Source organism: Aricia agestis, chromosome Z, assembly GCF_905147365.1.
Source record: "Aricia agestis chromosome Z, ilAriAges1.1, whole genome shotgun sequence".
In the NCBI taxonomy this organism is placed as follows: Eukaryota; Metazoa; Arthropoda; class Insecta; order Lepidoptera; family Lycaenidae; genus Aricia; species Aricia agestis.
In genome coordinates, this window is record NC_056428.1 from 37,441,598 (window position 1) to 37,577,430 (window position 135,833).

The 135,833-nt window shown below is 35.7% G+C and overlaps 3 protein-coding genes and 2 long non-coding RNA genes across 10 annotated transcripts; 3 read left to right on the top strand and 2 right to left on the bottom strand.

Moving 5' to 3' along the window:
- Positions 1 to 739: 739 nt before the first annotated feature.
- On the top strand, positions 740 to 19,228 carry LOC121738783. Its single transcript, XR_006037333.1, has 3 exons — positions 740 to 800; positions 15,623 to 15,625; positions 19,215 to 19,228. It is a non-coding gene; the product is annotated as an uncharacterized LOC121738783 (long non-coding RNA).
- A 12,407-nt stretch (positions 19,229 to 31,635) lies between these two features.
- On the top strand, positions 31,636 to 48,048 carry LOC121738781 (LIM homeobox transcription factor 1-beta). Its single transcript, XM_042131022.1, has 4 exons — positions 31,636 to 31,714; positions 45,960 to 46,161; positions 46,352 to 46,968; positions 47,567 to 48,048. The coding sequence occupies exons 1-4, from the start codon at positions 31,636 to 31,638 to the stop codon at positions 47,812 to 47,814; spliced, it is 1,146 nt and encodes a 381-aa protein (XP_041986956.1). The 3' UTR covers positions 47,815 to 48,048.
- Positions 48,049 to 53,546: 5,498 nt separating this feature from the next.
- On the bottom strand, positions 53,547 to 62,225 carry LOC121739209. Its single transcript, XR_006037411.1, has 4 exons — positions 61,888 to 62,225; positions 60,380 to 60,386; positions 57,106 to 57,108; positions 53,547 to 53,556 (listed from the first exon to the last, which is right to left on the bottom strand). It is a non-coding gene; the product is annotated as an uncharacterized LOC121739209 (long non-coding RNA).
- A 701-nt stretch (positions 62,226 to 62,926) lies between these two features.
- On the bottom strand, positions 62,927 to 66,362 carry LOC121738778 (chromatin complexes subunit BAP18-like). 6 transcript variants are annotated; one of them, XM_042131017.1, is made up of 5 exons: positions 66,150 to 66,362; positions 65,848 to 65,939; positions 64,989 to 65,090; positions 64,407 to 64,473; positions 62,927 to 63,416 (listed from the first exon to the last, which is right to left on the bottom strand). In XM_042131017.1, the coding sequence occupies exons 1-5, from the start codon at positions 66,168 to 66,170 to the stop codon at positions 63,309 to 63,311; spliced, it is 390 nt and encodes a 129-aa protein (XP_041986951.1). In that variant the 5' UTR covers positions 66,171 to 66,362; the 3' UTR covers positions 62,927 to 63,308. The 6 variants fall into 6 exon arrangements, with proteins under 6 accessions (XP_041986951.1, XP_041986948.1, XP_041986946.1 ...); XM_042131014.1 differs by having other exon boundaries at positions 64,368 to 64,473; XM_042131012.1 differs by having other exon boundaries at positions 64,311 to 64,473.
- A 15,684-nt stretch (positions 66,363 to 82,046) lies between these two features.
- LOC121738794 lies at positions 82,047 to 83,061 on the top strand. Its single transcript, XM_042131040.1, has 2 exons — positions 82,047 to 82,214; positions 82,745 to 83,061. Exons 1-2 carry the CDS (start codon positions 82,069 to 82,071, stop codon positions 82,983 to 82,985), a joined length of 387 nt encoding a protein of 128 aa, XP_041986974.1. The 5' UTR covers positions 82,047 to 82,068; the 3' UTR covers positions 82,986 to 83,061.
- The last annotated feature ends 52,772 nt before the right edge of the window (positions 83,062 to 135,833 follow it).

The window sequence follows — 135,833 nt, forward strand, 5'->3', positions numbered from 1 at the left end:
ATATTATAAATGCGAAAGTGCGTCTGTCTGTCTTTACCACTTCATGCCCAAACCGCTGAACCGATTTTGCTACTTGGTATGTGAGTCCCAGGAAATTATATCAGATACTTTTTATATCATTTAAATCTGCGGTTCATGCGCGATAAAGGTATTTTGGCGCAACGGAGTTGAGGGCCATTATCCTATATGTATAACATCTCTATCTAGATTTCTACTTTTTAGTTTAAAACTTTCAGCTAAGTATATTAAAATATAAATCTAAATATGCACGATTCTTACATTCAGTAACTTTGTAGTTATTTTTTTGGACGCTTTAGCCCGTTTTTCTTCAATTTTTTATTTAGCTCTTAACCTTGTATCTAATTGAATTCTCGATATATATATCGAATAAATAAAATATTCGTGATCATTAAACTAACTTTAATAGAGAAAATTCAAAGAAAGTCAATTAATAAACCGACTAAAAACAGCTCAACGATCTGCCTATGAATCAATTTCTCTGATGGTACAAATGAAAACATAAAGCTTTACGATGAATTGATAAAGCTCTACGGAAGGCTCAAAGCTATTGTGAGACGTTTTGATTTTGTTTCAAAGTTCTCATTTCAAATACGGAAACTGAAACAAATGAATTGCGTTTGTACGGTTGATCAATTTTTTAGGTCCCAAAAAACAACTGGTCTACGGAAACGCTCTATGAACTATCAGGATGCGTTTCCATCGGAACCGCGCTGCAGTATTTTGAGAACTAATAAAATTGCTTCATTGACCTGACCTTTCTAAGCGCAGCGATTCTATTGGTTTAAAAGATCCTGAAAACGCTGCTCTGGTGGAAACGCAGTCGTAGGCTTCAAGCTCGAAATCAGCGGGCAGCGGGGCGGGAGCGGCGGCGGCGCGTTCGAATGTATAGATTTATATGGATAAGCCGTCTAGTACGCGCCGCGCGCTCGGTTTTCGAGGCCTGTCCATATAAATTTATACATTATCACGTGCCGCCGCCGCTCTCGCCCCGCTGCCCGCTAATTTCGAGACTAAAGCCTAATAGTGTCTTAAAACATTATTCCGAAGTTACACGACTCGAATTCGGCATGATTAAGCAATGAGTTTCTAAAATACTTAGTAACATAGAATATCATTGTGATTAAGCATTGAACCTACTCTGCTATTACTCCGGTGTTTTTTTTTTTTCATTTAATTACTCCGGTGTTTGTAGTATATTTTACGACTTAAATTTAGGTAGCCTGGCTTTGAAACCACTAGAGCGATTTAATTTGAGAGTAGAAGGCGGTGAAGGAAATAGGTTACTTTCATTTCATTCTATTTCTACGAGATACTAATAATTGTGAGTGGGTGTCCTCAAATTTCTTTGAACGTCCATTTTAGGAAATTCAATTTTGAGGAATTCGGACGACGACCAGGAATATATAATAGGTTCTACTATATTATATTTACAGTAGCTTAATGATATGTTATAATATTGAGAAGAGCAAAAACAAAATTTGTATCGAAGCTATCAAGGGACGAACAGACAGACGAACGAGTAGAGCTAAAAAATAAGGTTTCCATGTGGTTACTACGGAATTATAATTATTAAAACAAACGTAAATATATTATTGTTTTTGTATAAGTATTAAAGAATTTTCGAAATTAAAATATCATCAGCCCCCAAACACTATGATCTGTTTGTTATTTTATTTGAACACGGCTAATCGTATTTTGTTCGATCATTTTGGTATAATCCTCTTTGTAAACAATCTTATTACTACCATAAATTACACCGTATTAACAGGGGGTCGTGTTTGTCAGGGTTATTCCAAAGCTATAACAGGTGTGGTAATGATTTGTAAGTTTTAAACAATTTTTATTGGATTTAAAGGGTGATATTGCTTTAAGCAAGGGCGTCGCCAGCCGATGGCGTAGGGGGGGGGGGGGGGGGTATAAAAATTGTTTTATTTCTGAATAAATTTGAATCAAATGTTTTCAGAACGTTGAACTACATGTTGCCTACCACCGGTTCGGGAACTAACCCGGCGAGAAGAACCGGCGTAAGAAACCCGCACGGGGCCACTTTTTAGTAAAAAAGTGGAAAATTTGTCTTTTAAAAAAATAAAATTAACAATGTAAATAACTTAATCTATACAACATAAATACACTATTGTAAGTCATATATAATAAATGTAGAATCAGCCTTGCAAGCAGCCATTCTACTCCCAAGATGTGCTATCGTTTAGGAAATCGTTGACCGTGTAGTAGGCTCCGCTTTGGCACACAAACGTTCTTTAATTACTTTTTTAAATTTATTAATTGATAGATTTTGAACGTTTTCCGGGATTTTATTGTAAAGGCGTATTATACATTGACCTTTAAAAGATTTACTTATTTTGATAAGTCTGATCACTGGTATTTCCAGCTTGTGCTTAGTGTATCTATAATTTATATAAAACTCAAAGGTGATTGACTGACATGGTGATATTATATCTATCAACGTACAGCCCAAACCACTGGACGGATCGGGCTGAAATTTGGCATGCAGGTAGATGTTATGACGTAGGCATCCGCTAAGAAAGGATTTTGATAAATTCCAACCCAAATAGGGGATGAAAGTTTGTATATATTAATAAAACTTCTTAACGCGAGCGAAGCCGCGGGCAAAATCTCGTTTTAAAATAAAACAGTGAAAAAATACACATACTTAAACATAGTATATTCAGAGATATTGATTCATAGGCTGGTACTGGTAGAACTTAATTTGGTTGGGACATAAAAGTCCAACCTTCGTGATCAGCTGGACTTTTATATCCCTACCAAGTTCATGTCGTATGACATACATATAACATAGCTCGATTAAATAACATACTAGGTCCGCCAAACCTTTCCGAAAATTTCTCCGATGATACCTAACAAAAACAATAGATTTGACAATAACATTTTTCTTTTCTTTTCTTGTAAGTTATAGCACTTTTAGCTTACATTAAAATCTAGTCACGATCTATAATCCTTTGGCTGGGATCTGTCGGCTGCATCATTAATCACTCGCAAACAAGTGCGCGGAGCGTGCCTACAGCGTCACTGGTGGTATTGTCACCATTACCCTCGCCATGGACGTAACAGCGAGGGATGTTGCATTGCAGGTGGTGGCAGGGAAGATGCATTTAGATTGGCACAGTAGTGGATGGTAGCATCACTGGGCCTGTAGACAAGTGGCAAAGCGCTAACGCTAACGCTAACAAAATGTATGCGATTTGACATCAGTCATCGCTTCGCTAGCGTCGTTCGCTATGTCAAATCCATACATTTTGTAGCGCTAGCGTTAGCGTTTTGCCACTTGTCTACGGGGGCTGGTTTCAAGTGCTAGATATAATATGAAAAGTCTGGATAAACCAGCGCTGTATATATTGGTGCTAACGTTCGCAGATTTAAATCAATGTAGAAGCATTAACACTAGTAGATGCTTTTTTGATTGTTTTTTTTTCGTTTACAAATTGTTAATTTTAAAGAACTGAATAAAGCATAATAATAATGTCGAAATACACATATATAAATTTTACTCGCTCCTACCAAACATATCACACCACAGAGATCAAAAAATCTACTATAGATCTAAATTCTAAATTAAAATAATTAAATACCAAAAAGAAGTTTTAAGCTTCAAATGTCTACTAATTACTAGTACAATCGTTTTCTAATATTAATTTATAATTAATTAATATTATTACATAGATCATAATGATATTATATATCCCTTAACAATTTCACTGATTGTGTAGTGTGCAATGTCCTTGCGTTTTTTTTTCGAAAGGGTCTTAGTCTAAGGTCTGGTTATGACTATGGTAGTTTAATCGTGGCTATAACTAGTCTGTTGCTAGTTGGTTTCGACTTTGGAGATAAGCAATGAGGGGGCCTGGCCCCCTCCTCTAAAGTCACACGTGTGACAATCTAATCGGGCAATGTTGTCCTTGCGTATGTAACGTCAATGGTATTAATGACTGTAAAAAAACTACAGGGTTGTTCCTAATGCAGAGTAAGCGATGATCAACATTTTATTAGGGGACAGACGGATCACCACCGCCTATGGACACCTGCAACACAAGAGAAGAATGAAATGACGTCAATGAAGCGATTCTATTGGTTCTCAAAAACACATTCCTCGCAACTCGCAACACATCTCTGGTAGAAATGCAGCCTTAGTATGTGTCAGTTTTCGGCGCCAGCACTGATGACAGTCAATGACTCAATGTAAATCTGCCTTTAGATAAAGTATTATGTTGTAACTTGTAGCATACCAAATAGCGCACAGTCCTGAATCACGCTATTGAATTTTCTGAAATGATATCAGTGGGCTCATGCATATCCCTATAACGTATATGACGAAACAATGTTTGACGGATCACGGCTAGTACCATAGTGGCCGGTTTACATTATTCCAATCCATTAATCCAATCCAGCGCTGGATTGCTACTGGAATCATTGGAATGCACTGGAATGGAATTACTGAATAAAAAAAAATGTTTTATATCTAAACTAGCATTTGCCCGCGGCTTCGCTCGCGTTCAGAAGTATTATTATTAAATATTAATTCATGATCCTATTTTACCTCCTTGGTGGTAGACTTGATCAAAATCCTTTCTTAGCGGATTCCTACGTCATAACATCTACCCGCATGCCAAATTTCAGCCCTATCCGTCCAGTGGTTTGGGCTGTGCGTTGATAGATCACTATGTCAGTAAGTCAGTCAGTCAATCACCTTTGAGTTGTATATATTTAGAAAATTAATTTCAAACAAAAAAAAAAATATTTTTTGAAATAAAAATTGTTTTATTTCTGAATTAAATTGATGAACAGCTGTAGTTTTTTTTTAATACACATCCCCCCTAACGGTGTCAGGGCTTGTTGTTAACAATTAAGTTTTTGCAACATAACATTTATTACATTATTAAAAAAATATTCCAATTAAACTAACTAACGATTAATAATTAACAATTTAAATAAATAACATTCCGATTAAAAACAATTATCAATGTAAAAATTAAAACAATAAAAATACAGCACAACATTTAACTACCCTTATATCACAGCTTAAGAATCACAATAACATACTCGAATTTTTCTTATTAGTAGCACACACTATTCTCTTACAAAAAGAAACAAATCCCTCTTTTTCCCCCCCAGGATGGCAAGACTCTGGTTTCCAGTGGCAGTTTACATCATTCGCGCTGGACTGGATCACTGGATTTTAACAATGTGAACCCGCTTTTACAATTTCCTTGACTGTCAAAACTATCTGTTGTTAGCAGATGTGAGTAATCAGATTACGGACGGCGTGCCGAGTGGTCGCTACACCGGCTTTGCCACATGCTGTTACGTCGGCTTACGAGTTCAGACGCACAGACGCCAAATTAATATCTTTTTTTTTAATGAAATTAGGGGGCAAACGAGCAAACGGGTCATCTGATGGAAAGCAACTTCCGTCGCCCATGGACACTCGCAGCATCAGAACGCAGCAGCAGATAGCAGTTGCCTTTTAAGAGGGAATAGGGTAATAGGGGAGGGTAAGGAAGGGAAGGGAATAGGGGAGGGTAGGGAAGGGAAGGGAATAGGGGAGGGTAGGGAAAGGAATAGGGTAGGGGATTGGGCCTCCGGTAAACTCACTCACTTGGCGAAACATAGCGCAAGCACTGTTTCACGCCGGTTTTCTGTGAGAACGTGGTATTTCTCCGGTCGAGCCGGCCCATTCGTGCTGAAGCATGGCTCTCCCACGTATACATTTTATATATACATATATTATAATAGTCTCGTGTCTTACTTACTTTATTTAAAATTTTGACGTAAGCCCCGTACATTATCTGTCACTACTCACTCTTCATTAAATTGAAGGTTAATCATAATTAAATGTCTCCGAGTGCGACAGTTAGTGCTAGTTACTAAAGTCCTCAGAAATGGTCCGATCAATTTACATGAAAATATGCTGAGCGGATAGGTTTGACGTTTGAGATTCGGCCAATATCTACATATTTTTCATACGCGAAATAACGTAGGATACTTATACAATAATATGACAAAATAGCGTTTGCCGGTTTAGGTAATACCTTATTAAAATACAAAAAGGAAGCTGTCTTTTTAATTAAGCTAGATTTCATGCAGCTAATATTCTCATCTTCTCAAAGGTTGCGGCTACGAGCTACGACGACGCTTCGTAGCACCGCGCCGTAGCCAGCTACAGAGATTATGTAGCGTCAAAGAATATAATAAAATAATATCTATGGACGCTTCACACCACGTCAGTCTGGCCCCGTGATAAGTAACTGAAGGACTTGTGTTACGGGTACCAGACAACGGAAATATATTTAATACATATATTTAAGATTTTTATTATATGATACACATATTTAAAATACATCCATGACCCAGGAACTTTAAAAAACAAAAGTTCCGTCGGCGGGATTCGAACCCGCGACCCCCAGCTTGAGCTACCAACCAAGTGAGATAAAGATCTCTCTGATTTCAAATCTTAAATTTTAAAATATTAAAAATCTTATATTGGCCAATCAAATTAAATTTTTCTGTGACTAAAAATCACAGAGATCGCTAAAATATCTACCGCGATTGCTTTCATAATCATTTCGATTTTGATAATTAGATATTCCAAATGCAACGACCAATTTCATTACCATTTCATTATAAACGTTTTATTGTAATTAATAAGAAAGCGGTGATGAACTTTTTATATCTCATTCATAAGCATGAGTTAAGAGCGTGGCCACCCACGTTGCGTCGCCGCAGTAAACGACGACGACGGTGATAATTTCTTAGATGATATGCCACATTGCTGAGTTGCTTTGTCGGATTTTGTACGTGGTATTTTTATTAAAAGGATACAACAGCGGCTAGAGAAATGAAAAAAAAGTACGTGTAATATCTATAGCTGTCTCCCTTACCTCAAGCCTATACCGCAGAACGCGATAGAGACAACTGCAGAAAATCCAGAAAATCAACGATTCGTTGTCCCCTGATTCCTTCTCCAAAACTTAACCGATTTAAGTACTTTTTTCATTAAAGATTAAAAAAAGGCTTGAGCTGTGTTCCTATGTTTTGCTTTTTTTGTATAATCTAGCCAAATCTGTTTTCTGGACGTTTGAACACAGTGGAAAATCCGGCCATTTTTTTGGGTTTTTGAACGTTCATATCTTATTTAATAATTAAATTATGAAAAAAAAGAAAACATAGGGACATTGTATTAGTGGCCGAAGATATTCAGGAAAAAAAATTATAACTCTACTAGCATTATCCAGGGAGGAAACAGGGGACAACGTTTGTATGGAAAAAAGGGCGGTGTGGACTCCTCTTAAATGACTGACAAAAAACAGATCGATGTGTAATGTGGTGTTTGCGTTGTCGCAGCGATGACATCGATAACTTATATATTTTAATTATAGAGCGCGGCTCTTGACTCGGAGGTCGTGGGTTCGATTCCCGCGTTGGAAACATGTTATTTCCAAGTTTGGTTAGGACAATGCAGGCTGATCACCTGATTGTCTGACAAGTAAGGTGATCCATGCGTCGGATGGGCATGTAAAAAGTCGGTCCTGCGCCTGATCTTTCGCCAGTCGTGTCGGTCGTCCGTCCCACTGGGTTATGAGAGTAAAGGAATAGAGAGTGCTCTTGTGTACTGCGCACATACTTGGGCACTATAAAATTACTCCTGCGTAGCTGGCCTGGTTTCAATGAAACCGCCACCATCACCGAAACCGGTGTGGGAGCTATTATTATATATTTTAATAACTATGTCATATTGATAATTTGGGTCGTTCGATTTTTGATGCGGTGTGTATTGAGTATGGTGACCGATTTTCTCATTTCTTATCTCCGGAAAATGAACTATTTTGTACACTGTTATTACGCGAGTGGAGCCTCGCAACTCCCAGTTACGAAATAAAGTAATTCCAACGTCAAAAAATTGTAAAGTACAACTTGTAGGTCAAAGCACACACACGTTTTGACCTACAAGTTCGCAACAACCTTAGAAACAGTCAAAGATGTAATTATCATTATTCATTTATATCTTTTTTTTTCTTTTTGCCGTTCTTCTTTTCTTTGCCGTTCTTGTTAGCGAAGTAACTTTTTTGCAGCTGTTCCATGTTTTATCCTACATTTACGGATGCGCTATCACAAATTTTTATTCCATTTCGGCGACAAATCGCACCGCAACGCACTAAAGAATAGTGGCTTCGCTCTAAATAGAACCTAGAACGCTTTTAGAAGCTTTAAATGCTCTAGATTTGAAAGAGAATTTTTTAATTTCTAAAGAACCGACTTAAATGGTTTACAAAAGGCGCCGAGATGTTTCGTGTGCTGTAGAACTCTGAATTCTTTAGAACTTATTTTAATTTTAAGTGTTTATTAGAGCTTTAAATAAACAAAGATTTGAAGAAGAGTACAGTATTACACGAGCCTTCTAACTTTGTAAATATATTATACTTTATAAGAATATAATATACTCAATGACAGAATAATATTGCTCAAACGGTCACCCATCCGGCGCGTATACTAATGCGCTGCTTAACCCGCCAACGGCAAACAAAACCGTATACAACTACGTCACGTTTCAGTCTCACGATAACGAAATAAATAATTCATACGACTCGTGACTGGTAAGCCAAAGATGTCAAAGTTGATCCCGACCACCATAAAGTCATATTATAAATCCACGTAATAAAGAGAAAAGTCAGTGCAGGCGACCTACTAAGCTTTCTGACGCCCCGCTCTAAATTTCTCAATAATGCTTCGCCATTTTGAGCTCTGTTGTATCTCAATTTTAAACAATTTAGTAACACAGACTGTCCCGCCACAATGCACTTTAATAATTCAATGCAGTAAAGTCTTTTGTTGATCGTCTACAACCATCGTCTAATGCCCTGGTAAATGCTGCTATAATAGGGTGACCATATTCACATGAGATTTTTAATTGAAAACTGAACTGAAGTCGTGTTGCAATAAAATTCCCCCGATACATTTTTAGCAAAATTTTATAACAGAAAAAATATTTTCAGTGGTGCCTCTGGTATTAATTGAAGCTTCGTATTTAATGAAAATACTAAAAGCGCTTACTTTTGTCTCTTACGTTTCCAATTCAGAATCGAAATGTGTATTTTAATTAAAGTTTTCGAACGTACGCAATATGAACACTGAAAAATTATGCATTCAATATTGCCATCGACATGTATTCGGGAATTTTAATGGTAGGCTATTTAGTTTTATTCTTACAATATTTATCTTTAAAGCAATAACGTAGGTATAATATATCTGCCAATGAAACGTTTTCGTTATTAATTTCCTGTTACAGATAATTTTGTCTAGTTCAAGTTCAACCAAAATTTTATTGTCAAAGCAAAATCATTTTGTTTCTAACGTTTTTGTGAAAAAGCACTGCAAAGGCCTGCGGGGCTAAAATGGTCGCTTCGAAGAATCATGATATGAATCATAATATGATTCATTTTTTCTAAAATCGCAAAATGCAACTCTGCTTGCAATTCATTTCTGTATTTTTTGTACTGATTTGACATTTGTCAGTTTGACAGTTTTGACAATTCATTTGCTGAATTGATTGAGAGGAATTGCTAAATGTGACCATTTTAGCCCCGCTGATTGTAAAGCTGAAGTGTGCCAGCAATTCATGTAGCGATTTCTACGACTTTATGCGAAAAAAGAGATCAGTAAAAGTTTAACTGAAAGAGAGTAGTTAAATGATACTTCAACATTTCGAATGAAATACGAATCGCCTTGATATAAAACTTTTTTTTTATTTGGACCATTCCAGTTTCACGTCAGTTTGATATTTTACGTGAAAAATATTTTACTGTAAACGAAATATTTTCTGGATTTATCGAAACAGCATCAAAATCAATCAGTAGAACCGACCAAATGAATTCGTAGAAGCTGCATCATTGTGAAACATATATTCCACGAAAAACATTATGTGCACCCTACTGACGCGTGTCGCGCTGTCACGCGTCTTTTAAGCCCGCGCATACGCCGCGCGCCACTAAACGTCACCCAGGCGAATGATAAGCCCGATGTTTGCGCCCGGCCTTATTGCCCGTGGGATGTTCCCTGGGCCCGGCTTCACAATAAACATCATTGTGGAAAACAATATTTTTCCCCAATCCGCGATGTTTGCGCGCTGATTGGAAACTATTTACAAAGTGCCGATACAATGACCGATTTATTTGTTTTCGGGGTTCGCTGTACATTTTCTCACCTAGAGAAATAAAAGCTGTTTTGTTAGTCAATAACTTTGGTTGGCGAAGCGATCGGCGAATACCAATTATTTCAGATTTTCGTGGGAGTCTGGCTAGTCGTACAACAAAATATCTCCCTGGTAGGCCAAAACAGAATTAATTTTTTTATTCTTTTTCGAGCTCATTATTTTATTAAACCTACTTTTATAATCTTTCATGTACTTTATATATTAGTTAATTTCAACTGTTTTATGTCCCGACTAAAACATATTTCTATTTCATGTCAACTTATAAGTTGCTTAAGGTAGAGTTCGGTGGTTAAAGCAACATAATATAATATGTATTTCTGAATATAATCTGAACTAATCTATACGAAAATATATTAACTTTCCACTTTGATGTCTTCAAACATAAGTACATGAACTTTCCGGAAAGTTAAAGTTTGGAAACCAAATCCAATTTCCACCTGTATAAATATTCGTAATCATAGGATTATCGGCGTTATTATCGCAATTAATAATATCTATAATCCCGTAAACAATTTCAATCGGACTGTGTAATCGTTATCTGTCCCTAAGGTAAACAGGGAAGGTAATTTCGCTCGCATACAATGATAACAATAGTACTTGGACTGTATCGCCAAATGTTTTGTTCCCAGTGACGTCATGATCTTTTAGGGTTCCGTAGTTGATTACTGTAATATATGTTTATGATTGTAAATAAAATCTACTGCGACCTATTCGATGATTTTATAAAATATTGTAATGAAAAACATGATTATAGATTTTTGATTAATGAACCCCAAATTATATTTGCGTTGGATCCAAATTTATCGATTCGTAAAAAAGTAGATGCCCTATACAAAAAATAAACTTAAAATACGTTTCCATTAGTTTTTTACAAAAAGAACTAAGCACTTTTTTCATTGTAATTAATCAAACATCTCATCCAATTATCATCAAAAGGGTGAATGTCCAGCAAAGTGTGTCAAAAGCTTATGTCACAATATAGTCAACAGGGTGGCACAAAACAGTCAAAAGCTCAAAACAAGTGCCAATATAGATGTTATCTGCGCGGGCGCACGTTCCCACGCGTGCTCGCCCCAAGTACCTGCATAGAGTAGTGGGGTGGATAGAAACGACGTTGGTTTTATACGTATTTATACTTACTAGAGATCGCCCAATGGTCGAAATTCGACCTTAGTTTCAACGACATTAGGACTACTACCTATATTTTGTAAAAAATATTGACTTTATCATACATTTTTTCAACTCTTGTTTTTGGGACTCAGCTGATTTCAGATTGGCCGTGTAAGCATTGTCTAATAGTATCTTAGATTCAATAAAAAAAGCTATAATCCATTTTCAATTTGTCAACTTGTTGTCAACAGACTTCAACCATAAATAAAAGAGCATAATTCGTATGTATAGGCTTGTCACTCAAAAATCTGTCATTTCTCTTGTGTGTGTGTTGTAGTGTGTGTAATGTTTTATTTGTTAAAAAAAATTATGATAAAAGCACAATTTCAAAATAATATTAGTTCGATGCACTCCTTCACCATACAAACTATAACTGTGCAAAATTTCATGCACCTACGTTTCCCCATGTTTCGTAAAAAGGGTAACAAAGTTTTTCGTTCGCGTATAAATATTATGCTTATAAATTATAATATTACATTCTGTTTTAAATAACAAAGTTTTGACTGGATGTAATAAAACCTGGTACTTATCTGAGTTTTTTCGGAAGTTTGTTTATTGAATAGTGCGTTTGACAACCAATCGACCTCGAAGCTGTGCTCAAAGTAAAAATAAACTCATCTTAAAAAGAACTTTAAAATAATCACAATATTATCATGAATAAATTTAATTTACTGCTTTTCTGTTGCTATATAGCAAAAACAAAGAACTACATATTTTAAAGACGTTTACTAGAACTATTGTAATTAAAGTCCAACGCTTTTCGAAGCAGGTAATTGGGAATACAAATCGATGACGTACAAAGACAAATCGATGACGTACAAAGCGAAGTTCGCTCAAAGGCATCTTTGATATTGCTGACTGCTATTGCACCTTCTTTTTCCATTTTGTGTACTTTTCCTGCTATTTGAAATGGAACAGTGTTTTTGCATCCTAAATCGATGTCTGCAAAGACTAGAGTCAAACAATTTTCTGTAATACAAAATCTAATAATCTAATTGACTGGAAAATTTTAAACGTATACTTTGTATAGGATATGTTATTGTTTGTATCCCAAATACGTCTTGTATAAATTATACGCACATTTTTAAATAATATTGACCATACAAAATGATATAAGCGTTAGGCATAATAGTGTCAGCGTCTACTCTGAGTTAAACTTTGATATTCACACCCTATTTGTAAATTCGAAATCAGTCATGATAAATCTTTGCATGGGAAATATTTGTAACAGTCGGAGTTATTTGAGGACTTTTTGATTCTGATAATATAAAATATAGTGATATCGAGATGATATTATAGAAAGATATACTATTATGTTTGTTTTACAATTAACATTCATAATATGATGATATTAAACTTATTTAAATAAAATTTGGCTGAGCTTCAGAATTAGAGTACTTACATATTATTATGATTCAGGGCACAGGGTAGGTTATCTTTAATTTACTTATTTTTTTAAAAATGAATTTTTTGAAAACCTTCGTAAAATCATATTCAATAATTACATACTTCAGATTTTTTGAATTATAAAATCTTGGAACATTCAGAACTCCATATATAAATTATTTAACTCCTAAAACTTTACCTTATTTAATTTATATTCAAATCTGACTATTAATTCATAACTTTGCGCATTTGAATGCTAATAAATGTATATTTCAGACAAAGCGAGTAATGAAAGGTAAATGAAAGAGCGGTGTACAGGTTAGCCCAGGGTTTCCAAAAGTGTGCGTTGCGGCGCCCTGGTGCACCGTAGAAACACAAAAGACAGAACGAACCAGTAGGCCGACACTGACAAATTAGCGCACCGCGCGAGTAAGTACAGCTGCTGCAGCCTGTTGTCTGCTGTAAGCATGGTACGAACGGTTCATTGTCAAGGCGCGTGCCGGCCGATATGGCATTTTACGTCAAACGTATAAACTTCGAGAACATATTTTCTATGTCGATGTTGGTCTACGGTTCGTTCTGTCCGGGGGCCGTAGCCAGTGATTCGATCCTCCTTCATTATCAGAAACTACAAATCTCTCTCTCTTCCTGTTTAAGGGCGAGGCCCTTGGCGAAGCTGCCGCTACTTCTCCTTGTCCCCCACCAGCACTTTCAGTAGTATGACGTGACATTAGCATTGTCTAATAAAACTAACATACTTTTCTCTTGATCTTCCTCTATCCTTCTTTCACAGACAAACAGAAACAACAAATAACATTTTTTTATTTCATATATTGTCGAATACCTAGCTAGGGCTACTACAAAATACTGAAACTGTGTCGTGCGCTAAAAATATTGGGAGCCCCTGGGTTAGCCATTTTGATGCTGCGCTACTTTGAAAAGGCAATAACACAACCACTCGACTATGGCTTGCCTCTATGCAAATTGAAAACTGTTTGTCTGGTATTCCAACGCATCGTAGTATCATTAGTATCATCCTACAATGTCCATACTAATATTATTAGTGCGTTTCTATGTCTCTTTGTAACATATTCACGATGGAATTTTGATGAAATTCATATGGCGGCCCGGGAAAGTATCACAAAATAAAAAATACTGGTATTTTTATTTTGGTAAAAAGTACGGTTACCGAGTTATACAGGCGCAATATAGTTGCGGGCAATCACACAATATTCTTTTGTTATTTTAAATACTGCAATCTAAGTTTGAGGGTTTACGGCGCCAACTTTCTTTGGGAATCTTTGCAAAGTCAAAATAATTGAAGACGTGAGTGGAAGAATCGAACAAGTAACATATGGACAATAACTCATTTTTTCCCTAATTATTTTAATAAAACTTGTAACTTTTTTACTTCATAACCTAGCTAATATATCTGGCTACACATATAATCCATAGGTTTTCTATTTCAAATAATTTTTCCGGCCCTAAAGTCTCCATTTAAGCAAAAAAGCGGGAAGTTTTTTCATGTTACTTAATAATTTTCTCCCGACTCCTTAGTAAAATAAAAAAATTGTAGACTTAAAGTGTTTTTAGTTATACTTATATGCTAAATGTTTAAATACACTAGTGATTTCGCAACAATGAACAGCAAAATTATAGCAATAGACCATAAGTAGGTTTAAATTAACACAAAGCAAAAATGATCGGTATGACGAATCAAGCTTATTTGGTGAAATTAGTTAGTTCATTGGGCGCTGTGCAAAATTCCATACAATTCAATATATGTAGATATTAGGCATATTGTTGGTTGAGTAGAATAATAATAATTTGTAACGTATTATACCAAGTTATACAATAATTCCCTTTAAGTTCTCACCTCTAGCAGAGTAGACAGAATTTATACGAGTGTCACGCGATAGACGCTCTCGTCGTATTTCGTCTGAAAATATTTCCAATTAAAATATATATGAAGATTATTTGCCTACTATATCTTCTTATATATAAAACTAGATGTCCCGCGCGGCTTCGCCCGCGTAAATTAGGAATTTTACAGAAACCGTACATTTTCCCATAAAAAATATTTTCCCCGTTTTTCCCGCATTTTCCTGAGTTTCTTTGGTCGTATTAGTTAAGACTAATACGACCAAAGCGTGATAATATATTATATAATATAGCCTGTAGTCAAACTATTTTTAGAAATAAAATAAAGATTTTTTTTAAATTATCGCTTGACAAACTCGAGTCTCGATCTAAAAGACTATGAAATGGTATAATATGGTAGTGATGATGATGATGATGATGATGATGAATGTAATTTGCATAGTAGCATATGGTTCCTGTTCTTAAAACAACGCCGAAACTCCCAAACTTGTATCTATAAAGAATCAGGAGTTCTCTCAGCACCTTCCGAACCGCGGTATACCAGGTATATCTCGGTGCAAACTTTTACTTGTTGGTAGCATATGCTTAGAATACTTCTCACGAAACCGAAGTCACCACACGTTTCCCTATAAGTTTTGAGGAGTTCCCTCGATCCTTCATCAGATCACCACTTTTGTGGATATAAAAATCGGGTAACATACGGCGGAGTAATCGTTGAATATAAGAAAACGAACATAACACCTCCCCCATTTTGAAAGTCGGTTAAAATTGTAGCCTATGTGTTATTCTGATGTATAAGCTATATTATTGTAAAGTTTCATTAAAATCCGTTCAGTAGTTTTTGCGTGAAAGAGTAACAAACATCCATACATCCACACATCCATACATCCAAACAAACTTTCGCCTTTATAATATTAGTAGGATGTAGCCTATAATATATTATCACGCTAAGACCAATAGAAGCGGAGCACCAATGAAGAATGTTTCAAAATCGGGTGATTTTTCCTATTGTGCTGCGTAAACGATAAAAGTTTCGCAAAAATTGGCAGAATTTTCTTTATTTACCCATGAATTAGTTACTCTCTCGGGTCTGTGGCTGTTTGGTTGTTCGTTTTGTTCGGTGTTGCTATGTGTCTGTGCGGATGATTTTCTTGCTCTCTGTATTCGATGCCTATCCCTATCCTGGCTGAGGCGAGCCTCATGCTCTACAGATGATTCTCTTTCTCTCTGTATTCGATTTCTATCACTATTCTGGCTGAGGCGAGCCTCACGCTCTACAGACGATTCTCTTTCTCTCTGTATTCGATTTCTATCACTATTCTGGCTGAGGCGAGCCTCACGCTCTACAGACGATTCTCTTTCTCTCTGTATTCGAATTCTATCATTTTTCCGACTGAGGCGAGCCTCACGCTCTACAGACGATTCTCTTTCTCTCTGTATCCGATTTCTATCACTATTCTGGCTGAGGCGAGTCTCACGTTCCGTTGACGATTCTTCATCTCTTGCTGAACGTGCTCTTTTGGCATTCACTGTACTACGACCTATGTTCGAACGACGACGTCTTCCAGGCATGATCGTATAGTAATACCCACAAAGCAACAAATAACCCAATCGCAAAGCAAAAACAAAAGTCCGTTTTTCTAACCAAGTCAAATATATTTTTATCGACAATTCAGAAACCAAAGAACCAGAAACAATGAATATCTGAAAGAAAGCGCTGTGGTTGCTTCTCTGCGTTACCGTCTGCACAACCACACAATGACGAAATACACTATCTACTACAATAACATAAGCCCGAAGCTTATGAGAGCCCCCGGCCGGTTCCGCCGTAACCGCTATGTCCCTCGGCCGCCGCCGCGCGACATATTTTTTGATTCCGCGTAAGTTTATACGTTTGAAAACTTCTAAAGTATTGATCGAAATTGTATAGTGTAAAAGACAATTATAATCTACATTTAATGTCTTAGCTTCCAAACATGTTTATTTGGATAAGGGTTAATGTTGTAAATTGTTAAAATCGCTTCGTAAATAAGCCATTATTTTTCGTAAAAAGTAAAGAACAAAAATGGCTATTGTGAGTTATCCCTAAGAAATAGACATATACCATCGCGGACTTTTTTGTTTACCTTATTAAGGTGTACAATACTGTAGTACATTATTTTGATCTATCTCGTAGGGTTTAGCCAGCGTTTGCAATATAAACGCAAAAAAATGAATTTATTTACGACATAACATTAGAAACTTCTAAAATTATCAGTGTTTCTCTACCATATTATGCATATGTTATACATATAAACCTTCCTATTGAAACACTCAATCTATTAAAAAAAACTGCATCAAAATCCGTTGAGTAGTTTTAAAGATCTAAGCATACATACACACATACATACAGACAGCGGAAAGCGACTTTGTTTTATACTATTTAGAGATTCTCGTGTCACAATGTTAGGCTCCGTACTCCTCCGAAACGGCTTTACTGATTTTAACCTAATTTTGTATGCATATTCAGTGGGTCTGAGAATAGGCTACTTATTATATTGATAAGTGCATTTTGTTGAATAAATAATAGTAAATTATTACAACTCGAGACTGACGGCGACCATTGTTTGTGCGACGGGATAGCGATGGACGTTGCCATGGTGACATACTTATTTAGTCACTTCAATAAAATAATACGGGCGAAATACTTTTAAATATGGCAAATAAACGTTTGCCGGGACAGCTAGTACTATATAGTTCTTTATCTAATAAACCTATAGGAGCTAAGCTAAGCTTTTCCGGATTTTAAACTCTTTGAATAAAAGTACTTTTTGGCGTCGAAACCCAATAAATCTTCAGATGCGGTAATAAATATGAAGAGCTAAGTCTACAGAGATATTGTTTGCACTGCTGTCGTCTATCAAATTGACCACTTGGCGGCCATCACCACTTTCCCAGCCAGCCGGTCATTTCGACCCAGGCGGTCTTTCATATGAGACTCCTGTGGAGAGTGTTAGCTCGCTTATTGCGCAAAATTAAATCCTCTTTTATTAATTTCTAAGATCTCTTGCATTTTCAGACATCTTTTATATTCAAAACTGTGCCTAGAAACTAAAACGGGTTTAAAGAAAGGTCTAGTTTGGGCTGAGTATATCAATCATTTAGTGTCATTTTATATGTGCTACTAAATGACGTCCTCAACACCGCTGCGCCAAAATTTGTTTATCGTGCGGGAACCGTACACTTTTTCATTACAAAAAGTATCCATGTCCCTTCCCGGGAAAGTACCATTTAAATTCAGCCAAAATGGTTCAGCGGTTTGGGCATGAAAAGGTGATAGACAGACATATTATGTAATTTGCATTTATTGTTAGTGTGGATGTGTTATGATATGTCTAAAATAAACGTTTCGAACTTGAATTGGTGACCGCGACAGTTCAATAACATGTAAAAAGTATAAAAATGTAAGTATAAAAGTCAACTGAAATAGATATAATATTAGGATTTTTAAGAAATTATTATCAAAAATATTGTCTGCATCTCCCAGCGCACAAAATCTCTACGTTATCTTATGTTTTGCAGCTTTAATATGGTCGGGAATTTCGTAGTTTACGCGAAGTAAACAAGCAAAACATCTTTACGACTTATCTTACTTTAAAAAATCTTTCAAGTGTTGAGTATTTTTTAATTATTTATCATTCTCCTGTCGCGGTGTTTGTTACCAACGAATAGGCTGAACAGAATTGACGAAATTTTCTGTGTTAGCCTAGTCCTAGAGTCTAGACTCTATTGAACGTCTTTCAATCTTATTGCCAAATAAATTGTTTAATAGTTATTGTTCAAAGATATTGCGCGATCTTTCAATCTTATTGTCAAATAAATTATTCAATAGTTATTGTTCAATGATATTGCACAAACAAATTGATCGTCGAGGGCCCTAGTTATACAGGAGTCAGAATCAGTTAAAATTATTTATACCAAAATAACGTATACAGTAGCGAAACAACCTTCCAGGATCAGCTAGATATATAAACGCCCGATAGAATCTATACATAATATATGAGAAATACTTTGAAGACTCGTATTTGACCGTGTCTAAGGATGCTGGCGGGTATTTTATTAGGGTTTAGGGGATAACCCGGCTCGGGGACTCCCCTAAGCTAACACACAGCTATTGAAGTAAAAGTCGGCTGGTGAAATTCCGTTTTTTGCAACGTGTTTGTAAATAGAAGGATTTTTAATATTGGGAACGTCTAGCGTGGAGTTGGATTACGTTATTTGTAGATTTTTTTCGGCAAGCTCTTAGCAAGGGTTAGTACAGTATTTTATACGTGTACAGTGTTATAGTGTATAATATTCTCAAATACAAGTAGATGACGCCCTTGTAATAATTTTGTACGGTTGTTATGTATTCTTCAATATTCTTATTCTCCGCGTAATTTTATGAAAATTTTCTGTCCGTAAGAACCATCATCGTACTTCAAGGAACATTCTAAAACAGAATTACCGAAATCGCTTACTCTCGAGATTTGAGCTAAGCAACACATCCCATCACCCAAGCCAAGGGCGTCGCCAGCCGATGGCGCAGGGGGGGGCAAGTTGACTTTACCTACTACAGTCTACAATTCATACTTTACTCACTCTCTATAAATGAGAAAAGTAGGTATGAATTGTAGGTAAAGTCGACAGCACATGAAACTTTTCACTTGTACTACGAGCCTTACATCTATTACCAGATTTTAATATTATAGTGGTCGTTGCTTTTGCATTATATTTGGCAACGTTTTTTAGAGTCTCTAGGGGGGGGCAGCTGCCCCTCCCTGCCCCCCCCCTGGCGACGCCCTTGACCCAAGCGGCACCCGACTGTCACATAGCAATTGAAAATCTATTGTCTGCGATTCTCACGATCGAGGTATTAACGATTTTTTATAGAGAAATTTGGCCGGCAACGCAACTACAGCTTTCTATGAACTACGGCTCTTAGTTGCTTTCCATCAGGTGACCTGTTTGCTCGTTTGTCAAAAAGCTGTGTCGCACTCGGAGACTGCCGCGGTAGAGCTATTGCATAGCATTTTTATCAACTTATGCAATCATAATTCGCATACGTCGCACGCACACAAACACCGTGCCGAAGTCTGGCAAAGCCGCACTGAGGGTTTTTCGTTACGGAAATTTTCGAAGCCCGCGATAAAAGCTATACAATAGCTTAAAAATAGATATTGGGCAATAAATATTGCTGCTCTAATAAGTATGACCAGAATCAATCGTTTGCCGTTTATCCGTGGGCTCAGCAAACTGCCCTCGGGGGTGGCACGCGACGTCGCGTGGCGCGATTTAACTCAGATCTTCCCGCCTATTTCAATTCTCTAGGGGCGTTTTATTAGATGATATCGGAGTTACCTGTTACTAAACTGTTGTGGGAAAAACGTTTTAAATAGGGGAAAACAGTGTACAGACGAGAGCGTCTATCGCGTGCCTTATAGAAAAATTCAAATCCATACTAATATAAAATATTATGAATGTGAAAGTGTGTCTGACTGTCTATCCGTCTGTGTGTCTGTACGATTTTGCAACAGCAAAATCGTGTAAGATAGAAGTAATAAAAAATAAACAGCTATCTATGGAGACCACTTTTTAGGGAAAGGACATAGGATGCTTTTTATCCCGGAAAAATGTACACTTTAATACTATTTTTCATCCTTGAATCCTGATGCATAAGAGGGCTTTTAGCATCGTGATTTTGGGATTAAAAATTCATTTTAGAACATTAACGGTTGGTTTTCTATTCTCCTTTTAAGATTTTAGTAATTTTACTTCATAAAAGCTTAAGATTACCTAGACTAAAAAAATTATAATTAAAAGACCAGTAACTTTTTAATATAGCATGTAAGCAAAAGGGTAAACATCTCAAAAGCAAGCTGACGGCTAGCTTTATAATTTTCAGATACGCCACGCTGTGTGCTCCCCTTTTGGTCCATTCGTGCATTTTTTACCGCAGATTGAACCTTATGTAGTTGATATAAGGGTGGTATTGCTGGTAATCCATTCGTGGGTTTTCTATCTCTAAGATTGGACCTTATGGTGGTGATCTTAAGGGTCGTGATAGGGGTAAAATGACGCTGAATGGGTGTCAGATTAGGCCACCCCACAGTTTAGCATCACACGACGATTAAATGTTTCCATTTCGATTGACTTTTATTTATATTTAATGCTCACAATGCGTATTTAAAATTTGAAGGTGGATCCGGATTATTGTTTTTTTTTTATTAGCGATTGAAATTTGTAGGTTTCGTTTTGCTTGTATTCAGATGTTTCTTTTTGTAGCGAGTTCGCTGTGAAAGTAGAAGCGCTGAAAGGTAACTTTTTAAACTTTTGTATGGGAACATTCATAAACATTGGGCGCTAGCCTATACAAATAAAAAAAAATCAATTCACAATGAACTCTATTTAAGGGACACATGATACAAACCCCTAATATTATGTTTTAGTTTTGTTACACTTGGGTCACCTAGTTACACTTACAATTTTCCATGTAACAACTTTACACTGAAATGTAGTCAAGACGAGCTTCGGCGCGAATGGCTCGACAAGATCAATGCCATAGTATTAAAGAAAACCAGTGTGAACCGCTAAGTAAACGTTACTCGCAACATTTAACTTACAACTCCTCTAGTATTGCGACTTGCTTTTCTCGATCTCGACTATCTCTATCTACATTCTACTCTACTGTCTGGTGTCTCTTTCCGTCAGGTGATCAGTCTGCTCATTTCCATAACACAGCTTCAGGTTTCAGACGTATCGGTATATTTTTTACCAAGTGGGATCTCCTCCAATGCGTAATCTGTAACGAAAGTATTTGCCCTCTGTTTACAAAAGGGGAACACCCTTGCGTATGTTGCACAGATCAACCTAGTTTATGTTCTATGGCTTCGAGATAGGGTTTAGTTTGGTGTGTCGGTGGAAAATATATTTGGTCGGCGCACGTGCTCATGATCTTAATCGACATGAGCCATGTACCACCCAGAAAAGAAAATTAAATTCCACCTGTCTCATCCTCGTGGCGTTCCTGTGTTCCTTGAAACGGATACAGAAAGTTAAAGAAAAACTTTAATATATTTTAATAAAAAGGTAGATAATTACTATAAATTATTATTATGTATGTAGTAAAAGGCCGGCAACGCACCTGCAGCTCTTCTGATGTTGTCCATGGGCGGCGGTAGTTGCTTTCCATCAGGTGAGCCGTTTACTCGTTTGCCTCTTTATTTCATAAAAAAAGTTCTAATACTATCTTAAAAAGTTTAGACCGTGGCTTCCTACCGCATGAATTGAAACTTTTGGACTTTTTTACCCCCTAAGGGTCAATTCAGACAGTCTGTCCGTCCGAATGTCACAGCCACTTTCTCCGAATCTGTTAGAACTATATTATTAGAACTTGGTAACTAAGTAAATGTATTCATCATTTAAAACAAGGAAATTTTCTTTCATGAAATCCATACATATGGGTATTTTTAGATAGGTCTTAAAATGGTATTTACAGTACATAACCTATGTTAAGTATTGTAAATTATTTCAGTCAATTACCTTACATTTGGGCCTGTTTCACCACTTCCTGATAAGTTCCGAATAGTCTATCCACCACTTAACTTGATAGATGAAGTATAGAGAATCTTTTAAAAAAGCTCAGAATAGCCTATACGGCACTTTATCAGGAAGTGGTGAAACAGGCCCAAAGTAGTTAAGTTAAAGTAATTAACCTTTAAGATAGCAGGTACTTAGCAATACATAGTCATTAAGTCCTACGTCTACATCAGGCAAAGTTAGACGAGTCTAATGTCTAGATCTAAACTTAACCCTCAAAGTTTCGAGAGAACTCTTAAAAGCGTAGTATAAGGTACTTCTACCACAACTCACAAGTTACTATAATATAGAGTAGTTTATTTTCATACTTATCCGCTGAGTCAGGTTCACAAATTGGGTACTTTTTCTGATTATTTTAGAAAAACCACACTGTATCGCTTGGATTGTCTATAATAAGTGAGTTTTTAGAATACGTCGGAGTGTCTATTGCTTGATACTTATTACTCTTTGATAACTATAAATTGTACTAATCTATAGTCTATACCTAGGTAGGTATTCTCACAATAATAATTTATTCTAATATCAAATAATATCTATGGACGCTTCACACCAAGTCAGTCTGGCCCCGTGCTAAGTACCGAAAGGACTTGTGTTACAGGTACCAGACAACGGAAATATATTTAATACTTTTATACTATACATATATTTAAGATTTTTATTATATCATACACATGTTTAATATATATCCAGACCCGGGAACATTGAAAACTTTTTGTTCCGTCGGCGGGATTCGAACCCGTGACCCCCGGCTTGAGCTACCGACGCGCTCACCACTGAGCCACAGAGATCGTTATTATTCGTAGTGGTGATTTCATAATCCACAAACTATGATTATTATTATCAAGGAGAGTTTATATTAGAGTTTGTCTGATTGTACTATCACAAAAGTTGAGGCTAATGGCAAATGTCGAACCTACGAAATTTTGTAGTGTTTTGTCAAAATAACCGACAGATCACGACTAACATAATATTTTCATTGACGTAACCCGGCTAACTAAATAATCCACCATCTGCCTATGAATCAATTTCTTCCTGATACATATTGTAGACTATACAATATGTACAGCTCGACAAGGCTTTAAATGAACGTGGCGAAAAAAGGGACTAACGCTGCCATCATACAAAAACGTCATTTTTGACAGTTCTCCTTTACGAGCAGAGCTCCCACCCACGTTCATTTAAAGCCTTGTCGCACTTTACCATCTGAAAATTTGATGTATAGTCAGATGGCAGGTACCTTCGTTATTTTGTCGGGTTATATCAAGTCTGTGTTAGGACCTGTCACCATGTCCACGTCACGACGTCGTCAGCGTGGAACAGTGCGGTAACGTGGCAAGTTACGTTGGTGCGACTACGTAACGTGCCACGTTACGGCACCGTTCCACGTTGACGACGTCGTGACGTGGATAAGTGGACAGGCCGTTAGGGGTTTGCGTGATTTGAATGCTTGACATAAACATACCAAGTTACATAGAACCGTCATCTGCTAATTATGATTCAATTTCTCTGGTAGTACATTAAATAATATAATAATATATGTACTTTTGACGTGGGAGAGCCATGCTTCGGCACTGATGGGCCGGCTCGAAATACTCTCTCATAGAAAACCGGCGTGAAACAGCGCTTGCGCTGTGTTTCGCCGAGTGAGTGAGTTTACCGGAGGCCCAATTCCCTACCCTTTTCCCTTCCCTACCCCCCACTATTCCCCCCCCCCCCTTTCCATCAGGTGACCCGTTTGCTCGTTTGCCCCCTTATTTCATAAAAAAAAAACACTGTAGTATTCGTTATCACTCGTTTTGGGCCACCATGACCAAAAGTATAGAGGTGGAAACATGATTAATATAATTCGACTCCCATTCCGTTGTGCTGAAATTCTTTATAGCGACGGGTACCGTACATATTGGAACGTATGGAAGTATCCTTTGTCCTCTTCCGGGACTCCCAAGTCTCTGCATACCAAAATTTTGCAAAATCGGTTCAGCGATTTAAGTGTGTAAAGTGTGTAAGACAGAAAGGCAGGCAGACAGACTCACTTTCAGATTTATAAATAAGTAAGGATGTATGAAAGATCGAGAACATCCGGTATTCTTCTTTAAACAATATTTTTGCAAAACCACTTAAGTTATTTTCAAAATATTATTGAAACTCCAATAAAAACCTTTGTAGTCTATACAAGTTACCCACTTTAGAAAATAATTGTGCTGTTCAATAAGTAATTGCTTTTGTATTTGCGGTAGGTTCTTCAAACATGATGACATTTTTTACTAAAATAAATTTTTGCTCAAATGCTTTATCTATTGCTCTTATACAGCGTGCTCTACAAAGTTAAGAAAAAGTTTAGAAACGTCAAAGCGATTTACGCGAATTTCGACTTTTGTTAGAGTTCCTTGAATGTATTGCGACGAAAAAAAATCTAAGTAATTTAATACAGTTGAGCAGCTGAAAATCATCAATTTTTTTTTCGTGACTATTGCATATTTATGACTATTAACTTTAAACATTATTGTATGTGTGATTTTTATTTCCATTACTTGCAAATTTCTACTGGATTTTTGCGGCTGAATATCATTGAATTTGATATAGAAAGGTATACTTATACTGTATTAATTATACATTGTATACTGTCCAACGTTTACAACTAAAGCTTATCCTGTGAGCGTATAAAACGAAGTATATTTTACAAAGAATTCTATTTAAACTTAAATAGAAGTCTTTGATATTTTAGAGTAACTATCTTTACCAGATAATTATTATCACCGGATTTTTTACCAAAATAATCAAAACGTCCATTAATTAACATAACTTTTACCACACCAATTTAAGCGCTTCGTTTCGACCAGTTTATGAGCATTGAGCACCATGTATAAGTTTCCTCTATAGCCTGTTCATCCCAGCGAAGTTGAAGTATGGAGAGTAAAAGAACACAATGGGAGCGCAGCAGGGCTATTCATGCGCACCGATAAATGAAAACACAATCATTCTACGTTATACCATGGATGAACGAAGCGGATGCGGTAATAAAGTAGGTATTAATAATTTCGTTTTTTTTATATTTTTAATAATTTATTACTATGAGTTATGACATCAATTATTATTACTGCGCTTTATGATAAAATACAATAATTATGTGGTATGCTAAATTGAATAAATGTAAAAAAAAATATTAAAAAGTAGCTACACTTATATGCATCACATAGTCAGTAATATTTTGTTCTTTTTTCAATGCTAAAACAATATTTTTTATCTGAGGATTAAAGTACGAAGATAAGACTTACTTATCGAATTGTTAGCTCCAAATTCCGATAAAAGTAAAGTGATGATTAAAAAAAATCAGCCTTGAAACTCAAAACTATGTTAATTTTATTTCATAATTTATTCACTTATTTAATATACGAGTCACTAAGAATGACGCCAAACGAGCGTAATTTGTGAGTCGCAGAAGTTCGGCTGGCAGAAATTCTGCTGCATTCAGTTTCATACAAAAGTCCTGTTTGATTCACACGAAAGTAATGTTGTGAGTCATGATTTGTATGAAAAGATATTTACGCGACCGAAATTCTGCGACTCACAACTTATAAATTACGCTCGTTTGGCTTCACCCTTATCTTATATCTTTAACCGAGCAATTCTTGCATATATGTATATTATAATATTTTTATTATTTCCAATTATAATATAATTGGAAATTGGAATCTCGGAATCGCCTCCAAAGATTTTCATGAAATTTAGTATATAGGGAGTTTCGGGGGCGATCGATCTAGCTAGGAATCATTTTTAGGAAATGTCAAATAGCTAGTAGTGTATTATGAACTTAATTTCATATTTTATTGAAATGGAGTGATGTGATGAACATGTTTTATTTAAATATAATTTTACTATTATTAATATAGATTACAAAGTAACTCTTTCTGGAAATGTCTACCACCGGTTCGGGAGCTAACCGGACGAGAATAGCCGGCGAAACTTGCAAGTATTAATTTAACAAATCATTAAAATGTTTAACAAAATACCGCATCCGAACTCACATCGTGTATTTATAGACGGATGGTGCGTACTGGTTGAATGGCAGAATTGGCCCACTCCACTCACAATGGGTCTTTCACCCAGCAAGATACTACTTAACCCAACCTCACAACTGCGATGCTTAAAAAAAGGATTGAGTAACGGCCTCAAAAAACTAGTTATGACGATGTTTTATGTACCCTATATACTTGTGCGGTTTTAGATATTGTAATTCGAGTTTTGATCATTCTGATGATGATACATACCAAGATGGCTGCTAGAGAGGGTTACTTTGTAAGGGTCAACAGACAAACATAAATCTGTCGATTTCTTCCAGTTCAAGTTTAAGTTATTGTCTGAACAAAATTTTTTACTCTGTCGTCTGAACTAGGGCAATATTTAAGCAATTTTTATATATTTTATCTATTACCAGATACTGTTTAGTAAGGTTTCGAAAGTAAAATGTCAACTTTGTTACCTGGTACCTGACCAGGTGTCACACTTAGAGCTACACAAATTTGCAGGTATTCTAAGTACACGAGGCACTACTAATAACCTATGGTTTCATCCATCAGAGAGTAAGTTATGTCTTATCCTTTTGGGATCCAGGTCTATAAGCAGCTAGAGCGATTTTAATAAAATTTGGTATGGAGTTAGTTGATACCCTGGAGAATAGGTTTTAATCTTCTTTTTTTAATCTACTTTATTCATGTACTTACTAGAAATAATTTATTAGCAAAATAACGTTTCCCGGGTCAGCTAGTCTATTATAAAATTCTCGTGTCGCGATGTTAGTTGCCAAACTCCTCCGAACGGCTGGACCGATTGTAATAATTTTGTGTGCTTACCTATTCTGTTGATCTGAGAATCGGCCATGAATCATAATAATATTATATTATTTTTAATCTCGAACTATCGTTGTAATCAAACGGCTACAGTCCTGAATAATTCCACATAATTTTCAATTTCAAGTATACTATAACTATAGAAGATTTTCTAAGATCGCGTCGTCATGATCTTACAAACGTGTCCATGACGACGTTTGAAATAAATAAGGAATTGAAAAACAATCCCCGATTTAAAACTTGTAAGTAGCGCAAACCCAAAATTTTCAGCACTAAGGCTGATGATGATGAACTATAGCTAATACAACCTACCATCTAATGGATGCCTAACATTAAATTGACATGATCCGACCAAATAACGTTGGTCCGTCAACTGCCTCGGAATCAATTTCCTCGAAGGTACATACAAAATTTCATTAAAAGCGGTTGAGCCGTTTCGGAGGAGTTTGGCGACTATCGCGACACGAGAATATTATAATAGACTAGGGGCGTCCCGTGGCGGAGTTTTTTGCACACAAATGTACAGATGCGGGCTTAATACTTTTAGGCATTTTCTTCCAGCCAATCTTTGGGTGATGTTGAGACAAGATGAGGTAGATGCAAAGTACAATTTTATCAACAGTAATAAATGCATACTATAATAACATTACATATTATACGGATAAATAACTAATATATATTTATATACATCATAAATATCATAATAATATGTATACTAATAATAATTAATAATTAAAAGCAACTTCACAAGCAACAGCACTGTTCTAATCTGCCTGAGACTTAAGCAATAATTCATGAACTCTGCGGTAGAATACTTTTTTGATTTAGTCAATATCACTTCCCCTGGCAGTGCATTCCAGAGGAGGATAACTTGGATATGAAAGGAGGAATGGACGAGTGATGTTTTATGGGGTGGACAAAGAAGTAGCATGTTATTTGTGGACCGGAGATATTGATATTATGTTCTTCAATATTGTAGAACATACTTTTGTTCTATCATCAATACTCTTAGTTACCGCAGTGCATGCGACGAAAGACCTTATAGGACAATTTTTTAAACCTTGGATTAGGTACGTTAGTTAAGTTTTGATGTTATACATGCTATGTTGCTATGTTACTCCGGGTGAACGTAGCTTTGCAATAGTTATACAGGGTGTCACAAAACTAAGTGATAATACTTTAGGGTGTGTATGAGTCCCGTGTATGTAGTTCACTGTAAAAGTAGCAGTGCTGAAAGAGCAATTTTTTTTTCACTTTTGTATGAGGAAACTCGTGACAAATCCCAAAAAAATTTTTGCTCTTTCAGCGCTACTACTTTCACAGTGCACTCCTTATGAGGAACACACACACACCCTAAAATATTATTATTTATCACTATGTTTTGTGACACTCTGTATAATTTGCAATTCGTACGGTAGTTTTCGAGTTTATTCATTACAAACATACAGACAAAAATACAAATCTTATTTTTGTGAGTAAGTATGTTTGTTAGTGTAGACAGTGCGGCGTCTCTAATATTTTATTAGAGACGCGGCACAGAGTTTTCATTCAGCCTTCGGATGGCAATAACAATCGAAATTGTTCCTCGCGCCTCCTTTGAAGACATTATTGATGGTGGAAAGGATTTCACTATTCTATGTCTTATATTATAAATGCGAAAGTGAGTCTAACTGTTACCTACCTCTTCACGCCTGAACCACTGAACCAAGTTTTATGAAACTTAGAATAAAGATCAAAGTATCCTTACTCTAAGTTTCATAAAACTTGGTTCCGGGGCAGCAAAAAGGGTTTGTACTTTTATCCCGGAAAATGTACGGTTCCCGCGTGATAAACAGATTTAAATGGGAAAGTATGTCGAATGTCGATCGTAAAAAGTTGGAGATTATCATACCAAGTGACTTTACGATGAATCCATAATTATATCTAATAATCTGTGTCTTTATAAAAGGTTATTTTTTAGGGTTCCGTACCCAAAGGGTAAAAACGAGACCCTTATTACTAAGACTTAGTTGTCTGTCCGTCTCTGTCCGTCTGTCCGTCCGTCTGTCCGTCCGTCGGTCTGTCTGTCTCCAGGCTGTAACTCAAGAACCGCTATAGCTAGACTTCTGAAATTTTCACAGATTGTGTTACATATCTGTTGCCGCTATAACAACAAATACTGAAAATAAAATGAAGTTAATATTTAAGGCGGGCTCCCATACAAGAAACGAGATTTTTTTGGCCTTTTTTGCTCGTAATCAATAATGGTAACAGCTAGGTAACACTTGGAATTTTCACAAAATCCCTAATTTTTTTGTACTTTAGTAATTAATAATAAAATTAAAATAAAGTAAATATTTAAGGGGGGCTTTCATACAAAAAATACAATTTTTTGTCTACTTTCGCTCTATACCGGTGCGGAACCCTATATGCGCGAGTTCGACTCACACTTGGCCGATTATTTTTGTTTTTAAGTTAACACTTAACAAAATACAATGCGAGCATATTTTTTGTCATCGCTCCTAGACTAGAAAGTCAATTTGGACCGCTGGTGCCATCTTATTTCATTTTGACATTATCAAAATATGATCAAAATATAAAATTGTACGGTATTTTCATTTTTGGACGGATAGCTGGCGACCAAATCGGTCATGTAGATTAGCTGCATTAAAACTCCGTTAGTTACTTCCCTGAACAACCTTTTCTGAAAAAATCAGAAATTTGAATTTCAAAAAAAAAGGAGGGGAAAAATGGAAAAAATTTAGGTTCAGTGACTTTAATTTTTTTCCAAACAGTTGCTCTGTACTTCCTGTGCACTCAAAAAAAATTTTAAATCGATCGGGTGGGTTGCCAGCGTTAATCAAAAGTAGGAAAATTATTATTATTTTCATGTGGGTTCAGCTGTGTTGGCTTTTTTTCTGACGCGAGATAAGTTAATATGTAATCCAAAAAAAATATGTTGCGACACAAAAATATCGGTGGGAAGGTACCGAAAACAATCGTTGAAATCGGCGAATTTTCGTATATCAAGAATTGTTTGTCTTTGTTTGTGAATATTAACTTATAGGTATATTAACTTTATGGTTTGACGTGAGATTAGATTTTCAAAATAACTTTTGTCACTTCCTTATTGAATGTTAGAGAATAGTAAATAATAAATAGTTTTTATTATTCGTAGATAATAGACGAGAACTACTAACAACTTGGTTTAACTGTATTCTGTATCCATCCTCATAAAAGCAATCAAACAAATTCATGTTGATGATGTTCAATTTATTTACCTGAATATATTAAATGGCTAAATTGTTGACACTAAGTAAATAACGATAAATAGCTAATAGTCGAGTAAATTAATAGTGCTAAATGTCAATAAAGTGACAAAGTTAGCTATTTTGCTATAATATTTGGACATAAAATTAAATATTTAATAATGCGTTGGTCCATGGTGGACCGTTGGGAATTGGGACCACGACGAATGTGTAAAAGGGCTATTCGTTATAGCCCATGATCTGCGTAGTTGGCACAATATGCTATATAGAAATCTTCGCAAGCGTAGTGGCAAATGGCAATCATGGTTTTCCATCATTGCCTGACATCATTGCATCATTGCTAGGTATCGGCCGCAGTGTCATCTGTACTGTCTTTTCAGAACCTTCACATACGTTTCCTATGCCTTAAATCAATATAAAAAGTAGATAAAAACCTAATCTCAGGTACATACATAACAAATTTCATTAAATTCGGTTGAGCCGTTTTGGAGTAGTTCGCGCACAAACATTGTGACACGAGAATTTTATATATAAAATCAAGATTTGTTAACTAAAATCTGTTCGTTAGCTAACATCTAAAATCGTGATAATAGTTGTGTAACTTTTCCTTGTGTCAAATCAAAGGACAAGTTTCGAACTTATTCGCCGAATTTAGCTACAGCAACTTGGCTCCTTTCACTGTAAAATATCGAACACTCTCGGCTCTTTAAGCTACGCTCTCACTATCCATTTTATCTCGTTAAACAATTTTCTCAGAAAGCAAAGCTTCACGCACAAGCTTCATAAATACGACCCCTGTCAAAGAATAAAAAATGTTTACTGATCGCCCGTGTGTAACTTAAAAATACATTTATACATATTTACAACGATTAACTATTAAACATTTTATTTTTCAGTTACAATAACAATTACTTTAGTTTTTTGTGCGCTGACAATTTTTAACACATTTATTAATATCGACAATCGTCTCAGGCGGAGCGTAATCGAATTTTTCCAGAAAAAAGGACAATTTGTTGGTAGCGTTTCGGCGGGTGAAATATCATAGATGTATAATAGGTAGGTTGGCTCATGGGTGAGGGGAGGAGTCATGGGTGAGATCGGTCTGCGATTGGCCGGAGTCGCGGTGGGGGTACGCCGGCGAAGAATCGACTGCTCCCTTCTTCACTGTATTTTTGACGGGCGCGCGGTTCGCTAGTGAGTGCTCGTAGCCGAGTTGGACACAATGCTCGAGTTTTATACAAACATTAACCCAGGATTGATGCCGGAGATGCAGCCGCCGCTGTCCTGCGCCGGAAGAACAGGTTAGAATCGTGTAGATGGGCTAGCGAATTCTGTCCGATCATTTCAAGTTTTGTCCTCAATTGTGTACCATCGAAGAAATTGATTCATAGGCAGTTCATCGGTCTACGACATTTGGTCGGTATACGTCAGTTAAATGTTAGTTTTAATCTGTCGGCTGGGTTTGATATAACGCAACCAAAATAAGTAGGTCCGCCATCTGCCTATGAATAAACTTCTCTGATAGTGCATTCAGTCTGTTTGCTACTTTGCTCTTTTGTTCGTAGGTAACGATCCTTTTTATCAGTGATTCCTGTGTCTATTTTATTTTTTATTCCGTATATTCGGTATGTCCCAAAATCTGTATATTCGTCCATTTGTCATTTTCTTCAAACACAACAGTCATATTTTAGAAATTAATCCCATCCCAAATGTTACATAATATTATAAGTACCTAATATCCATTCAAAGAATTCTATTTAAACTGAGGTTAAATAGAAGTCTTTGTATCCACAGTATATTATAAGTTTATGGTATCCATATTGTTAACTTTGTTATTTACTCGTATGTAACGGTAATCGGATATTATGTCAAATGTCTTGAAATTTCAATTTGTTAGGTACTTTAAGTCAGGATAATATGAACAGTTTTATCTTTTTTGTGTAGTCAGCTATTATCTAATATATCTATATATATTACTTAATACGTGAGAGAAAAACTTTGTAACTTTTTATACGAAAAATGGGGAAACGTAGGTGCATGAAATTTTGCACAGTTATAGTTTATATTATGGTGAAGGAGTGCATCGAGCTAATATTATATTAAAACGATGCTTTTATCATATATATTTTTAACAAATAAAACGTTACACACACTACGACACTACTACTAGGAAAAATGACAGATTTTTGAGTGACAAGCCTATACATACGAATTATACTCTTTTATTTATGGTTGAAGTCTGTTGACAACAAGTTAACAAATTGAAAATTGATTATTGTTTTTTTTATTTAATTTTAGATACTATTACACAATGCTTAAACGGCCAGTCTGAGAGCAGCTGAGTCCCAGAGACAAGAATTGAAAAAACTATGATGAAGTCAATATTTTTTATAAAATATAGGTAGTAGTCCTAATAAGGTCGAATTTCGACCACTGGGCGATCTCTAGTATAATTTAAATGTAGTTACAATTTAATGTAATTTAAGTAAGGTATATCTATAATTAGGTATAGGCATTGTCATCAATGCTGGTAGATAAAATTCTCGTCGTTCAAGTACTCTACGTTTGCGTTACTAGCATTAAAGCTCTCTAGAAGTATTTATCATTCGCCCTTGTAAGTTGTATTACATTTTATATTTTGTGTTTGAGGCAATAACTGTGAAATATTTCTTTCAATTTATTTACATGATACTCTTTCAATCAATTTTCTTTGAAAACATGGAGTCCATTGAGTACATATCTTACTTAATAGAGTAGATATGATGATTTCTTCAATAATTTTGTGTGAGATTCGGTTCGAGCCCGCACATTATGTCGTAAACTAGAACTATCATATTGGCTATTCTTAGACTTAAATATAAATAATATCATCTTTAGACTAGTTATTAAATAAAACTCTGTTCAACTATTCAAAGACGACAAACGTGGATACACTTATTTCCCTGATATTAGTAAATAGTATATATACTTTATGGATACTGATTTTAATCAAATAAATACATAATATATTATTTCATATTCGCTTTAGTACCTGCTCTATACGTACCCATTAATGTTATTAAATTATTATTAATTTTTCAAGCGTCTTTTAATTAAATTTCTAGGTAGCAATTGATTAAAACTGGATATGATACTCGTACGAAATCATTACCTAAGTAAGTACTTACCAATTTTGCTACGATTAATAATATTTTACTCTTTCGAATAATTTTCCACTTTCAAATGTTTGTTAAATACAAAATGAACCTTGAAAAACCGGTGAGGAATTTAAAATAGTTTTATTTAATCATTAACTAAATATTTACTTAATGATTAAATGTTTTTTGTGCATTTATTTTTATCGGGTATTTAAAGTTTTCGAAATAGGGAAAAATCAGTACTTCAAAAAAATCAAAATCAAATTCAAAATCAAATCAAATCAATCAAGTTTGTTAAGATCTTAGTTTTGGTCGTGTAGAGTGACAATCCTACCTTATAACTTTCCCACGCCAGCTCGCCAATCATATTCTCTAGTTCTATTGGGCTTGAATTGGCTTAGAATTTCTCCGTCTATATTAATACCTTTGGATTTCCAGTCCATAGATCAAAAAACTGACTCTAGCACGACTGAGAAAATTTTTGGAGAGCGCGGGTCGCCATGTCTTACTCCTCTTTTTATCGGGAACTCTATCCCTTCTCGTTCTAGTCCAAGTTTGGCATATCACTTAGAATAGACGCTCTTGATTATATCTATATACGTTCCATATTGCTTCAAAATGTAGAGAATCGAAGGCCTTCGTTTAGTCGATAATTTTTCCATTATCTGTGTTATGACTTGTAAATAATATAAATAATAAACAGGAACCAATGAACCATACATTTTCTCGCAAAAAAACGTAGCTTACATCCTTTCTCGTGGTCTACTCTATATCTGCGCGAAATTACATAAAACTCGGTCCTGTATTTGGATAGGTTAGCACGTTAAAACAAACAAAAGTTCAGCTTTATAATATACCTATAGAAGCATAGGTGACAGATACACAGCCAACTATTTGAGCTAGGCAAACAGTTGACTGCGCGTAGGGCGTTTCCGACGAGTCTGCAGTTTTACAAAAAGTTCAATGACACTGACTTTTCTGCCTATATTGCCTATATTTTGTTTGTCGTTTCAGTTGAACTGTCCATCGTACAGAACTACGAATTAGTATGGACTGATATGTTCAATCGGGAAATTTGTTTTGTAGGCAGATTTCAATAGGTATTGAAGTAAAAATCGGCCAAGTGCGAGGTGGACTCGCGCACGAAGGGTTCCGTACCATTATAGAGCAAAATTTGTTAAAAATATGTTTTTTGTATGGGAGCCTCCTTAATTATTTGTTTTATTAAAATTTCATTATAAATTATTAAATTATAAATAAAACTGTGTATTTTGGGAACATTTCAAGTGCCTACCTATGGCCATTATTGATATCGAGCAAAAAACAGCAAAAAAATTACGTTTGTTGTATGGGTGCCTCCTTTAATATTTAATTTATTTTGTTTTTAGTATTTGTTTTAGTGCGGCAACTGATATAATACACAATCTGTGAAAATTTCAGAAACCTAGCTGTAGCGGTTCTTGAGATAGACAGACGGACAGACAGACATCAAAGTCTTAGTAATAGGGTCCCGTTTTAACCCTTTGGGTACGGAACCCTAAAAATGATTAATTTAAAAGACAGAACGTTCGATTTGCAAAAAATTACCTTACGATCTAGAATTAAAACTATTGAAATCAAAACAAATACTCAAATTAACTAACATCTAACAACTCACTGCTATACGCAGACTGGAACATTAATTCTAAATTTTGACATAAGCCTCATACATTATCCGTCAAACTCTTTGTTAAATTGAAGGTTAATCGTAATTAAATGTCTCGTACGGCGGTCAGACACTTTAAATTAATACATAATTTCATCCAAAGACTAACTTTATTCAATGACAGAAAATATAGCCCAATATAGATTCAAAATCTTCATTACATTAAAGTAATCAATATCATTAATCTCTTAGTGAAGTTGTGAAATAGAAAAACTCTTATGCAACGTTTCCGTAATAATTGTAAAAGCTACTGCTAGGTTCGATTTTCAAACGTGTGAATTCGCTTGGTAGGGAAATTTCTCCGTGAAGGTATGCATTGAATAGGCTTTTGTTCAAATGTAGACTATAGCAGGCTAACTCGTATTTAGCCTGCTATAGCCTACATGCCTGCTTATATTTATCCCTATATATCCTTCATATATCTCCTTCCGCCATAGACAGGCTACATTTCAGTGTAGGATTCGACTTTACAAAAGATATGCAGCTTCGTAAGTCTATTGTTTAAGTGCTGGGAGAACATACCTCAATGTGAGAGATCCTTCTCATCTCTATCAGGTTTGGCAAATATCATGTTTGAATATAAATTGAAATTAAGCATCTTAATATAATTTAATCATCCTAAACGGATTTTTTTTTGGCAGAAATAGCTTTATTTAAGTTCTGCATAGAAGCAATGTTTTTCTTTTCAATTGTCCTGGTGAGATAGTAGGTATTATTAAAGATAAATTAAACCTATTTGACGAAAAAAGTATACAGTCATTTTGGGTAATTTTGATTATGTATTTACCCAAAATGAGCGTAAATAAATTCTTTGAAATCGGAAAATTAATTGGATAATTTTTAAAACAAAAAAAGGAAATTATTCCTTTTTTTTGTTTTAAAAATTATCTATTTAATTTTCCGATTTCAAAGAATTTATTACATACTAGCTGTTGCCCGCGACTACGTCCGCGTGGACTTCAGTTTATAGCGCGCGATGTCAACAAAATTGGTGTCAAAAGCTTTTATAAAAAACCCTGGTACCACTTAAATCAATACAGCTGTGCAGTGTGCACACAATAAGTATTTCATTTTTTTATAAAGCGCTGAAAGACCAACATTTTTTTTCACTTTTGTATGGGTAAACTCGTGGAACTCGTACATACCCTAAAGTACTATCATTTATTTTTGTTACACACTGTATAGTATATTTTCTGTAATCTTAATCATTCTGATCTTATGAGGCATGCGTATTGATTTTGTTCTGCAAAAGGCTTTCGGGCGCCCTCGGCGAAGTTCCAATCAATACTTTAGGAGCGCGTAGAACAAGCCTCGGCGCAAGGGGCTATAGGCATCCGCGACTGTCGCCAGTCGCCGCGACTGAAATTATGACCACATTAATCGTTTTTTTTGTGGTCATAATTTCTTTAAGTTTTAGTGTAATGAACGCTTTAGATATAATAATAATCGCGGTACATCGTGACTTTTCTAAAATGTATGTATGAACTTGTCATAAAATCTCTTGGGCTATACCAATTGTATCTGGCTGTTTTTGGTATCGTTAAAAAGTTTTAATTTTACTTGAAAATTGAAACTTTTTTGGAAATGTCTTCTTACAATTAGAAATTCAAATTAGGTTTTGAGATTTTCATTTGTTTTTCTTATTGTTAAAATGAGTGATTCTAATGAAGAAATTCGATACATTTTAAAATTTTATTACAAAAAAGGTAAAAATGCAACACAAGTTGCGAAAAAAATGTGTGATGTTTATGGACCTAATGCAATATCTGTGAGAATAGCGCAAATTTGGTTTTAATGCCTAGTTTAAGAGGATACACCAGGGGCTAGAGAAATGAAAAAAAGCACGTGTAATATCTATAGCTGTCTCCCTTACCTCAAGCCTATACCGCAGAACGCGATAGAGACAACTGCAGAAAATCCAGAAAATCAACGATTCGTTGTCCCCTGATTCCTTCTCCAAAACTTAACCGATTTAAATACTTTTTTCATTAAAGATTAAAAAAAGGCTTGATCTGTGTTCCTATGTTTTGCTTTTTTTTGTATAATCTAGCCAAATCTGTTTTCTTGACGTTTGAACACGGCGGAAAATCTGGCCATTTTTTTGGGTTTTTGAACGTTCATATCTTATTTAATAATTAAATTATGAAAAAAAAGAAAACATAGGGACATCGTATTAGTGGCCGTAGATATTCAGGAAAAAAATATAACTCTACTAGCATTATCCAGGGAGGAAACAGGGGACAACGTTTGTATGGAAAAAAGGGCGGTGTGGACTCCTCTTAAGCGTTTTCAATCCGGAAATTTTGATGTTAAAAATGCACGTTGCTCTGGTCGCCCTGCTTCGAACAAAACTGATGCCAGTTTTGAAAAAGTGGAGCAAGATCGGCATATTAGTAGTTGCAATGTAGCTGAAGAACTGGGGATTGACCACAAAATGGTTTTGGTACATTTGAAAAAAGCTGGGTACACAAAAAAGCTCATGAGCTCACTGAAAGAAATTTAATGAACCGTGTACTCATTTGTGATTCTTTATTACGAAGTACTTAATGAAACCGAACCATTTTTGAAGAAGCTGATAACTGGTAATGGAAAGTGGATCATGTACGACAACTGACAAGAACGTGCGAAAAAGATCGTGGTCAAAGGCCGGTCAGGTTTCACAGACTGTGGCGAAACCCGGGTTAACTCGCAACAAGGTAATGATGTGTGTGTGATGGGATTGGAAGGGCATTATTCATTATGAGCTGTTACCGCTAGGCAGGACCATCGTTTCTGAACTGAACTGCGAACAACTGATAAGATTAAAGCAAGAAGTTGAGAGAAAGCGACCGGAATTAATCAACAGAAGGGGTGTGGTTTTTCACCATGATTACGGGAGTTTGGCTGGGAGCTGTTAATGCATCCGCCGTATAGTCCTGACCTTGCACCTTCACATTTCCACTTGTTTCGGTCGCTGAAGAATTACTTAGCCAGTTGTCGCAGTTTTTTCATCAGAAGCCCCAACATTTTTATAGCAATGGGATCATGTCCCTACCAACAAGATGGAAAAAAGTTATCGAATAAAATAATACCTATATACTTAATTTAGTCAATTGTAAATAGCCTTTATAAAAAAAAAAAAAACTTTTGAATTTTTATATTTAAAAATGCGAAGAAACTTTTGCCCCAGCCTAATACATAATTTATTCAAACCATTTTTCGCGCAGGTACCCGTCGTAAGCGTATAAAAATTAAGAATTTATTTTTCAAACAAATCGTACAGGAACAATAATTTTCATTTCTATAAATAAGCTTTCTTTTTATTTTTGCTATAAAGTATCTGTTTGTAGTTTATAGGAAATAAGTTAATAAACTCAACAAATACTGAATACAAGTGTATTAAAAATGTTATGTTTATTGTAAAAAATTATATCTTTAAATAAAAAAAAAATTGGCAAACACAAGCAGTCGCTACTATCTTTTTAGTAATATTCTTATTTTTACCAACAGCTGCAGTAGGTATCTGATAATACTTATTTTTTAATAGTATGCCGTTGCGTAACAATATTAGGTTTCATAATGCAGTATCCATTGGATAGAACGCTGTATCAGCACATGTACGTGTAAATAAGCACTAAGTGTCAAATAAAAACCTAATAACAATTTGAGCATTATTGTGGTGATTCGTAAAATTTTCATCTGGAAACGCACAAATGCATTGGGAAATTGCGGTAGAGTTGTGGCATCCAGTGAAAATCTATTGCGTTAAATTCTAGATTTTCCCACGCAATATTAATTTTACAGACACCCAAACACTAATCAAACTGCAAATATACGACTATAGACGAAAATAGTTTTTTTTTTTAATGAACGTGTAAACGGGTCACCTGATGGAAAACAACTTCTGTCGCCCATGGACACTACAACATCAGAAGAGCTGCTGAAAAAAATCTAATAAAAGTAAATTCTAGTGTTGCGGTGCTTGTTGCCAGACTCATCCGGAACGGTTACACCGATTTTCTTGAAATTTTGTGTACTTATCCAGTAGGTAAGAGAATCGGTCAACATGTATTTTAACCGACTTTAAAAAAGGAGGAGGTTTCTCATACCCCAATTACGTTGCATCGAACAAAATACAATCCTGAATCGCGCCTACCGAAGATTCTGAGATTAGAGTGTCATATTATAAAACGTAAATGACAACTCCTCTCATGGTCTAAATGACTTCTTTTGTGGCTCGCAGAATATTCTCAAACCTTATGCTCAAACCATATTTGGCCAAACAACGTTTGACGGATGAAAAATCTTCTCTTGAGGCACTCAGAATATTCTCACATACATTTATAACAAAACAATGTTTGCCTGGTCAAAGATCTTCTTTTGAGGCTCTGAAGCTTCAAACTATAATATTATATGTCCAAACAACGTTTGCCGCACCAAAAATTTCTGTAAAACTTTGTTACTATAAACTCGTTATTCAATATCAACACACGAACTTGCATGCTTTGGCGGTAGGTATTTAATAACTTTGTGAACGCAACTCTTCGCATGAAATATTTGCTAAAGAACAGAATTTAATTATTGCACAAAAAACCCTTTTAAATTAAACGTGGCGGAAAAAGTTATGCTTTGAAAAGATTTGAAGATTTTTTAAACGGGCATTGGCATAACATACTAACTACATCTCCTGGGTTGCCAGGGTTCTTTGACAGATATTATATTCGATGCTACGCCTGTGAATTGATGTTAATCAGAAAAACTATCACACCTATTGATTTGTGCTTTAACATTAATGTGTTATCATCAGTCAGTCAAGGTGTGACGACGCGAGCCTTCACAAAGATCAGCTTTTAGGTAGTAAATAAAATATCCTTTTTTTTAAATGTCTTCACTTAGATTGTATTATTTTATGGCTATTTGGTTTCAACCAGTAACTTCCGATGAAACTATAAAAATGGTGTTTCATGAAATTTCAACAAAGGTATAAAACGACCAAGGATTTAAGCATTAAAAAAGTCTAAAGATCGGGTTGAAATTCTATATAAAATGGTGCAAACATAAAATGAGGTTATTCGACTTGCGAGGCGTGGGTTGGCGTAGGTGTTGATACGCCTGCGTAGCTGCTACGTATGTGCTACGTTTATGCTACGTACAAGCTACGTATATGCTACATGTATGCTATGACATACTACGGCAATAAGAAGTATAGGAACTACACAATAACTATAATTATGGTTGCTAAGAATTTGTATTGTTGTTCTTAATAATTCTTGTTGTTCTATAATAAGTCTTGTTCTTAATCATCTAAGAAGTATGGAAACTCCATAATATGATCGCTTTTAACCTTTTGCGTATCACCCACAAACATTTTTTGAGTTATCAGGAACTCGGTCTTGTTTTAAAATCTAAATGATATTGTAAAGTACGTGACTGCATTCATGACTCGATAAGTAATTTTTTGTGGAATGATACACGAATGCTTAACAGCGTCCATATTGTTTTATGCTAAGGAATACCACAATAGACATAACGACCAGTAGTTCGACTGCAAAGAAACGGACAGGTTTCAATATCTGTCAAATTCGTCGGGTTTCACTAGGATTATGAACGGAATGTGCCTCGCGCTGGCTGATATAATTTATTTTTAAATATTTAAAATAAAGATTTCAAAATTGGATTCTGACAATTTTAATCGCATGTGCCAAAACACAAACAACAATACGACCAAAGAGGAAGACGTCCAGCGAACATGTCATAGTTTTAAATTCGTAGGTAACAAGTTAACAACCCTAGCGACGATTGTCGTCATAATACGTCAAATTTAAAAATTTCAACATCAGTTCTAAGTCGGCATACTCTATCATTCTGTCTACTCTGAGAATACTATGACTCTAAAGAGTACAGAAACCGATCCGGTATGAAACATAAATATTAGCTTATTCAGTAACACACGGACGACGAAGGTATTTATTTTTATGATTTGTATAACACAAACATCTATATATAAACTTACTTGTTTTATATAAACATATTAATATTAAACTAGTAAAAAAATTCGTGGTATAGAAATCAACGAATATAGTGATATACGATGAAAATAAATGAAAAATGCCTTTAAAATGGCCGAAACTATTGCATATATGGTTGTTTGCACTGTGCAGTCCGAAATCAGTAAGTCAAATACGCAGAAATATACCATAAAATCGGAAAAACCGGAAAATATTTCAATTAAAATGTACACAAACAGCGGACAGAACTATTTTATTTATTCTGGTAGGGCTTTTAACTAATTTATAATATGTTTTATGAATTTCTCAGACTGTTAGCATATTATGGTCTAGACATGTCTATTTCAAACGAAATACATTTAAACGCATACGATTAAAGTTTAACTTCGTACTGAACTACGTGTAATTAAAATCGCCTCTGTGTAAAACGCAACGGATGCAAAAACTTACGTCGTTTTTAATCAACTCAAAAATAAACAAAACGTTTGCTTATAAGTTTAAGGGCCTGTTTCACCACTTCCTGATAAGTGAGGGATAAGCTATCCACCACTTAATTTGACAGATAGAGTATGGAGAATCTCTCAAATAAGTTGTGGTCCATAGCCTATCCGGCACTTCATCAGTGCCTTCACTATCAGGAAGTGGTGAAATGGGCCCAAAAAATTATGGATTTAAATTATCTTCAAAATGATTTTAAGGTCTATTATACGGGGAGGCCGATAGCTTATTAGTTAAAAATACGATAGGTTGGATAGACTCATGCCGACTGGGACCCTATCCAAGACGTTTTCTTTATAGCTTCTTTCGCCGATCAAAATGTATGGAATAGGCACGAGTCAAATGTCGACTTCATTTTATCGAAAGACCTAAACCTAAAGTTGCTGGAAAAACCCTCATTTTGGCGGCAAGAGATGTAACATGTGCCAATCGATAGTACATCAAAATATCAATAGGAAATACTCTTTGGTAAAATGTCGTAACTGATAAGGTTTCGGAATAAATAAGAGTAAATTTTTTTTAAAAATTAGCTCGTTAAGAGGATACACCAGGGGCGAGAGAAATTGAAAATAGGTATTTGAAAATGTATTGCTGTCTCACCAATCTCAAGTCTCCCACCGCAGAGCGCGATAGAGACAACACGACAAAAGTTCTAATAAAAGAACAGAAAATCTTCGATTCGTTGCCCGCTGTTTCCTTCTCCAAAACTTAACCGATTTAATTACTTTTTCATTAATAATTAAAGCAAGGCTTGAGCTGTGTTCCTATGTTTTATTTTTTTTAACCCCCGACAAAAAAGAGGGGTGTTATAAGTTTGACGTGTCTGTCTGTCGGTCTGTCTGTCTGTCTGTCTGTGGCATCGTAGCATCCAAACGAGTGGACTGAATTTGATCTAGTTTTTTTTGTATATTTTAGCCAGTTTCGTTTTCTGGGTGTTTGAACACAGAGGAAAATCTGGCATTTTTTTTGGGTTTTTGGACGTTCTTATCTTTTTTAATAATAAAATTATGGAAAAAAACGAAAACATGCTAATAGTGGCCATTGATATTCAGGAAAAAAATCATAAGTCTACCGGGCCTACCGGCATTATCCAGGGAGGAAACACGGGACAACGTTTGTATGTAGAAACGGCGGTGTGGACTCCTCTCTTAGATTCTTATCATTATTGTGTCCTTTAGTTTAAACCTATCAAAATCATTAAAGTATGTTTAATATTGTTTAATGCATTTAAGCTCAACATCAATTATTGATGAGAAATTTTGACTAAAGAATGATTATGATAAAGAGAAAATTTATGATAATAACTAAGTCTTAAAAATATTGTATAAATTGTTATTCATAATTATTATAATTCCTGTAAACTTAAAATTTCTCTGCAAGTGTAAAAAAATACCTAATATATATACTTTATCGGTGAGTTTATCCCTTAAAACTTTAGTAGACATCGTAAACACTTTAAATTTATTCGTGTTATACATTGGCGTACGGATCAATTTCGATTTGGTTTGCGAAGGAGCGCAGAGGGGTTCTAAAATATGTTTCACGAATTACGCATGCTCTGTTGAATCGAAACGTGCGATGGTCTTTCATAGAGGATGTATATTGAATATCAAATGTAAAAGAAACCAAGAATTACTGTGCATTTTTCTTAATGCTCTATCAGCGAAATAGATATATTGGCTGACATACGTATGTCAGCCAATATATCTATTTCGCTATATATCTAAATCGGGTACTTAATTGAAAACTTGACAAAATAACGAAGGTCTGCCTTTAGCCTATAAATAAATTTCCTGATAGCACTCCATATAGAAAAGACTTAAAATTGTATGATAACATATTGTTTAAGACCCCAAAGTACTTGATAAATCTAAATGTCTTAACATTAATTATTATATTAAAGATATAGTACGCTTGTTGTGTTTGGAATCATGAGTAAGAAAAAACTATGTACTTTAGCAAAAGTAAAAAAAATCGAATAGGTACTCTTTTTATCAGGTACCTACATAGAAACATAATATATTTAATTTACCATAGACATTTACTTGCATATTATTATATATATAAGGTGTAATAAAACTAAGTGAAGTGAGTAGAAGTAGGGTGTGTATCCTTATACAGCTGTAACAAAAATAAGTGGTAATACTTTAGGGTGTGTACGTGTTCCTAATAGAGAGCTCACTGTAAAAGTAGCAGCGCTGAAAGACCAAATTTTTTTTTCACTTTTGTATGGGGAAACTCGTGACGCTCGGGTCCTTGCCCATACAAAAGTGAAAAAAAATTTTTCTTGTCTTTCAGAGCTGCTACTTTCACAGTGAGTTCTCTATAAGGAATACGTACACATCCTAAAGTATTATCACTCATTTTTGTTACACACTGTATAGAGTTCAATGTAAAAGTAGCAGCGCTGAATGAGCAAAATTTTTTTGTAATTTATATGGGCAACCGCGCATCATAAATTTTTTCATGCAATGATGAAAAAAAGTAACTCTATCATCGCTGATACTTTCACAGCGAACTCTATGTAACCGGTAAACACCGTAAAGTATTATCACTTAGTTTTGTTACACCCTGTATATGCTACGCCACAAAAACAGGGTGAAAGCGAGATCACACATCGATTGCACGTCTTGCCGACATTTTGTTCGTGACCCAAGCGACCTCCCTCCAGAGGGCGTTCCCTCTAAGGAGCCGGGCCCGCCATTGCGAGATATATTGCCTCTTTGATAGCGCCTCCTGGCCTTAATTAAAAAGACTTTATCAAAATTCACGGGGATTTTATTTGAACGTGATTATTTTTTTTTGTTGAAATTTAGGATATTTTTTGTGGATGATTTATTTTCGATAGGTTTTGTGAGTTTTAAATTCTAAAGATACACCAGTATTGTGTTATAAATGTTTAGATAAGTAAAATTTTACTAAAACTCTATATTTAAGTAGACAATATTTAGTATGTGAGTTGTGACTAAAATGTTAAACACTTGTTTTGTTAATACACTTCGTAGGTTATAACTTATAATATTCTTAAAAGAGGAAGAAAGTTTCACCCCTTTGTGAACATTTAAACACCTTGAACAGGAAAATAATACAAAAGAGACAAGTTTTAGCATAAACGGAAGAGTAACGTATTTGCTGACGCCTCTTTCTCTGAAACAAGCGTAAAACACTTAGAATTCGAGAGTTACAGAATTTTACGAGTAAAGTGTAGACAAAACGACAATGTAAAGTGTTGTTCTTTCTAAACTTTCTTGTTAATAGATATAAGCAAGATTCGCTTTATTAAATGACTTACATTTTAAATGTTGAGAAAACTTTACTCATACAACATAGCTTGGGTTTAGGTACTAATATACGGGAAGGGCGATTCAATACAGTCGGAATGATCGCAGGTGGACCTGGCCGAAATTGTGCAGACACATGGTAATCCACTAAATGGAGCCTTAATATAAAATAAGGCGTTTTGCCCGTTTCGAAGCTACAAATAACAATAATTAAAACAAGTACACATTACATAATATACCTACAGATTAGAGAAAATCAGAACAGAAGAAAAGAAAAATGAAAAATATTGTCTTGAATCTTTTTGTCGGGGGATTAAACCAAAAAAAGATGGGATTATTTTATGTTTAGCTAGAATTAAGAATGCCGATCTTATAACAATTATTTATCATTAAAAGTACTTATGCAGAGCATTATAGCATTATTGGCGCTACTATTGTTCGGTATAGTCTATAGTATGTTACATAGTATTTAATCAAAGCCAACAAGATGATGATGTAAATAGCTACGTGTGCCTTTGATAGTTTCATGACAATATTAAATGCTTTGAGCCTTGGACATAGGATATTGCACTAATTAATAATGTGTCTATATCATCATCAGGGATTACTTGTAAAATAAAACTTTAATAATAATATTTAATTATTTTGCAATAATAATAACACTTGGAAGGCGAAAGTTTTGTGTTATTTTGTTGCTTCGTCGGGCAAAAACGAATGAATGGATTTTCATAATTTAGGTGTGATAATTAAAATTTTTCTTTTCGCCAGATATTATGCTGCCGTAGTTAACTAGTAGGTTTTAAATAACTTGTCATGTTTGTTACTGTATATTTTGGTATTTATGATTCAATTGAAATGCAATTGCGACAGCGCTTAATGCGACGCCATTTTTGTATAAAACTTCCACATGCTACTAATTCTAGAATCTTCTTTCGCAGAGCTCAGCGCAAGCATCAAGAGGGAGAAGATAGTGGAGATATGCGAGGGCTGCGGACAGAAGATACAGGACCGGTACCTCATGAGGGTGGGGGAACTCTCCTGGCACGAGCACTGCCTCAGCTGCTGCGTCTGTGGCTGCCCCCTCGCTCACACCTGCTACACAAGAAACGCCAAATTATACTGCAAGCCTGATTATGATAGGTAATTATTTACACGTCAGCCTGTCATTTACATTATAATTTGGGAAGAGCTGAGTTGTCTTCACAAATTGTAATTAGTGTAATTGATTTTAGGATAAGTTCTGCCGAGCGAAGTGCTTGCGAAACGCTAGCGAACGTGCGACCAGCTGTGCATAATGTAATGTGTGCGTTATTGTTCCTCTTTGTCCCAGGTTATTTGGAGTCAAATGCACGAGATGCGGCGACCGGCTGCTGCCTCAAGAGATGGTCATGCGAGCCCAGCAGTACGTCTTTCACATCCAGTGCTTCGTCTGCGTCATGTGCTGCCAGCCGCTGCAGAAAGGCGAGCAGTACGTCATCAGAGCCGGGCAAATATTCTGCAGGCAAGATTTCGAGAAGGAGATGTATCTTATGCAGCACGCGGACGACGACATGATTATTGATGATTCTGAAAGACCCAGGGATGGGCGACGCGGACCGAAGCGTCCCCGGACCATCTTGACTTCGGCTCAAAGAAGACAATTCAAAGCTTCCTTCGAAGTCAGTCCGAAACCATGCCGTAAAGTCAGGGAAGCCCTCGCTAAGGATACGGGTTTAAGCGTCAGAGTAGTGCAAGTTTGGTTTCAAAACCAACGGGCTAAGATGAAAAAGATTCAGCGGAAGGCGAAGCAGGAGGGAGATAAAAATGGTGATAAGGATAAAGACAAGGACGAGAAGAGTATCAAGCAGGAGTCTCCGTCTAGTGAACATGGGAATTACCTGGGGCTGGATGCCTCGTATTCAGCTTCGAGTCAACCACTTAACCCGAATTTACCTTACTCTCCTGATGGTACGTAATATTTGATTAAAAAACTAAAACGTTTTTAGCATCGGCGAAACATGGCGGTAGCGGTCATTGACTCCCTGTCAAAAACTTGTCATTTTCTATACAAAGCCATGATTGACAACATCTGACACTCCATTGTCAATCGCGATTTATATAGAAAACTAACTGTCACGGCAAACCCTTTTTTGCCATAAAAATATTTTCCCTGTTTTCTGCTTTTGTCGTGAAGTTTTTTCTGATTTTTTTTCTATAAACCTCACGGAGCCCGAGACCTTTCCATCGAATGCAAAACCGTGGAAATCGGTTCGTGTGTTCTTGAGTTATAGCGTCAGGAAGGAAAACCCGACTTATTTTTATATATTAAGATGACAAGTTTTTGACACGGAGTCAATGATCGCTTTCGCCATGTTTCGCCGAGTACAGTTATAATAATTATTATAGTTATTTAACAAAGGCTCCAGTCTTTATCTTTAAAAAAATATTACGTCCTCTATTTCACAAAACGAGACACGTGAGTAAACATAATATTCAACCGAGGATTGTCTTTAGACTATAGCGCACTATCAGAACATAATCTTACAACTATATCTTTAATTTTCAGATTACCCAGCGCATTCCGGCGATAGCTTCTGCAGCTCAGACATTTCTCTCGACGGCAGCAACTTCGACCAGCTCGACGAAGGAACTTCCGACACCATGAGCCTTCAGAACCTGGAGGTGCCACATCATCCCCACCAGCATACACCCCACGGTTCCCACGAACCGCTAAACCTGGGAACCGGGGCTGTAGTCAACCCCATAGACAAACTCTACCTCATGCAGAATTCCTACTTCAGTACGGACCACTGATTCAACGTTAGTCGCACTGCCCACAAAGACAGCATGCGACAGTTTTACCCTAAGGACTTATCAGTGAAGCCCACTTCTACTAAGACCAGTCAATCTCATCTACAGTCGGTGTCAGAAGTTAATACGAGGATGTTGCTGTACGGAGAATATTCCACTCTGTAGATAAACGGGTGTTAGGGTGCGTTCAGAATGCCTCGCTCGGTTTCGGTGTTGGTGACCCTTAGATAATTATTTATTGTATCTTGCGACAGGTATGCAACCGGCGTTTGACAGCAAATACATAGCAAAGTATGTTGCTCTGTCGCAAGATGCGCGCTTTGCCAGTTTTCTCGAAACCAGGCTACGCGTGACTTTAAAGAGGCGTCACAAGGGCACTCTCTGTTCCTTTACTCAAATACCTCAATCACGTCACGCTTTGAACGCACCAAATAGTATTTATGGCAAATGTAATTACTTATATTAAAAGTTAGATTCTCTCCTTTCGATATTCAGTAAATATTATGCGAATAGTAACTGAAAACTTTTTTAAAATTTTACGGTATTTGCTCCAAGTTTGGAGTAAATTACAAAATTTTTGACATTTGCACTGATACTGTTTGCAATGAATGATCCAGCGACGGAGCGATCCAGCACACTTGACGTAATATAGATCAATTTTAGGAACTAAAAGTATTTAATTTCAACAATTTACCAAATAGTTTTGATGTACGCTTGTCTATATAAAAATGTAAGTAATGTACAAATTATAAACGATAATATTATAAGGCATTGCTGTATTTTCGCTTCCATATGTCTAATTAGTAGTTTAAGGCACCTCGTAACCTATGTACAATTAAACAAATAATAACAAAGACTTAATTGATAAAGTGAAATTCTGGTTTTAGCTAGTTGATAGTGGGTGGCGTATATTTAAACCTGTTGTGTTATTTGTTGAGTCTCATAATAAACCACTTAAATATGCCCGGTTTAAATTTTTTTGGCAGAAGTTTATCTATTCAACGGGGTTGCTGATTGGTTATTCTTAACTTAAGTTAATGAAAGACGCTTTTGAACTTTTGAATAGATAGAGTTCTGACACCACCTCAGGAATCGCGCATTACTTAAATGAAATCTAATTTTAAAACGACACGACATTTTCTGTACAAAACCGTTTTCACCGACTCAAAAAAAGAGGAGATTACTCTGTTTTTTACCGAATATTTTAAAACTATTTATATACTTTAGAGCTGTATTTCACGCTTTTATTTGTCTAGTTTGTAGTTAAATGCTTATTGTTGTCTAAATAAAGAATAATTGTACTGTATATTTAGTTATAAAGATGTAATAAGCTGTAATAACTATAGTGTAGTATCAAATAAGTAAGTATTTACTACTTAAAAGCTACTCTTTCGACCACGACCTATATAAATGCACATAGACCATAGAGCATAGGTTCTTTTAAAATATTTACGTATAAAATTACCTACTCATTTCGTTATGATAAAGGGGAGAGAAGAACAATAGTTACGGCCACTCAAGTAACTTTAGTTAAATGTTTTACAGAAATTGTATAGAATTTATGTCAAAATCTGCATGAAATTAAGGTTATAATCATTAAATCATTTGGCCATAAGTTTTGATTTCTGGGGTTCAAGAATCTTAATTCTATACAAACATTCTATCAAATGTTAATACATAATCTCTAAAGTCTAAACTATACCTGTAAAAAATATGCCCCATAAAAGTCAAGTCTGTTTTTGAAGAAATAAAAACCAATTTTGCTTTCCCATTCTTTGGCAATATAACTTTCAGGGTTTATTTAGTAGTATTCTATGTACAGGCTCTCAACTCAATTATTCCGTTGTTTTAATGCAGCATTAATACAACTTCGTTACAATATTTATATCTATCTTATATATAAAAATGGATTTCCAAATGTGTTAGTCGCGCTAAAACTCGAAAACGGCTGAACGGATTGGGCTGATTTTAGTCAAAATATTCGTAGAAGTCCAGGGAAGGTTTTAAAGTGACACGAAGTTCACCGGGACAGCTAGTCTATATATATAAAAATGGATTTTCAAATGTGTTAGTCGCGCTATAACTCGAAAACGGCTGGACGGATTGGGCTGATTTTAGTCTTAAAATATTCGTAGAAGTCCAGGGAAGGTTTTAAAGTGACACGAAGTTCACCGGGACAGCTAGTATATATATATATATAAAAATGGATTTCCAATTGTGTTTGTAACGCTATAACTCGATAACGGCTGAACCGATTTGGCTAATGTTGGTCTTAAAACAATCCTGGAAGTTCAGGGATGGTTTTTAAGTGACACGAAGTGCACCGGGACAGCTAGTTAATAATTATTATAAATGCGAAAGTGTGTCTTTATGTTATCTCTTCACACCCAAACGGCTGAACTGATTTTGCTGAAATTTGGTATAGGCATACTTTGAGTCCCAGGGAAGGATATAGGGTACTTTTTATCGTGGAAAAATGTACGGTTCCCGCGCGATGATCTAATTTTGGCGCAACGGAGTTGCGGGCGTCATCTAACTAGTTTAGTATTAAATTACCATCTTTAAGAGGATACACCAGGGGCTAGAGAAATGAATAAAAAGTACGTGTAATATCTAAAGCTGTCTCCCTTACCTCAAGCCTATACCGCAGAATGCGATAGAGACAACTGCAGAAAATCCAGAAAATCAACGATTCGTTGTCCCCTGATTCCTTCTCCAAAACTTAACCGATTTAAGTACATTTTTCACTAAAGATTAAGAAAGGCTTGAGCTGTGTTCCTATGTTTTGCATTTTTTTGTATAATCTAGCCAAATCTGTTTTCTGGACGTTTGAACACAGCGGAAAATCTGGAAAAAAAATTTGGGTTTTTGAAAGTTCATATCTTATTTAATAATTAAATTATGAAAAAAAGGAAAACATTGTAACATAGTGGCCGTAGATACTCAGGAAAAAAATTATAACTCTACTAGCATTATCCAGGTAGGAAACAGGGGACAACGTTTGTATGGAAAAAGGGCGGTGTGGACTCCTCTTAAATATGAACAGCCCGAGAAATGGATTTATACATATGCAGACTAGGTACTTCATACTTGTTTAAGTCCAAATTCGTTGACCGTACATTTTTCAGTAATAAAATCCCGGGAAAGGACATAAGATGTCCTTTCCCGGGACACAAAGTATCTTCATAACAAGCTAAACAGGTTCAACGGTTTCGGCGTAAAGAGGTAATAGACAGACATACACGGTTTCTCATTTATAATAATATATTTTGGATAGCTAATGAAATACCTAGCTTGACATAACCCGATCAAATAACGTAAGTCTGCCACGTGAATAATATTAATGTGGCCCCTGGGCATGGTATGCATGGTGGGCATGGGTAGGGCATGTATGTACCAACCTACCTACCCATGCACGATGAGAGTAATTATTATCCTCATCACTCATGGGTCGGTAGTAGGTAGGTACATGATGATAATAAGTTTTTTTTTTTCTTACGAAAGGGACTGAATCGACAAAGAATAAAATGTTATTGGTATTGCATTAAAACAGCAGAATAATTGTGATATTATGTACTTAGCATAATGTAGGACGTAGCTCAGGGCATTATTAAAAAAAATCCTATTAAAAATATGATGTAAATTTCTAGTCGGTTTAGGTTGGGTTGCACCAACTAACTTAACTGTAACTTTAACTACAGTGCAAAATGTCAGATCTTTGGTTAAAATTAAATATGGCGTCCACGGACGCCATATTTAACCATAACCGCTCATACGTACCTATATCTAATTTTTTGGTGAAAATTTACTATGTTTCACAGTGTTATATTTTTCCTGACAATTTTTACGGATACCTAATTAATTTTTTATACTGTCAATCCCGTTACCTCTGTAGCTTGAATAAGAAAATAAACGCAACAGACATCTGTGAATTTCTCCAGTTAAAGTTAAGGTTAAAGTTAAAGCTGAAGGACGCCATATTTAACTATAACTATAATTTTAACCTCAACTTTAACCACGCCTCTCAATGATATTCTATGTTACTAACGTAACGCCTCTGGTGCAACCCCATCTTCGTTTTTTGTTAATATTAGGTACATTGTTTTGGAATTACCTTTTGTTGTATTTTCGAAATATCTAGTCAAATGTGTGATTATTTTACCTGTGAAATTACCAAAAACTATCAACATTGTTTTATATATCGGTGTATAATAAAGAAATTTAGAAATAATAAGTGTTTATTTATTAATTAATTATGACATATTTCCCGCAACTTCGTTGCATGTCAGTTTTTTCTGGGCACTACATCACAATAGACATAACAACTACATTATTATAATAGGTACGGTACCAAGAAGTAGGTACGTTACACGGTTACACGGTCAGTTCAGTCCAGTGCCGTAAATAGCCTTTTTTGCGCCCTGTGCGAGCATAATATAACTGCACCTTTGTTTTTTAACCGACTTCCAACAACAAGGACCTCCTCCTTTTTGTTGGAAGTCGGTATATTATGTTCGGCTGTAGATATTTCTTTACTACATTGGGAAACATCTCTGGGGCCGGGGGCGCAGCGGGAACTTATCGGGAGCAATTCGAAAAATACGGATCTCTCTGGTCTGGCCATTCCTGCGCCCATAATTCCCATTCCCCAGAGTCTACGCCCTGAACCTGGGCACCGGTGCCACCGCCCTATTTACGGCACTGGTTCAGTCTATCAGTCTGATCCAGACTGACGGGAGAATGATCGTGTAACAGTTTGATAATATTCATTATGACGTACTCTCTGGTCATCGTTCTGGCGTCAATCTCTGACTGATGGACTGAACTGATGTCAGACTGACCGTGTAACCCATAGAGAAATAAATACATACACGTGTAACCTATGTCAAAACTCAAACATCATCATCAGAATTATTGGTTAAGCGGCTTGAACCTGTAGTGATAAAGTCAGACTGAATTAAGAAATTTAAAAAAAACCCCGCCAAACAACTTTAAAAAGTAATGAAATAATATATTTTACTGACTTTAAGTTAAAATAATTCCTAAGTGTAAAGTGATATTTTAGTCCATAATTGTTGTCACGGTATGTCGGGGGACCGCCAACAGTGTCTTTTGCATTTTGTATCGCCATGTCACTGATTGTCTCGATACTATAATGTTTTGTGAAATCAAACATCTACATTAGCGGTCCCCCGACACACCTTGACAACAATTATGGACTAAAATATCACTTTACACTTAGGAATTATTTAAACTTAAAGTCAGTAAAATATATTATTTCATTACTTTTTAAAGTTGTTTAGCGGGGGTTTTTTTAAATTTCTTAATTTAATTTTATTTCAAGCTTTTTAAACTGTTGGTTATAGTGCAGAATAATTCCTATCAACAGGATTATATTATATCCCGATGAATACCATCTAGGAGTGTCTTTTTTGATGAGGCCGTCAATATGAGTCCAAACATGAAACCTCCACTTTGGTTTCTTAATATGGAGCTCGGCTCCTATAGAATCCAGGTGATGCTGCAGCAGCAGCATGCAAAAATTTATTGGTTATCTATTACTATATATATTACTAGTTGTCGCAATTAAAATGAGCCCAAACACGAAACCATTGCTCTAAGTTGGTGACGAGTTGGGTATCCTATTGATTACCAGGTGATGCTGCAGCACCAGGTCAACTTTCCATCAATGTGTAAATATTCATGAATGTCAAGACCTAGAATGCAATAAAGCCCACCAAACGACTGCAAATTGCTAATCGGCCCTTTATTAACCAGATGAACAGCGATTTTTCAGCGCAAAGCAGGCTGATGATGATGAACTATAGCTAAGAACACTCTCAAATAAGTCAGCTTTCAAACAAAAAAAACTAGATCAAATTCGGTCCACCCGTTTGGATGCTACGATGCCACAGACAGACAGACAGACAGACAGACAGACAGACAGATAGACAGACAGACAGACAGACAGACAGACAGACAGACAGACAGACAGACCGACAGACAGACACGTCAAACTTATAACACCCCTCTTTTTTGTCGGGGGTTAAAAACAAGTCGTAAGTATTATGGTCGAATAATAAAAATCGGCTAAGTACTCGCGCACGTATTTATTGGCAAAAAAGGCGTTTTTTTTAATTGGAGCTCCCCATAAATATTTATTTTATTTTAATTTTCAAGACGTTTCAAGGGCAAAAATCACTTATGTTGGAGGTATCTACTATACTTACCAATACCTCCAACTAGAAACTACGTACTGTAGTACTTTAGGGACTACTGTAGTATTATAATGCATAGATTGATTTATATATTATACGAGCTTTTGCCTGCGGCTTCGCTCGCGTTAAGAAGTATTATGTATACAAACTATCATCCCCTATTTGAACCCCTTGGGGTTGGAATTTATCAAAATCCCTTCTTAGCGGATGCCTACGTTATAACATCTACCTGCATGCAAAATTTCAGCCCGATCCGTCCAGTGGTTTGGGCTGTGCGTTGATAGATCACTATGTCAATCAGTCAGTCACCTTTGAGTTTTATATATATAGATGTAGTTGGTATTGTGTCTACAGTACTAAGGTTCACTCGGCGTAACGCGTAACTGGGCGGTAGCGATCATTGACTCCCTGTCAAAAACTTGTCATTTTCTATATAAACTGCGATTGACAATAAGGTGTCAGATATTGTCAATCTTTGTATAGAAAATGACAAGTTTTTGACAGGGAGTCAATGACCGCTACCGCCCAGTTACGCCGAGTGAACCTTAGTACTTTTTTGTGTACTGGCCATAAAGTTAATATACAGGTATATTAACTTTATGGTACTGGCTCAAGTTACTTTATGTTGCGCCACCTATACTTAATATTTTACAACGATTAGCTTAACGTTATACATTTTAATTGCAACGGCTCCCGATAGATGGCTCAAAACAGAATTTGTTTTAAAAAATAATGATTAATATGGCAGTTTGCTTTGTAAATTGTATCTTACCACAGCAATGTAATTTTTTAGGACAATGACAATAATTATTATGCAATATCTGCTGTAAATATAAAAAAAAAACTTTCGTGCAGATGGCTTAGTTCGAGTACTTACTAAAAATCGCCGCGTACGTTGCTGACAAAATGCACTCACCTCAATAGACCGACTTAAAACATTTGACTTGGTGTAGAAAAAATACTAGCAAGTAGCAAGTTATAAAATAAATGTGAATTGCTGGTGTTAACTGTTAATGTTCGCAAATTGTAACTCATTAGTTATTAAAAGAATAACCAGTCGTAAAAACTTAAGCTTTGAATTGTTATACAGTGTTTTGTTCCTGTCACACAAGTGACATTTTTAATTGGATTGAAGAAGACAAAACACTGTATAACTATTCAAAGCTTATACAGCGTTTATTAGTAAGGGGGTTTATCTATAATTAAACTAAACGGGTACCTACGAGCTTCATACAAATTCGACAATATTTTGTGTTGTGAAAAAAAAAACAACAATGACTTTTATTAAACCTATTTATTGATAATAAATTAGAAAAATCCAAAAACCTTGAATATTTTTATGTACTATCAGAGAAGTTGATTTCTAGGCAGGTGGGGGACCTATGTAGTTTGATCGCGTTACGTCACTTACGTCAAACCCAGCCGACAGATCACAATAACAACATAGACTATTATAACATGATCTGTCAACTGCCTAGGAATCAATTTCTTCGATGGTACCCTAGATTCTGAAGGAATCCTACATTCTACAGCAGCTATACTCTGTGGGACTTTATCAGTGGCCCATGTGAAGAACCATTTTGAATTTCACGCTAACCGGCAAAATAGTGCAGTCTAGTCGTCGTGAAAGTCGTAAATATTTTCCACTTTTAAATCGCTAATTTTAAAGGACGTTATTACTTTTACCCTAAAAAATGTTGTTTGTGGTCTGTGACACCAACACCAAAACGTGTTTGCGGCCCGTATAAAAAAAGGTTGAGTATGACTGCTCTTACACACACAACAGCTTAAGCCCGGCCGCACATTATCCGAATTCTGATCAGAAACAGTTGAATTTCGCCGGACCGCCACCCCGCACACCATCCGAAATATCCTTCCGGCGAGTTCGAGCTCACTCGGCTCAGTACAAAATGTAAGAGACAGCGCGGCCGTTCAACTGTTTCTGATCAGAAATTTCGGATTATGTGCGGCCGGGCTAAATAACTTAGTAATAGTTAAAATAGTTGACAAGACCTTTACCATTGTACCATCGGTCAAATTGATTCATAAGCAGACTGACATACATTATTTGGTTGTTATGTCAATTCCAGCTTACTGCGGGGCTTAAGGTGGCTTTGGAGAATCACAATGTTATGAACGATATAATTTTTTAAAAATCGCAAAGCTTTGTCCACACTGCTCCTTTTTCAGTTCGTCAAGGGCATGCGTTATAGCGCAGTCAACAGCGAACGTGAGGCATGACCGCGACGCATGCCCTCTGACCGTATCCAAAACTTCAAAAATGACAATATTGGCGTTGCATTCCTTGACGCATTCAATTACTGAATGCGCCAATATGAAAGTTGATGACGAAAATTGAAAATGAAAGCGCACAGTGTGGACATAGCTATTATATGGTCACTCTGTGTAGTAATTCATACTAATTTGAGTTTTGACATTCGTCAGTTTGACAGTTTTGACAATTCATTTGATAAATTGATTGAGAGGAATTGGCCATTTTAGCCCCGCTGATTTATAAGTTATAACAAACTTTGACTTGATTTCCGATGGATAATCTTCTCGGATGGTACGTTGTAATGTGCAAGAGCATTAAAACTATGCCATTGCACATTAATTTGGTCGATTTTTAATTTTTCTTTCACATACCGTTCAAAATGAAACGGGGGGTTATACAGGTGTAACATGATAACAAGGAGTGATAACATGCCTTAGGGTGCGGTCCTTATTTTCACTGTGAAAGTAGCAGCGCTGACAGAATCACTACTTGTTTTTCTATGAGAAATGCCTCAACATCATGAATTTTTTCATACATGATGTTATACACTGTTACTTTTGAGTGAACTCTACGCAAGGGACATAACGTCGTCTAAAAGTGTTAAGCTGCTAACTCCATTTTTATCAGTTTTAAGTTTTTGGTATCGTTGGAAAGAGAAAAAAAAAGCCCTGCAATTGTAGAAAATGATAAATCCATAAGACTAATACAAAACAACAAAAAACACGCCCAATCATATCTGATAACTCCACTGTGTCAAATTTTCGCGCGTAAAAGTTGTCAACTCCGCCATTTTGATCGAACGCGCTTGCTAGGACAAGTTGTCCGCTCTATCTTATTGGAAAAGAAATACAAAACAAGGTATACGTCTGTTTTCGTACTATTTATGAAAGGTAAGTACCATATTAAGTGTTTTTTACACATCAATCAGTTATACAATACGGTTTATGAGAAGTAATAACTTTAATAACCTATTTGTAAATAATTGCTCCATTTGTTCACTGGAGTTAACAGATTTTCCTTTACGATAATGTTTGTAATTGCTTTAAATTATGGAGTTATCATTTCACTTCTGTTGAAAGAAAAGAGTTGTGCTGATTGCAAAATTACTATACAATTTAATTAATATCTAGCAATATCCCGCCAAAACTACCCACAACCTGCAAGCAAATGTGTGTGGTGGTGGTGTTTGCACGATCTTGTCTCTGAGTGTATGCTTAAGCAGTGTGGGAGGAGAGAGGTGCTTTACGCATGCTTATGCGTGCACTCACACATTTGCTTGTAGGTTGTGGGTACTTTTGGCGGGATGTTGCTAGATATTAATTAAATTGTATGCTATGGATTTCCAAAAAGTAACGTCTGATTTTATTAACTATGCAAAATTATTATATCAACTTAAATAAACTTTAGTAAAGGCTTCTCGTCTCATTGAATTTTTACTCTCATTTTCGCCAGATGCCTTAAGTCTACAGAAGACTTAAGCCTAGATAAAACTGCTAAGCTATTAATTTATCCTTTGCGCCAGGTTTGCATGCTAATATAGGTTTACTTTTATTGCAGATGGATAAAGGTAGAGGCAATGTTTTATTTAAGTACTCTAGAGGGAAACGCATAGCCCAAATGTGTATTAATGAAACTCCGCCTGATTTAAGTAACACTTCTTCAAGCATGGCTTATATTGTGAATTCTTATGCTTTTAAAGGTGCTGAAAATAGCTCTGACAGCTTGACCCTCTTAGATCTTGACACTGTCATTCCAAATGATAAAGTGGTTTTAACACCTACCAAATACAATGACGTTCAAGCAATAGGATATGGTCATACCCTAAGTAAAATTAACACTGACGATTGTATTGTCAGTGTCCCATTACATCCACCTCAAAGCTCGTCTAAACCATCTTCTTCAGTTGCAAATACCTATTGTTTCCCAAGTGACGCCGTATCTGCTACTTCTTCCGACTTCCTTTTAATGCCTATTAACCCCGGTGACGAAGTGTTTCAGTTCAATACGAACCGGCATGACGAGGATATTTTACAGATTTCTACAGTGGATAATATTCAAACTCTCCAGACGTCAAACCTGGAAGAGATGGGTCTCACTGAAGTTGAGAACGTCGATATTGAAATGATCGACACCGACTGTTTACAGGACATCACTAATAACGAGCCTTTGGTGCCATATTCAAGTACAGATTCTGATGGAGAGTTTCCTATAAAAAGTAAAAACAGAAACAAAAAAAGGTTGATCGCAAAACATGGTTTGCGGAAAAAAACAGGAGCCTAAGGGAAAATGGTCAAAAATATTATGGAAGAGTAAAAATTGATTCGAAATGGACTTATGAAAAAGAAAAAGAACCACGAAATATAAAAGAGCGATGCAAATGCAAAGAGTCAAAAAGTCTGAAGTGCAAAGAGATACAAGAAAAAACCAGAAGAGAAATTTTTACAAAGTTTTGGAAGACCTTGACGTGGGGAGAAAAGAAGGTATACGTTAACGAGCATGTGCAAAGTGTTCAAATAAAAAGACCAAGAGGCCGAAAGAATTCCGAAGAGTCAAGAAGAACTCAGTCTTTGGTATATTATTTAACAGGAGATGAAGATGTCAAGTTAAGAGTTTGCCAAACCATGTTTCTTAACACACTTAATATTGGAAGAATGACAGTGCATGGTTGGAAGAATAACATGAAAACTGACAGGAAACCCCAACAACAACGTGTCGCATTGCAGAACGTTAATCCTCATGAAGAGAAGCAAAAAAACCTAACGGCATTCTTTGATGCTCTTCCAGTTATGGAATCACACTATTGCCGTTCATCTACGTCGAGAGTTTATCTATTACCTGAGTGGCAGACCAAAAAGTCTCTTTATGATTTTTATGAATCAGACTGGTGTCGTACGCGTAACTCAGAACCATTATCAAGCACAGCGTTCTATAAAATTATGGAAGAAAGAAAAATTTCTTTATTTCGTCCAAAAAAGGACGAATGTGAAAAATGTGCTAAATACAAACAAGGAAATGTCGAAGAAACCGAGTACCGCTTACACATGGAGAGAAAAGATGATGCTAGAAAAGAAAAAGCTAATGACAAAGATTCGGACAATTGTGTTGTCTTTGCTGTCGATACACAGGCAGTTTTACTTTGTCCTGTGTCAAAAGTAAGCGTTTTGTACTATAAGACAAAGTTACAGGTCCACAATTTGTGCTTTAAAAATTTAAAAAACAAGGACGCCTACTCCTATTTGTGGAATGAGTGTGAGGGTGGCATGAATGCTGAAGAATTTGCTTCCATGTGGGTGGATTTTTTAGAAAATAAAGTTATACCAAATTTGCCAGCTGGATGTAATAGAATTATATTTTATTCTGATGGCTGTGGGTACCAAAACCGAAATGCAGTGATGTCAAACGCGTTGCTTAATACAGCCGCAAAACATAACCTGTGGATAGAACAAAAATATTTAGAAGTGGGTCACACCCAAATGGAAGTGGATTCTATGCATTCTGCTATCGAAAGACGTCTGAAAAACAAGGTGATTAACGTCCCTGCAGATTACATTGACGTCATCAAAAGTGCTCGAAAAGAGCCATACTATGTCCAATATTTGAGTCACAACTTTTTCAAAAAGTTTGATACTGTCCAATCCTACAAAACTATAAGACCAGGAAGGTCAGTTGGAGATGCAAAAGTAAATGATATTCGTGCACTCCAGTACAGCCCTACCGGTATTATTTCTTACAAATTGAGATTTGCTGAACTGTGGTCAGAGCTGCCACAAAGAAAAACCACTGTCAATCCTAAATACTACCATGAATTGGAAAATCTACACGAAAATCGATTACCCATAAAAGATCGCAAGTTCCAGGACTTACAACAGATCAAATTAGTTCTTCCAAAAGATTACCATGAATTTTATGATAGTCTGCCACATTAGGCTTTGGTTATAATATTATAAGTTAATCAGAAAAAAAAAGATTCTGAATATTATTTCGTTAAATATATTATAAAAATATTGTTTTTAAGTAAAATTTGTTATACTAAAGTAATTTAATTAGACTGTTGTAAAAAATAAAAGATGATAACTCCGTATCTGGGTTGCTCTCCATGGTATTATTGTAAAAATAAATTGTTATAACTCCTTTTTTTTCGATAACTTTATAAAAATACAAGTCAGCATGTTATTTGTAATAAAAATAATAAATACAAATTATTCCCCGCCAACGGTATTTACAGTTTTTCATTTTACTGCCTACTTTTAGAATAGGAATGTTTTATTTGTATCCTGAAAATTTGTACTTTTGGAGTTAGCAGGTTAACACTTTTAGACGACGATAATGTAATATGGGCCCTAAAGTATTATCTCTCATATTTTATGTTACACCCTGTATACTACACATAGCTTATTGCCACAATATCTCACTATGTGCTTATCATCACAATTTTAAGATTAATAAGGCTATATTTCAGAACTATTAGGCTTATGAGGTTATATTTCAATTATTGCTTTAGTGTTAACGTAGTAATATACTATGAGCTATTTAATATAAGCAGTCTAGCGCTTGAATAAAAGAACATACTAATCACATCTACATTCACTACATAACTATGACAAAATTAGTAACCTAATTATTTTGGAACAATAGGGTATACAATATATTATGTACAAAAAATTATACCTGCTGTAGCTTTTTAAACTAAACTCATTAACAAAATCCAAATACCAATAAATTAATATTGAATTTTGATTAAAATATTTGTCACCAGCTCACCACAATATCCAAAGCATGTTCAAACTTCAATGCTGTCATGAGGCAGTGGGGATTAGATGTTACATAATATATTTTGACTGCCGCACTCAGCGACCAATATTTATTACTTAACTGTAATAAAATGAATATAAGCAGGACCCGATCTAAGGAGCGGCGAGCCGGGCATTTGCCCAGAGCGGCAAATTTGAGGGGCGGCAAAATTAACTTATTCCTATCTTCCTACCTAGCCATTACCCATCCACCACCCAAGTTTGAAAATTATACCTTACAATCTACTTTAAACTGGATAGTGGGAATATATTAAGTATTTCAGAGTATATTTAAATGTTCCCCCATTATCCCCCAACAAAACTAGCTTATGACTTGTATGATTTTCTGTATGTCAAGGGCGGCAAAAATTATCTTTGCCCGGAGCGGATAATTAGCTAGATCAGGCCCTGAATATAAGCTTATCTTCATAATCAAATTCCTCATTAAGTTGAAATTTAATCATCATTAAGTCTCTTGAGTGCGGCCGTATGTGTCATCCCATTATTAATAAAAATATCTACAATGTTTATACATAATATTACATACTTAATACATAGTAAGACAATCTTATATCCCCTCAAGAGACTTTCCTAATGTGTCAAAACTAGGCCTTTACATCCGTTATGGATGATTTATACAATATTTTTCAGAGCGAAGTAACCACTCCTCAAATACTGTAGTGCCTGGGACACGATTTTTAAACGTCCATATGGTTGCCCAATCGCATACGGCATTCTCGCATCATAGTCGGCCTAGTCCGGAGGAAAGAACATCAATACGTCTGGGACCAACTATGTGCGAGTTTCGTACTTGAGATCGGAAAATGTCTTATAGATACACGCCTCCACCCGGCTTCGAACCTGCACCCTCTAAGAGTTCGAACCAAAGGTCTACCCATTAGGCCACGGACACCTCTAATATATCAGCAAATACGTAATCACTACATTAGAACAAAGTCACTTCACGCTGTCTGCCTCTTTTTTTGTTAGATCTTTAAAACAACGGATTTCGAAGTGGTCTCTTTAAAAACAGAGAGATACATGCATAATATAGTATATTGGCTAGTGTAACTATACAGTCTGTATACATACCCCGCGTTCCATTTGATGTTGAAAACGATCAAAACGCTCAAAATGATTCGATTCTCTATTTTGATCGTTTTTAACATCAAATGGAACGCGGGGATTGTGTAGATATTTTCATTAATAGGAGGGTTATTACGAGGATGTGTATATTCCTCAAAGAATTTCATACAATCATGAAATTGTCACAGCCACAGGTGTCACAAAACAAAATTTTTAATTAAAACATATTATTATAATTATGTTAAAAGTTAAATGGACATTTGTAACAAACTCAGTGGATTTGACGATGGTTTAAGTCATACATAAATTAATCAGCTACACACATTTATCATTATAATATATCTCATAATACACACACATGAAAAATACACTATAAAGGCGCTTTGGTTGTACTTGTTTTTATTCAAAAGCAAAGAGAGAGAAATATTACCAAAACAGCAATAAAAAGTACAAATTACATGAAATAAAATTAATGTTAAACTTCAAGTTATTGGCGAGTCAATGCACTATTTTTATATTTTAAAAATCAATTCAAATATAGTCTGTCAAGAAAGTGAAGAAATTAAAAAGTGGCAACATCATAGTGTCATCCCTTTCAAATCAATCTAAGAAAAAAGGGATGACACTACGATGTTGCCACTTTTTAATTTCTTCACTTTCTTGACGGACTGTAATTTAATAAAATAATTGATTGAATAAAGAAAATGTTATTTATGACATTTAAAATAGTTGTAATGTTATTAATTAATAAAATTTAAACATTTTATTATTAACCCATCAATCCCCAAGCGGTTTTTATCATCATTGTGTCTTCCCACAATCGAGGTATTAATATCTATTAATATCATTACAACAACAATTCGCTCAGCTGGTAATTTACTTTTTCATTTTTCATTTAATAAAATGTTTGATTACAAAAGGTTTATAAAGGATGTGAGGTAACAGAGTTTTGACCAATATGATTTGGACCTTCTGGTTTATATACTCATATTCTTAAGGTTCGTTCATTATAGGTATCAGATAATGGCAAAATTGAATTGAAAATACTTTTAATGACTAATACCATACCTTAAGCCTTATGCGACACTAAATAATAAGTAGTTAGAAATAAGAGAAACTGTACAAGTTTCATGCAGCCACATCGTCGTTGCTGGTTTCAAACTCCAACTTGACATCATTCGTGAGGCCTTCCACATCAACTTCATTCTCCGAAGCATTCAACATGTTTAATGTTACCTGAAATTCATAAATGGAATATTATTATAAAATATGTATAATTAACAATTCAACACTATTTTTAAATTAAAATTCTTTGGATTATAAATTTTTCTCTTTTCTAAACATTTGTTGTATATTATAAATAGAGGATTGAGAAAAGCCAAAAGCACACTTCTTAAAATGGTGAATTTATAGTGTGCAATAATTTAAATAATTTGCAATATTTTGTGTAAAATAGCAAACTACAGCAAAAAACAATGTGCATACTTCTCTAAAGAGCTATAAAATATAAAAAACCAAGAGTATTTTAAATATATGTCATGCTCAAAGATCTAAAACGCTCAGTGAGTGAAAAAATTGCTCACAATGAGTTATTGCATGTGGTGTGAGCGTAACACATACATAAATTTACATTTTACAGATTCTGATACACAAAATTTAAAACATTTTGTTTCCAGAAACCAAATTAAATATAAGTCCTTTTTCATAGTGGTCTAAGTTTACAGCAGTACAAAAATAAATCCTTAGTATATTTTAAAAACCAACAAAATTTTTCAATGCATTAAAAACAACTAATTTTATAATTTGATGCTAGAAAATCGAAAATCTATGATAGCCCCATAATTTCCTCTAGATTTATAAGGGGACATTTTCATTCAAACAGAAAATAAACAATCATTTCCAAATTTACCAAATAATGTCTCCAAAATTATTACCAAAGTCTAAAGATCAAAATTCTAGCTACCAAAAAAATAAAATACTTGAAATAATTTCGATTTACTTGCCAAAAGAGCATAAGCCTTTACATGCTGGTTTGCGTAATCAAAATAAATATTCAAACTTCACTAACAACAAAAAGACAGCACAAGAACTAAAAAATGAGGTGCTTTTAAGGTTAGTGAAGATTTGAACCTCGGCGTTCTTTCCTATAACGCTCTGTTGGTTGACGACGCAGGGTGGTGAGACTACCTTTGGTAGCTGCACTTGTGTTGCCAGCGTACTGCTTACCTGCTGCCTAACGGGTATACCTGCATCCTCGAACGCTTTCTTCTTTAATGTTGTGCGAATTTGTGATCTGAAAATTTGAACAATATCTTTTAATCTTTGAAGTAGCCTCTTACCAATTACATCTACATTGTATAAGCATATACTATAGCAGGTGTCACCATTATTTAGTTTCGCTCGGGGTCCATTTTAAGAAAAGAAATTTCCTTTGCGGTCCGCACATTTCATAATAAAAATATTGATTAAACAAAGGTAATTAGTAATTACGGAAATTACAAAGGTATTTATTTACCTACATATTAATGAGAAAATTGTCAATTTTATTGCTTGTTTGGAGTGAAATTGGTGCAAGCTATTGACATTAAATCCTTAGGATGTTCATCAGTAAGTGAAGACCGAAATTTATTTTTTAACGAAGTTCATCTTCAAAAATGCTCGGTCCGGATGCCAACCGCGATCCACCATTTGGTGATCCCTGTACTATAGTAATGCAATGATTTGTTCTAGTCTATCAAACCACTTTCCTATTCCTAAAATATAAAATAACTAAACTATCTGTACAGAAAATGTGTAAATATTACTTACACTGTTCTAGTTTTTATATGCTGACTTAGTTTATTCAAATCCACAGCAAACCGATGCACACACATGCGGAGCATTTCAATCTCTTCTTCAGTCCACTTGCCACTGTAAAAATATTGTTGTTATAAAGAGTTAAATGCCGATTTACATTCATACAGTAGATTGTGCCAGTTACTATATCAAGCTGGACTTGATCGAAACATTTTTACTCTATAGGCATAAAGAAGTAACTGAGCTATACCCATATGAAATTTAATAGCTAGTGGGCTAACAATACTTATAGGTCAGTAGTGAATAGGGTTGCCATCACCCAAATTCCCATCGCCAGTCAGACACGACAAAAGTCCCGGACATTTAGCCGAAATGTGGTTATTTCCCCGGACACCTCTTAAACAGTATTTACGATAACGTCTTGCCAATTTTTGCTTTTTCAACAAAAATTTGTAAAAATCTGACTAACTCAAGTACGTGCAAGAAACCGTGTGTATGTTCAGCGAGTTTTTATCTTCGGTTTATTGCTGCATTACTTAAAAGTTAAACTCTCATCAAACGTGTTTGGATTTCACCCGGACGCTTTTCAAAAACCCGGCCGGACATACCCCGGACAAACTAGGACAAATCCGGGGAAATCTGGACGGATGGCAACCCTAGTAGTGTAAATAATTAAATACTGGTTTAAGGTTGTCATAGATTATCAAATAAAATTGAAATAAAGAATTCTTGGGTGTGAATAATAAAATAAAAAGGATGGTTTATTAACCAACCCAATGAGCACACACAATTTCATCAGACATCTGTTTTAGAGTTTGGCAACAAACACAACACGTAAATTTGATGTATTAGATAAACATATCTTCCTTACCCAGGTTGTGAATCTCCTACAGGATGCAGAAGCATTGTCATTTCTGACAATTTATTGAAGGCGGTCCCAGCTTCTCGGAATATCTCACCCACCTGTGAAGTGGTCTAATTTGACAACCACAATTATTTTCATGAAGAAGGTGAGAAATATAGTTAATTAGTCCACAAACAAAGCAAAAAAAAATAATAATCTAGTAAGTAATGTTAAAATACAAATGTAAGTAAAGTGAGGTTATATTTTAATTAAGCAATCGATAGAAAAACAAAACGAAATAATAGGCACCAAGGATAGTAGTTACTTACTTTGGCAGCAGAATTATTCATTTTATACACCGTAAGCTACGTACTATAGAACTATAGCAATTTTGTCAAACGATTTAAGAGTATAATAATACAGATTACCGGAAGTGTTAAAAAATACAAAATTTGCAAAATAGTTACACATAAATAAATGAATATTTTGTATCGAAAGAAACAAAAACCTAATTTTGATGCAAACACAAAACGACTTTTGGGTTTTGGGCTTGCACAAAATATGACACTTGACAGTCAATCAGTGTTGCCAGTGCTGTATGTTCCAAAGTTACTTAATGTCATGCAAAAAGTAACATTTTGTGATGAAAAGTAACATTTCGTATTATTTAATATTTTAAATGCCGGGGGGGTAGGATCCAGAATGCACGAAAAATACTATACTTATAGAGATGAAGTTATTTATTTTTAGGGTTCCGTACCCAAAGGGTAAAACGGGATCCTATTACTAAGACTTTAATGTATGTCCGTCTATCCGTGTGTCTGTCTCCAGGCTGTATCGCAAGAACCGCTATAGCTAGACTTTTAAAATTCTCACAGATTATGTATTTCTGTTCCCGCTATAACAACAAATACTAAAAACAAAATATTATAGTTAAAAGGGGCTCCTATACAACAAACTTGATTTCTTGGCATTTTTTGCTGGATATCAATAATAGGTAGGCACTTGATATTTCCACAAAATCCCATGTGTACTTTATTTATACTTAAATAAAAAAATATTCAAATTAACATATTATAATAAAATAAGCTCTTATACAAAAAAAAACACAATTTTTGACCTATTTTTGCTCTATCACGGTATGGAACCCTTTATGAGCGAGTCAGACTCACACTTGGCCGATTATATTTTATTTTTACGAAGGCATTTTATTTTGTTTAGCTCCAAGTCTACCAATAGGACCGTCATTAAAACTTTAAACTAAGGTGCGACAAGGCTTTAATTTTATGAACGTGGGCGGGGGCGTTTTTGTATGATGGCAGCATTAGTTCCTTTTTTCGCCACGTTCATTTAAAGCTTTGTCAGCTGTAACGACAAAACTCAATAAAACTTAGTGCGTTTCGTTATGGTTTCGTTTTCGCATTTTTGGTTTCAAATATCTTTTTTTTTTTCAATTACCAAAAGTAACGTAAAAGTAACATCAGCTGTAGTCATGTCACATGAATGTAACATGCAAGGGTCAAAAGTAACGTAAAATGTTACAAAAGTAACATTCTGGCAACGCTGCAGTCAATGACAGTAAGTTACAATAGTGTTAGGCAACTCCTAAATGCTTACGCCAAAAGAAGAAGAAGAAGAAGAATCAACTCGAGTCATTAACTCGAGGGGCGTAGGTAACTAGGGATGGGTAAGGCATTAAAAACTGAGTCAGAGTAAAAACTCAAACTCAGTAAATACTGAGTATTTACTTTATTGTATGAGTATTTACTCACCGGACACAGTAAAAACGATTTATTCAATATTTTAGGTTCTAATTACGCTTAAACAAATCAAGAACTTTACAGAATAATAAAAAATACATATAATTTAACAGATTCATAATTTTAAGTAAAATTACTATGACAATGTATTTTCACGTTGAAGGTTGTCAATATGTCGACCCTTGGCTTCTCTTAAATAAATCGCTTGTTTTCCAAAGAACACTAGTCCATATATTATGTTTAATATAGTCTGTCAAGAAAATATGCTTTCCGTTGTTAAAACAACGTCGAAACTCCCAAACTTGTGTCTATAAAGAGTCAGGAGTTCTCTCAGCACCTTTCGAACATAGTATACCCGGTGCAAAATCTTACTTGTTGGTAGCATAATAAATTTTGAGGAGTTCCCTCAATTTCTTATGGATCCCTTTATCAGGTCATCAATTTTATGAATACGGTACCAAATTGGGATCATAACCTTTACACCAAAAGAAAAAATTTGAAAATCGGTTCACAAACGGCGGAGTAATCGTTGAACAGAAATAATCGGCCAAGTGCGAGTCGATCAATCAATTTATATGCATTAAAAGTGGTACATTTCATGTTCACATAAGTTCATTGGTCAGGTCTTACACTTTTAACTATTTAAAGATAGCATGCAAATGTTTCAAAAGTCATAGAATCTAGCCGGACTCGTGCACGAAGGGTTCCGTACCATTATAGGGCAAAATTAGGCCAAAATTTGTGTTTTGGTATTTTATTTTATATTAATATTAAGTATTATAAAATATTAATGTAGTCTGTCAAAAAAGTCATGAAATTAAAAAATGGCAACATCGTAGTGTCATCCCTTTTTTCTTAGATTAATTCGAAAGGGATGACACTACGATGTTGCCACTTTTTAATTTCATGACTTTTTTGACAGACTGTACACATAAAACTAAGGATTGTGTGAAAAATTCAAGTACTTACCTGTTGATATTATTGATATAGAGCATAAAAGGCCAAAAAAAATCACGTTTGTTGTATGGGAGCCCCCCTTAATTACTAATTTTATTTTGTTTTTAGTGTTTGTTGTTATAGCGGCAACAGATGTACACAATCTGTAAAAATTTCAACTCTATAACTATTACCGTTCTTGAGTTACAGCCTGCTGACAGACAGACGGACAGACAGACATCGAAGTCTCAGTAATAGGGTCCCGTTTTTACCCGTTTTGTCCCGGGTAAGGAACCCAAAAAATGAACATAACACCTCCTCCATTTTGAAAGTCGGTTAAAATATTAGCCTTTTTGTTATTCTGATTTATAAGCTAAATTATTGTAAAGTTTCATTAAAATCCGTTCAGTAGTTTTTGCGTGAAAGAGTAACAAACATCCATACATCCATACACACATCCAAAAATTCGCCTTTATAATATTAAGATATATTGTACACCTATGACATTTTTTATAACACCGACATTATAAAAATCGTCTGCCTTAATACCAAAATCAGGTAGACTATCATCAAAATTAGGTATTCCATAGCTTAGGTATAATTTTTCGTTACTGAGTCCAAAAAATACTAGAAGAAAATTTTACATTATACTGGTTATACTTAAAAATAACATAGCTTATACTTAAAAATATCATACAAATAAATAATAAATAAAGAAAAACCATAAATAATTAAATTCTGGTAAGTAAAACATAAATACTCAGTTAATAGTAAATAAAATACTGAGTGTCTAAATTCATTTTTACTGAGTATTTACTCTGGTCTGAGTAAATAGTCAGGCAAGAAAGATGTCACTATCAGTAACACTGCGTGGTAAAAAGAGACGTGTGATACATGACAGCAGCATTCTTTTTTTGACGTCCAGTCGGCACGTGCCGCTCGTTGACAATTTAATCTCATAGAAATCATGTTCAATAAAGCTTGTGTCAGTGTATACGTACACATATTTTACACATAGATGAAACTAATTTCGGTTACGTTTGACAGCTAAGGTTTTTGCTCTATTCCGCTAGGTATATTAACTTTATGTTTACGTGATATTTAACTCGGGTTAAATCGAGTTAAGTTTTTTCCGAGTTGGCACATCACTAAATTACAAAACGACATCTAACATCTAACCATAGACATTTTTTTTAATTCGTCCCGGTCGGGATAGGCATGGGATAGGCAAAGCTAACCATACCAAGTCAACAGATTTGAATGCCACTGACCCCCAATATATTAGCATTATAATATAGTCTGTCAAGAAAGTGAAGAAATAATGGAAGAAATTAAAAAGTGGCAACATCGTAGTGTCATCCCTTTTTTCTTGATTAGAAAGGGATAACACTACGATGTTGCCACTTTTTAATTTCTTCACTTTCTTGACAGGCTATACAAATATATACCTACTTACGCTGGACTTAATACGATATCCACCTGCTTTTTGTGCCTATTTGAAGCGGAATCAGCGCCCCCAATGCGGAGGAAGAGAACTAAATCTGACGTAACTTGCAAAAGGCCGCCTAATCGCTATTGTTTGTAGAAACTAGTATAGCCCGTCAAAAAAGTCACGACATTAATAGAGTCGCCACTTGTTTCCGGTGTGGCCTCTTATGGCCACACTGTATCCAGTCACTATAAAATATTTTAATACTTTATATTAAATACAGTTTAAAAAACACGTAAATATATGATATAAATCATACAATTTTCTTAACTACATAATATATATAAATATATTATGTAGTTAAGAAAATTTTAAATAATTATGATGTAGTTATAGTTTACGACATTACAAGAAACAATCTAATCTATGTAAAGTATTATAATCTTTCTATATGTCATAGTCTATCTCTGTCAAGAAAGGGAAGAAATTAAAAAATGGCAACATCGTAGTGTCATCCCTATCAAATCAATCTAAGAAAAAAGGGATGACAATACGATGTTTCCACTTTTTAATTTCTTCACTTTCTTGACGGACTATATAAAAATGCAATTATACTCATGCTTTGTCCTCGAGATTAGCATTAAGTATACATGTAGTAGGTAGACGGTGTCGCCAGATCTTTGCACTGTATTTGAGATAATATTATAATCTGTGGAAATCTACCCTGTTTTTTTTATGTGAGGGTAGATTAATAATCGTCATATTCAACCGATCTTCTGTTCTTCATTACGCATTCAGTGCTTTGCCAGACTGCACATTTCCGCGCGCCTTATTGTTCTTTTAACCAATATGAGCAAACGTACACGTGATAATTACGACGACTTTAAACTTATTGCAAAGAAAATAATATATATTATATATTATAAGAAGCAATACAAGCGTGTGAGACGCAAAGATCGTGATAGACGATCTTTGCGGACTACAACATCGACCTCATCGTCCTCGTCGAAGACTTCGTCGGATTCGTCGAGTTCAAAATCCCGGTCGCAGACACCCGTTACAATTCGGTCGCTGCCTGAGCCGCCATACATTGAAGGTTAGTAATAAATGTGGTAGAAACTCGATTAGCAAACCTACCCACAAAATAATATGTAATGCAGTCTCTGGGGCTAACACTTTACAAATAATGACAGTGCGGGCATTCTCTGGGAATGTCACCTTGTCGATAATGTAATGAAATACATACAAGCAATAAATTACTAATGCGGTCAGCCATTTCGGGTTGTCACTTTATTAATATGTGCTTAAAAATATTGGTAATGCGGGCTGCATTTGGGGCAGTCACTTAACCAATAAAATTAACAGTTCGTTTCTTTATTCAAAGTGTGCCTATTACACCGTAGGGTCCTGCTGGCGGACATGTCAGCCCTCGGCCCCCGGCCAGCGCAGTGGTGAACGAACCGCTACTTTGTTCAAGTTCGATGGCCGTTGCACAACAGCCTTCCACCAGCGCTGCGACATACGATCCAATACCTTCGACCAGCAGTGCTATCAGGCAGATTGAACAGGTACCTAATATGGCAACGGATTCTGATTCGGCCATACCACCTGCATTCGATCAGACCCGTGGCCTTGAAGAACAGCGTCCAGAACTCGATGACGAGTTACTAAAAATATTGGGAGAGGATCCCTCACAGCTAAAAACATATGGCAAAGACATCCAAATTGACCTCGCAGTCAGGCTACAACACGTGGCCACATCTGGTTTAACTAAAGAAGCTCACAAAGAACTTCTCGATAAGTACTTGCCGCCGGCCAATTGTGTATTGATAGATGCACCCGCCTTGAATCCGGAAGCAGTATTTGCTATAACAGATGCTGTCTTAAAAAGGGACAAAGGCATTGAGCTCAGACAGAAGCAACGCGCCTCTGCAGTGTCATGCGTAGCGGAAGCTCTTTCTCTCCTCATTGCATCGGAACTAAAAATACTACAATTATACAATTGTTAATGGATGCACCTAAGCTTATGTGTGATAGCCAAGCTACAGACTCCTTAATAGGTACGTAGAAGCTTCGTCCTTAATGGCCTCAAGAAAGATCTGATGATGATGATGATTCCACTTTTTTATCATGGATCCAAGGTTCTTAAATACCCTTCTCATTCCAAGTAACTCAATCTCATATTCCCAGAGAAAAACATAACCTATTCTGTGTCTGAAAGGATTGAATGTGAACATTCAATTAATGAACTACTTATTGACCATAGGTGCTATTTCGGAATGTAAGCCACTAAGCCATGTGAAGGTTAATTTATTCTATACGTGGGAGAGCCATGCTTCGGCACGAATGGGCCGGCTCGACCGGATAAATACCACGTTCTCACAGAAAACCATCGTGAAACAGCGCTTGCGCTGTGTTTCGCCGAGTGAGTGAGTTTACCGGAGGCCCAATCCTCTAACCCTTCCCTTCCCTCCCCTATTCCCTCTTAAAAGGCCGGCAACGCACTTACAGCTCTTCTGATGCTGCGAGTGTCCATGGGCGACGGAAGTTGCTCTCCATCAGGTGACCCGTTTGCTCGTTTGCCTCCCTTATTTCATAAAAAAAAAAGTTCAAGTAGAAGGTGTAAGTTTACTCTTTTCCCAATTAATAAGAGTAAACTTACACCTTCTACTACGTGCAAATTCCTGGGTTTCGTCATAGACTCCGAAAAATTACAAGTCACTTTACCCCAAGAAAAATGTTATAAAATAAAAACTGAAATTGATAAGTTTTTGAAAATAAAACAGTGTAAAGTCCGGGAATTCGCACGCCTAGTAGGGCTACTCATTTCCACCTGGGGGCCTATTATGAGCTCTTAAATCCATTCACTTTACGTCCTTATACAGTCAGATAAGGACGTAAAAAGAATGGATTTAAGAGCTCATGATAGAGGCCCTGTCCCGCCGTTAAGTACTGGTTATATACGAAGGAACTGGAACGGTGTAAATATTTAAATTTAAAAGAGGATGACAAAGTTACAATAAGCGCATGAACTTACCGTTATCACTATTATCACCTTCAATGGTGGTTTAACATATAATCGATAACCCCGCTAATGAAATCGTGCAAAACAAATTTTGCTAAGAGATTTACAGCGATGCCTCAACAACGGGATGGGGGGCCGCCTGTGGTGGTGAACGCGCTAGTGGTAGCATGTCAATTATCTTGTAAATTTAGTCGCTTTTTTCGGTCTCAAGGTGCTTGCAAAAAGTTATCGAGACTGCCACATTATTTTGATAATAGATAACATGTAACAGCAGTATCTTACATCAACCGCATGGGCGGTGTGCAGTTTCCACACCTGACTAACGTCACTCGACAACTGTGGCAATGGTGTGAAAACGTAATTTATAGTTTTTTCGTCATACATAGGCTCCATTGATAATTTCGTTGCGGACACAGAATCACGGCGTGTTCACCCCCATATTGAGCGGGAATTAGCTGATTACGCTTTTCAAAAAATTGTTGATCATTTTGTTTCTCCCGAAAATGACTTGTTCGCTATTAGGATAAATAAAAAGTGCAAAAATATATATCTTGGCACCGGGACCAGGATGCCGTAGCCATTGATGCATTTACGTTGTCATGGTCTAACTTTTATTTTTATAGCTTCCCCCCTTTTGCTATTATTTTGAAATCATTAAGAAAAATTATTGATGATAGAGCTCATGATATAATGGTTGTGCCCCTCTGGCCCACGCAGCCGTGGTACCCTTTAATTAAAAGCCTATTCTTAACGGAGCCCCTGATCTTTCGACCATCTAAAACTTAGATTAACTCTCATTCTAGGAATCGAGACGTTCACCGGAAGGTTACCCTGGTTACCGGGCTGTTATCGAGGCGTCATTCGTAAGAAGAGGCATACCTACTTGCTAGAAACGTTAAGCACCTGGGGTGCTCTAAAACCAATTTTAGTTCTTCCCGTCTTCCACAGACGTCCTAAAATTTGTCCAGTCGTTACATTACGCTGCTACCTTTGCAAAACACAATCATTACGCAGCAATAATAATCTATTTTATTGGTATAAAAAAGCCCCATAAACCTATCTCATCATAAACACTGAGGATGGATAAAACTAACATGTGGCAAGTTGTGGAATCAGTATTTACTGCCCACAACGCTAGACACGCTGCAACTTCTAGAGCTAAAAACCGCAGGTTGGAGTGGCAGCCTTTGGTAGATTTATAACAGAATTGTTATTCAGGATATTATGGTAAATAATGTTTTCTTTGCGGGAAGTAAGTATTATAAACAATTCTTGATTGTCATAACACTATGTAGCAGGGTGAATCTACTCAAAATGTTATTTTAGGCCAAAAATTGTGTTTTTTTAAAAACCCTTAAATATTGCTCTGAATGTTTCTGGTGTTAAAAGACTCCGAAATAGAATTCCCTTTCTGTAAGAGTCACGAAAAAAAATTAAATAATTTAAGAGATATTTAATATTAAGTAAAAACATATGTTCATGACAATGACAAAAATCGTGGAAAATGACGTGTTTACTTAGAATAATGACAACTTGTTGAGAATAATGATTATTTTAAAAATCTTATCCATATTCGTGCTGATTATTATTATTATTATTATAAACGCCTCCGTGGTCCAGTGGTCCAGAGCGTAATAGTGCAAGTTTTGTCAAAATTGGGAAATTGGATGTAAGTAAGTACCTATTTTATTTTCATTTGATGAGGCAGAAAGCAAACCGAGGGTTTGTAGTAGTAATGGAAATTAATCATTAATGCTATTTTTGACCGACTTCCAAAAAGGAGGAGCTTCTATGTTCGGTTGTGTTTTTTTTATTAATTTCAATAACATGCTAATTTTGATGTCACAGCATGCTACTTGTTATAATTGCTTTGCTATTTGCTAATAACTATATTTTAAAAAGATAAAACCGAAAATGCTCCAAACCAAAAAACCAAAAAAAAAACACCCTATCTCCAAAACTACTTATTAAGTAGTTTTGGAGATAGGGAGTTTTAATTCTCAATTATGTACAATTTTGAAGTCGGTTTTATCTTTAAGCATTATTAAAAAACTTAAATAGTAAGTATTAATGATTGATTCCCATTACTACTACATACCCACGGTTTACTTTCTAATATTATGCCTCATCAAAATCGGTTAAAATGAAAATAAAATAGGTAAGTACTTACTTACATACTTAATACATTTAATTTCACTCGTAGATATAAACTTTATCCGTTCCAATACAAAATCTAAAACCAGCATAGCTAGCACAAGCACATAGACAAACGAAAGAAACTAAATTTTGACAGTTTTACCGGAAAAACATTGGAGTAAAAGTTTCTTTCCTATCTCGATATCTTTCGCTTTTGAAAATCTATAAGTCAAGCATGACGATCCGCTTTTGACATTTAGTTTCTTGATTCTGTTTTTATTTTTATTATGGCACTTGGCTATAAAACCATGGCCAGTGTCGAGTAAATGGCGGCAAATTCAAAAAATCGATGTATAGCAACCCTGTCTATAGCCGGAATTATAGTTTTGATCTACAAACTACGAATAATAAAGTTCCTTAGTTTTTATTATTCGTATTTCGTAGATCAAAACTATAATTCTGGCTATAGACAAGGTTGCTACACGTCGATTTTTTGAATTTGCCGCCATTTACTCGACACTGGCCATGGTTTTATAGCCGAGGTGCCATAATTAAAAATGAAGAACCAAGAAACTAAATGTCAAAAAAAATAATTGCCGTTGCTTTAATGGTTGCTATGGAAAGAGTTTCTTGTCTTTGTCCACTGAAACTCAAGTCGATGGGTGGTGCCATGCTCGGGAATAAGATATGTAGACATGGGAAAGAAACTGCCATTACTTTCTTCCGAAGAATCGACTGGGAAACCCCGTGCTAGCTACGCAGGTCGTTTAAAGTTTAAACCTTACGTGTTAAATCTAGATTAACTGAACTATAATCCCGGTTATACCCGGGTGATTATTAATCTTGGGGAGGATCTATACTAATAGAATCCATACTAATATTATAAATGCGAAAGTATCTCTGTCTGTCTGTCTGTCTGTCTTGCTTTCACGCCAAAACTACTGAACCGATTCCAATGAAATTTTGTATACAGTTATTCTAGAGTCTGAGAAAGGACATAGGCTACATTTTGATGTGGGAAAATATCTTATTTCCATGAAAATATCGATGAAAATGAATTCGCATTGCGCGTGGCCAGCGCTCATCCAGGGGGTCCTGGATTCGAGTCCCGCAGGCGGAACAAAAAGTTTTCAATGTTCCTGGGTCTTGGATGTGTATTAAAATAAAATTTGTAATGCAGTGCAATCGTTTACTACCACAGAATCCACAAAGTGTAAATTAGAAATGGTTACAAAACATACAATATCGCCAAGAACCAAGTTCCGATCCCTCACAGTCCGTCGCCTAGCAACCGTCACCCGACTGTGTTGCCTACTCGCTACATCTACTCGCTACATCCTCCCCCTCTATCCCGAACCTGACGTCCCCGCGTTTGGGATAGGACCCTTTCGTGGCCGTCCACGTTTGCGCTTGTCCTTTAGAGGAGTTTGGATGGGACCAACAAATGGGGTAAGGCGTGTCGCGTGATATTCGCCTATGGAGGTGCCATTACTAAAACTACCCAACTCATAGGTATTTATTATTTTGTTTATTTTATAAGGGCTATTCCTCTTTGGCACAAAATAAGTTTGACCTTTATCCGTCCGTAGTCTACGACGGATTGGATCTTCGGATTTAATGTTTTCTAATATTTTCCTAATATGCGGATCTTTTACCTGATTCTCCCCCTGCATTAAAGCCGCTCCTAAACCGTATCCACTGCTGTCCGCGATCGGCTCGGGACTGATAAGGAAATAAGACTTAACAAAATCAAAAGTCTGATCCGGTTTATCCCTAAAATACCATACATCGTGCGGAATGTCGAGGATAATATTAGCCTCTTTAACAAATTTACGTCCTAACAACGTCCTAGTTGAGGCTCCTGGTAAGACAAGCAGGTCCTCAATAATTGCATCGCGATTTCCAATAGTGACTTTTACATCAGCGGTAAGTACTCTTCTTTTACTATGCGTTCCATCAGCCAATCCTATTGTGCGCTCTGTCTCCTTAAATCGAACACCCTGTTCAACTAACACGGAGTACAGCTTAGTACTAGCTATAGAATGAGTTGCGCCGGTATCAATAATAGCCACTCCTTCGCGATTTGCAACATTAATACATACGGTGGGAAGTGATGTCGCATCAATATCATAAGCCTCGGATTCCTTTACATTGGAATTATTTATTATAAAAGCGGCTTTGTCGTCGCCGTCACAATAAACATTACTTGAAAGTAAATTGCAAGGGCGATTATTATGATTCAAAAATATATCGTGCTCGACCTGGCGGAGGCACTGCCGTGCCCCCAGATTTTGTGAGTTTGAACTCACACTATTCTCGCTCGGGACCGTACTTAAAGAAGTATTTGACAAATCGATATCGCAAGAAAAAGTGTTGAAATCAGCTGGTTTCGAATCAGCTCTCTGTGTGTTCGAACAGACTTTACATTTCGACTTTACTACTCCTTGCTGGCCACATCCATAACACCTTAAAGTACTAGAAATATCATTAGACTCTGACTTACCGATGTTCTCGCTTTTACCTTGCAGGTTGTCAATAATATGGCCATACAATTTACAATACGCGCAACGTATCCGTTTACGTTTCGATAATTGATTCGAGTTTGGCGTGAGATCCGAATTCATAGTAGGGACCGAACGTGTATTAGGGCCTCTTTCTTGGGCGGGTTCTACGATTTTAGCCGGGGTCGTGGGCGCGGGCGAGAGGGAAGGGTTTACAATAGATAACCTATTGGTTTCCGCGATCGCGTCCTCTACGGCTCGCAATTTCTCTATGAAGTTGTCCATAGAAGTTACATCATCTCGCGACAGTCTTTTACGAATACGCCTATGCAATAACCCGTAAACCATATCGATCTGCATCGCATCCGGAACCTTATAGGGTAGCTTCATTACTAGGGCACGAAGTCTCGACACGAATACGTCGGCACGTTCAGTCTCACACTGTTCAGTTCGGAAAACCTCTCTGAAGATCTTGTACGGTGGCAGCTGGGTGCCGTACATGCCTCGCAGCCGCACGACGGCGTCCGCCCATGTTGAGACGTTGTCCTTGACGCCGCGCCAAAAGAGAGCCGCGTCGTCCTCCAGCAGCATGCTCAGGCCGCGTAGCGCGTGCTGTTCACTGACGTCTGCGCATTCCTTATATACCTCCACGGCGTCCAAGAAGGCCTCCAGTTTCTCGGCGTCGCGTGATTTCCCTTTGAACCGCGCGGTGCATTTAATGAAATTGCCCGGCGGGGCGGCGACTGCAGCAGGGGCAGTCGAGCTTCTCTGTGTCGAGGTCGCCGCGTTAGGGGTGAAAGCTCCGAAATTGCCGGATGGGTCATACCGTGGGAGTGCTCGGAGTGTTTCCAGGAGGGCTCTGTTGGTCTCCTCCTGCGTACGCTGCGATTGCATCATCATTTCTAACATCGCCGTCATCACTCGTTCTGTCGAGGTGGTGGTAGATGCTCCAGCAGCCGCGGTGGATGTAGACGGGGTGGGCCGCGGGTCGGCGAAAACCATCGTCTGGTTCCCGGGCTCTCCGTCGTCGCTTGCTTGCTGTGTCTCCTCTTCACTCTCGTAACGGGGATGTCGGCGTGTGTTTCGTGGCATTTTCGATACCAGTTCGGCTAGCGGCTAGCTAAACAGTTCACGGAGCACTGGGATTGGGTCTGTTATTTCTTTGAAAAAAAAATATAGCCACGGGTTGGGCGCCAGTGTAATGCAGTGCAATCGTTTATTACCACAGAATCCACAAAGTGTAAATTAGAAATGGTTACAAAACATACAATATCGCCAAGAACCAAGTTCCGATCCCTCACAGTCCGTCGCCTAGCAACCGTCACCCGACTGTGTTGCCTACTCGCTACATCTACTCGCTACAAATTTCAAAAATCTTAAACATATTTTATGTATAATATTATAAAAAATCCAAAAATATATCGATGCAATGAACATTTTAGTTCTAATACGATTCAACAGATGGCGTTTTATTTTTTACTTTATTGTAACATAGAACTAATCATACTTATTAGTTAGTATGTTTTTGTTTATAGTTTTTAATACGTTAGAATATTATGTTTAATAATATAATCACTTGGTATAATAATAATCAATCTATCTTATCTTATAGAACTCCTACTGCATTTCTAATATATGTGACAAGTTGACAACAGAAGGCGCTCTAAAATAAAGGAGTTCGAGTGTACCGTGTTGGCCTATATTCCATCCAGAAAATATATCAATGCAATCAACATTTTAATTCTACTATATGAAAACAGATGGCGTTTAATTTTTTACTTTATTATTGTAACAGAACTAATCATACCTACTTGCCTATAATATTGTTTTTATTCATAACTAGCTGTTGCCCGCGACATCGTCTGCGTGGATTTTAGTTTATAGCGCGCGGTGTCAACAAAATTTGTGTCAAATTTAAAAACTTTTTAAAACCCTGGTAAGTGGTACCCCTCTTAGGGCCGCGCTACACCGGAATGGCAGCGCTGAAAGTGCTCGCCTCGCATGGCAGCTCCATTCCGGTATAGCGCGGCCCTTAATTAATCAAAATACCCAAAAACAGCTATGCAGTGTGCACATAATCTATACTAATATTATAAATGCGAAAGTATCTCTGTCTGTCTGTCTGTCTGTCAGTTTCGCTTTCACGCCAAACGCCAAAAGTATCTCTGTCTGTCTGTCTGTCTGTCTGTCTGTCAGTCTCGCTTTCACGCCAAACGTCAAAACTTCCGAACCGATTGTAATGAAATTTTGTATACAGATAGTCTAAAGCCTGAGAAAGGACATAGGCTACTTTTTTACTGGAAAAAAGGGTTGTAAGGGGGTGAAAATGCGTAAATTTGTTCAAATTAAGTTAGTTCCAACAATTCATAATAGATGGCGCCGTGCGTCTTCTACATCGCGCTGACGCTTGCTCAAAAGTCTTTCTATAAGACGTGGTATCATCTTACATTTAAGTTACGATTTTTTTCGATTGTTATATCTATTCTACGGTATTAAATAACTCAGTACTTTATCTGTGCAGTGACGTAACCTTAAATCTATCAATGATAAATAGTTTATGGGTAAAGTTGTGTAATTGGAGGGCTAAATAAGCTTTAAAATTTGGCATAAAATATAAAGTTTAATATAAAAAAATGAAATACTTATTGTGTGCACACTGCACAGCTGTATTGATTTAAGGGGTACCAGGGTTTTTTTATAAAAGATTTTGTCACCAATTTTGTTGACATCGCGCGCTATAAACTGAAGTCCACGCGGACGAAGTCGCGGGCAACAGCTAGTACAAAATATACCTGCAGGAATTCTTGCATAGTCGAAGATTATTGTATTTTTGTACCGAACTAGAGATCGCCCAATGGTCGAAATTCGACCTTACTTGCAACGACACTACTACTACAGTATATTATAAGTTTATGCTACTACTACTACGACTACTACCTATATTTTGTAAAAAATATTGACTTCATCATAAGCACAGACGTAAAAAAAGTAATCATAAGTAGTTTTTTTTCAATTCTTGTCTCAGCTGATCTCAGACTGGCCGTTTTAGCGTTGTCTAATAGTATCTAAAATTAAATAAAAAAAAACAATAATCCATTTTCAATTTGTCAACTTATTGTCAACAGACTTCAACCATAAATAAAAGAGTATAATCATTGACTTTTATAAGTGGACGCGGCATAATGGTCTCTACTAAATCAAAATAGTGTGGCCGGTCCGCCATTCTCTGTTCCGGTTCTCCGAGGTACATAAACTGTCAAAGTGTCGTATTATAGGGATGTCGAAATTGAAAGAAAATATCGATATATCGATACATCGATATTTGAAAAAATATCAATATCGGTCTCGATATATCGCGAAAAAAATATCGATATATCGGTGAAATTTTGCGACCAATTTGCTTTTTTTTTTAATTGATTTATAGTCCGCCAAAAAAGTGAAGAAATTTAAAAAAGTTTGTCCTTGGATCGGTACGTTTACATTTTTACTAAAATTTTTGTTATTTTACCGATGGCTTGACTTCGTATGTGCTAATATAGTTAATAATTAGACAATAAATAAGATTTGTGGTAGAATAGAATAAAATTTTCGATATTAAATCAACATAGAAATTAGTAGATTTGACGTTTAGTGATTTACTTTTTTATCGAATTTAAAAAATATAAGGTGAAGAATCTGATCATTTATTTAAAAGATTTTAACCTTAATAGCTCACTTATAACATCTTACTTATCGATATCCTCGACAAATATCAACCGAATGTCCCATCACTATATACCGCCATGTTTAGTTCTTAGCAATATGGCGCCGGCCACACTTTTTTGTAGTTATGTCGCTTCCATCTGTTTCCTTATTCATTGAGTATAATTCGTATGTATAGGCTTGTCACTCAAAAATCTGTCATTTTTCCAAGTAGTAGTGTCGTAGTGTGTGTAACGTTTTATTTGTTAAAAATATATAATATGATAAAAGCATAATTTTAAAATAATATTAGCTCGATGCACTCCTTCACCATATAAACTATAACTGTGCGAAATTTCATGCACCTACGTTTCCCCATTTTGCGTAAAAAGGGTTACAAAGTTTTTCTCCCACGTATTAATATATAGATAGCTGCAATGATGTTTGATGTGTGTGTTCTTTTTTTTATAATAGAATATCATAGTATAGATGACAGCACGCAAAAAGTTTTTTGTAAGCATTAACCTGTTTGCCTATTAGTTATCTAGACTCAGAGTTAAATGTAAAGTGTACAATAACTCCATAGATATTAAAATCTTGTAACATGCAAGCACTTCAAAACTACTAAAGCCGGCCGCCTTTACAAACGATTCGACATGTAGGAAACAAAATTTGATGTAACAATAATGTATTTTATTTAAATATACAAACCACTTGAATATGGTATAAATAGTGAGGTTTCGGTAGATTATGGCATATTAAATCGAAGTATTCCACTGGATGTATCCAGGTATCCCTCTTGTCTTCAACCTGCAAACGAAAACTTTTGTCCTCAACATGGCTCGTTTCCTTGCATTGTCTATGGTGCTGGCGACAACCATCGCTATTGCCACCGTTGAAAGTCGCTCTACAGCTGTTGAAGTGTCGTAAGTTATACAGTTATCACATCGTTCGTTTCGTTTATTGGACCGACATGATTGACTATTAATTATATCTGTCTTTCTCATTCCTTTCACAATTAAAATAATATTACCTTGTAGAATAATTTATTTATCAAAAACGCACAATTTAAATTTATTTAGGTTAGTACTAAAAGTGCTTACTGCTTAGTCAATTTATTTTATAAACGAAATTAGTAATACTTTAGCTTGAATATCTTATATCTTTAAACGAGCATTTCTTGTATATAAGTATATAATATATATTTGGAATCTCGGAATCGGCTCCAACGATTTTCATGAAATTTAGTATATAGGGGGTTGCGAGGGCGATAAATCGATCTAGCTGGGAATAATTTCTAGAAAATGTCACTTTCATCGGATACCGAGCGAAGCTCGGTCAAACAGCTAGTAATATTATTATTAGCTATTGTTTTTAATTAAGTAAGAAATTAAAGGGCTAACTCCAATCCAATTTTTGTAGACACATTTTTAACTTTTTAAACATTTATTTTCAGGTCAGTGGACAAGCAGTTCATGCCTCGTTGTTGGAATAACTCACTGTCCGGCATATCGTGTGCTAACATGTTGACCAACTCTCCCGACAGACTGTACCCTCATCCTCACGACTGCCAAATTTTCTACGTCTGTCTCACACCGCAACTGCCACCAATATGCCTCGAATGCCCTCTGGATTTGTACTTTGACGCCAAAAAGAATATTTGCGACTACCCCGAAAATGTTAGCTGTACCGCCTAAAATCAAAAGTCGCCAGATTTAAATGTCACCAACATTATGATTAGTTTAATATGCAATAAATTCATCTAGCAAATTATAATATTTTTTAATCTTATTTGCCTCACCTTACTTTGGTATTAACTTTCTATAAGTAGTACTTGTAGATATATTTAAAATGTTAAAAATATTTCGTTGACCTAAACTACCGCTTGCAACAATAGGTATACCGTATATACCTAGATATTATAATAATATACTTACATGCAGAAATTAGAAAAGTTTCATCTCATTTAAAATTACTTTCGTTGTATGCTGGATTATTTATTTGGATTTATTTCCAAATAATAATTATATTTCTGCTTGAATTTCTTTACATAAGTATGCAATATATAAAATGATTTATGAAGGTAGGCGACTTTTTACTCCTTATATCTACCTAATATGCTTATATTAAATATGTTATCATCCCTGGATCCGCACCGACCGCACTTTGAAACATATTGCCAAAAAATTCGTCAAAATGCATTATAAATTTACTAACGAGTTAACGACAACGCCGCCAATTAGGCGATCATAAAGCGGTGATTGTACGATATTACGTAAATGATAGAAAAATAACTGCGCGCCCAAAAATAAAACGCGCTCGCGGCGTCTCAAGCGCAGATAGCAAAGCGCGATGAGACTCGAGGAAACTGACTGTTTCACACAAATTCGACATAAACAATGAGATGAAGTGCTAGTGAAATTGTGCAGTGCAGTGCGTCTTGTTGTGTGTCTGTCTGTAAAGATTGTTTTAATGTTTGCGGGCGGAGGCGCCGGCTTCCAGAAGCAGTCTAAGCCGCCCTGGGAGAACACGGAAATCACACCGAGTTGGTATGTATCTCTCTCGATACAAAACGTCAATAAAGAAGAAAGAGAAAGAAAATAATACAAAATTATTCCTAGCGTATTAAAAGGTATTAAATTAAGTATGGGTAAGGTAAAAATTTTCCACTAAATCCACTATTTTATATACACACAATATAAATTATATTGACTATAATAATAACCATTAATAAATAGCTACTATAATAATAATTAATAACCATGGAATAAGTACTCTACAATTTTATCATAAAATCAGTAAAACACCTTTGCATCCAAAATTTTATGAAACCAGTGGGCTGTGCCATCTAACAATTTCGTGTGAGCTAATGATCAAAATATTTATGGAATAAATTGTACGTAAACTATATTTAGGAAATGGGACAATTTTGTATAAACATGTAAACAAATAAGTAAACATTTAAATATATATTATCAACCTAGTAGCGCCAGCAACATAATATTATGCTATCTACCTCATATTCAATCTAGAAGAAAAGTTTTCATACTTTATTATAAAGGATGTATCAAAACAAAGTGATAGATATTTATATAATTATACTTTAAGGTATATATAAATATATAATATGTGCCTTATATAGAGTTCACTGTGAAAGTCGCAGTGCTGAAAGAGCAAATTTTATTGAGTGATTTGTATGGTCAATCGCCTCAGCGCGAGTGTCAGGAATTTTTCCATACAAAAGTTTAAAAAAAAAATTTTCAGCACCGCTTCTTTAAGAATCAACTCAATACAGGGGATTCATAGACCTATCCTATAGTTTTATCACTTAGTTTTGTTACACCTTGTTAATGCTAAAGCCTTAATGACCTTAATCGCTGAACCGATTAGGATGTACCACGTACTATCATATCAGGGTAATTAATACAAAGACAGTCTTGAATCATGTACTTGACGACCTCTGTGGCTCAGTGGAGAGCGCGTCGGCTCAGTGTGGCTCAATTGGTTGAGTGTGTGGCAGCTCAAGCCAGGGGTCGCGGGTTCGAATCCCGCCGACGGAACAAAAAATTTTCAATGTTCCCGGGTCTGGATGTGTATTAAATATGTGTATGATATAATAAAAATCTTAAATATATGTATAGTATAAAAGTATTAAATATATTTCCGTTGTCTGGTACCTGTAACACAAGTCCTTTAAGTACTTAGCACGGGGCTAGACTGACGTGGTGTGAAGCGTCCATAGATATTATTATAACTTGCCATACTCAAATGTAGTCAACTCAAGGTAATCAGCTACCTAATTGAACCTAAACCTACCTAAACTACCCTTTAGGAAGGAACCTCTGCAAGGGTAGTTTTTTTTTATTAGGTCAAAAAATATATTATACTTACTTACGTTTTCTGTGTTAACTAAACACGTAACGCGGTATTTGTTGCGAAAGTCTTCCGAAACGGCTTGACCGATTTGGATAGTGTGTCTATCAGGCAGGGCCGGACCGTGAGCTTACGAGGCCCTGGGCTGAAACTATTTAGGGCCACAACATTTTAACTGTCAGTTCGTAGTACCAAAATAATAAACCTTGATCGTAGGATTCTCAGGGATACCAAGTACCTACCAACATTATAAAATTATGAATTCTTTCGCATTATCGTCTATTTTTGACTTGACTTAGCTGGGGGGTGGAGGTCCTTGAACTCATGGGGCCCTGGGCTGAAGCCTAAATATCATTGCTATCATTTTTTTATGCAAACGAGCAAACGGGTCACCTGATAGAAAGCAACTTCCATCGCCCATGGACACTCGCAGCATCAAAAGAGCTGCAGGTGCGTTGCCGGCCTTTCAAGAGGGAATAGGGTAATAGGGGAGGGTAGGGATGGATAGGGAAGGGAATAGGGGAGGGTAGGTAAGGCAATAGGGGGGGGGAGGGAAGGGAATAGGGTAGGGGATTGGGACTCCGGTAAACTCATTCACTCGGCGAAACACAGCGCTAGCGCTGTTTCACGCCGGTTTTCTGTGAGAACGTGGTATTTCTCCGGTCGAGCCGGCCCATTCGTGCCGAAGCATGGCTCTCCCACGTATAAATTTATATATGTATAAATTAGGTCTAAGCATAAACCTATAATGCTACGACAGTATATCTTAAGTCTATGGGTCTAAGAATCATTAAACATCAGCTAATTGTCAATTTGTCATACGCGAAATAACGTATATAATGGTATTAAGAAGGCGACTAATCCAAAATTGTCGATTTTATAAATCATTTTTGTACTTGTCTACTTGATAATAAGCCCCGAATTGTTTAATTTTCTAAACACAGATACTACATTATATTTCCGAGAATTCGATCTGAGCGAAAACACGATATCGTAAAATTTTCTCGATAGAAAAAAATCACAAAAATGCATCTAACTTTGACGAGTTTTTTCATATATTGCCAAAACCATGCATTAAACTGAGTTAATATTTTTACACATCATATAAAATTCTATCACCGAGGGTTCGACCTAGCGGATTTTTAATATTCTTTATATTTTTTAAGATATTTAAGAAAAACCACATTGGAGCTTCACCGCTAGATTTGTCTCACCTCTCAGTAGTCAGTCGCCAACAGTCGCGTTCGCGCGCGCCTGAGGAGAGGATGTACTTCTTTTTCCTTTACTCCGGATTGTAAATATTTAGTCGAAACCATGGGAAACAAACAAAAATTTAATAGACACACTAAAAGCAACCTTTACAGTAGAAAACGGGAGCCGATGGACAATTGTATAAAGCTTTTTAATTTAATATAAAATATGTTTATTTGTTTACAAATATGATAATATTATCATGACAAATAATTTGTCAAACCAATATGTTGCGGCCGCACATGCGTAGTGCTTCGTGCTTGAGATGATACCATTGGACGATCTGCGTGTATCGTCCAATGGTATCGTCTCATAGCACGAAGCTTCGTGACAATTATTATCGTTGACAGATAAGTTAAAATAGTAATTAAATAGCAATGACTTAAAATTATTTAAAGTTTTCGCCTGCCTTATATGAGCGGGTAAAGAATTCCTGAGTAAAATGGACGTAACGGTAAAGGAGGAGTTAAAATATTTTGTATGATGGATAGGGACGTTAAGGAGAAGATTTGAACAGGAACGGAGCTATTTTTTATCATAATTGTGAAATACAAAACAGTTTTTTAAGTAACTTGGATAATGGGAGTCAAATAGAATCTTATAGAGTAGAGAGAGAATGCGAACATCGCGACGGTGACGGATTGGAAGCCACTCAAGCTTGAGACGGTATTCGGTAATATGGTCATATTTACGTAAACCAAAGATGAACCTCAACGATAGATTTTGTAGGCGTTCAAGCTTATTTAGTTGTTCTTCAGTAATATTAGTGAAGCATGCGTCAGCGTAATCTAGTAAAGAAAGGAAAAGAGATTGTGCTAATAATACTTTAGTTCGTGTGGGAAGAACATACCGGAGACGTTTTAAAGAATGCCAAGTTGAGAACACTTTCTTACTAATTTTCATCGATTGACATGAGAATTTTGTATATTTTAATCTGACAAATGTTAATATAGTTTACGCAAATACACACAAAAACTAACCAAATTCGGACGTGGACGAAGACGTGGCTAGTAGATTATATTAAATAAAGTTATAATATTTTTGTAACAACTACAGCAGAATCGATCCAGTAGTGTCAGAGCCTCTTCGATTTCGATAAATAAATATATCATAAAGTATTACTAGTGTTTATGGCAAAAAGTATTAATTTGATTCTCAAAGTACAGATAGAAAATGTGACTCGAACTTCTCAAAATTTTATCTGATATACTTAGTTATACTACGTTCGTACAAAAATTGGTTACGAGAATAATTACACAAAATAGCCGCGGTGACATTTTGAATGCGTTGGGCGAGTGCGAGGGTATGAAGTGCGCGGGTGAAAACTGATTTTTTTCTGTCATAGGCGCCCCCTTAAGCCATATAATATTATGTTAGCCATAAGTCACTATAATATTTGATCGGTGTTAAGCATTTGTGTTCTAACCTACAAACATGTTTTTTGTTGAATTTTGAATGCAGTTGTTCAAAATTTATCTAAAGAACATAAACTATCTATACTCTAACAACCATACTCGCATGCATAACTTTATTGTTCTTCTATAAAATTGTGCATAATATTGTTGATTCGTCGGAATTACTATCTGAAATTAGCTTAAATACCAAGTTTAGTGCACGTAGAGCACATCGTACAAATTTATTTGCTTTACAGGTCTACAAGAATAATATTTCTTACTTTAACCCTTTAACACGTATGGCTAGAAAATATAATGAATTAGCTAAAGACAGCTTAAAATAGGACATTTTTGAACACAACCGTAATAAATATATTAAAATCGTCAAAGACATCTTCCATAGCATATTTACCTCTGCAACTTATGAGTGAAATAAGTTACGTCCAAATGTACTGCGTTAAGTTAAAAACCAAAATTTGTGCTAGTTTTATGTTAATATTTTAATGTGTGCACATATTTGTTACGTTGCGATCTAGATCTTACATTTAAATGTATATTAAATTTGTTTAGTTGGGATTGTAATGTGTTTTGTGCATTTAAATAAATAAAAAAATAAAAAATAAATAACTCAATACGTAAATTTTTGTGGGTTAATACACGACTGCCTAACAGCGTCCATTTGTCGTTTTGTATACTACTTACATCAAGGGCAGTTCCAAACCTGATGTTCCAAATTGAGAAGTTAATTTATTGTCGGTAATGAAAATATACTGATGATGACTCCAATAAATGATGTTCTTCAGGAAATTCTGGTATCCTGCCAGACTGTGGGATTCCCGGTATCTGTGTCAACTTCAATTTAGTTATGACGATAGTTTCTTCATGGTTTCTTCACGCCGTTCTGATTAATGTGCTCTCATTTCGGGGTATTTACTATTTTAAGTGTCCCCACGAAGGTTAATTTTCTGCTGAGGCCAAGGTGAACTTGATTACTATACTGAAATATTTAGTAGAATATTATGATATATTATTATAACTAGAGATCGATTAGTTTCAACGACATTAGGACTACTACCTATATTTTGTAAAAAATATTTTTTTCAACTCTTGTCTCTGGGACTCAGCTGATCTCAGACTGGCCGTGTAAGCATTGTCTAATAGTATCTCAGATTCAATAAAAAAAAAACTATAATCCATTTTCAATTTGTCACCTTGTTGTCAACAGACTTCAACCATAAATAAAAGAATATAATTCGTATGTATAGACTTGTCACTCAAAAATCTGTCATTTTTCCTAGTGTGTGTGTTGTAGTGTGTGTAATGTTTTATTTGTTAAAAAATGTATGATAAAAGCACGATAAAAGCATAATTTCAAAATAATATTAGCTCGATGCACTCCTTCGCCATATAAACTATAACTGTGCAAAATTTCATTCAACTACGTTTCCCCGTTTTTCGTCAAAATGGTTACAAAGTTTTTGGCTCACGTATTAATATATAGATTTCAATTATTATGTTTTATTGGCCATTTAAAAAACCGAGTGTACTAAGAATAGTTTGCTGACAAGTTCGTTCAGATATAACGTTAAGAGGGCTACTGATCCAAAAAATCAAACATCGCCCTTCTCTCTTCACACACACGTCTTTCATATTATGCCAGGTGAAAAAGGACGACGTGGAAATGTCGCCAAGTTAGTATTACTTGAATAAAAGGCGATCTATAATGATTATGAAAAAAGTATTTTGAGCAAATTTAGGTTTTATCAATGCCTTTTTAGATATTAAAAAATATTAAAGAAAATACAGCAAACTTCGAAGATCCAAACAAAAATTTGTCTATAACAAGGTTTTTTGTAAAAAAGAAACTATCCAGCATTTTTTCAGTAATCGTGTTTTCGTCTTGAGCATTTAATCTTCATGAACTGAAGTTACTTGTGTAAAAAAAAAAGTTTTCTAGACCTTACAGATTTTCAGGTCTTAAACCTATTTAAGTAGGTCAAATTAGGGTCAGGTGCATTCTTAAGGGCCTGTTTCACCACTACCTGATAAGTGATAAGTGCCGGATAGTCTATCCACCACTTAACTTGATAGATGAAGTATGGAGAATCTGTCAAATAAGTTGTGGATAGCCTATCTGGCACTTTATCAGGAAGTGGTGAAACGGACCCTAAATCTGTTATTATAATATTAACCTTCAAATCTTCGTCTATGATTTCGCTAACCGAAGCATCCGTTGATTACTATAGCTATAACTTAATAGCTTATAACCGTGGTGCTTTAATTATAACTAGCTATTTGACAGAGCTTTGCTCGGTAGATCGATTTATCGCCCCCGAAACCCCGGGGGCTATATACTAAATTTCATGAAAATCGCTGGAGCCGATTCCGAGATTCCAATCCTACTTCCTATCCTACTAATATTATAAAGGCGAAAGTGGCGAAAGATGTATGCATGTGTGGATGTATGGATGTTTGTTACTCTTTCACGCAAAAACTACTGAACGGATTTTAATGAAACTTTACAATAATATAGCTTATACATCAGAATAACACATAGGCTACAATTTTAACCGACTTTCAAAATGGGGGAGGTGTTATGTTCGTTTTCTTATGTTCAACGATTACTCCGCCGTTTGTTAACCGATTTTCAAAATTTTTCTTTTGGTATATAGGGTATCATCCCAATTTGGTATTATATTCACAAAAGTGGTGATCTGATGAAGGATGCATAAGTAATCGAGGGATCTCCTAAAAATTTATATGGAAACATGTGGTGACTTTGGTTTCGTGAGAAGTATTCTAAGCATATGCTACCAACAAGTAAGATTTTGCACCGAGGTATACCTGGTATACCGTGGTTCGGAAGGTGCTGAGAGAACTCATGATTCTTTATAGATACAAGTTTGGGAGTTTCGGCGTCGTTTTAAGAACGGAAAGCATGTGCTACTATGCAAATTACATTCATCATCATCATCATCACGAGTTTGTCAAGCGATAATTGAAAAAAATCTATACTTAATAATTAATATTAAAAAACCTGAAGAGTATGTTTGCTTGAACGCGCTAATCTCAGGAACTACTGGTCCGATTTAAAAACTTATTTCAGTGTTAGATAGCTAATTTATCGAGTAAGACTATAGATTATATATTATCACGCTAAGACTAATACGACCGAAGAAACTCAGGACAATGAAAAACGGGGGAAACCACGTCTTCACAGAAGATCGACGGAAAACTTCAAGTTATAACCCGACACTTACCGAAAGAAACCATACATTTTTCCGGGACAAAAAGTATCCTATGTCCTTTCCCCGACTCAAAGTGTCTTCAATATCCATGCCAAATTTTAGCAAAATCAAATCAGTGGTTTGGGCTTAAAGAGTTAACAGATATACAGACAGACAGATAGACAGACAAACACACTTGCGCATTTACAATATTAACGTAATGAATTATGTTACCACTTACCATACACCACGACATCTAGTTTTTGACTTTTGTATCATTAAATACTACGGTAGGATAGTAATCGTCTCCTGGATACTGGTTAACAAAAACCTGACGACCATTCTATCAAGGTGGCGCTACGTCAGCCTTATCAAAAGCTTTTATTTTATTTATATGTAGTTGAAGTTTTGTCATCTATGAGCTAGATAACCTGTTAATTTAAAAGACCACTCGACTTCTTTTTCAAATTAATATTAAATAATAATTAACTATTATAAGAACTTACTAGAGTTACCTAATTGTACTTAAAACTGCTTGAAACCTCATGACTGAATCGAGGGCATTTTAGTTTTTGTATCATCAAGAAGATGTCACTGCTAGAAGCAAAATAAAACTAAAACCAGAATTTTGAAGGGATACAAATTTTTATACAAGTTTATGCTTGTGAAAAAGTCGCTTGACAGACAAAGACAAAACAGTATTAGCGTAGTGGCTAAAAGGTTTATTTTTATTAAATTAAAAGGTTTTTGATTTATTTTTATGTTTCAGTTGATTTAATGAAAGTTAAATTAAGGTTTACCATTTATGACGTATAAAAAAAAACTACTTGCTAGATCTCCTTCATTTTTTTAGGCTTATCATGCCCCTACTTTAGAAGTTAGAGGGGGGGGGGGGGGGGGGGGGGGAAAGGGGAGGACACACGTTTTACCACTTTGGAAGAATCCCTCTCGCAAACTTTTCATGTTAGAATAAAATGATAAGTGAGCTCTTAATATGAGCTCTTAACCTCAATATGATTTTTAAAGACCTATCCATATACCCCACACATAGGTTAGATATTTTTTTTTGTTTTCTATCAACATTTTGTATCAAAATCTTAATGCGGTTCACAGATTACATCTACTTACCTACTAAGTTTCAACACTATAGCTATTATAGTGTGACATACGGACGGACAGACAGACAGATATGACGAATCTATAAGGGTTCCGTTTTTTGCCATTTGGCTATAGGAACCCCAAAAGGGGGCTAATCTGTAGTGTGTACAGTTTAAATTTAACATGAAGATACTATAGTAGGGGAGGGGAGGTTGCTATTTGTGTAGTCACTCGAGACCTAGTAGGTTTTTTTACATTAGATACAGCTGCTAAAAAAATAATAAGAGCGTTTTTTTTATTTTAGCGGTGGGTTCAGAAACTGCAGCAGCCACTTTAAAGTTTTGAAAAAGAAAATATATTCAGGAAATTGCTTAATTAGGTAAATTATAAATATATTTTAGACAACAAGGACTAAATCATTTAGTTTAGTGGAAAATAAAATATCTACGATGCTTAGTTAGGAAAATGTGAAGCTGTATTTTTATATATTTTAAAATGTCCCTACAGGCTTACCTAAGCTTTGAATCATCAGTGCTTTATATGGAAGCTTCTTTGGGGTATACTAAATATCCTCTATCTTAATCTGACAGATCCGATGACATTTCAATATTTTTTTTTAACCCACCACATGAGAAATCTGATTTCTACGATAATAACTAGACACTTGTCGGAAGCCTGTACAAGCTTAATCTGACACGCTCGAGCTTGTCCCGAAATCCCCTCTTCCCCTCCCCAACTACTATGAGAGTGGGTCAAAAGTTTTTTAAATAATGAGGATCCGTCCTTCAGCATGAATAATAGAAAACTGAAGCGAATCAACGGTGAAGATGTTTCGCCGAGTAAGGCTGCGTCCCCATCAGACACGGCACGGCGCCGCCACCGGGTTACGGCACGACGCCGCCACCGTGATACGGTACGGCGCCGCACCGTGACACGGTGCCGTGTACGGTGCACCGCGCGCCCCTAGTCTGGTGAAACTTCCGAACAAAATTTGTGTCCAAACTTAAACGAGGCATAATATGAAAATACATATCAAAGTTGCGTAATGCAAATATTGTCATGTATACCGAGGAAATTTTATCTATAATAAATAATAGATAAAATTTCCTCGGTTTCTTTTTAACCGACTTCAAAAAATATTTAATGATTCTTTTTCAATCTTCGTCTTAGTAACAACAAGAGAATAATTTTTGCGCGATCCATATCCATTATCCAGACAAGCACTCTCGTTCGAGCGCAAATATCGACTGAATAGGGACGCACCGTACGCGGCACCGTGACACGGTGCGGCGCCGTACCGTATCACGGTGGCGGCGTCGTGCCGTAACACGGTGCCGGCGCCGCGCTGTGCCTGATGGGGACAGAGCCTAAGTGGCCGAACCAGGTGTCGAGACTTTAAATTTTCCACTTATTATGTTCCTAAAAAGTCACTTTACAGCACTGCTAAATAGTAAATCGTGCCACGCACACACATAATTATTCAGGTACACCGCACATCTACAGGATATAACAAAACTAAGTGATACTACTTTAGGGTATGTAAGTTTCCCTTGTATAGAGTCATTGTGAAAGTAGCAGCGCTGAAAGATCAAAAATTTTTTGTTGTGATTTGTATGGGCAAGCGCTCCAGCGACATGAATTTTCCCATACAAAAAAAAAGTTACTCTTCATTTCATTAGCATCTAAAACTGGTATAATATTTTAACTGATTTAATGCAATCCACACGGTGCGTTGCGTCAGCGTTGCGTCGACGTAGCGCTGCCGTTGCGTTGTTTTACATACAAATAACCAAGGTGTTCACACGGCGCGCTACGTCGTCGCAACGCACACATGACATGGGAGACAGAACTTGGGAGGGGGTGTTGACTGCTTCGCAATAACGCTGTTATGACGCAGCGCCCGTGTGGTCGTCTATGCGTCAGACGGCAGCGCTGCGTCGACGCAACGCTGACGCAACGCGCCGTGTGAACTGGCGCTAACCTCGCTATAGAATCTGGCGAATGCATTTTGACTAAGCACTCAGGAACCTTCTCAGGATTACCTGTTAAACACACTTACTATAGTCCTAATTTGAATTTTAATTACATAAAAATGCCACAGTTTAATGAAAAGGAATTTTTCGCCATTTTAGATTAACCATGGCAGACGACCGAGCCAGACAGGACTAATTAATAATTGAGCCACCCCAAATAGGGACGATCAAATTGCTATTCTCATTTGGGTTTTAATGGCAGTTTTTATTTTTAGATCCAAAGGATTTTATTTTTATTTAGAACACGAAATAATAATTATTAAAATGATAAAAAATCAGGTATATTTTAAATCTTATTTTTGTCCGTCCGTCCGTCCGCCTGCACTCGCGGGCGGGATCAATATAATCTTAATGTTTTGAACGGTGTGGTCCCAGTGCAGTTGCGGCCAGTAGATCCGACGATTTTCGATTTCCTTAGATATTATGCTGCTCCACCCCTTGCCTTTAGATGTCAAAAATCATATTGAGGTTTCTAATATCATTTTTTTCTAACTGAATAGTTTGCGAGAGAGACTCTTCCAAAGTGGTAAAATGTGTCCCCCCCCCTGTAACTTCTAAAGTAGCGGCATGATAATTTTAAAAAGTATTTTTTTTATACGTCATAAATGGTTAACCTTAATTTAACTTTCATTATCAACTGAGATATAAAAATAAATCAAAAACCTTGTAATTTCATAGAAATAAACCTTATGCTGCTGCGGAACCCTTCATGGGCGAGTCCAACTCGCACTTGACCGGTTTTTAATTTCTTCAACTTTATATAAACTGTATAGTCTGTCAAGAAGACAGACTATACAGTTTATATAAAGTTTAGAATTAATATAGAATATGTTACTGTGTGGAATATACTTTAAAAGATATAGCCATTTTTCCGCTTAATTCGTTAATGTTTTATAGCTATACCAGAGTATAGCAATATTAGTCTCTAATATGTCATATTGCTATACTGTGGTTATACTAAGATTAAATTAAATTCGTCAATAAGTTAATAAAGACAGCTGTTATGTAATAAGTTATTACATAACGCTGTCTTTATTATTGATGCCTTATTATATAGTGTAGATAAATATATAATATGCAAAACTCATCAAATCTTATAAGGGCTAATTCTAAGCTATTCTAACTTTAACGGATAATCGATTAATGCCCAGTTTCCGAGTTTCTTTAACCGGAGTTTATCTTTTTACTATAATTGCTTTTGATTGGCTAGCGTCAAAAAATTAACCAATCAACAACCGCGCCAGTGAAAAGCTAAAGACCCGTCAAAACACCTCAGAAACCGGGCATTAGCTGCTATGGAAATAATGTGAAGGCAAGCAACAAAACACAAAATATAATATTATTGTATCGTGTCTTGAGCTCTCGCCCTAACAGCTTGCTATTCTTCCTGATAAGCACGCTCTGTGCTGGCTTTAGCCTGTTTAAACTATAAAGATACTATAATAATTATGCCAAACATAATTTATCTATAGGAATTTCATGAGGACACATCAACCAAAATAATTGTTCTGTCCCAAGACTGTCGTGTCATGACCGCCCGCCCTAATAGCTTGCTGTTCCTGGTAAGTACGCATAACTGGCCTTAGCCTGGTTAAGCTATTGACGTCATTCGCTAACAAACGGTCGCGGTGAGTTCGACGAAATTGCCAGACCTCGCAACGATAATGGTCCGTTGTAAATCGTGCACGGCTGTTCAAAAACTGTATTTCCTACTGATATTGAGTTTTTACTAACGGCTAAACCACAAAACGAGTCTACTTTGATATTTAGTATGAAGTAAAACGTCTCGTAGTTCAACATACAAAAATTAATGATACAACTAGTGAGATGTTTTGCGGCTGTATACACGTACACACACAAACATAACATACTTTGTAGTCGGAATTATTGTTTATTTCACAGTTCCAATACAGTTAAGTGGTTATATTATTGTTAATCTGATTATCCACTTCAAACGAAGGGTTGTCACTTGGCCAGTCTTATCAAAACTTAATTACAAATGAATAAACATAACAAAGCAAATATTGCCATTCGACTAGACTTAACACCGAAATTAAATCGCACACATAGTACATAAAAATAAAATGTTCATTTATGTCTGCCGTCAAAACGTTAATTTTTTGTTAAAAATGATGCGTTCTAGTTTTTTTTTGAAACTGTTAAATTTAGTTAGGATTCGTAAGGATCTGCCATAACGCAGTATTTTTTGTGTCCGAGGTTTTTAGAGTCTTGAAGCGACCCAAATGGATCTATCCCAACTTTTTCTCATAAGGGTAGTAATTACCATCCCCAATATGCTCATAAATTAAACAAAATACAATAAGAGTTGGTGCTACTAATTTCTTCTTTGGTAGGGTATTCGTAACGCCCAAGTTGACTGTTTCTGCTCTGTTTTTGGTGCAGCACAGTTAAGCAAAAGGTGCAGGGTTGTTTCTTTTTGACCGACTTCCAAAAAGGAGGAGGTAATACGTTCGGCTGTACGTTTTTTTTATGTATGTTCAACGATTACTCAGCCGTTTGTGGTCCGATTTACAATTTTTTTTTGTGTTGTATAGGGTTTGACTCGAATTTGATACCATGTTCATAAAAGTGGTGACCTGATGATGGGATCCATGAGTAATCGAGTAATGGAAACATATAGTGATTTCAATTTTTTCTGAAGTGTTTCAGGCATATACTACCAAAAAGTAAGATTTTGCACCAGGATATACCCTGGTTCCGAAGGTACCCAACAGAACTTTTGAATCCTTATAGATACAAGTTCGAGGATTTTGGCTTTATTTATACTACTCCAAGCAAAAGCCAACGAATTCTACAATATTTCTGCTGAACATAGGCTAAATTTTATCTTGGAAAAAATTGTGTTTCGTAAGATATTTGGGTTTTTCGGACGCCAGGTGTAAAATCAACCAGAAAAGTTACTTATTTTGCGTACGCTGCCGAAACTATAAAAGATAGAACCATAAAATGTTCTAAGTGATTGTAGATCTTATAAATATCTACAAAAAAGTCCGCGACACACCATACTTATCTATGTCGAGTGAGGCACAATAACCATTTTTTTATTAAAAAATCTTGATTTTTTTGGACTACATTTAATCGCGTTTATTTTACTTATGCTATTAATCCTTATGAAAATAAATTATTTCATCACTAAGTACAGTTTATGTAGATAACATTTGGTCTTTGAATGATTAAAATTGGACGTTTAGTTTTGAAATTATGGCGAAATTAAAATATAACGATAGTGGGCGTCACCAAGCGGGGGTGCGCGTGCGGGAGGAAGACAATATTCTGTGCAGTGTGCACTATGCAATATGCATCCCTTCGGATAATGACTGCGTCCGCGTCGTCGATGTCAGTGTTGGAGTCTGTGAATTGACCTGGGAATCATTTTGCTGACCGAGTCTTTTCTGGGTAGGCTTTTTGCAGCCGTAACCGACATCCACGCGGACGGAGCCGCGGGCGACCGTTAGTAATAATATTATGTACAACTCTAAGACAACAAGCTATAAGTAATATAGCCTTGTGGTCTCATAGGTAACTAAAAAGGGTAAAATTATTATTTTTTAACAAAAAAATAAAACCGACTTCCAAGTTAAAAACAAAAGTAATATTCTTAAAAATAATCTAAAAAGAATCAAATAATTCTTATTCCTGATTATAGTGCCGTCTTCAGACTTCGCCTAAACCTCAACTATTTCTGTACTCAATCTTCATGCTTTTGAAGTCGGTACCAGCTTACCTTAGCGTTAGTTCTATGTCAAGGATCTCAGAACTTTTCCGGGCTGGTAGCGAGTACCGACTTCAAAAGTACAAAGATTGAGTACAGAAATAGTTGAGGTTTAGGCGAAGTCTGAAGACGGCACCATAATAAGGAATAAGAATTATTTGATTCTTTTTAGATTATTTTTAAGAATATTACTTTTGTTTTTACCTTGGAAGTCGGTTATAATTTTTTGTTAAAAATAATAATTTCCTCACGTAATCTGCAAATATGTCACTAAAGACACTTTTAGTTTCTAGCCAATTTAGAAATATTAAAAACTATTGTGTTCTATAATATTCAAACTAAACCGAAGTCATAAAATCTACACAAAAACTGGTGAAAATAAAAGCAAACAAAACATTTATTTAAAAAGATTTCTGAATAAACGTATGAAGCAGTCTGGTATATGAGTGATAGTTTATTTGTTTAAAAGTCTTTCAACTACTAAACCCTCGCCAATAAACATGTATAAATATTGATAGTTATTGCTTATCTTATATCTTTAAACGAGCATTTCTTGTATAGGCTCCAACGATTTTCATGAAATTTAGTATATAGGGGGTTTCGGGGGCGATAAATCGATCTAGCTAGGAATCATTTTCAGAGAAATGTCATTTTATTCGTGTTTTATCGAATACCGAGCAAAGCTCGGTCAAATAGTTATTATTTACAAACTAAATCCATCTAAAGCTGATGTTAAACATTATAATATTTTGCTATTTTGCTGTTTGATTGTAATATTCTTACCGTGTACATTCTTACTGAGAAAATAATAGTTATTATACAGAATGTAAGTATATTATCTTATAATTATTCAATAATTTTTAGTTGTGACAAAACATAATGTATATTTACGAAGTTATCATTCAAGTGAATCATCAAACAAGTTAATATTTTTTTCAGATTGAGAATTAACGTATGATTAGTGTTTAAGTAAATACACGTGACATTAATACTACAGACGGTGTATATTGGTGTTAAAATATGGAAACGCGGTAGTGTGTATTGGCGTTGATATTATTTGGAAACGCGGTAGTGATAACTGAATTGACGCGACAGGCCTTCGGGGCTTAATTACTCGATTTCCACTCACATGATAATCATATTATTTATCATTCGTGTGTAAACTTTGTTTTAGCTGGATCTGGTTAAAGTTTAATGTAAATTTAATATCAAAGGGACATTATGTCCCTTTGTTGGAAGTGATTTTTATTCCTTACAATTTTGTAAGGAATAAAAATCACTCTGGAATAACCTACCGGCAGCAATATGTAAAGAGGAATACGACCTGTAAATCTTTAAGAATTAGAGAGCGTAATCCTCCCTATAAAAGGCCGGTAATGTACCTGCAACTCTTCTGATGTTGCGAGTAGGCGAAGGTAGTTGATTTTCATCTGGTGACCGTTCATTTGCTCCCAATAAAAAAAATGCATTTTTTAATTTCGTGACACATTTTCTTGAATGGCGAAAAATTTTTTTATCTTCTTAAGGGGGCGACCTATGACAGAAAAAAAACGGTTTTCACCCGCGCACTTCATACCCCCCGTACTCGCCCAACGCATTCAAAATGTCACCGCGGCTATTTTGTGTAATTATTCTCGTAACCACTTTTTGTACGAACGTAGTATAACCAAGTATATCAGATAAAATTTTGAGAAGTTCGAATCACATTTTCCATCTGTTCTTTGAGAATCAAATTAATACTTTTTGCCGTATACACTAGTAATACTTTGTGATAATATTATGTTTATTTATCGAAATCGAATAGGCTCTGACACTACTGGATCGATTCTGCTGTAGTTGTTACAAAAATATTACATCTTTATTAAATATAATCTACTAGCCATGTCTTCGTCCACGTCGGAATTTGGTTAGTTTTTGTGTGTATTTTTTTTAATGAAATAAAAGAAGCAAACGAGCAAACGGGTCATCTGATGGAAAGCAACTTCCGTCGCCCATGGATACTCGCAGCATCAGAAGAGCTGCAGGTATGTTTAGAGGGAATAGGATAATAGGGGAGGGTAGGGATGGGAAGGGAAGGGAATAGGGGAGGGTAGGAAAGGGAATAGGGTAGGGAATTGGGCCTCCGGTAAACTCACTCACTCGGCGAAACACAGCGCAAGCGCTGTTTCACGCCGGTTTGCTGTGAGAACGTGGTATTTCTCCGGTCGAGCCGGCCCATTCGTGCCGAAGCATGGCTCTCCCACGTATATTTTGCGTAAAATGTATTAACATTTGTCAAATTAAAATATACAAAATTCCCATGTCACAATGTTTGTAAGCGAACTGCTCAACCGATTCAATGAAATTTTGCATACATACATTCGTTAGGCTTGAGGATAATTTTTTATCTGCTTTTTGATATAATATATTATTGATACTAGAAATAATTTATATGGCAAACTGAAGTTTGCTGGGTCTTCTAGTCAAATATGTACATAAAATTCTCGGGTCACAGTGTTTGTGCCCGAACTCATCCAAAACGGTTCAATCGATTATAATGCTATGTACATTCGTTAGGCCTGACAATAGGTTTTTATTTACTTTTTATATTGATACTATAAAAAAATATTGGCAAAACAATATTTTCCGGGTCAGCTAGTTTCCTCCTTTTAGCTCCCCTCGATTTCTCGTGAATTGCACCATCAGATCACTTTTGTTAACATGTTACAAAATTCGGATTACATCTTATACCTACAATAACAAAAGAATTTTGCAAATCCGTCAACTAACGGCGGAGTTATCCGCCATGGTATTACTAAAATCGTCTCTGATGCTGGTGCTGATAAAAAACCCAGCTCAAATTTCATCTCGATATACTAAAATCACGTGTTCGGGAACGTCAAAGATTTTGTGTAGTCTGCCGTCCAGCTGATATTTTCAAGAACCATACACTGCCACTGCATTGGAAAAGGTGCATTGATTGCACGGGTGATTACTATTTATTTTCCTCTATTTCTTCGCTCCTATTAGTCTTAGCGAGATAAAATATAGCCTATAGCCTTCCTCGATAAATGGGCTATCTAACACTGAAATAATTTTTCAAATCGGACCAGTAGTTCCTGAGATTAGCGCGTTCAAACAAACAAACAAACAAACTCTTCTGCTTTATAATTATAATTATAAAATATTAGTATAGATAAGAGAAAAGTCACTTTTGACCTTTTTAACGGTTTAGGAGTACCTAATGCTGATTTGTCGGAAGTGCCAGAACCGACATTGTTGCTTGTACAAAATCGATGATTGCTTGTCGGAAGTGGCATTTACGTCATTGTTAATTGATAGCCGTTTACGTATGAAAATACAAAACATTTCTTATGATTTAAATATTCGGAAAATCAAATTTTCATCCGAAATGAAAACTTACTTAAAACATTGAAATTAAAAATTATTACCATCACTATTTTATTGACTTTTTGATAGCATAACTTAAATTAACTAAACAAAATAAAAAAATAAAAATTATAAAGAGAAAAAGTTTGTTTTATTCGTATGTTTGTTTGTATTGAATGAGCTCAATAACTACTGAGCTAATTTTAAAAATTATTTTACTTTAAAAGTAGCTTTCCAAAATTTGGAAAGCTACATCATTTGCAAAGAATACATACTATGTATTATTCTGAAAAATATTAGGAATCCTACCGAAAATAGCAAAAATATAACCCAAAAAGTGGTAAAAATTTCAGCTACGAAAAATACTGATGATACATCATAATAATGTTATATCATTATCTACAAAAAAGCCAAGAGCAGCTTATGTCTATCTTTTATGGTTAGCGAATAATAAACATTACTTTCATTAAAAAAATTACTTCAAATTATCTCCTTCTAGCGTGACTTTTTTGCATATTCATTATTAATCCTTACCTACATAAATATCAAAATGTTAATTGGAATCATGTTAAAAATAGAATTGTCCTTTAAATTATTACCATGGGCCAAATATTTTAGAAGTAAGGACAGTTTGATTAAAGCTCAAAACAATTCGCCCGAGCCGACGCGGCAACGGCGGCGGCTACCACGAATGTGTCATGGAAAATATTATATTTGCAAGTCGAACGACTGGCTATCGATCTCATCTAGATCTTCCAAATATGCTGGAGAGATGATAGTGCCTAAATGTGTGGGGAATACAGAAAGTACTGACGAAGGACTGACTGTTTCGCAGGCTCATGAAACGAAGTTCGCGGAGTCAAGTAGTTAGGGTACTTACGTACCACCATAGCCTTTGTTTACATGAAAAATTGAGATATTATGTTTTATTAGATTCATTATTCAAAAGTAGTCTTTTTCATCCGAGATTTTCTCTGATCCATTGTGGTATTTTAAATAGCATTTTATATATTATTTTTGGGAACTATGTCAGTTTTACATAATTTGAGTAAATCTTTATGTTTGTTGCCTACCTGCAAATGCCAAGAAAGTCTGGCTTTATTGCGACTACTAGTCACCAAATCGCAAAACCATGAAAAATACGATTAATAAATAAAAAATTATATTAATTCATTGTGTATAAGTCAGTACTTTATATTATATACAGTGACGTAACCTTAAACCTATCAATGATAAATAGTTTATGGGTAAAGTTGTGTAATTGGGGGGCTAAATAAGCTTTAAATTGTGCAAAAAAGTTTTGGCATAATATATAAAGTTTAATTAAAAAAAAAGAAATATTATGTGCATACTGCACAGCTATTTTGATTTAAGGGGTACCAGGGTTTTTTTTATAAAAGCTTTTGACACCAATTTTGTTGACATCGCGCGCTATAAACTGAAGTCCACGCGGACGAAGTCGCGGGCAACAGCTAGTAGTTTATATAGTGGAGGAGTGCATCGAGCTAATATTATTTTGAAATTATGCTTTTATCATACACTTTTTAACAAATAAAACATTACACACACTACAACACACACACTAGGGAAAATGACAGATTTTTGAGTGACAAGCCTATTCATACGAATTATACTCTTTTATTTATGGTTGAAGTCTGTTGACAACAAGTTGACAAATTGTGGATTGTGGAATGGATTATAGTTTTTTTTTATCGAATCTGAGATACTATTAGACAATGCTTACACAGCCAGTTTGGGATCAAGTCAATATTTTTTTACAAAATATAGGTAGTAGTTAGAATGTCGTTGAAACTAAGGTCGAATTCCGACCATTGGGCGATCTCTAGTATACAAGAATTGCTCGTTTAAATATATAAGATACTAGCGGCCCGCCCCGGCTTCGCACGGGTGGTCATTGATTTTTAAATAATTTATTTTGATAAGAATTAATGCCATGAGTAAAATAAAGGCATTTAAATGTAGTCCAAAAACATTTCAAGATTTTTTAATAATAGGCAGCGTACGCGAAAAAAGTAACATTTCTGGTTGATTTTTTAAACCTTGCGTCCGAAAATCCCAAATATCTTACGGAACCCTATTTTTTTCCAAAATAAAATTTAGCCTATGTTCAGCAGAATTCCAATGGTAAAAGAATATTTCAAATCGGTCCAGTAGTTTCGGAGCCTATTCAAGACAAACAAACAATCAAATCTTTCCTCTTTATAATAGTAGTGTAGAAGATGAAAATTGACGTTTGCCTAATATCAGCTATTCAGTATTCTTAATAATTAGATGCTACTTACCGTCTCTTTGATGATCTATTTTTGTAGTCGACTAATAATATTTACTGTCTCCAGACTTTGCGTGTGCTATGAATTCTATGATAGGCATCTAATTATAAACAAATTACATCTGCAGACTATTTTTGGCAAGGTAAATACAAAATGCTATCATCCTTACTAATAAAATCATACTAGGTTATCTTGTCTTTGTCTAATATATTAGAAAAGTCATATGACAGACTATGACAGCGGACTTTGACTCTGCGTCTTTACTAGTTATAGGAGGTGTAAGTAAGATATTTTAATCATATAGTGTGAGTTGTGATCGACACCGGGAAAGTACTTGAACCGCCTGAAAAAGGAAATGCGTTTTATAAATTAAGTTTACCTGATGGTAAGTTACGCACCCATGAGAATAGGCAAGATCTGGGACCGATTCGCAAGCTTCGAATGTCGTTTCGATCGTACACGTCTCACTTGCACGTTATAGTGACAGCACGTGTGCTTGCGATCGAAACTTGGACAAAAAAAAGAAGGGTTGCACTCCGGGAGTGCCGGCAGAAGTGAAAACTAGATTATTAACGTTGTGCATTATTTTTTTAACCCATTTTTTATGAAAATGGATTTTTTTAATTAATCGAAACGCGAAAATCGATTAAAAAATATCGACAATCGAAAAAAAAAACAATCGATTGTTCGATTAATCGATTTCGATGTTACAACAACTCCAACCGTCTTACGGTTTTTCGATCAGCACGAGAATCTGACGCGAGTTTCACAGTTTTTACCCATCCCACAAAGAAGTTTTCACTTCAAAAATTTGACGCTTGATAATCAGGCCCCACTCCCCAAGCAAGTTTTTTCTAATCTTTATAATATCCTGTTACCTTGTTACTCATATTTTCCTTATACTCAGCCTAAGACGGAACGTACAGTATGAAATACATATTAATAAGCCGATCAATGTATGAAACGAAATAGAATCATAACGTTCGCAAGTTGAAAGTAGTGCGAAAATCCTCGACGTCAAAGCAACATCTGTGCTAATTGGGCCACGGTCGCGGCGTTGTGGCCACTAACACAGCGTGATACCCTTGGATAAAATTTGCTGTAACTTAATAATTAGTCTGATGATAAGCAAGTATATTATTTTAAAGGTATAGACATACATGGTACTATAGGGACTATCATAATTCATAAATAAGCAAGTATATCAGGCCTATATTATTAATGGGGCTTAAGAATATTAACGGGCTAAGCCAATAATATAGGGAATAATGTTAAAATATTAATAATTATTCTTAGATATGTACAGCTTGGCAAAAAAAGAGTGCGTTTTAAATGAGGGCGCTTTACTTTAATTATAGACAATTACTGTAATGTTGCCACAAAATTTGGCGGGCTGTGTAGGCTAGTATTAAGATTTTGTTTGTGTTACCATACTTACGCTATGTCAGATTTGACAACAGTATAATATTATTGCGCGTTGAAAGACCTAAAACTAATTAAATCCAATTTACCTTCACCCTGACCACCAGCGTAAAATGAGAAAACACTAGCGTTAAGGTGACGCCGCGTTAAAGTAAAAACCGTTTTGGATATGTTTTAGATTGCTTGTTTCCTATAAGAGGCCGGGCCGGCAAGCAATGGAACAGCAAAAAATGGAAAGGGCGTAAGCGACAAAATGGTTTTAGTCGCGTTATTTAAAAACCATACATACATTTCATATAAGCCATGGGCAAATTAAAGTGTATGCTTGAACCAATTTATGTACAAATTTTTGAAGCTCTCCTCTGTTGGAAAAATAGATATTCCTTTTTTTACAGAGGTCTTTTTGATTGATTATTCTGTGTTATACGAGTAAAAGTTGTCCAATCGTGTTATGCTATAGCCGGCGCCAGACATGGGCTTCAAAGTTTGAGCAAACTTTGCACAAATAGGAAAATGCCAACAATAACTTTGCACAAATAGGCAAATGTCAGTGCCACACTTGGCGAATTTGCGTATTTGATCACATGTCTGGCGCCCGCATTAGGGTAATTCAAAGACAAAGACATGATGAATACTGACAATGAACTTTAATTTCTTAACTTTAGGCATTGCTGAGAAAAATCGATATCGCTACAGCCAAATTATCAAGGCGTCGCGCGTCGCCTTAAAAAGTGCATTAATATTATACTAACATTATAAAGCTGAATAGTTTTCTTTGTTTGTTTTAACGCGCTAATGTCACGAACGGCTAGACCGATTTTTACATAATTGCACAAAGATGATATAAATTAAAGCACGGGGAATGACAAAAGCCACTATTTTCATGAAATCATACATCCATTTAGTCCACCCATACGTCCATTTAGTTAGTTATTTCCATACCCTTGAATCATTGAAATATAATTATAATATAATATTATTATGGTTAATAATGATAACATGTAAATCTGTTCAGTGTTCAGCATACAGTAGTATCACTTATTATTAAACGATTTAATGCAAACGTTATATCCGCTCTTTTAGTGGCCACCTGTTTTATAACAATTATCGCAGGCTACGTAGTGTACTGGGCGTTTCTAAACATGGCGGTAAAGGAGTAAATATAGCTTGATATAAACTACCTTCTTGGGTACATTAGGGGGGAAAGTTTTAGTTCATCATCATTCTCGAAATGAAATCATTTAAAATTGTATGACCAAAGAGATATGAGTGGATGAAGTAGGTAACTAGAATTTTGCAACACAAGAGCAATCACTCATATTTTTAACACGCTTTTTTGTGCTTGGGCTGTATGTATGTAACGGAATCTTTGAGCACGATTTCTACATATCTCCAGTAGTTTTATTAATTCAAAACCTACCTACCTACGTATTAAGAGCCGATGACAATGCAATTTTATTAGTTAGTTAAAATAAAAAAATCGGCCAAGTGCGAGTCGGACTCGTGCACAAAGGGTTCCGTACCGATACAGAGCAAAAATAGGCTAAAAATTGTGTTTTTTAAATGGAATCCCCCTCAAATTTTCATTCTATTTTAAAATTATTATTTAATATTAAAGTACACATATAACAAAATAATGTTTGAAAAATTCAAGTGCCTCTTGCCATTATTGATATAGAGCGAAAAACAAAAAAATCACGTTTGTTGTATGGGAGCCCCCTTAAATATTCATTTTATGTTGTTTTCAGTATTTGTTGTTGTAGCGGCAACAGATATATACACAATCTATGAAAATTTCAGAAGTCTAGCTATAGCGGTTCTTGAGATACACAAGACAGACAGACGGACAGAACGACGGACAGACAACGAAGTCTTAGTAATAGGGTTCCGTTTTTACCCTTTGGGTACGGAACCCTAAAAATAAAAATAAATCGGCCAAGTGCGAGTTGGACTCACACACGAAGGGTTCCGTGCCATTATAGAACAAAAATAGTAAAAGAAATGGGTTTTTTGTGGGAGCTTGATATCTAAAAGAGCAAGAAAATTGGCCAAGTGCGAGTCGAACTGGCACAATAAGGGTTCCGTATCTTTATAGAACAAAATAGGCCAAAATTTTTGTAATTATTTGTATGGGAGCCCCCCTTATATTTATTTTAATTTAATTGTTAATTATTAAAGTACATATTATATTAAAGGATTTTGTGAAAATTTTAAGTGCCTATCTGTTGCCATTATCGATATCCAACAAAAAAGGGCAAAAAAAACTCAGGGAATTTTTTTTATATTTCGCTCAGCTATACCTTCACGTGCGCGCAATTTTTAACCTTGTTACTAAAGAAATAAAGTCCTTGTCATGTCAAAGCTGTTAACGTTTGATGTTCACAGTAGCAGAGTAGACAGAATTATAGAGTACCTATGTCGACTTAGAACTGATGTTGAAATTTTTAAATTTGACGTATTATGACGAAAATCGTCGCTAGGGTTGTTAGCTTGTTACCTACGGATTTAAAAATATGACATATTCGATGGACGTGTTCCTCTTTGGTCGTATTGTTGTTTGTGTTTTGGCACATGCGATTAAAATTGTCAGAATCCAATTTTGAAATCTTTATTTTAAATATTTAAAAATAAATTATACCAGTCAGCGCGAGGCACATTCCGTTCATAATCCTAGTGAAACCCGACGAATTTGACAGATATTTAAACCTGTCCGTTTCTTTGCAGTCGAACTACTGGTAGTTATGTCTATTGTGACAGTAGGTTCATAGGGTGCTTAATCGAATTAGTTTATACAATATCCTTTCACAGGACAATCTCGGATACATAAAGTATCAGGTCACTAATATACGGTTAACCCATTAACCGCCAAAATGAAACCAATAGTATTTTTTTCTTAACTTGAATTTATGCGCAGTTTATATGTTAAGTAAACGAAAAATAAAAGAAAAATTAAATAAAAATTAAAATCCTCCCCTTTAGGGGGGTGTACCTAGTTGGGTACAACGGCGTGTTATGTGCAACTTAGGTGTGATAAGGTTTACAACTAACTTTTTTGATACATACTTTTTTATTACATTTTTTGCACTGAAAACGAACTCCTGCATGATGTTTCACATTCCGAAACTATTTAGAAATATTTTTGGGGTAGTGATCGATACTATCTTGAGGTAAACTAGAGACTGACGAGGAGGATCACATCGTTTTTTATTATATTTTCTGACATAAGTAAAATGCTACGATGTTTCGTCGAAACAGAATATAAACCATGCTATCATCAAGAGTCGTAAGTGGTAAATGCAAACGCTAATCACTAACCATAACAAAAGAAAAATATAATCCAAATATGTCAATAAAATCCATCATCATCTTTACACAAAGAGGTGATTTCCGGAGTAATATTTCTTACTTACGAAGGAGTCTATATTAGGTTATGTTACCATAACACTCGGAAACGACAAATTTTGTAGATATTGTAATATCTATTCTAGTTGATTCTAGCTTCATTGTTATTGACAATTTAGATTCCTCTTACTAGGTTTAGCTACTGTCAAATCTTTTAGCTGCGATTTTACCTGCGTTTTTCTGTCTGTAACGTCTGTAATTTCAGGGGGCCTACCATGAGCTCTTATAGCAGTATTACTTTGATATTACTTTTGAATTTCGTATAAACAAATATGATATCTATTTATAGAAACAAAACGATGTATTTTGTTTGTGCCAAATCTGAAAGTAATATTAAAGTAATAATACTGCTATAAGAGCTCATAGTAGGGGGCAGGATAAAGAAATGTATAAGAGAGCGAACATTTACGCTATGTTATGAGTTTTCTGAATGTATATGATAATTTTTATTTACAAAAGGAGCACAAAACAGCTTTCCCTTAGTATTCATAACTATATAATATGTTAAAATTAATCAAACTCAATATTTGAAAATTCTGAAAAAAGGAAAATTTTGCTAGTGGATTCGACCATTGTACCCAACTAGGTACAGTAGTGTTGGAATCACAATTTTTCCGTCTATTTCAATAATCTACCACTAATTTGTTGTAATAATACGCGAGTGAAAAACTTTGTAACCCTTTTGATGAAAAATGGGGAAACGTAGGTGAATGAATTTTTGCATATTATAGTTTATATGGTGAAGGAATGGATCGAGCTAATATTATTTTGAAATTATGCTTTTATCATAATATATATTTTTAACAAATAAAACATTACACACACTACAACACACACGCTAGGAAAGATGACAGATTTTTGAGTGACAAGCCTATACCTTATAACCATAAATAAAAGAGTATAGTTCGTATGAATTATACTCTTTTATTTATGGTTGAAGTCTGTTGACAACAAGTTGACAAATACAAAATGGATTATAGTTTTTTTTATTGAATCTAAGATACTATTAGACAATGCTTACACGGCCAGTCTGAGATCAGCTGAGTCAAAATAATATACGTAGTAGTCCTAATAGGTCGAATTTCGACCATTGGGCGATCTCTAGTTTATAATAAAGATAAAATAACAAAAGTATTGAATAAAAAACAAACACATAAAGTGGTTGAATGTTATGCGATTAAAATAAAGAGAGAATTTATGAGCTTACTCCTGCAGGTCGCAAAACTGTAAGTTTCAAACCTACCTTACGACAAAAAAATAAAAATATTGGTTGCCAGTATAAATTTGCTAAAAATGTTGAAGCTTTATCTTTAATTAAATACATAGGTATATAAAATAAAAAACTGAGATGTGATACCACAAAATTTTGAACTATCCTTAATTTTATATGTGTACCCAATTGGGTACAGCGGCGGTAAATGGGTTAATATAGGGTTCGTGTCGTGTCATGTCATGTTATGTCAAGTCAAATCCAGCCGGGTTTAAAAAAATGCCCGGTTGAATCCGGTCACTTTTGTTAAGTGAAATTTAACTTTTTAGTCACGCAGAAATAAACGGAACAATATAACAACTCGCTAAACATCTTTGTTAAATATAGGTAGACACGATTTTTTATCTGATCAAAATCAAGTACGATTTCTTAAAATACTTAAGTTAATTAGATTTTAAGAAATTCTTGAAAGAAAACAAACTACAATCAAACAGACAAAAAAAATCTGTCAAGAGATAACTAAAAATATATTATAATGTGATCAAAAAACTTTTATTTAGATACTCTAAAAAAGACGAAAATAAATTTCTCCTTAAATATTTTCACTATTAACTATTAAGTTATAATCTCAATATAATATTATTATACAATTTACATGATAATAGAAGCTTGCACCCCCCAATGTATTATCAGAATTCAGAGTAGACAGAACTAAGGCACTGGAGTACCTCGACTTCAAAAAAACCAACGCGGGCGCGAGTGTCACTTTCGACATGTTTCACAATGCCGTGGAATCAGTCCACACGGCGCGTTGCGCGACGCAGCGCTGCCGTTTGACGCATAGTCGGCCACATGGGCGCTGCGTCATCGCAGCTTTATTACTTTAACTAGCTACTTGACCGAGCTTTGCTAGGTATTCGATAAAACACGAATAAAATGACATTTTCTAAAAATGATTCCTAGATAGATCGATTTATCGCCCCCGAAACCCCCTATTATACTAAGTAAATTACATAAAAATCGTTGGAGATTACAATTATATACATACAAGAATTGCTCGTTTAAATAGATATTCGATAAACACGAATAAAATGACATTTTCTAAAAATGATTCCTAGCTAGATTGATTTATCGCCCCCGAAACCCCCTATTATATGTATTAAATTTCATAAAAATCGTTGGAGCCGATTCCGAGATTCCAATTATATATATTGTGCACTACACGGAATTTTACCGTCCGGCGTTCATAACTTTCACGTTTGCCATATAAATAAGGTAGGAAATCGAGATGCCGCGCCGCGCCGGATGGTAAAATTCCGTGTAGTGCACAAACGCCCTTAGTACGGCGCGCGCCGGCCGATATTACGAGTACATACTATACTAATATGTCAAACGTATTTTCGAGATCTCTTCTAAGTCAGCCTACTCGTTAGTTCCGTTTACTCTGATATTATTACCGTACTATGTATTGTTACATCTCGTACAGCCTATGCGTCGTAGCATTTGGTTACGTCGTAGAGGGTCTACGACGTAACCAAATGCTACGAGGTATATCTTTCTTAAACAAAACCACAATAGACATAAGGACCAGTAGTTCGACTGCAAAGAGACGGACAGGTTTCAATATCTGTCAAATTCGTCGGGTTTCACTAGGATTATAAGCGGAATGTGCCTCGCGCTGGCTGATGTAATTTATTTTTAAATATTTAAAATAAAGAATTCAAAATTGGATTTTGACAATTTTAATCGCATGTGCTAAAACACAAACAACAATACGACCAACACGACCAAAGAGGAACACGTCCAGCGAATATGTCATAGTTTTAAAATTCGTAGGTAACAAGTTAACAAACCTAGCGACGATTTTCGTCATAATACGTCAAATTTAAAAATTTCAACATCAGTTCTAAGTCGGTATACTCTATAATTCTGTCTACTCTGACAAAACTGTAGTTCTATTTGTTGGGCTTGAATTTACATGCGTCCACGTGACCGAGCGGGTTTGCCACAATACGAGATGTTAAGCAATTGTACGTAAATAGCCTATTATGCTAGTGTTATGTTAAGATTATTATTAATGATATTATTATATATTTAAACTAGCTGTTTCCCGCTACTCTGTCCGCGTGGACTTCAATTTGCAGCACGCGGTGGTTTCCGTTCACGTGGGAATGCCGATATAAAATGTGACCTTCATTACTCCAAAATTTCGTAAAAATCCATCAATCGTATAATAAACAAAATTGGTTACAAATTTGAAAGTTTCGAGAGACGGTATATTCTTTCGCATTTATAATATCGGTATGGAAGTATGGATTTCAAGGTATGTCAAATTAAAATATGTATTTTTGTGAAAATCGATATCGATATAGCTATATTTATCTGGTTTTCTTCTAATTTAACAGCATAAGGTATTTATTTCTTTTCAATACACCTAATATCAGCATATTCACTGCTTAGTCGTTTGAGTACAAACTGGTTTAAATACAATTTGCACAAAAGATTGGTAACGTGTTTAAAAATTTAATGCAAAATATGAGAAAATTTGAAAGTCCTTTGTTTGCGTGGGCACAGTCACGCAAATAACCACACGTTAAGCCCGGCCGCACATTGTCCGAAATTTCTGATCAGAAACAGTTGAACGTCCGCGCTGTCTCTTACATTTTGTACTGAGCCGAGTGAGCTCGAACTCGCCGGAAGGATATTTCGGATAGTGTGCGAGGTGGCGGTCCGGCGAAATTCAACTGTTTCTGATAAGAATTCGGACAATGTGCGGCCGGGCTTAAGCAGACGTGAGTCGTCGTAATTCCATCAACTTTTCCATAATTAGTACCGTACTGTTAATAAAAGATTTGAATTACATAAAATTGACCGTTGCTAGACCAATGTCGATAGAATCTGGCTCTACATTCTGTGGTAAGTAATAATTACATCCTACTTCAATTCTACAGTTTAATTGAATACTATTATTGCTTCACTCCATTTTTAACAAATATCAATGATTTGAGGCATGAGTATTTAGCATGACTATTTTGCGGTGCGGTACGTAGGATATAGACTGGATCAACAGGTGAGTTATATTAATATTTCACCAAAACAGCAGGACTGCGTAAAAGGATACGGTAGTGTAGTACCATCGAGGAAATTGATTCCTAGGCAGTTGACGGACCAACGTCATTTGGTCGGATCATGTCAATTCAATGTAAATTGTGATCTGTTGGCTGGGTTTGATGCTACTAATGAAAGTGAATACGGGCCATAAGGGTCAATTCAGACCGCAACGCGACGAGGCGAGACAAGGCGCGGCGCGGCATAAATTTGTGCGGATTTGATAGATTTCAATTGCGTGATACGTCTTGCGAATCTGTCAAATCCATATAAATTTAGAATTAATCATAAACTTATAATGCATAGACCAACAAAGAGTGCGAGAGAGAAGAAAATCCTTTATGGAATTATAACAAGATGAAAAGAGAGAGACAGTCTAATGAAAATTGTAACAACTTTTATTTGACAGGTCGTCAAAAGTCGTCAATCGTTTTTATGCCCTTTCGGTATTTGCAATTTATTATTTAAATCGTATGTTATTATCAACAAATACTATTATATAAAACAAAAATAACTTGTGCTGTGAGTGATTGCAGTGTAAATCATAGGAATAATCCTGAAAAATATACATTTCACCCGTAATTAATCTTCATGTCCTAATTGCTACGATGTGTTTATTTTTGCTCTATTCTGTCTTTAGTTCTCTATTTCAAATAAAATATTGTGAATCCTCCCTTTTACTTTCATATTTTGCGTAACTAAAGTTACTATTGTTCTTGTATTACACAAATTTTGAAGAAAAATTTTTCATTAAAAATTTTTACATATACGCTAGTGCTTGAATCAAATTTATCGATATGCTTATCGATATTTTACAATAACATAAAACTGAAATAAAAATCATTTACCTTTATATTTATCACCTTAAAAAGGACATATTATCTTATTTTAACGATTATTTTTAAGTAATAATTATCTTTTAACATACCTAGTATAAAATCAAGGTTTCACAGATCAGTGACTTGAATCTAATACTTACTCATTGAATGCAGCTTTCAATAATATAATAGACTGTTCTCTGACAGAATAGGTATAAGTGCAACTTATATTATACTTAATAGGACAGGTACCGACTTCAAAATTATGAAGATTGAGAACAGAAATACTGAATACAGAATAAGGATTATTTAATACTTTTTAGTTCATTTAAGTATAATACTAACTGTTTGACCGAGCTTTGCTCGGTATTCGACAAAACACGAATAAAATGACATTTTCTAAAAATGATTCCTAGCTAGATCGATTTATCGCCCCCGAAACCCCCTATATACTAAATTTCATGAAAATCGTTGGAGCCGATTCCGAGATTCCAATTATATATTTATATTCAAGAATTGCTCATTTAAAGATATAAGATTACTATTGTCTTTACCTACAAATCGGTTCACAAACGAGGGAGTAATCGTTGAACATACATAAAAAATATTATATCCACAGCCGAACGTCTAACCTCCTCCTTAAAGTCGGTTAAAAATGATTGTAATAAAAAGTATTAGGGAGTGCCTCCGCTGCCGGCGCCGGTTGCCAAAATGGCTGCCGGCGCCGTTTTCCGAACTCCGAAGTTTGCCGAAGTCACGCGATCTTTGCCGAATAGGCTGCCGGCGCCTATTCGGCAAACATCGCTTGTCAAACAGAATAATGATCAAAAACATCAGACTTGAGCTAAATGACTATGAAAAGTACAAATAATAAGGTCATAATAATTGTAAGGATGCATAATTATTTGAATCCTTCGATCGGGGATTCTCGGAAATGCTATTGTATTCTATTGTTGTCGCGATCACCGGTGCTCGTATGGGGCTTGAATCTTGGATGGGTTAATGGTGGTGATGATGAAGATGCTGATAAATGTGATCTGCATAGTAGCATTTAAAGACAATATCTTTGCTTCTTTAAACAACGCTGAAACTCTCTAACATGTATAAGGAATCTGAAGTTCTGTTCAGTACCTTCGGAAGTATACCACGGAGTTTATAACTGTAGCTGTGGTGCAAAATCTTACTTTTTGGTAGCTGAAAAAAGATAGCTAAGGTAAAGCTAAGCTAAGAAAATGCATCACAAAAAACTAAAATATCCACAGCCGAACAAATAGGTACCAAACCTTCACCTTTAAAAGTCGAATATATAAATTGAGATTATAATTATAATTTATTTTTAAAATTTGTGTATCGGCACTAGAACCTAGCGCTTTACGCATTATCACCGGCTCCCATTTTGAGTGCCAGCGCCGGCAGTCGTTGTTTTATATCTCGGCTGCCGGCAGTATACTTACCGTAGTTCCCATTACTGATATTTTTGGGAGCCGGCGCCGGCAGCAGAGGCACTCCCAAAAGTATTATGATATTTTATTAATTTAAGAATAAAATATAATATACTATGTGTGTTGTTTACTTTCAACGTTACTTTCAATGCAGCAATGTAAGGGCTGATTTACCAGATAGATTTTACCTGAGTAATAAATAAGTAACTTTATAATGTGTTATGTGTATATTATTTACCCCTATAAGAACCTCATGTCATAAGTCATAACATATCCGACGAATGACGATTAAAAAATCATTCCAAACGAAAATGTGTATCTACTTTTCAATCGTCACCTTTTTTGCCAATTAAAATTTATGATACCTAATTTGAAATACAAAATCTGTCAAAGTTGCATATTATTTATTTCTTATAGAAACTCAGGTAAAATAACTCGAACGGACTAAACTATCGATAGCAAAATACTATACTAACGATAGTAAAATATACATCACTAGCACACGCACACATTGACAAATAAAAAATGGTCACGCATTTTCGGGTTATCAGGTGGTCTATACGACAGTATATTATAAGTTTACGGAATTAATGCATCTACGCGTCACGTTGTGGTCTGAATCAACACTTACGCGACCAAACTACGTTGTTCCCCCATCTTCTTAGGAATCAACATCTCTGATAGTACATAGAGGGATGGGTACAAATCACAGTGCCAGATTTTATCAAAATCTGTTCAGTATTTCGAAAACTTTTTGATATTAACTTTTATCGCGTTCTTTGAGCGCGGCGACCAAATCAAGATATTCCGTAACTAAAAAACCTAATACCACCACTCGTTGCGGCGTTCTTTTTCATACTTCGGCTTGGTGATTGTGCACGTGTGACTAGACTTATGGGAATTATAATTGCTTAAGTCAATAAAAAATGCTATGCAATACCACGGCAGTCCCCGAGTCCACAGTTTTTTTTGCAATATTTGTGTACTTATAGAAAAAATAGTGTTTAGTTATAAAAGAGGAAAATGCTTTCGTGTCATAACCGCAGTCAAGTATTTTCTGTGACACATCCAGGGCATTCCGAAATCCAATTAATTGATCGGACGCTCCTGGATTGATTCCACGTTGACAAATAAAGACGTGAGTGGAAGAACCAGATAACTAAAACTTAATTACTTATGGACAATTTACGGTGAAGGTTTACAAACCTACGGCAAAATTAGGGGAAGAGCAAGGGTAGGGGGTGGAGGGAGGGGTAACCCACCCCCCCGTACCAACCCCACAACAAGGAGCCCCCCAGTTTTGAAGCTACAATGCGGTCGAGTTAACTCTGTACCTGGCGGCCATATATATATATATATATATATATATATATATTCCGAAAATTTCGAAGGTGAGTACAACTCGGTTGAGTTGTACTCACCTTCGAAATTTTCGGAATTTTGAGGCAACGTCATCTGTTCTCGGCAAGTTCGGTATGGTCCGGTCCGGTCCGAGGCATCACTAGGCTGTTGTGAGTGGCTTAAAAGGTGGTTTACTAAAAAATATTTTTTTTGTAAAACTTTATTAACTAACTTAACGTTACCGGTTCGTGATTTAGGCTTCTGTTTCTGTTTAAGTCTTTTGGTCGCCTTTAACCTAACCTATAGCATGTTTTGTGACGGTCGCCGGTTGCTGCCGCAGTACGCTTGCTGCGCTCGCTCGGCTCCCTCTGTGTTGTGGTCAGAGTTCTAACCTAACCTACTTTTGGACTTTCTGGATTGTGTTTGTTTTGTTTTGGCGGGGGTCTGCGCACTCCGAGCCCCCCTTTCGGGGGGGCTACGCCTCCCCATCCCCCCGCTTTGGTATCCGTGGAAAATACTTAACTACCTAACCTAACCTTTAGGTATTTCATTACATAAATTATAATCCTTAACGGAACGTCAAAGAAATGTCAAGTGTCAACATTTGCTTTAAATAAAAAAAAAACCGGCCAAGTGCGAGTCGGACTCGCGCACCGAGGGTTCCGACAGCTTAAAGGTATTATAGACCTGAGTATTTGGTATGAATTTCAATTTAATACCTCTACGCGTTTATGAGGAAATGGGTAATAAGTTTAAAATTATTAAAAAAAATTATATTATGTGATGTAACTAAAAATTTATGGTTTTCGTAATTTTTCCTTTATCTATGCTATAAGACGTTGCTTCGTACCAAATTTCAAGATTCTGAGTTCACGGGAAGCACCCTGTAGGTTTTGATTCCCTTGCAAGTGTCGAAAATTTGCGGCATAAACGGCTGTATCTTTTGATTGCGTTGGCTTAGAAGTTTGATTTTTTCACAGCTTCAAGGGACAGTAGACCTGAGTAATTGATATAAATTTCAGCTTCATACCTCCACGCGTTCCTGAGAAAAAGGGTCTTGACAGACGGACGGACGGACAGACGGACAACAAAGTGATCCTATAAGGGTTCCGTTTTTTCCTTTTGAGGTACGGAACCCTAAAAAAGAAGAAGTCTAATAATTATTAGCAAAACCCACGTAAAGCGAATTTTGATAATTTTTCTTAATTTTTATCAAGAAACCTTTAATCATAATATAGTTTTGGAATGATAAAATAATCGTCCCCCACTTATCACAGCCTTGGTATGCTTTGAAAACACTTCGTAAACACCAGAAAACAGATGACCTTATATCAAGATTACGAAAATTTCAAATGCGAATTTCTTTTAAACGAGGGGTTTCCTGGCAGTGCAAGTGGTAAGGGGGGGTTTTTCTCACCCAAAACAACCCATCTCTCCTCAACCCATGTCACCACCACAAAATTTTCGTAGATTTGTAAACAAACCTTGTAACTTACCTACTTTATCATCTAGCATTATATATCTGGCTATACAGTATAAAAAGAATCAATTTTTTTTATTTCAATTTTCAAATAATTTTCTCGGCCCTAAAGCATTCATTTATGCAAAAAAATCGGCCAAGTGCGAGTCGGATGGGTTCCGTGTTATTGATAGAAAGTTGCCAAAAAAATTGTGTTTTTTATGGAAGCCCTTAAATATATTTTTTAATAATTATAAAAATACAAATATAATTAAGAATATTGTGAGTATCTCAAATGCCTACCTGCTACCAATATTGATTACGAGCAAAGAAGGCCAATAAAATCAAGTTTGTTGTATGGGATTATTTATAATTGAATATTTATTTTATTTTGTTTTTCGTATTTTTTGTTATAGCGGCAACAGAAATACACAATCTGTGAAAATTTCAGAAGTCTATCTATAGTGGTTCTTGAGTTACAGCCTGGAGACAGACGGACAGACGGACAGACATAGAAGTCTCAGTAATATGGTCCCGTTTTTACCCTTTGGGTACGGAACCCTAAAAACGGCAAATTTTTAACTGTTGCTTACCTGCTTCTTCCACTCATGTCTTCAAATGTTAGCATACTCGAATAAATTGATAGCTGCTTCTGACATAAAGCATGTCCTAGATGTCCAGCGATAGCATACAATGGCATGCTATATTTTATGTGCATCCGTATACAGGGTGTAACGAAACAAAGTGAGAATACTTTAGGGTGTGTAGTGTGTACTGTGTATGTTTCCCTTGTATAGAGTTCACTGCGAAAGTGGCAGCTCTGAAAGAGATTATTTTACTCCTATGTTTTTTGTCCTATGAAAATTTACCAACGTCATGAATTTGCACAAACTCTTCAGCTCTTTCTCGGTTTCAGATTTTTCTCTTTCTCTCTCTGCGCTGCTATTATTCCACAGTAATCTCTTATGTCATGAATACATTTGTACTCTCTGTATTGTTATACAAACAATAGAGTATTATTAGTAGATAGTAAGTAATATTATTTATTATTAGTAGATTTCTAGAGGTATGGTAAATTATAATAATGTAGTAAGTCACCTCTTTTTTTTAATAAAGCACGCTAAATTTTAGGGAAAGTTTAAATTGAAGTTTACAAAGTTTTTTATTGAACACATAAAAAAGTAAAATGAATACTCTCATAATATAAAATTTCCCACCTTTATGATATATGACTTATATATAACTTCAATATAATAATGCAATATAATATAAATAGACGTTTTGGTCGTCCGCCAACCAGACAAAATGATGACTTTCGTCTAGCGTGTTTAGTTTTGACTTTGGACACAGTAGATTGTGGACAATAAATTATTTTTTTGTCCACTTACATTTTTTCTTTACGTTGTGATGCGTCTGCGGCTACAAAATTTAGGTTAGGTTAGGTTAGTTACCGTTGCCCACATTTCCTGTGGCTCTGCCAGAAATGGAGAAGTAGGAACGTTGGGTTTTTAGTGGGTTTGTCCGGAAGCGGCCTCCACCGTCTCCGGAGAGTTCCACATACCTCGGCGGTCCTCCACAGATTACAGATGCGTAAGTGCATTTTCCAGACGAAAAAGTAAAAGGTTCGGTTAGCCCCTTTCTATTTCATTAGGCCATTATGGTTAACCATGACTTTTTCATAGTTTTTTTTGTATGAAATAAGGAGGCCAAACGAGCAAATGGGTCACCTGATGGAAAGCAACTTCCGTCACCCATGGACACTCACAGCATCAGAAGAGCTGCAGGTGCGTTGCCGGCCTTTTAAGAGGGAATAGGGTAATAGGGGAGGGTAGGGAAGGGAATAGGGGAGGATAGGGAAGGAAATAGGGGAGGGTAGGGAAGGAAATAGGGGAGGGTAGGGAATGGAAAAGGGTAGAGGATTGGGCCTCCGGTAAACTCACTCACTCGGCGAAACACAGTTTTTCACGCCGGTTTTCTGTGAGCCCATGGTATTTCTCCGGTCGAGCCAGCCCATTCGTGCCGAAGCATGGCTCTCCCACGTATACACAGCACAGCCTCCTAAATTAACGTAACATCAGAAAATGTTAGTCTAATGTTTGCTCGTTTATAATATGTTTAAAATGTACGGTTGCTGGGCTCTAAAACGATTGGAAGAAGCTGGGAGTAACATCTAGTCAATTATAGCAATATTAGATATATTAATATGCTAACAACCAGTCAATTAATTTCTAGTTAGTAGTGCAAATTGATGTATTACCCGAATTTTGCGCTTAATTTAATAGCAATTGCTTGTAGCCGCTGGTCGTATTATGCTATTAATTGATGCTTTATGCACCAGGAATATGCTGCCAATTTCAACTAACTACATTAATTGTAATCAAAAGTAACATTAACTCCTTATTAATAAAGATTTTTGTCTTTTGTCTACAGTGTGTAACAAAAATAAGTGATAATACTTTAAGGTGTGTACGTGTTCCTTGTAGAGAGTTTACTGTGAAAGTAGCATCGCTGAAAGACGATTTTTTTTTCACTTTTGTATGCGCAAGGGCCCGAGCGTCACGAGTTTCCCCATACAAAAGAAAAAAAAACTTTTGGTCTTTCAGCGCTGCTACTTTCACAGTGAACTCTCTACAAGGAACACGCACACACACTAAGGTAAGTATTATCACTTATTTTTGTTACAACCTGTATATTATGGTACTTTTTCAATATGCCAGACTTATTTGTTTTATTAAATGAGTGAATTCATGACGCTGGGTCATTTCTCATTGAAACAAGGAAGACAAAAGTCACTCTTTTAGCGCTAAAATTTTTACATTGTACTCTATCTCTAAACGAGGGACATATTATATTACACACCTTAAATTATTATTATTATCAAATATCAACTAGTTTTGTTTCATTCTATCTATAGACTGTACGCATTTAATATTACAATGTTACTAGCTGACTTGGCAATCGTCGCTTTGCCATTATATTATAAAGAATTTCGTCCATATTATTTTATTGAAGTGACTAAATAAGTATGTCACCATGGCAACGCCCATCGCTATCCCGTCGCACGAACAATGGTCGCCGTCAGTCTCAAGTTGCAATCATTTACTATTATTTATTCAACAAAATATGCACTTATCAATATAAAAAGTACCCAGTAGCCGCTGAATATGCATATAAAATTTGGTTAAAATCGGTAAAGCCGTTTCGGAGGAGAAGCGGCCTAACATTGTGACACGAGAATTTTATATAATATAAGATATGCTATTTCCATCGTCCTTATTTACCATTCTATTTCGTTCTACGAAAGCATCAACTTATATTATATCTAGTGAAACTTGATAAGTTTTAATGTATACAATGTTTCGCTCTTCCTAGTTCCTTGCTGTTGTGTACTATCTTAAATAAGATCTTGTACGCTTTGCTAGACGAGAATGAAAGAAAAGTTTCCATCACATTTTTCAGATTGTGTATTTTTAAATCGTTGTTTCACAACGATACAACTAATATGTCTAGTTTATTTTTATATCATTGCGAAATTTAACAATGTTTCAATAAAGCATCGAAAATCCATACTATGGAAGAGTAACTGAGTCAATAAATGGTTCCACGAAGTGCACACGAAGGTTTCTCACGACGCGATAGTATTATATCCCAAGATATTACAAACAAAATATAAAAGTGCGTGATAATATTATTATGTCACAAGACATAATATTATCACATACTTTTATTTGTTTGGATCGGTCATGCAATTTTTTTGCCTTTGGTATATTTATGAGAGTCACTGGAACCATATTTGAGAGATCCGGTGTTTGAGATTCATTGTTCTATAGGATGGTATTTCGATGATTAAAAATTTCCTTGTTGAACTCGATCGAAGCAACTGACTTGCTTTTATATTTAAATAATAATATTATATTGTATTTCATTTGTCTCACTGGCTTACGAGAAAGAAGAATAGAGGTCATTTGTGCATAGCGCAAACACTTGGGCACTATAAAATTACTCTCGCGTAGCTGGAATGATCGTCCATGGCCATCGGTATGTATCATAAGTATGTTTGTTTTTGTTATTAACGTATCGACACCGATGAGTAACATTTGGAGCAATTTGTGTTTGTTATCATAATCTCGGTTTATTTACATTTAATAAGTATGATACGATTGGGTAAAGACAGACTATTTGTGGTTTAAAAGCATTATGTTGTAGACACAAGCTATTCTCCAAATTGCTTTGACTATAGGTATCCTATACCTCTCCCCGTCTATATTTTAGGTATACTATATATCTCAAGGCTCGATTTTCCCGTGTGCAATAACTATTACCATTAGCAATAACTAAATTAATGGTACTTGCTAAAAATACGATTGCTAATAATATTGTGCGCAGCAATAGTCTGCGATCATGATGAAAAGTTCACGTACGCGGCGCTGATAATGAATTGCTATTTTTCACTCGATGCGAAATAATACTAGACGCGGAGCGATAATTCACGATGCCGCGTTTTAGCAAATAGCAAAGCAATGACATGTAGCACGCTGTGACATCAAAATTAGCAAGTTAATGAAATTAATAGAAAATAGCATTAATTCGGAGCAGAACAGAGCGAGACAATACTTCAGTCCGTACGAGTACCAACGCCTACAACTCTACAAGGCACAAGTTCGGCCTCATATGGAATATTGTTCTCATCTCTGGGCAGTTGCGCCAAAATACCAACTGCTCAATCTGGATCGTATCCAACGAAGGGCCGCTTGAACCTTTGACTGCCATAGTGTTACAAACAGCTTGGACCCCTTGGAAATACGCCGAGATGTAGCTTCACTCTGCATCCTCTATCGGTTGTATCACGGGGAGTGCTCTGAGGAATTGTTCGGAATCATACCACCTGCAACTTTTCGCTATCGTCCCACGCGAAAAATATACCATCCTCATCACCTTGATGAGTGGCAGTCTTCCACCGTGCGTTTCTCGCGTAACTTTCAGCCGCGCACTGTAAAACTCTGGAACGAACTGTCACCAGCAGTATTTCCGGACCTATACGACCTGCAAACCAAGATAGTGTATTCCCTCTTAAAAGGCCGGCAACGCACCTGCAGCTATTCTGATGTTGCGAGTATCCATGGGTGACGGTAGTTGCTTTCCATCAGGTGACCCGTTTGATCGTTTGCCTCTTATTTCATAAAATAAAAATAGCATTACTAATTATTGCGTGTTATCTCATAGTTACAGCTGGTCGCTACATAAAGCTGGGAACAAATTATCGGAATTCGGACGTTGTCCTCGGACGTTTTCCTCGGATGCGGCTTGTTTCTATCTGGTTAATACAAAATACACTCTGTATAATTGTCTGACATAAGTCGCAGACGCGACCTTGAGCGTTCGGACGTCTGAAAAGAATCTGGCTAGCGAGATGTTTTTGAATCCGCGGACGTTATGAACGGGGCGCGGGGATGCGTCCGCGAACGGCGGACGGTTTTCTGAAATGACTGGCCATACATCTGAAGACTCATTTTCCTACAAACCTTCTTTCGTCCGCGGACGCCCCCGTATGAACCGTGCACATTGTTAAGTCGCATCCATCAGCCGCGACTTATGGATGCGTCCGATAATTTGTTCCCAGCTTAACAGTCGCTGACCGCTTGCGCGGACATAATATACAAGGTGTAACAAACATATTGATAATACTTTAGTTAGGGTGTGTATGAATTTTTTTTTAGTTTTGTATGGGAAATTCCTGACGCTCGGGCGCGGTGCTTGTTCATAAAAATCACAAAAAAAATGTTGGTCTCTCAGCACTGGCTGCTTTCACTGTGAACTCAATATAAGGGACGTATGTCTACGAATAATAAAAACGAATAATAATAAAAAATCGTAACTCCCATACTATTACCGTTTTAAATTTGTTTCCTTTTGATCTGTCATGTAACGTCAGCCTGGTACCGCTCAAGGTCACCTAAATATTGCAAATGTATTGAAATGTGTACCCATTGTGTACCTAAGGTACACTTTTTTGACAAGTATTGTGGATCATGTTTTTGACGGAGTTACTTTTCCTTAGTTTTTATTATTCGTAGGACACATAATATAAATTTTGTTACACCGTGTACGTTTTGTTACGTGGGAGAGCCATGCTTCGGCACGAATGGGCCGGCTCGACCGGAGAAATACCACGTTCTCACAGAAAACCGGCGTGAAACAGCGCTTGCGCTGTTTCACGCCTTAGTAAAGAACTTTTACCCTGTTCTTAGTAAAGAACTTTTATTATTCCTAGGTATAGAGTAATGTAAAGGTGTTAGTTTAGTTTAAACTTTAAAGTTGCAATAGCTGGGCATAGACAAATTACGCCACAGAGACTACAAACGGCTCCGTGTTACAAAGCTGCTTACATAACTAGTACTTAGTTGATCCAGAGCGAGTATTTAGCCTACAATTTGCAGAATTACCACGATATGCCACAACGTGTTTTACTACTGTAAATATCACGCAGTAGAATATTTTTTCTATATTCATTCATCTTATATTAATAAATAGGCTCAGTAAAGCGGCGCGGCGTTGATACGTTATTGACAGCTTTTGGACGGTAGAAAATATCGAAAATAATAACAGCAAACGTTGTTTTTTCATATAAGTACTTTGAAAAATCATTTCTTAACACTTCGGAATGACAACCCCTGTCAGAAACCTCTACCTTTGAGGCCCTCGACAAATTTCGATAGCGTGATTTAGGATTGTGTCCGCTACAAGATTATTTTGAGAGAAAAATAAATGTTGGTCGATTTGCCGATTTACAAATTAACACTCAAAATTTCATCACAGTCAGTACAGCCGTTTCGGAGTTCGGTAAATAGCACTGCGAATAAAATAAGAGAGATATTATAGAGTAAAAATTAAGGTTTAACGTTATAATAATATTATAATGATTGTTCATAATATTATTAGGTATGAATAAATTAGGGGCTATTTTCGACTGACGGGCTGGTTTAATATTAGATAGATAGTATATACGTGTCATAATATTATGCAAAGTGAGAGGCGTGGGTGTATTGAGTTAATAATTTGTATTTATTGAGCTTTAAATAAACTGTAATTGAGGCGCTAGCCATCCATTTTCCTGTCCAATAATGAGTCCGTTCATCAGAATTTATGTACTATGTAATGTATCGATTTTCATAGAAATGAACTGAATAGATTGTGAAACAAATAAATAATAGTTTTCAATTACTATTGGCTGATTAATTTTGAGATTTCAAATTCTCTATTAATAATATCTGCGTTATTTAGTTTTGACTTACTGTTGTAAGTTGGTATTTTTGGTGTTGTAACCATATTAAAACATGTTTGCTGAGTCACCAAAATTAAGACAAAATAGGTTTATCTTTATGTAATAAAGGAAAAAGATAGAAAACCCGTATGAGGAAACCTAAACTCTTAATTTGGGGCACCTCAGCAATAAATTAGATAACCAATACCTTGGTAGAATCGAAAGCGAATTGTAATTTTATTTTCCTTTTTAAAACGAATTTAAATACTTTAACGACAGTTAACTAATTGTTTTGCTTGTGAAAATAAGTCCATATTAATATAATAATTGCGAAAGTATGTCTAGCTCATATTATCTTTTGTCGCTTGATGGAACTGCCATGATAAATCTATAATTGCATAGCAATAGATATGTATAATTCTAGTCGCACGCACACAAACACCGTGCCTAGTTTGCCAAACTGAAACGACGATGCACGCCCTTCAACGCGGCACCGCTGTACCGACACAGCGGTGCGGAGTGGGAGGTGTTAGGTTTTTCGTTACGGAATTTCTTGATTCGGTGGCCGCGCTCAAATCCCGCGATAATAGTTATGCATTAGCTTAAAAATTAGGTGAATTCAATTTTTTTTATCCTAGGATTAGAATAGGTCAGTAGACTAAGATTAGTTTAGGTCAGTAATCGCGTGATGAGAGCACTTACCAACAGTTGTTTCAACGATTACTGGGTTCGTGTCATACGTCGACAAAAATGACTTTAATTGTAGTAAATAACAGATTGTGTTGCAAAAACATGCAAGTATTAAATCACGCTTTTTAATCATTAGCGGAATTAGTAGGCTGGCTCGTTTCAGCTTTTTAACATTTTATAAATCGGATATTGCATAATATTGTTGCTACCACTACTATTGTTGTGTATGCTTCGATTGACAGTGGTATTATACAGTGTGTTTGTGTAAACATCGTTATCCTTGAAACCATCAAATGAACCCGTTAAAATGAACAACTTTTTCTATGAGAACAATGCTGGGAACTCAAAAAAAAGCCGTCTTCATACCCATACGGATGCCCGGATCGGCAATTTGTATGGGTATGAAGACGGACTACTCTACTACTATTACTGTTTGTGACCGAGTAGACAAACAGTTCTGACAGAGATACTGCATAATATAAACATCAAGCCTAACGCCTCTAGTCCACCGACGCGACGCTGTGAAACGCGAAACTGCGAAACTAATGCGAAACTGTAATAAAGCAAGATGCAATATACAGTGTGTAACAATAATAAGTGATAATACTTTAGGGTGTGTACGTGTTCCTTGTAGAGACTAGAGAGTTAACTGTGAAAGTAGCAGCTCTGAAAGACGAATTTTTTTTTCACTTTTGTATGGGCAAGGGCCCGAGCGTCACCAGTTTCCCCATACAAATGTGAAAAAAATGTTTGGTCTTTCAGAGCTGCTACTTTCACAGTTAACTCTCTACAAGGAACACGTACACACCCTAAAGTATTATCACTTATTCTTGTTACACCCTGTATAACGTATTACTGGTATTATCGTGTGGCGGAAGAGACAGTAACTCGGTTCGCCGCTGTTTCGCAGTTCGCCGATCGCAGCGTCGGTGGACTAGAGGCGTAAACTGTAAAGGTCTAAAAATGAAACGCTAACGGATATAACATGACACAAAAATGTTCCAGTGCTGTCCAAAAGTAAATAAATTGGCAGTCATATTTCCTATTTGCGTTAGAAATTCCCTTTTATCGGTACAAATAAAACACGAGAGGCCAAAAATATTGGCTTAATAGCTCCGCTTTGTGTTGGAATCCAGCGATTTGTTTGTCAATGAAAATTACGTAACTTTTGGAAGTGGTCCATAAGAGTCCCGCTTAATTCAACGCTTTACCACCTGTAGGCATTGATACATTACTTTTGTAAGGACAGGTTATAAGTGCACGTGAAATGTCTGTTAAGTAACGGCGGCGGTGGGGCACTTTCAACCTTTCATGACTTTTCATGCAAAATATATCCAAAGTCACTGAACAGAACTCCGTTATAGAATTGGCGATGAGGTTAGCTGGTACCAACTTCAAAATAATGAAGATTGACAACAGAAATACTGAGTGCAGAATAATAATAATACTTTTAAGTGCATTTAAGAATATTACTATTGACTTTACCTTGGAAGTCGATTTCAATTTTTTGTTTTAAAATATTTAATTATTTTGATTTTTAAATAAGAAGTTTACACTTACTTTATAAGACGGGGTATTATTTACACCTAAAATAAAAAAGTTGTAGTTATGAGTGCCCTCACGTTTGGGGTTAAGAAACTAACTGCCCAACGAATATTATAAAGATTCATCATCATTGTGTCAGCAGCAGCCAAGAACCCCAACATAAATTTTCCTTCTGACTAGTATAAAATGGGTTTAAGCAACATATCCGAAAGGGCTCGTACTTACTTGTAAATCATTGGGAGTAATAATTATCGTGTCAAGAGCAATGTCAAGGTCACGATGCAAAGATGGAGATTTGTTAACCTCGTTAAAATTGTGTAGCCATTTATGGGTGGCTGACTGTCAAATAATAATAATGTCTACTAATGAAGAGTTCTTTTAGATGTTCCTTTTAGATGTCTTTTGAGTTTAGCACTATCATTATCAATTGCGTGTTCCATATTCCAGTACAATTTAGTAGCTATCAAAAAAAAAAAAAAACGCCACTAACGTGAGACGGCCATGCTTCGGCACGAATGGGCCGGCTCGACCAGAGAAATGCCACGTTCTCACAGAAAACCGGCTCGAAACAGCGCTTGCGCTGTGTTTCGCCGAGTGAGTGAGTTTACCGGAGGCCCAATCCCCTACCCTATTCCCTTCCCTACCCTCAACTATTCCCTTCCCTTCCCTACCCTCCCCTATTACCCTATTCCCTCTTAAAAGGCCGGCAACGCACTTGCAGCTCTTCTGATGCTGCGAGTGTCCATGGGCGACGGAAGTTGCTTTCCATCAGGTGACCCGTTTGCTCGTTTGCCCCCTTATTTCATAAAAAAAAAGAAGTTGTATTCTTCATTTAATCACATTCCTCTCTGGATTTTTAAATAAAAGTATAGACATTAACTAACCCTATTTTATTCAAGTGTTTTAAGTATTAGTTGTTGTTGTTTTCACTAAGCATATTGTCGATTAATGGAGCCCCCTAACATAATACTCAAGAAGTATCAGTAATATGGGTCCCGTTTTTACCCTTTGGGTACGGAACACTAAAAAGGATATGGGTGAAAAGCTCGTATGACTCAAATTATATTGAGAAAAAATCTGGTCTACACACTTGGCTATCCTCGTCTTTCATAACATAACTCTCATAACTTATTATTCCTCTTTCAGTATGTTATAAATACACGCGTAGTCAAGTTTTCTGAACCACGTTATTATATAACAAAATAAACCAAAAGCCTTGAGGCTCTGGCCCTGACCTCCCAGGCTCTTCGTTCTACTTAGCCATTTAATTTCAAAGGTATAACTTGATTAATCGTTGTATATTAAGACCACTTTTTCGTACAAAATTATGACCCTTTTTTGGTCTAAACTAATTACATGAATTTATTCAGTGAATGTTCAAGAGCTACAGACTGATTATTATGTAGACAATAAAAATACGTGTGGCACTCGGGGACTGCCGCGGTAAAGCTACTGCATAGCATGTTTATCAGCTAATGCAATTATAATTCCCATACGACTAGTCTCACGTACACAAACACCGTGCCGTCCGTCCGCCGCCGCGCTCAAGCCCGCGATATGAGCTATACAATGTTAACTATGTAAAATACTATTTTCGAGCTGCAGAATTTTGTTCGCAACTTCATTCTTATTGCGTGGTAATCGTACATTTTGCCAGGTTGACAGCAAGGTCCTTGACCAATGGCATCACTGATTTTTCAGCGGTTTAAACGTGAAAAGTTAAGACAGACACACCATCGCATAGTTACAATATTTAGTATAGGAGTACATAAAATTGTATCAAATAAAACAGCTTTAATTCCAATAAAGTTTTGCTGCCCTTTTGATTGTTTAGAATTAAAGTCTTAGAAATAATGTAACACAGAGGAAAGTAGGTGAAATAAAATGGTTGTCGAGGCGAGAGCCCTTGACAATAAGGGTTAGGGGCACGTCGCGTTGTTTTGTGTTATTCATACAAATGGGCCTTTTCGCAGAGTAAGTAAATTATATTACCTCATACATTCAACGTATATACACAATAATTTATATAACTTAGACGGTGAATAAGGTTTATTTTATATGCATTTCCTATCTATATGTCGCAGGCACATTGTATAATTAGCCGTATTACATTACGGCTAGCCGTTTTAAAAAACAGCGCCGTTTTGTAATGCGGCGTGTCGACGTTTAGCCGGATTGTAATTGCGATACGTTCTTCAATAAGGCGGCCCACGTTTAGCCGCATCGTAGTCCTATGTAAGTTATAGGGTGACCATGATTGCAAAATAAAACAATGCTGCACTCATTAGTGGCCTTCATTAAATTTTGGTAAGCACTCAGAGAATAAGCAAAAACTTCTGGATTTATCTTTTGTTTTATGACGGTCCCCCGCTTCGGTATCCGTGGTAAGTAGGCCTTCTGTTAAGTCTTTATCAATTAATAATACTGAAATGTTTTCTCTGCTAACCGAATGTATAATCTTGCCGACCAAGTAATTATTCTGCTGAGTGACTGTTTGTTTTGCAGATACATAATTAAACTCGCTGCCAGTTATGTGTTTAAATTGCTGACCATTGTCATGATTATTTACAGAACACGAATTGCAGCCTGATTTTAATTATTGCTGACAAAATCTTTGTATGCTGACAAAATGATTTATTAGCTTTTAAATTTTATTTCTTGCAAACCAAATTTTTAAATGGCATACACAAAATTTTATCACTTCTCATATATTTAATCTGTGACACGAGCAGCGCCACGAGTGTTAAGAAACGAATTACGAAACTAAAACTGTCAAAAAGGCGACTAGTCTCTATCAGACAGTTTTAGTTTCGTAATTCGTTTCTTAACACTCGTGGCGCTGCTCGTGTCACAGATTAAATATATGAGAAGTGATAAAATCTCTTATGTCATTGGTTAGCCAATGACGAAACTAAAACGAAACTAAAACTGTCAAAAAGGCGACTAGTCTCTAAAGACTAGTCGCCTTTTTGACAGTTTTAGTTTCGTAATTCGTTTCTTAACACTCGTAGCGCTGCTCGTGTCACAGATTAAATATATGAGAAGTGATAAAATCTCTTATGTCATTGGTTAGCCAATGACATAAGAAACACTTCTTATGTCATTGTCTGTAGCCTTATTACATTACGGCTAGCCGTATTGAATAACGTATAGCGCCGAATGCATTCCGGCGGTTTTTATTGAGCCGCATTCAATCCGGCTAAACGTCGACACGCCGCATTACAAAACCGCGCCGTTTTTTAAAACGGCTAGCCATAATGTAATACGGCTAAATATACAATCCGCCTGCGACATATACATATACATATAAATAAAATTGGAGTGTCTGTTTGTAATATTAAAATAACCGTTTTTTACTACATGCATATGAATATTTAGATGATACTTACACCAAAATAACAATTTTTAGAATTTTTGTCTGTCTGTATGTCTGTCTGTTTGTTCCGGCTAATCTCCGAAATGGCTGGACCGATTTTGACGGGACCTTTATTGGTAGATAGCTGATGTGATAAGGAGTAACTTAGGCTACTTTTTAACCGACTTCCAAAAAGGAGGAGGACATATTTTACTTTTTTATTTTTTACCTATGTATTTTACATTTGACGCGGACGAAGTCGCGGGTAACAGCTAGTCAAACTATAAAACCAATTTTGATGAAAAATCATAAGTACACAGTCATGGATTTAGCGACCACAAAAAATTATATATTATTTTTTTCTTTTGATTGCAAATACTTATACTCTTTACGACAGATTTTTTTCGCTTACACAAAGTCGAAGTCAATACATTTTTATGACTTGTTTGGTGACTTGTATTGTACCGTAGTGTATAATTCAAAATAACAAATTTTCGGTAGTATACTACGTATCAAGTTATTAGAATTATTGATACAATAATTTAGTCAAATAATGAATATTAATTATTTCCACGTCAGTTGAAACAAATTTATGCCTTCAGCACACCTGCAAATTATTTCAGTACTTAACGATATTTATATTTATTGATCATTGCATTTACAATATGTATAAAATATTCAGAGTACCTTCTCATATATTATAAAATTCTCGTGTCACAATGTTAGGCCGCGTACTCCTCCGAAACGGTTTTACTGATTTTTACCAAATTTTATAATATGCATACCTATTCAGTAGGTCTGAGAATCGGCTATTGGCTACTTTTTGAATAAATAATAGTAAATATATTACAACTCGAGACTGACGGCGACCATTGTTTGTGCGACGGGATGTGACATACTTATTTAGTCACTTCAATAAAATAAATAAAAATAAAATAAAACGTTTTTATTTCGGTCTGTAGACGAAAATAATACGGACGAAATACTTTATATGGCAAAACGTTTACCGAGACAGCTAGTAATTGAATAAAAATATGTTTGTTGCAAAGCTTTTTAAAGTCAGCTTCACCAAATTTGACGGGATTTTATGTGCTTGTCCTATAGATATAGGTCTGAGATCGGCATCTCCCCATTAGAAACGACTACCTATTAGCGATAGCACCGCAAGTCTAACGGCCGCACCCAGAGACATCTAATGATGATTTTGACATAATATGATGTATGGGGCTTATGTCAAAATCTGCATTTAATTATAGTTAAGCAATTAATGTTGGACTCTGAGTGCGGCAGTAAATTAAGTAAGGAGCCGGAAAATGATTAGAAAAAAATGGATTGTATGTGTAACCAGTATGCGGAGCCAGCCAGATAAGATGAGTTAATTTGCAAGATTTGTTCAAATTATAAGGGGAAAAATGAGTAATTGTTAGTTGGTTAATAGAATCAGGCGTTACTTTGCGGAAATCCATAGCTTAGAAAGTATGTTATTATTTTTAGCACTATTCCGCGAAATAAACCTCAACATGTAAGTAAATGAGTGAGTGTACGCATGGGTACACCACACCTCCCACACTGCCTATGGGTATACTCGCATGCAAGAACCTGCAAACACCAACACCGGAGCATTCTCAGGATGTTGACTGTACGAACAACGTTACGCCCCAACACCGGAGCAACTCTACGTTGCTCCGGTGTTGGGGCGTAACGCGCGTCGAGGTTTTCAACTTGCATGATGGTGAGAGGCCTTGCACGAATTTGCTAACATTATTGCTTGTTTGGTGGTGGTGTTTGCAGGTTTTTGCATGCGGGTGTACGCATAGGCAGTGTGGGAGAAGAGGGAGGTGCTGTAGGGGCGAGGACCCCTACAACGATGGGCAGAAAGGAAATTGGGGTTACCTGGTGGTTGAAATAGCTGAGCTGAGTAGATGGGCTGAGATGCGCTGATGTGGTCACACGACACTGTCACCTTTGTCTTTAGTCTGTAATAATCACTGAATTCACTGGGCTGATAATCACGATTCACGGGAACGGCTAGCCGAAGATTTTTGTATTTAACGATACTGTGTCACTTGTCAAAGGGCTTGACGTATGACATCTGACAGCGACTCATGCGCAGTGTTGCCAACTGCCACATTCGTCGCGCTAAAGTTTAGCGCGAACAGGTGCTGTACGCAATACGCATGCCTATGCGTACACGGTACATTCAGTATTTACTTACAGGTTGAGGTTTATTTCGCGGAATATTGCTAAAAATAATAACATACTTTTTAATTGTTAGTTATCTGGTTCTTCCACTCACGTCTTTAAAGATAAAACATTTAGACAATTTTTTCGTGATTCTTTATTTGTTCATCATGGATCAACGTGGAAAGTAGTAAGTATAGTGAAAAACGAAAAACTAAATTAAAAAACGTCACGTAACTTTAGTACAATTAAAATGCCCTTAAATAATATTTTCTTAAAAAAATATAATATGCGTGAATATTACATTTAAAATGTAGATAAAACAATATTTTTATTAAAATTGTATTTTGTACATTGCATCCACCTGTCGATTTTTTCATAAAAGTTAATTAAAAAGCGTTCTCGTATTTTACTTTAACATTCGTTTTGTATTTTTATAGAGAGCGAACGGAAATAATATATTGTTCTGAAAATAGTTTATATTATATTCCATATTTTACTGTGTTTGTTATGCAATGTTTCTCCAACGATTTGATTTCTGTATTTTATAAACTACTAGCCGTCCCGACAAATGTTGTTTTGCCATATAATGTTGTTCGATTTTCACTCATATTATTTTATTGAAGTGACTAAATAAGTACATGGCGATTCCATTATCGCGGGTGCAACATTTTGACGCACTTAAAGCGTCCTACTGACAAAATAAAACATATTTATTAATAAATTATCTTCTGAAGGGATACATTTTAACTAGTTAAATCATGATTTGTAAATGAAAACTATAATTAAATCTAAGAAAAGCCACAAAATATGTTTGAAGTACTATCGCGGGTGCAACCAAATCGGCCCTCCATTAACAACTCGGACGAGTTCATTTGAGAATACTGTTAATTGTGAAACTTTTAGTAATTTATTAACCCATATTTCAAAAGTGTATAAGACAAAGAAATGATTTAACTAGATACAATTAATTTAATTCATTAGTACTAGGAATTATTAACAATTTCCACGATCGCGGGTGCAACATCAGAATATCGCGGGTGCAACAAGTCTAAAGAAATTGAATTTACTCATAAGTCTGCGACTAATTTCTACATTTTTGATATGGAATACATAATATTATTAGTAAGTTGTAATAATACTACTTAAAATTTTGTTATTTTTTAATTATCAGTCATTTATCGATCTGAGAAAATAAATCGTCTAAATCACTAAAACAATTTAATAATGTAAATTAGGCAAACGTTTTTCGATGTATTGCTATAAAACCGAACTACAGCAAACATTAAATTCAAAATTAATATCTATAATTTAAAAGAATATGGGAAAATGATAAGTAAAAATATTTTTTTCAAAGAAAAATATTAAATTATATGATTTTTTTATGTCATTTGTAGCATGTCTTCTAAAATATTTAAAAATAAAACAAGATTAATCATCATTTGAATCATCTGTTATGTAATACATGAAATATATCTAAAAATATAAAACACGATGTGACTCTATTGAATTTTTTATAAATCTTGTAATTACATGAAAAGTATTGATAACAAATATAATTTAACGTTATTGTTTACCTTAATAATATTAAATATGACGAAAATTACTATAATAGTCAAAAAATAAATTGTTGCTTTTGCAATTATACTGCTTCGATCGCGGGTGCAACCACTTTTAAGGTACTGTTTTTTCATTAAAAACCATAAAATAGTTTATTCCAATGATTAATTCCTATTTCCCTCTCAATTCTTCTTACTTTTACAAAGTTTCAAATTATTAACAATTTATTTTAGCGAGAAAACTAAACTTTTGTACTTTTTTTATCGCGGGTGCAACAATTGCAACTTTTATTTAGCAATGTATGAAAACTAATTCAAAATTGTTGATTTTTTTTGCTCAGATATATAAACTTATGTTATACAGTCAATATTATGTAGTGAAATTCAACTTCGAGCTAGTGATTTGTAGTAAAAAATAATCATGTGTGGCATAAGCAGTTTTTCTCACGCCATTAGATGATATCACTTCAGAATGTTATAAATCATTCAAATTTAAATTTTTACTGATAAAAGTTCTTTTGCTAGTAAATATACATCTTTTTATTTATATTTCAATAAAAAAATGTAACAAATGCTGTAATTTAAAAATTCGTGTCAAGGGTCGTCTCTAGCGGAATCGCCCTATGGCGTTATTTAGTCAGATAAGATATAAGACGAGAATTTATTATAATATTATGTAATATTAAAACTTGAAGGGTTCTATGTTTGGTAATTGATATCCATGATTGTTATTAATTGTATAAAAATATGTTTGTGTCGCGGTGTATGTTGCCAAACTCCTTCGTAAAGCTTATTGTGTGGATCTGAAAATCGACCAATATCTATTTTTCATTTAAGTACTTATAATATTCCTAGATCGAATACCTATGGATCTGTGACCATTCTTAGAACACCAACATCTATTTTTCATCCAAGCTTATTCCCAGATTGTATATCGCAAAACAACATTTGGCGGATAAGCTAGGTGTTCTATAAAATTGTAATATTAGTCTTCATAACAACCCCATAAAGTCTACATTCAACAATTACTTTCAACAGGTTTCTTGGCAGTGAACAGATTCTTAACTCGTGGTGATATTATACGCAATGCGATTCTTTTACAGTCTTGATAACGATTAGGATGATTGCCCCGACCTCGAACTTATGTAACTCCACATTTAGACATTAGGTGGAGTTAATTCGTAACGCGAGAATAAGGTGCTTTTGTGTGAAATGTTTTTAGCGTATTTTTGGTAACTTAAAGATATAATATTCTGTGATAAAAATATGTATTCATACTAGTCTGCTATCTCTTTAACGGCTATAGGTACCGGCTATGATGATACTTCGTATTGTTATACTTGAAGTTCAGGGAAACGTAATATTATATTTAAGTATTGTTTCATTTTTGAATTCATTACGATGATATTATATTTTAACTGTCACCGTTTTCTACAATAATCATATAAATCAAATAAAATATTACTACAGCAACGGCCGGTAC

Bases quoted from the DNA above. Each gene is read 5' to 3' on its own strand.
- LOC121738781 (XM_042131022.1), top strand. From the start codon at position 31,636: ATGCTCGAGTTTTATACAAACATTAACCCAGGATTGATGCCGGAGATG. The intron at 31,715-45,959 runs GTTAGAATCGTG...CTTCTTTCGCAG, and splicing joins GTCCTGCGCCGGAAGAACAG to AGCTCAGCGCAAGCATCAAG. The intron at 46,162-46,351 runs GTAATTATTTAC...TCTTTGTCCCAG, and splicing joins TGCAAGCCTGATTATGATAG to GTTATTTGGAGTCAAATGCA.
- LOC121738778 (XM_042131011.1), bottom strand. From the start codon at position 66,170: ATGAATAATTCTGCTGCCAAA. The intron at 65,091-65,847 runs GTAAGGAAGATA...ATATTTTTACAG, and splicing joins GTAGGAGATTCACAACCTGG to TGGCAAGTGGACTGAAGAAG. The intron at 63,417-64,310 runs GTTCAAATCTTC...TATGAATTTCAG, and splicing joins TTATAGGAAAGAACGCCGAG to GTAACATTAAACATGTTGAA.
- LOC121738794 (XM_042131040.1), top strand. From the start codon at position 82,069: ATGTATCCAGGTATCCCTCTTGTCTTCAACCTGCAAACGAAAACTTTT. The intron at 82,215-82,744 runs GTAAGTTATACA...ATTTATTTTCAG, and splicing joins TCTACAGCTGTTGAAGTGTC to GTCAGTGGACAAGCAGTTCA.